This window comes from Scardinius erythrophthalmus (genome assembly GCF_964197995.2).
Source record: "Scardinius erythrophthalmus genome assembly, chromosome: 10".
NCBI classification, from domain to species: Eukaryota; Metazoa; Chordata; class Actinopteri; order Cypriniformes; family Leuciscidae; genus Scardinius; species Scardinius erythrophthalmus.
The window spans coordinates 12051941-12184903 of record NC_138230.1 but is presented as its reverse complement, the minus strand read 5'-3'; the positions used below and the strand labels follow the sequence as shown (position 1 = coordinate 12184903).

Below are 132963 nucleotides of genomic sequence, written 5' to 3'. Positions count from 1 at the left end.
TGCGACAACAAAAGCGAAAATCAGCGAAGAAGTGACTAGAGTTCGCTAGAGTTGCCGAGTTCTCCTTTAAAATAGCATATGAGTAACATGCGCAACACGCCACTGACTTTAAACTAGAGTGCAAAATAGGAATGATACATGCGTCGGTGTACAAAGTCAGTTGCGCTGGGTGCAAGATAGGGCCCAAACAGTTGGTTCTGTCTTAAGTGAATGCAAACATCTGTAAGAAATCGTGTATTCTAGATCCCTGCATTACTGTAGTTCTTAAAGTGACACCAGTCTAGTGAAGAATAGCAGTATGCAGTTTTATTATTTCATTTGATGATTAAATTTCGTGCTTAAATGCGGTTTTTAGTGTTAACTTGAACAGTTCTCTGTCCATACTGTCAAAATCAGTCAGTTCTTCAGAGTAGAGTAGCCGAACATATAGCCTACAGTGGTACAGTGCAGTGGTACCATGCCAGTGACGTCATCGAACGGCCGCGCTCCGATAACAACAAATGTAAATGTCAGAATTGGGAAAAACTTTATATAGCCTATGTTTTGTTTTTAATATTATTTTTGAATTAGTTTGTTTACAATTTTAATAACCAACATGTTATCGAATTATATTTTGTTCATTTCAGTTCCCCTTTAAGGTGGAATAAGAAGAATAAGAAGCTTGATTCAGCCTCGTGGTCTACATATTAGAACTTATTAGAAAACAGGAATCTTTAAACATGCCATTAAACATTTTATTTGCTCTTTGTACCAAATAATGCGAACATTGGACAACAAATCCCGTTAAAAAAATTAAACACAAAAAACGGTCATGCTTTAGAATTTAAAATCAGCTGCTTGCGAGCGGGCGGGTGGGGGCGCCGTGAGCGCTGAGAGAGCAGGTACGAGTCGAAAAAGATGGATAAAGCAAAAAAGCTGTTGGGCCAGTCGGGTCAGTCAGGGGCTAAATATAGAAAATGAAAGGGGGCGGCAGCAGCTAAATAAGTGGATGGTGAAAGGCGACAGGTAGGATTTACAGTGTGACGTCTGTGCTTGGAGGCTTGCAAATATTCATGTCAAATTTAACACACGCAAGATTTGGTTTCCATAGCGTCCAGGCACTTGTTGTGTTACAGCCATAGAGCACAGCAAGCAGCGCTCTGAAGTGTGGCTGAAAAAGCCCGGTAAAACTTTAAATAACCATTGAATTGTTGCTGGCTGCATATACCCCTCTGACACTGGAAAATCATGTTTTTTAAAAATATAACTGGCAGCTGTTGTTGCCAGAATAATTCTGTTAAAAAAATACAGTAAAAACATAAACAACTTTACAGAACAATAATGATGTTAGTGCACCTGTCGCTCATATCATTTTGTTATTTCAGAACTAAAAGTCACATAAAGATCAGGGAAAGATACCATGGTTGTATCTTTCAACAATGAACAATCATGACAACAAAAAGAAAACATAAATATCATGGGTCTGTGTACATCATAATATAATACACGAGAAAAAAGTACAATGACAAGGTTAAATATCTTTGAATAATTCATCATAATACATAAAGGATTTTTTTGTTGGCTATTTGTAAGCCTGAGGGATAAAACGATTTTTACATATAAAAAGAAGACATTAAAAACACATTCAAGAGATGCAGATTTCGGGGTTTCGTAATAAAAAAATAATATCTTTAAGGATAAAAATATAGGTCACATTAAAAATATAAGAACTTCAGTCAACCCACAATTTATTGGTTATACTACAATCACAAAATAAATGGGCAGCTGTTTCTTCAACAAGACCACAAAATGAGCAAGTTTCATCAATATCAAAATATTTACAGATAGATGAATTAAACCTGTCGCTCATATCTTTTAGGTTGTTGCGCTTGTGATAACGTCGTACGTCACATAACGCCAACATGGCGGATGATGTACGGATCGCGTTCATACTTAACGATATCAGGTTATAAAGTACCTACTCTTTTAGCGCTCGTTAAGTAGGCTAAGTACTTATTGAAATTAAGTACCTACTCGGTGAGTATACGGTTTCGGACGCAGCCAATGTATGCAGAAGTTGTAACACTTCCTGTTTCCCTTTCTTTCGCCATAAATTCGTTTCAAAGCCATGGCCAAACTGTTCGAGATATCAAAAAGCCATCCTCAATTTAGCATCCTCAATGTATTGGCTTCATGCTAACCGGGTTTGGTGGCAATTATGAATTGCCTAGGAGGAGTATATCAAATTCCTTTCAGAGCATGGGCCCTAAATAATCTTTAGGAAAACAATTGGGCCCTCTGCACATATATTTTATAATTGTGGCTTCATACTTTTTGTGGCCACTGAATGTGATAATTTGTAATGATGTGAAATTGCGTAATATGATTCATGTGGTAAAAAAAATTCTGGTCACTCATGATTACATTTAATTAGAGAGAGAACATCCAAAAAAGATTAGTTTTAAGAAATCATCCCTAATTGGTCCTATGATTCATGGTTTGTGTTCAATAAAGGTTGTCATCCCGATATGACACGTTTCTGTTTTGTTCTGTTTTTGTTTAGCACTTCATTGTGTTGTATGGACTGGAACATACAGTACCCTGACAATATGTACAATGAAGGTTCTCTTATTGTACAAACCAGTTTTATGAGAAAGACAATAACTATTCATTTCACAGTTTCAAACGGAACTTGAACCACTTGGCTTCTAAACTTCTAAACTTGTCTGTCAATCATGTTTTTTCAGATGTTACCCAAGATAATTCTCTTTCTTTCCAGTCTTCACATTATTCTTAATCCAGAGTGGCAACTGGCGAGGCACTTCTCAAACGAGCCTATTGAGAAACGGCCTTAGTAAACGTTAGGAAGTGACAGGAGCAGCAAGAGCAGACAATGTGAATCTGGGGGAAGAATACTGGTATCAGTAGGCTGTGTCAGTTTATTAAACTTCATATTTTTTAATAAAGTACTTCTTACTAACAATCTTTTTTATTCATGTTTGTAAAGTTACATCAAAAACAGCTTTAACTCGTGCCATCTCGTCTGTCAGATATTTCATAGATGCAAACTCGATCCTCACCTTTCGGTGAAAATCCACCTTTTTGAGAACGGAATAGGTCACCTTAAGGAGTTTTTGCTGCAAAGTACTCATCTGGATCGTTGGTCTGATTGGTTGAAGGACTATCCAGTTGCGTACAGAATCATTTGAACTATGCCCATTGATCACAGCTCTTGTGCAGTAGAAAATACATAGCAGACTCCCCAGACTAATGTTCAATCTTAAAAGATTGAGCTCGGTCTGGAGATAGCCAGACTAATCTAATCAGTCAATATTGTCTTAAATAGCCTGTGCATAGCAATTCATCTTTTATAACGTGAGATTTTGGATGAATCTTGATTCAATCTTGATTTTGGTAAAAAAAAAAAAAAAAGTTTCATTAAAAGTGAGTCTTGGACATACAAGGTAATAAAAAACAATTTAAAAAAACCCTGTGTGTGACCATGACAGCTAATAACACCTGTCAAATGGGAGTAAAAATCAACTGTGGAGGGTAACAATGTCGAATCACTAGGCAATTTGGTGGCAGCCACAGCAGCCATTTTTTTTTTACACAGTACTGTTTTTTTTTACGGTAAAGTTCAGGTGACCACATAGACGTTTTTTTTAATACAATACATTTCAAAAAATTTTTTACATTGCGTATAATTCCCACAGGATTAAGCAGTCTATCGATCTCTCTCCAATAATTGCATTAGCTCTAAAATTACATTTTGGAATTAGCAACAGAAACTTGGGATGAGATACATAAGAAATTATTACACACAAGAGCATTTTAAGGACAAAAACCTGACAAATGTCTTGAAATAAAACATAACCATAGTACAAGCAGAATATTTATTACATTATGCAGAAAAAAAAACATTAAAAATTTTGATTTTGTTTTTTGAACCATTTTAACCCCTGCCCCAAACAGGTATAAAAGAACATAATTTTCCATTAATTTATAATGGTTTGTGTACGTAATGGTAAATTTAACGTTTATTTACTCATGACTTGCCGCCGCTGGTCAGTCAGCATTGTCTTAAAATGCCCCTCTAACCCCAGTACCAGCTGTTAATATCTTTGACCACACTGTATTGCTTATTCCTTCTAATATGATCACAAATCCGACAGGCATGGTCAATACCGAATGGTGTTCCCTTTGAAACAAAATGCTCTCTCCAGGTGAAGTACTGCCTGTACAGGTCGTCGTTTTGGTCCAATAGTTTCAGATGATCAGCCAGTTCTTTTGGGGATGGAAAGTCATCCACATGGATGAAGGCTTCACTTGGTATGAACTGCTCATAGTTCTCTCTCGGTGGGCCAATAACGACAGGAACGGTACCAATCGCAAGAGGCTTGAACAGCTTCTCAGTCATGTAGTCTCTATGAATGGAATTCTCAAACGACAAGTAGAATTTGCAACTGCTCATCAAATTCATATAATCATCATCATTAATTCGTTTGTTGAATTGTCCTCCATGGCCTTCCACATGAATGTATTTCACTAACTCATTATAGTATTGTGAACGCCTAAAGTTTGGATTATAGTGACTTACTACCCAGCAAACTAATTTATCCTTCTTTGGGATAGTATATTTTTTCTCTTCCTCTGTGGCCTCTATGAGCCGACCGTAAGGTATTGGAATATCTGAATCCCGGCGGTAACTTGAAGTCAGATTAAACAGATCCTTTAGCAGGGGATGTGAAGCTGAATTAGTTGGAGACTCCATATTCCACCATATCCACTTCTGGAGGGCAGGTCGTGGAAGTTTCGGCATGTTGGATAAATCCCCATATATATCTCTATGATGAAACATAACCCCGTGTGCTTGGTTAAACAGATTTCTGTCATCTGTTAAACGACAGCCATGGATATTGAAAGCCGAACTGCAGGGTCCAAAGCCAAAACTAACACCAAAAGGCCACATCCAGATCAATATAATGGTTTCTGGTTCTTCTTTCTTGGCACTAGTTAAGGGTTTTGATGCAGATGTTGTCATCAGGTGTTTATCCGCACTGATATTCACAGTGCATGTGAGGTTCTGCATCTTAAGAACACTGAGGCATGTTTTTGTGCTGATGTTATTTATCTGGCCTTGATCAGCAGGGCATTTGAACAAGTTTATGGTTGAATATTTGAATTCCGGTGGTGTGAGGTAGAACAAATAGAACATAAAACATGACAACAAAAGCAAGGCAATTATAATGCTCCGAGTGGTTTTTGAAGCAGTTGTTGTTGACGTCATTTTATGTTGACATTCACTAATGCAGGGAAGAAGATAGAGAATGCATCAATAATTGGCTTAAAATATCATAAAATAAGCTTTAAAATACATAAATGGTCAAATGTTTTTTATGGGAAAATGTTCCAGTCTGTCTGTAAGTACAATGTTTATTTATAGTGAAAATATTTATTATATTTTACTTTTCCTTGTATGCCTGTGGAATGTTATTTAGCATTTTAATATCTGGTTTGTGTCTTAATAATAAAAAGTCTCTTTTAATACAATTTAAGGTTCATGACATGAAAAATCGCATGTTTCCTTGATCTTTTGACATGCAGGTTTCATAGCTTAAAGCATCCTCCTCATTATAAACAAAGCATTTATTTAATCAACTTTATAACTCACAATTGCAACTTTTATCACGCAATTCTGAGATAAAAAGAATTGCGTGATACAAAGTCGCAATCGTGTGTTAAAAAGTCAACTGCGTAATATAAAGTCTCAGTTGCGTGTTATAAAGTCAGAATTGTGAGTTTATTTCTGACTTTATAACACGCAATTGCGACTTTATATCACGCAATTCTGACTTTATATCTCAATCACAATTCTGAGAAATAAAGTTAGAACTGCGAGATTTAAACTCGCAATTGTGACATAAAAAGTCTAAATTTTCTTGCAATGTTTTATTCTGTGGCAGAAACAAGCTTCCATACTAATGGAGAGTATGGTACCCATACTACATGGGTAATGTAGTTTTCCAGAGAGCGCCGGCGGTAACAAACAGCGTGTACAAGCGATACAGTAAACAACAGAACTACAGCAAACTACGGTAACTCAAATAGCTCAAAATACACAGCACGTTTTTTTTTTCTTCTCGTGGTGACTCCCTGCATTCCAAATGGCAGAATGTTATGTAGTTTAAAAGTAATAGTTTTTATTGTGGATCATTTTTTAATTTAAAATTAATGAATGAATGATTTAAGTAATAATTGATATGCTATATTAGACATTTTTGATGTAGAAATCCGTTTTGAAATTTCAAAACACTGTTAATTACAATAATTAGCTGAAAGAAATATTGTTAAAAAAGGAACATTTGACGTGTTTTCAAGGCCTTTTTGCATTCATTCAAAATAGTGTCTCAAGACATGCAGGAACCAGGTGGCGTTTTGCGGTATTTCAGAGGTTAAGTAATAACAGTTGTTTTATAATCAGCCATGAGATTCTACTTTGAATTAACACATATAGAGAGGAAAATAGTCAGTAAATAACTTCATAATATCAGTTATCAATATCATAAACTTCATAATAATATCTATATAATATCTGTTTTTCATTCAGTGTCAATTGGAACTAGTACGTGTTTTGTTATGTAGACACATTTTTTGATTTTACATCTTTTTTGATGCCACTGTATGTAAAAGAGCGATCGGTCCATAACAAAGATCCAAAAGAACTGAAGTATTCTTTTGAAGTAATTCAGAAGATGGATCTTGGTGGTACCTTCTCTGCAAGAGTGCTGTCACTGAAGTTTAAATTTTGCTAAATGGACAAAGCCATTTTGCAAATGTCATGGCAACATTTGAATGACATTCCTCCACTGGACACGGTTTCTTTTATACTTTAATGACTAAAAAAAGCAATACTGCTCTATGTCAATGTATTGATTAATGTTGTTAAGTATTAATTGGTTTCAGCCTTTGCTTTAAAGGGATAGTTCAACCATAAATGAAAATTCTGTCATCATTTACTCACCCTCTAGTTGTTCCAAACCTGTATGAGTTTCTTTCTACTGCTGAACACAAAAGAAGACATTGTGAAGAATGTTACCAACTAAATAGTGTACAGTAGCCATTGACTGCCATAGTATTTTAAGGCTAACGTCAACTGTTTGGTCACCAGCATTCTTCAAAATACCTTCTTTTGTGTTCAATTTAAGGGTAAATAAATGATGACTGGCTTTTCATTTTTGGGTGAATTAAACCTTCTGGCTAATGTTCTTTAACATGCATTGGTATGTACCATGCATTGAGTTAACAAATTTAAGACTTGGTGTTGGTAAATGTCATTGTTGTGCATCGGGCACAAACTGTTTAAATAAAAATAAAAAAAGTTATCTGACTCATGTTATGGTCTGTCTCTTCTTAAACTACTTGAATAATATATAATTCATCAAGATAGGCCTATAGATACAGGTGAAACTCGAAAAAATAGAATATCGTGCAAAAGTTATAATTTTGATGATTATGGCTTACAGCTTATGAAAACCCCAAATTCAAAATCTCAGAAAATTAGAATATTACATGAAATCAATAAAAAAAAGGTTTTTAAATACAGAAATGTCAGCCCTCTGAAAAGTATAATCATGCGTATGTATATAGTTATGTATACTATATTAGTTTCACCTTTTAATTTGAATTACTGAAATACACAAACTTTTGCACGATATTCAAATTTTTCAAGTTTCACCTAATAGGCCCATTTGTGTTCAGCCAACTAAAAATACTTTGTTCTGTAAATCATTAGGTAAACATGACTATTTATGTTGTGGCAATTTATGATTTTAACGTAATCTTTTAGTGGGTGTTGAAAACCTTACAATAGCTAGTGGGTGCTGATACTGGTTGCAAGGGCTTTTTGTTTTGAACATTGGGCCGTTGAAGTGTCATGTCATCTCTTGGAAAACCTGAAAGACAGGTTTTTCTTCATCTCTGTCATTATTAGCAGAACACATTTTAAACATTTTACAGAAACCAATTGTTTAGTCAATAATTCAAGAAGGTCCATATTTCAAAGCTCTTAAAGGAGAACTCCGGTCAATTTTAACATTGAGCTAATTTTTTTGTACATTTGGAGTGCTGTCAATACAGAGAACAACGACAAAAATCGGCGTTGCCTACACCGTTATCCTCTTTTTAAAATGTGCACCCTATTGACTTCAATGGGGCAAGTTTTAAACCTGCTTTTTAGCCTCTTAACATCCTTGATGTGTCATTACAAGTGCACAGGTCATGTGAGTGATTCCTTCGGGGTGAACGCGGGTCAATCTGACTGCAGTAGATGTGAAAGATATTAATAAAAATGATGTTTATTCAGCCAGCGCACATACCTGTATTTACATCCTGTTTTCGGTCAAAGTCCATAGTAATCGATTGTCGAGTTTACGCGCATTGGTTTAGTACCTATGATCATGCGCGTGAACTCGATAATCGATTACTATGGACTTTGACCGAAAACAGGATGTAAATACAGGTATGTGCGCTGGCTGAATAAACATCATTTTTATTCAAATCTTTCACATCTACTGCAGTCAGATTGACCCGCGTTCACTCCTAAGGAATCACTCACATGACCTGTGCACTTGTAATGACACATCAAGGATGTTAAGAGGCTAAAAGCAGGTTTAAAACTTGCCCCATTGAAGTCAACAGGGTGCAAATTTTAGTGCAAATTTTAAAAAGAGGATAACACGGTGTAGGCAACACCGATTTTTGTCGTTGTTCTCTGTATTGACAGCACTCCAAATGTACAAAAAAGTGAGCTCAATGTTAAAATTGACCGGAGTTCTCCTTTAACTTGTGCTTGGCCTTATGAAAAGTAACATAGCTCTTGTATCTATTAACTATAGCTCTTGTAACTATTGTTAACTATCCACCTTCATACGCCCTATAACTCTTATTATGGGTGTAACTTCCGTTAAGCTGTAAACATTTAGTGAAAAGGCTCGCTCTATGAACGCAATACGTTAAAAAAGTGTCACCATGAGATGACATCAATCTACTAACTCTTCAACCATCGAACATTAAAAGGAAATTTAAAAGTGTAAAAGCATCAACAAGGTATGTCAACAGACCAAATAACCCCAAAAGCGCGAGTCTTTCCACAGCAATAACGGACAAGTTAAATATCACTGTTGTAATAGCCTATATATCTGTATTAGCCTATGTAACTTATGTTGCGTTAATCAAAAATGTTCATTAACTTCAGCATTACGTGATACTATTTCAAAGTGATTTCCGTCATTTTGACAGATTCTAAATTGCATTTACCAGTGAAACCAAACCTGGAAAGAGACGTGAGGATTTGAGGAGAATAACGAGAGATTCTTTGTGAATTCCAGTGAATTATTAATGGAATATATCGTAAATTAAATTCGGGAGAACAGACCACAAATGTGCAGTATATGTTATCCTTTTTCATACTTTTACAGCGGATTGCAAAGGGAATAAAGAAAATATTCACGAGGACAAGAAAGCAGCGACTGAAAAGAGCTCTTGCCACAGATATTCTTGTTATAACGTCACGTTAAAATACTAAGTAGCCTATAATGTTATTCTCTTCTCATGATGTCTGAATGTAAATCATGAAGGAAAATTGACAGCTCATCCAGTCAAACTGACGGATCAGCTTTGGCAAGCCTTTTTTAATGGAAGTTCCCCAAACCGGAAGTGCCACCCATAATATAAAACGCAGTAAGGTCGTCAGGAATAAGGTGGATAGCATTTGTTAGAATAAGGATATAATTACCGGTAAGACCATTGATTTTTCCTTATATAGCCTATATCCCCTCCTGATCTATACATAAAGTTAATCCAAATGGTCATGATTAGTTTAAATTAAATTTAAATTCTAGTTTAGGTTGTTGCAGGATGATGTTTTCCCCTCTTTTCATCATTTTTTTTTTAAATGGATGAGTTAGATCATGTTTACTGTTTTAGTACATTCTCAATAGAATTCGAGTGGGTTGCACATTTTATCATCAGCGGCGCGATCAGAACGGCTGGCGCAAATCTGATCAAACTTTTGGAGCGCGCATGTGATCATTTGGGCTGAGTCCTCTCACGTAGATAGGGGGAGGGGGTGTGATAATTTGAATGGCATAACACTGGCAACATGTGAGGGTAAACGCTTCAGATCAAAATATACAAGTGTAAATATATATATATAGGGAATGTGCAAAGGATTAATTCGGTGTGTTTCTCCGAATTGACGCTAATTCGAATGCCGACGGGCATTCATAAAGGTGCGTGTCCACATGGCGCGGAGCAGAGCAAGTGTTTTCAGTTCATTGATTGAAAACGCTCGCTCTGCTCCAGTCCGCACCATTATGAATTTAAAAGCAAGGTGCAAAAGAGGGAGCCCAAACCCCCCCTCCCGATTAACCTGTGGGAAAATGTCCTTACCGTCACATCCCTAATATAGCCTATATATATATATATATATATATATATATATATATATATATATATATATATACACACACACACACAGTATATGTGTATAAATATATATGTGTGTGTATATACAGTAGGCTATATACTCACATACATATATACAATAAACCTATTTATATATTTAAAAATATATATAGCCTAGACACACATAATAAAATCATATATACACACAACAAACTTTTAGGTTAGATGTGTTTAATTACGATTAGACAGCATATATGTTATCAGTGAATCTCAAGGAACCTATTAAAATAATAATAATAAAAAATCCATGTCATGTTCCCTTTAAGGTTTTAACAGGAAACAAACAGACATAATGGTTTAAGATATGTTATATAAACCCCATTAAAATGACAGCAATTGTATGTATCAGCAATTTACATGTACATTCTATTTTATCATTGTTTTTTTCTTTCATTTACTTATTTATTTTTTGTTTTCATAAAGTTTAGTCTGATGTATAGCCTATAAAAAGAAATAAATAAAAATAATAAAAATATGCAGGTCTTACACATTTCTATTTCATTATGAAACAGATCAAGTAATTCATCTGCATGGTAATTATTTTATTTTTTTTATATTCTTTGACAACTTCCTTGTTCTCATCCATTAATTTTTTTATTTAATTTTTTTAAATAATTTTTTTACAGTATACTTTTTTACACATATATGCACATACATAGCTATCTATCAGCAGAAAAAAAAATACGTTAACTTACCTGTCGAGGCTTTCAGAATGTCAGAATGTGATGGTTAGGCGGGTCCTTCGTGAGAGTCATTTGCCATACTGGTCTGGTGACATTTCAAAACTATGACGCTTTGCATTATACAAATCTTGAATGGCAAAGCTATTGTAGGGTAGAGACACCCTTAGATTTTTTCATCACTACCCAAACTAGATGCTGAAAAGAAGCGATTTTTCACATGGCATTTCCTTTGCTTGTGTACTAAAATATCATAAATAAAATTCATAGTTAATATTTTCCACAATTCGCTCATAAAATATTCCCACACCGCACCACAAAACATTCTAATACATTTGATTAAAATAACCCAACAATAGGTCGGTGCTGTATCAACCCACCATTGGGTTATCTGTTGGGTCATTTTTAACCCAACGTTTTTATTTTAAATGTGCGCCCTTCACATTCCTTAGACACGCCACTTTTATTCATAGACAAATGAGGAACATCTGTCACATGTCTGTCCTGTCTTGTGCTGCACATGGGTGTTTTGTTATTTTGGGCCATGTGCTCATGTCATTGTCTGATCCCTCCCACTTGTTATCTGATTATTGTTTGAGTTCTCCCACCTGTTCCCTCTTGATTAGTTCCCTTTATAAGTCCCCTCTTGTTTGCAGTCTGTGTCGGTTCATTGTCTTTTGTTTCCTGTTCCCGTGATCTTCCAGAAGTGTTCTTGTTCTGTTATTATTGTTGTACTTCTTAGTTCTGTTTTCCCCATCGTGGGTTTTGTTTTGTGTTTTTGTTAATAAATACTTATTTTTCTCCAGCGTTTGAGTCCTCACATCTTTTGTTCTTAGTCTGCCGTGACAGAATGAACCGACCCACTAGGAGGACTCAGCGGAGAAGAGAGGCGCAACCAGTCTCCTGTCCGCAATGGGAGCGGATTCTCCAGTTTCAGGAGTTAGTCTCCCTCCGTCAGCAGGGGATGGAGGTGAGGGAGTTCGGGCAGAGGTTCCGTCGCGCTGCTGAAGGGCTGAACCTGGGCGAGGAGGCTTGCAGGGATCTCTTTAATTATGCGCTGGATGAACCGATGGACTGGCTGATCTGTAGAGCTTTTGATCACGTCAGTTTTGAGGCGATGGTGGAGGGTTTCATTCGCCATCAGGAGAGGATCGCCAGGGGAATGGTCTCTGTTGCTGTTCCGGTGATCCCAGTTCCGGTGGACCCAGTTCCGGTGGTCCCAGTTCCAGTGGTTCCGAAACGAAGGAAGAGAAGGAAGAACCCCTCCGTGGCTATTCCGGTGGACCCAGTTCCGGTGGTCCCAGTTCCAGTGGTCCCAGTTCCGGTGGTCCCAGTTCCGGTGGTCCTGAGTCCGATGGCTCATAACACGAAGACCATCCCGGAGGTTACTACCGCCCCTGACGCACTGCCCAGGCGTCTTGCCCTGCCCGCGCCAACCAGGTTTCCTGCTCTGCCGGCCCCGCCCGAGCGACTCGCACTGCCTGCGCCACCCCAGCGATCCATCACTTCTGCTGATCCAGAGACTGTTCACGTCACGCCTGCCAAGCCTGGGTCTTCGGACAAGATGGCCGCCGCCGAGAGTGTTCACGTCATGTTTGCCGAGCCTGTGTCTTCGGACAAGATGGCCGCCGCCGAGCCTGTTCACGTCACGCCTGCCGAGCCTGTGTCTTTGGACAAGATGGCCACCGCCGAGCCTGTTCACGTCACGCCTGCCGAGCCTGTGTCTTCGGACAAGATGGCCGCCGCCGAGCCTGTTCACGTCACGCCTGCCGAGCCTGTGTCCCCTGACAAGATGGCCGCCGTCGAGCCTGTGTCTGTTCCTGAGCCTGAGCCGGTGGTGCCAGTTCCAGTGCCTGAGCCGGTGGTGCCAGTGTCTGTTCCTGAGCCGGAGCCAGTGTCTGTTCCTGAGCCGGAGCCAGTGTCTGTTCCTGAGCCGGAGCCCGTGTCAGTTCCTGAGCCGGAGCCCGTGTCAGTTCCTGAGCCGGAGCCCGTGTCTGTTCCTGAGCCGGAGCCCGTGTCTGTTCCTGAGCCGGAGCCCGTGTCTGTTCCTGAGCCGGAGCCCGTGTCTGTTCCTGAGCCGGAGCCCGTGTCTGTTCCTGAGCCGGAGCCCGTGTCTGTTCCTGAGCCGGAGCCCGTGTCTGTTCCTGAGCCGGAGCCCGTGTCTGTTCCTGAGCCGGAGCCCGTGTCTGTTCCTGAGCCGGAGCCCGTGTCTGTTCCTGAGCCGGAGCCCGTGTCTGTTCCTGAGCCGGAGCCCGTGTCTGTTCCTGAGCCGGAGCCCGTGTCTGTTCCTGAGCCGGAGCCCGTGTCTGTTCCTGAGCCGGAGCCCGTGTCTGTTCCTGAGCCGGAGCCCGTGTCTGTTCCTGAGCCGGAGCCCGTGTCTGTTCCTGAGCCGGAGCCCGTGTCTGTTCCTGAGCCGGAGCCCGTGTCTGTTCCTGAGCCGGAGCCCGTGTCTGTTCCTGAGCCGGAGCCCGTGTCTGTTCCTGAGCCGGAGCCCGTGTCTGTTCCTGAGCCGGAGCCCGTGCCTGTTCCTGAGCCGGAGCCAGTGCCTGTTCCTGAGCCGGAGCCAGTGCCTGTTCCTGAGCCGGAGCCCGTGCCTGTTCCTGAGCCGGAGCCCGTGCCTGTTCCTGAGCCGGAGCCCGTGCCTGTTCCTGAGCCCGTGCCTGTTCCTGAGCCGGAGCCCGTGCCTGAGCCGGAGCCCGTGCCTGAGCCGGAGCCCGTGCCTGAGCCGGAGCCCGTGTCTGTTCCTGAGCCGGAGCCCGTGTCTGTTCCTGAGCCGGAGCCCGTGTCTGTTCCTGAGCCGGAGCCCGTGTCTGTTCCTGAGCCGGAGCCCGTGTCTGTTCCTGAGCCGGAGCCCGTGTCTGTTCCTGAGCCGGAGCCCGTGTCTGTTCCTGAGCCGGAGCCCGTGCCTGAGCCTGAGCCGGAGCCCGTGTCTGTTCCTGAGCCGGAGCCCGTGTCTGTTCCTGAGCCGGAGCCCGTGCCTGTTCCTGAGCCGGAGCCCGTGCCTGTTCCTGAGCCGGAGCCCGTGCCTGTTCCTGAGCCGGAGCCCGTGCCTGTTCCTGAGCCGGAGCCCGTGCCTGTTCCTGAGCCGGAGCCCGTGCCTGTTCCTGAGCCGGAGCCCGTGCCTGAGCCGGAGCCCGTGCCTGAGCCGGAGCCCGTGCCTGAGCCGGAGCCCGTGCCTGTTCCTGAGCCGGAGCCCGTGCCTGTTCCTGAGCCGGAGCCCGTGCCTGTTCCTGAGCCGGAGCCCGTGTCTGTTCCTGAGCCGGAGCCCGTGTCTGTTCCTGAGCCCGTGTCTGTTCCTGAGCCGGAGCCCGTGTCTGTTCCTGAGCCGGAGCCCGTGTCTGTTCCTGAGCCGGAGCCCGTGTCTGTTCCTGAGCCGGAGCCCGTGCCTGTTCCTGAGCCGGAGCCCGTGCCTGTTCCTGAGCCGGAGCCCGTGCCTGAGCCGGAGCCCGTGCCTGAGCCGGAGCCCGTGCCTGAGCCTGAGCCGGAGCCCGTGCCTGTTCCTGAGCCGGAGCCCGTGCCTGTTCCTGAGCCGGAGCCCGTGTCTGTTCCTGAGCCGGAGCCCGTGTCTGTTCCTGAGCCGGAGCCCGTGTCTGTTCCTGAGCCGGAGCCCGTGTCTGTTCCTGAGCCGGAGCCCGTGTCTGTTCCTGAGCCGGAGCCCGTGTCTGTTCCTGAGCCGGAGCCCGTGTCTGTTCCTGAGCCGGAGCCCGTGTCTGTTCCTGAGCCGGAGCCCGTGTCTGTTCCTGAGCCGGAGCCCGTGTCTGTTCCTGAGCCGGAGCCCGTGTCTGTTCCTGAGCCGGAGCCCGTGTCTGTTCCTGAGCCGGAGCCCGTGTCTGTTCCTGAGCCGGAGCCCGTGTCTGTTCCTGAGCCGGAGCCCGTGTCTGTTCCTGAGCCGGAGCCCGTGCCTGTTCCTGAGCCGGAGCCCGTGCCTGTTCCTGAGCCGGAGCCAGTGCCTGTTCCTGAGCCGGAGCCCGTGCCTGTTCCTGAGCCGGAGCCCGTGCCTGTTCCTGAGCCGGAGCCCGTGCCTGAGCCGGAGCCCGTGCCTGAGCCGGAGCCCGTGCCTGAGCCGGAGCCCGTGCCTGAGCCGGAGCCCGTGCCTGAGCCGGAGCCCGTGCCTGAGCCGGAGCCCGTTCCTGAGCCGGAGCCCGTGTCTGTTCCTGAGCCGGAGCCCGTGTCTGTTCCTGAGCCGGAGCCCGTGTCTGTTCCTGAGCCGGAGCCCGTGTCTGTTCCTGAGCCGGAGCCCGTGTCTGTTCCTGAGCCGGAGCCGGTGCCTGTTCCTGAGCCGGAGCCCGTGCCTGTTCCTGAGCCGGAGCCCGTGCCTGAGCCGGAGCCCGTGCCTGAGCCGGAGCCCGTGCCTGAGCCGGAGCCCGTGCCTGAGCCGGAGCCCGTGCCTGAGCCGGAGCCCGTGCCTGAGCCGGAGCCCGTGCCTGAGCCGGAGCCCGTGTCTGTTCCTGAGCCGGAGCCCGTGTCTGTTCCTGAGCCGGAGCCCGTGTCTGTTCCTGAGCCGGAGCCCGTGTCTGTTCCTGAGCCGGAGCCCGTGTCTGTTCCTGAGCCGGAGCCGGTGTCTGTTCCTGAGCCGGAGCCGGTGTCTGTTCCTGAGCCGGAGCCGGTGTCTGTTCCTGAGCCGGAGCCGGTGTCTGTTCCTGAGCCGGAGCCGGTGCCGGTGGTGTCTGTTCCTGAGCCGGAGCCGGTGCCGGTGGTGTCTGTTCCAGAGCCGGAGCCGGTGCCGGTGGTGTCTGTTCCTGAGCCGGTGGTGTCTGTTCCTGAGCCCGTGGTGTCTGTTCCTGAACCTGAGCCGGTGGTGTCTGTTCCTGAGCCGGTGGTGTCTGAGCCGGTGGTGTCTGTTCCTGAGCCGGTGGTGTCTGAGCCGGTGGTGTCTGTTCCTGAACTGGTGTTGACTGTTCCTGAGCCGGTGGTGTCTGTTCCCGAGCCGGTGGTGTCTGTTCCCGAGCTGGTGGGGTCTGTTCCAGTTCCTGAGCCGTTGGTGTCGGTTCCAGTTCCTGAGCCGGTGTCTGTTCCAGTTCCTGAGCCGGTGTCTGTTCCAGTGCCGTGGCCGCCCGAGGGGTCGTCTCCGCCATGGCCGCCCGAGGGAAAGTCTCCGCCCTGGCCGCCCGAGGGAAAGTCTCCGCCCTGGCCGCCAGATGGACTGTTCGCTCTGCCCTGGACGCCGGAGGGAAAGTCTCCACCCTGGCCGCCCGATGAACTGGCCGCTCCGCCCTGGCCGCCTGAGGGAGAGTCTTCGCCCTGGCCGGCCGATAAACTGTCGTCTCCGTTCTGGCCGCCAGATGGACTGTCTGCTCCGCCCTGGCCGCCAGATGGACTGTCTGCTCCGCCCTGGCCGCCCGATGGACTGTCTCCACCCTGGTCTGTCCCTCCCGTCCCGCCCTGGTCTGTCCCTCCCGTCCCGCCCTGGTCTGTCCCTCCCGTCCCGCCCTGGTCTGTCCCTCCCGTCCCGCCCTGGTCTGTCCCTCCCGTCCCGCCCTGGTCTGTCCCTCCCGTCCCGCCCTGGTCTGTCCCTCCCGTCCCGCCCTGGTCTGGCCCTCCCGTCCCGCCCTGGTCTGGCCCTCCCGTCCCGCCCTGGTCTGGCCCTCCCGTCCCGCCCTGGTCTGGCCCTCCCGTCCCGCCCTGGTCTGGCCCTCCCGTCCCGCCCTGGTCTGGCCCTCCCGTCCCGCCCTGGTCTGGCCCTCCCGTCCCGCCCTGGTCTGGCCCTCCCGTCCCGCCCTGGTCTGGCCCTCCCGTCCCGCCCTGGTCTGGCCCTCCCGTCCCGCCCTGGTCTGGCCCTCCCGTCCCGCCCTGGTCTGGCCCTCCCGTCCCGCCCTGGTCTCTCCCTCCCGTCCCGCCCTGGTCTCTCCCTCCCGTCCCGCCCTGGTCTCTCCCTCCCGTCCCGCCCTGGTCTCTCCCTCCCGTCCCGCCCTGGTCTCTCCCTCCCGTCCCGCCCTGGTCTCTCCCTCCCGTCCCGCCCTGGTCTCTCCCTCCCGTCCCGCCCCGCCCTGGTCTCTCCCTCCCGTCCCGCCCCGCCCTGGTCTCTCCCTCCCGTCCGTCCCGCCCTGGTCTCTCCCTCCCGTCCCGCCCTGGTCTCTCCCTCCCGTCCCGCCCTGGTCTCTCCCTCCCGTCCCGCCCTGGTCTCTCCCTCCCGTCCCGCCCTGGTCTCTCCCTCCCGTCCCGCCCCGCCCTGGTCTCTCCCTCCCGTCCCGCCCCGCCCTGGTCTCTCCCTCCCGTCCCGCCCCGCCCTGGTCTCTCCCTCCCGTCCCGCCCTGGTCTCTCCCTCCCGTCCCGCCCTGGTCTCTCCCTCCCGTCCCGCCCTGGTCTCTCCCTCCCGTCCCGCCCTGGTCTCTCCCTCCCGTCCCGCCCTGGTCTCTCCCTCCCGTCCCGCCCTGGTCTCTCCCTCCCGTCCCGCCCTGGTCTCTCCCTCCCGTCCCGCCCTGGTCTCTCCCTCCCGTCCCGCCCTGGTCTCTCCCTCCCTCCCGTCCCGCCCTGGTCTCTCCCTCCCTCCCGTCCCGCCCTGGTCTCTCCCTCCCTCCCGTCCCGCCCTGGTCTCTCCCTCCGTCCCGCCCTGGTCTCTCCCTCCCGTCCCGCCCCGCCCTGGTCTGATGGAGCGTCTGGTAGCCGCTCCGTAGGGAGGGGGTAATGTCACATGTCTGTCCTGTCTTGTGCTGCACATGGGTGTTTTGTTATTTTGGGCCATGTGCTCATGTCATTGTCTGATCCCTCCCACTTGTTATCTGATTATTGTTTGAGTTCTCCCACCTGTTCCCTCTTGATTAGTTCCCTTTATAAGTCCCCTCTTGTTTGCAGTCTGTGTCGGTTCATTGTCTTTTGTTTCCTGTTCCCGTGATCTTCCAGAAGTGTTCTTGTTCTGTTATTATTGTTGTACTTAGTTCTGTTTTCCCCATCGTGGGTTTTGTTTTGTGTTTTTGTTAATAAATACTTATTTTTCTCCAGCGTTTGAGTCCTCACATCTTTTGTTCTTAGTCTGCCGTGACAACATCACACTGTTAAACATTTGTTACAGTATTTATTAATCTTTGTTAATATTAGTCAATAAAAATACAGTCGTCCCTTGTTTGTTCATGTTACTTCACAGTGCATTCACTAATGTTAACAAACACAACTTTTGATTTTATCAATGTATTTGTAAATGTTGAAATTAACATTAACTGAGATTAATTAATGCTGTAGAAGTATTTTTCATTCTTAATTCATGTTAACTAAAATAGTTAAATGATAATGAAACCTTATTGTAAAGTGTTAATGCAAAACTGCATGAAAAACATTGGCTAACAAAAAGGCTGTATTAAGCAAAATACAGAACACATAACACAGACATGACATTTTATCACATCACTTTATTAACAAATCAATTCCAACACAGGATATGTTGTGAAAATACTTCAGGGAAAAACACTGAATGTTTTTAAGTTCAGGGGTTAGAAAATGGATGAACGGCTTGAATATTCGATTTCCAATATTTCGATGTTTAAATAGTCCAATATTTCGAAGATTTCTATATATTAGGGCTTGACATTAATACCCGCCAACCTGCCAAATGCAGGTGGATTTCAGCATGGCGTGTAACGCAGTCACTCCTTCTAACCACTTTGGCGGGTTGAATTTTATATAATGTACATTTTTCAATCTTAGACTTTTAAAAAGGCTTCTGAAATATTCAGAACAACAGAAACTTGAGTTTTCGAAATAAGGTAAAAATTGAGCTTGCTTTTGATTCCCTTGCACTGTAAAAAAAAAGTTGCTGCCTTAAATTAAGTACAGTCAACTTGGATTGCCTCAGGGAGGCAACAGCAGTCCCAAGGTTCATGGGACGGGCTCCTTGGCATTTAGCATTTGGATATGGAATGACAAAATCATGGTAAATGATAACTGAATGATAACAATTTTCCCATCAACTATCCTACCCACAATCTATAAACACGCTTGTCAGAGCCACATGCTTTACCATGATCATCTGAGTCATCTTCATTTATATAGCGCTTTTAACAATGTAGATTGTTCCAAAGCGTCTTTACATCGATAATAGGAAATTAAAGTAACAGTGATTGTTTTGGCTTTACAGCAGCTCAAGAATAAAGTTATTCTCCAGCTAAAGTTAGTTTTGATTGATTCACTTCAGTTGCAACAATCATTAATTATTAACTTAGGGGCCGCTAACACGACACCGTTTTAAAGGAAAACTCTTAAAGCTACACTGTGTAATTTTTTAAGTTGATTCTTAGCAAAAAACACTTTGTTCTTTCAAAATCATATGTGCTCATTAATGTGTAATTACTTCTACCAACTAATCAAGTATTCTCGTAAGCGTAGAATCTGCCATTTATAATACATACGAACGAGTCGCTCGAATGGCGGCAGCCATGTTGCGCCTCCATCTTGAAAATACATTAGCCAAAGAGGGACATACCTGGAAATTCAAGCTTCGCCTTTCGCGTTTTGACACTCGGTGGCACCGTGACGAATGCGAGGGGGATATTACTCGCGACTGCGGCAGATTTGAAATAATACAGCCATCGTAGGAGTTAAAACGCCCTCGGAATGGGAGGGGCTAGAAAGTAATATTCAGTTGGTAGTAGGGCTGTCAACGAATATTCTAAATTCGAATATATATTCGAATAGTTTTAAAAAACAGAAATTCGAACGTGAAAATTAATATTTGAATGTGAATTTCGAATATGGAAAAACACGTCCGCGGAAGCAGAGGCGCTGCTGCCTGCTTTGCGAGTGAGCGCGTGCGCTTGCCTGATGGGCCTTTCACACAGGACGCGGTATGCGCGGCGTTTGCCGCTGGGTTCAGCGTTGCCCTTCAGATACAACGCGAAAAAACTGTTTACACACATTGCCTGGTTTCTACCATACAGTCTATGGTTTCTACCAAGGATATTGGTGTGTAATACGTTTGGGAGTTTGCACAGGATGTTTATTTTGAATTTGACTATGTTTTCTTTTACTTTTATTTTGTATTTCCGGTGCGACTTGGATATAGGCGCCTATATTTAGCGAAGCGGCGCGGAGAGCCGCTTCTAGGAAGCTTCTGAAACGCGACGCGCGTCCAAGTCGCACCGGAAATACAAAATAAAAGTAAAAGAAAACATTGTCAAATTCAAAATAAACACCCTGTGCAAACTCCCAAACGTATTACACACCAATATCATTGGTAGAAACCATAGACTGTATGGTAGAAACCCAAAAATCAAGAAAAAACACGTCGGACAGGCAAATCACGTGGTCTCGCGCATCCAGTCGCTCCGCTTCTGAAATGCTCCTGGTGTGAGTTGGCACCGCTTGGAGGACGGAATAAAACCTTGTCGCAGACGTAATGCACCGCACACGTGTGCAGTGTAAATGAGGGGTTAAGACATCTAGCCTTTATATGATATCTATGGTCGTTCACACCAGACGCGGAGCGCCGCGGCCGGCCCGCGCCGTGAAGCGCCAGTTTCGGCGTCTGGTCTATTTTTTGCGCGAGCCGCGAGTGATCCGCGTCCATTCCGACAGGAAGTCACACCAAGAAACACGAGACAATCCGGTCAATTGTCAAAATATAAGCAATTTTCAAAAGTTAAAATACCGCGAGAGACAAATGCGATCATATTTGTGTATCTAAACAGACTAGAAAGATGAAAACAAACAAAGAAAAAACACAAAATAAATTTAATAAATTTGAAGAGAGGATGTAGCCTATTTCAACGGTACACTACTACTGTCTACCATATTCTCTCTCTGGCTGCGTGTGTGTCTCGACAACGGATTAATAAAACAAGTGTACAAACTTCTTGGTTACAGAAACATGGTGTATTCATTTTATGAGGTTATTTACTTACCCATGATGTAAAAAATAGCTCTGAATAAATGACAACTGAGCAGAAGCGCTTGTCGACCGCCAAGGAGAATACGCGTCTGGTGTGAACAGGCAGGCGCCGGACCGCGCGTGATTTTCCGTTCCGCGTCGCTTCGGCGTCCAGTGTGAACCAGGCGTGACCCCTCATTTACACCGCACACGTCTGCGGCGCATTACGGCTGCGACACGGCTACCGGAGCTGATCGCTCCCATTCTAGTCAATGCTTGTGTTTACACCGGCCGCAACGCGGCGCGTTTCAGAAGCTTCCCAGAAGCGGCTCTCCGCGCCTATACGAGCGCTTGGGACGCTCAAGGGTTCAGGATTGATGCAGTCAAGATGGTGGTGTGTGTGTTTCCGGTAAGAGAAACATTAGAGGGAATCCGGTTCAACTTATTTATTCAAAGGGAATTTGTATACGTTGATTCACAAATGTATGTGTGGTCTAGAATAAACAGAATAAACACAAAGAAAACAGTTATAAGTAAAGGATACAAAGATTCAGTTAAGTAATATAAATAAACATACAGAGGGTAATTGCGTGCTGATTATATTAATAAATAATAAAGTGAACAATGACACGCAGTTTGCACGATCGTTGCGTATGCTCAATATTACAACAGCAAACATAATGTCGTCAAATTCAATATATTCAAACAATATTGAACAAACCTGGTGATCTGTAAATGAAATGTCAATATAATATCTTGTAATCGAATATAACAACAATCATTTCTGTGCTCAAAGTCTATGACGACGGTTTGGTTTCACTTTGTGACGCAGTTTAAAAATGCGTTCGTTTCACGAGCAAAACTCGACATTCAGAACAATAATAGCAACAACAAAGGCAAAATATAAACGAAAACTCACCCATAATCATCTACGCACTGAAACAAACATATACACTGCTGAACGACAGACCAGCCGGCCCGACCCGCAACTCAGCTGCCGACCCCTGCATGTTCGCGCTTGGCCGAGCTCTGTACAATACCAATGACTCAGGGGGCGTGGTTAGGGCTTTCTCACATAGCCGCCCCCAAATGTTTGTAAGGACATTTGAAACAGTGAGGAACCCTGACTAATTGGTAGGCTCAATAGAGTCCTCATCACAGAGTTTAGGGAGTGGGACTATACGGGATACAGGTCTAACGTATGTGCGATTGTGCACCTTAACTTCAACTGTTCTGATACGGCCATCAAGTCCAGGAAAAGTTTTAGTCACTTTTCCTACTGGCCAACATGCTCGTGGAAGTTGTGGGTCCACTATCAGTACCACCTGGTCTAGACCAATTTCGCCTCCATCTTTACGCCACTTTTGCCTTTCTTGCAAATTCGGTAGATAGTAATGGATGAATCTAGACCAGAAATGGTCAGCAAGTACTTGACTATGTTTCCATCTTCTGGTTCCCAAAAGATTGCTTGAATCATAGAACACTTGGGGAGTGAAGAATCGTGACGGCCCATTAGGAGGATGCTAGGCGTAACTGGGTCTGGATCTGACACATCTGAAGACACGTATCCCAAAGGCTTAGCATTTAGAATACCCTCTACCTCAATAAGCACGGTGCGCAGTACAGTTTCAGTCACTGTTTGATCATTCAGTACTACTTTGAGAGCTTGCTTTACTGACTTAACTTCCCGTTCCTAAGCTCCCCCAAAATGAGGGGCACTCGGAGGATTAAATCTGAATGAAATCTGTTGTTCTGCAAGTTGTTCCCGTATTTGAGGTACCATGGCTTCATAGGCTGATTTCATTTCTTTGTTTCCTCCAACAAAGTTGGTACCGTTGTCGGAAAGGAGCTCGAATGGTTTCCCTCTTCGAGCTATGAATCTGCGGAGAGACATCAGGAATGCATCTGTGTCAAGGCTCTCTAAGAGATCAAGATGGAGACAACGGGTGGTCAGACATTTGAAAACTATTCCCCATCTTTTCTCTGTTCGTCGACCGATCTTCACTGTAAATGGACCAAAGCAGTCCATTCCAGTGGAATAGAATGGGGGTTTGTATAGACGTAGACGTGCTGGTGGAAGGTCGGCCATTTTGGGTATTTTAGGCTTGGCACGCCATTTCTGGCAGTCCATACACATGTATTGATGCTTCTTGATAGCTTCCCTTCCTCGCAGAATCCAGTATCGTCTTCTCAGTTCGGCAAAGACCCTTTTCTGGCCCAGGATGTAAAAGAGAGGCATCATAGTAGAGGTCTTCACAGTGAACCCGAGACCCGTTGACCCGGGACCCGACCCGGGACCCGTACGGGTTCGGGTCTATATTTTAAATGATCAGCCGGGTCCGGGTCGGGTCCGAATTTATTACTTCGGGTCCCGGGTCTGTTTAACATTGTGTGTAATTCCCGTGCGATCGGAGTCATTAGATCAGACTCGGAGAAAACCCGGCCGTGATTAGACACTGCTTGTGTTTTTTTGTAACTTGCAACTTGTAAAATTAGGACACAAGCATATTTTAGGTTGATCCAGCTAGCGTGCATGTGCAGTCTCAAGCGTGTGTCATGTTTCTATGGCAACCAGTTAGGCTACCAGAGTTTCAGTGAGGGACCGCCAAACCGCGCTTTAGATTTTACTATATAAATTAACCGTCTTGTTTAATCTTAAAGTTTTAGTGGTTAGATTCAGACTCGATGCAGAGCAGATCACACGGACATGATAGCAAATAAATAACGTCAGCGGCCATGGCACTGAACGAGCAATCGTTATTATAACGTTAGTTCAAAAGGGCAAACAGTCAAAGTTATTAACGTTATGCGAGTTTACTCAAGTCAGAATGTAAGTTAACTTACATGTGCAAAGTTGCATTTGTCATCCGTCACCGTGACATCAAGTGGACTTTTGAAGCTGAAATAATGAGTGGATTAAGCTTGGACTTGGAATAACGAGAGGAATAACATGAATAACTTTCTTGTCGGAGGATTGTAATGCATGATCACAGCCAGTCAGGTAACGTTAACGTTACAAGGAAGGGAGAGGAGACTAGCACTACGCTACCACGGCTCCTTAAATAAGGTAAGACAAAAAGTTGTATTTTTCGCAACAGGTTTATTGACTTGTAATAGCAGTTTAAGGTGGAATATGTGACAATCGGGTCCAGTCGGGTCTGTGTCTTCCCGGCGGTTTCGGGTCCAGCTTTCAAATAATAGACGGGTCCGGGTCGGGTCCAGTTAGGTATTTCTCGGATCTTCAGGGTCCGGGTCCAGCTTTTGAAATAATAGACGGGTCCGGGTCGGTTCGGTTTAGCACATTACGGTTCTCTTTCGGGTTCGGGCACGAATTTTTGGACCCGTGAAGACCTCTACATCATAGTCCTTGATCAGAAGCTTGGTTAAGTTGTGTTGCGGATCAAGCACAATGGGATGTATTGTGTCCAATTCTATATGATTGGCATGTCTGAGTCTCCCTCCAACCCTGATAAGTCCACTGGCTTTATCATACTCAGGTGATAAGGAGGCTAATCTGCTGTTGGATGGTAATGGTCGCTCAGATGTGAGAGCTTTGAACTCCTCAGGAAAGGAATCCTTTTGAGCCTGTTGTAGAAGAAACTTCTCTGCTGATATGTAACCATCTGAGTCATCTGTTGCATGCGTGAAAGATGTAGCCGCCCCATGAAGGGAGGTAACTGTAGCCTTTAGCAGTTCAGTCCAGGTACTAAATTGGTTGACATCAGGAAGGGGAGTGTCTGAACTAGTACACACTTGCAGGCAGATTGCTGATTTTATCAACTCCGCCTCTGGGTCGGGTTCCTCTGCTGGCAAAGTGGGCCAAAATGACTCTGGCTGATGCAGAAAATTTGGACCATTTATCCAGCGGCAAGGTGGGACTAAATCATTCAACGTCTGGCCTCTTGTTATTACATCAGCAGGATTGTTCGCTGAATCAACATACCTCCAAGAATTAATATCGGTGAGTGACTGAATTTCGGCCACCCGTGTCCCCACGAAGACTTTGTATCTGCATGATTCAGATTTAAGCCATTGGAGAGCGGTGGATGAGTCTGACCAGAGAATGACATTATTGACGTGCACAGTCAGTTCTGCTTGAAGGATATTAGCCAACTGCTCTCCGGTAAGTGCCGCGCTCAGTTCCAGCCGAGGGATTGTCATTTGCTTCCGAGGTGCCACTCGAGATGCCACTGAGCCATAGGCCCTCTCAGATGCATCGCAGAATATGTGTAAATCCCGGTTGAGGATTTCCTCATGGCCCTGAAATGGAGTGTAACATCTTGGGATTACGATATGATTCAATCTTTGGAGCTCTTGTTGCCATTCTTGCCATCTGGTCAACAGGCTGTCAGATGTGATTGGGTCATCCCACCCAAGATTGTTCTTCCACAAATCTTGGACCAGCACTTTAGCTCGGGTCGTAAATGGAATTAGATAACCCAGGGGGTCATATTGAGATGCCAAAACTCTGTATACATTACGCAGAGTGGGTTCAAGACATCCGGATTGGCCGGGTTTGTAGTTGAAGGAGTCTCTGAGGCAGTTCCACAGTAGTCCAAGTGTACCTTCCAGGAGATCAGTGCTCTTCTGTGATAACCAAAGCTCACTATTCTGTGATCTTGCTTCAGAGGGAAGATGCTGGATAACTTCGGGTCTGTTGCTGGCCCATTGACGAAGCTCAAACCCACTGGTTTGCAAAAGTTGCCGTAGGTCATCTACCAACGCTCTAGCTTCAGCAACAGTTTGAAGGCTATGGAGGCAGTTGTCTACATAGAAGGAGTCTTTGACCACTCTCACCTGAGCTGGGTCCACTTGCGGGTGGTTCTGAGCGATTTCCTGGAGTGCATATATGGCACAGCACGGGCTGCACGTTGTGCCAAATGGTAAAACTTGCCATTCGTAAATCCTAGGCTGCTCTGTCCTCTGCATGTCTCTCCACAGAAAACGCACTATAGATTTATCACTTGGCAAGAGGCGAACCTGGTGGAACATGCCCTTTACATCTCCGCTGATGGCTACAGGGTATTCACGAAACCTCAGCAAAACACCAAGTAGGGACGGACCGAGAACAGGCCCAGGCAGGAGGATGTCATTTAAAGCTTGGCCTTGGTATGAATAAGAACAGTTAAAAACAATTCTGTCTTTGTTGTTATGCGTCACCATATGGTGAGGGATGTACCACGACTCCGAGGATTGCTCAGCTTCTTGCATTGATATCTCTGACACATAGCCAGCTTCTTGCAGTTTCCTCATTTCAGAACAGTAAGACTCGGTTCGCTTAAGGTCTTTAGCAAGTCTACGCTCAGTGCTTCGAAGGTTTGCCATTACTGCTTCTTTCGGGGCTTTAAGAAGTTCAGCATTAGGCCGTCTAAGCAAGGGAGTGGCGTATCGCATAACTCCACTGACTTCTACCTTTGTGGTATGTGTCTGGAGAAGAGTGAGGGCATATTGGTCTTGTTTGGAACGAGTGGCGGTTTTCTCATTTACGTAGTGCAGAGTATCAATTTGCCAGAGGCGTTCCACATTCTTGAATAACTCTGTATTTGGTATGGCTGTGGTTATGTGGAAACACTGTGAGGGTGAAAGAGTGGGTTGACTGAGCCCAATGGGACCTTGGAGGGTCCAACCAAGTCTGGTACAAACTGCAATTGGTCCATTGGCAGGTCCTATACACACTGGCTGAACAGGAGTAAGCAGGTGAGGCATGTTAGACCCGATGAGCAGTAGAGGTTGGGCTCGGTCCATCAAGGGTAACGGCAAGGACCTGATATGCTCATACTTTCGTTGAAGAGCTGACACAGGGTAAGAATGTTCAGAAAGTCTCAGGTTATCTGCGGTGAAAGCATGAGGAATCAGGAATTTTTTGCATGGTCTGTGAAGGGTCGACACATGTAAGGAAACGGTGTATCCATGCAGATTAACTACATCCTGATGAACAGTGCGTAACGTGAGTGTTTCAGGTTCCCTCTGGAGATTCAACTGGTCTACAGCCTGTGACAGAACAATACTACGCTCTGAACCATCATCAAGCACGGCGTATGTTTCCATGACTTTCTCTCGATTGTGCAGTAAAACCTTGACTATCTTCAGCATTACCTTTTGTGATCGGTTGGGCCGGTCTAAATATACCTGAGGTGTAGGAACATTGACCATAAGCACACTCTTTTGGATCTGTAAGGCTGCATCATGCAAGATGGTCAGATGTAACTCTTTACAATTTGTACAGGTTCTTTTTAGATTACAACTGTCTGGAGTATGATTTCGCCCACATTTCCAACAGCGCTTCTCTTTGGAGATCCACTGTACTATTTAAACTGTAGTCAGTGTCTTGAACTTTGTACATGCATTAAGGAAGTGGTCCTTAGAGTTACAATATGGGCAAAATGGTTGAATCTTGGAATGGGTCTTAGATTTCAACTGTCCCTGCCAGACTGAACGGGCCTCAGCGGAATACAAGAAAGATGTGGATTTCTCCTTTGGGCGAAAAGGTACTGAGCTTTGCTGATCTTTCTTGGTGGTTCTAGTGGTATCAGTCTGATACAGTTTAGCTGCTTTATTGGAGATGCGTTTTGCCTGTGACTTCATCTGCAGCCATGCAGACAGATCAGGTAATGTATAAGTGCGGTCTGTGCCAGTTTGTAAGATACCTCGGCTGAAACAGTACTCCACGTACCCATCACAATATGATGGTGGCATCTTGCTTAACAATCGGTCAACATGAGAACCACAGCGCAGCTCGTATCCGTTTGGGCCCTCCAATGTTCTGAACATCCCTACTAATGTTTGGATAGATAGGGAAAAGGAATCAAAATCCTCTGCATCGCCGAACTTAACTGATGGTGCATTCAATATAGCACCTAATTCGGACTGGACCAGTTGACGGGGTTGCCCGTATTTGTCCTGCAGCGCTTGTAATGAGGTAGTGTATGGCCTGGGGTCGTGCATGTATGCTTTGGCCAACTGAAGAGCGCTGGGAAGTTTTAAGTGACTTAAAAGGACCTGGTATTTGTAATGTTCACCTAAATGAGGTTGGTTATTCATTACATTATCTAAGGCCATTTTCAGTAGTGCGAAGTCACTTTCCCGACCAGTGTCAAAGTATGGGATAGACGGCTTTGGGACACCATAAGCTGAGGCAGCTAACATTTCCAGACCAGGTGGTTGGGCTGGGGAAGGGTACAATAATGCTCGACTATGATAGGCGTCAGGTGGCGGAGCAGGGTGCGATAGTGTTGTCCAATAAGGGCTAGGATTCATGACCGGATAAGTCTGAGTATGTAAAGGGGGCCCTTGTGTTACAGGAACTGTAGGTGGGGCTCTAGGCAGGACATTGACAGAGGGTGTCTGACTATAGGTGACAGAGGTATCTGAGTAGTGGTGTGGCCTGGCCACCACAGCTGGGTTAAAGGTTAGGGGAACATCATTACTTGGCCTAAACATTAAACTGGGCTGTGCAGTATCTAGCGAAGCAGATGACCTCGTAACTATGTTGGGCTGGGTAACCTCATCAGCTGCAGTGACTGAACTGAATGGGGGTTCGGCTACTGAAGCAGGTGAAACAGGGTGAGGCATAATTGATGACACAGGTATCAATTTAACCGGGCAAGGGGTAGAATGACGAGGCATTGATTCTACAGACGACTTAAGAGGATCTGTAACAACAACTATGTGTGGTTTGCTTACCTCTGATACAGTGTCAACAACATGTTCGAACTGTGAATCAGAATCACTAACCTCTTGAGATTCCTGTTTAATAAGTCCACAAACATATTTAGCAACCTCAAGCTCGTTTCGAACCTTTTTAAGACGCCGTCGGGTCTCTACCTGTTTAGCTAGCAACTCTCTTGCCTTAGTGACTTGTTCCTGTCTATACTGCGCTTCTCTAGCCTGAGCATCAAGTCTCTCACACTCTTTATCTACAATGGCGTCCTCTTCGATCTGCTGTTGAAGTTCTTCCAAGTCCAGCGTCTTTAGTCTTTCCTCCAGCATGGCAGCGTGAAGATTGGAGAGTCCATGTTTGGGAGATCTGCGTTGTGCCGTACGTTTGGATCTGGATGAAGTACTGGATACCGTATCAGCAAAATTGGATCTAGATGCATGTCTTGACGATCTAGATGGTCTCTGCGAAGACAAATCAGCAGGAAGTGTGTCAGGGTGTAAGTTAGGCGGGAGCTGGATGTCGTAATTGGCCAGATGAACAAGAAGATGTCTCTCTCTTGGAGGACGAGGTCGGACAACGGGTTCAGCTGCAGTGGCATTTTCAGAATCCATCTTGAGGCAGCTCCGGCTCGAAGGACCATATACGAGCGCTTGGAACGCTTGGGACGCTGATTATATTAATAAATAATAAAGTGAACAATGACACGCAGTTTGCACGATCGTTGCGTATGCTCAATATTACAACAGCATACATAATGTCGTCAAATTCAATATATTCAAACAATATTGAACAAACCTGGTGATCTGTAAATGAAATGTCAATATAATATCTTGTAATCGAATATAACTACAATCATTTCTGTGCTCAAAGTCTATGACGACGGTTTGGTTTCACTTTGTGACGCAGTTTAAAAATGCGTTCGTTTCACGAGCAAAACTCGACATTCAGAACAATAATAGCAACAACAAAGGCAAAATATAAACGAAAACTCACCCATAATCATCTACGCACTGAAACAAACATATACACTGCTGAACGACAGACCAGCCGGCCCGACCCGCAACTCAGCTGCCGACCCCTGCATGTTCGCGCTTGGCCGAGCTCTGTACAATACCAATGACTCAGGGGGCGTGGTTAGGGCTTTCTCACAGCGCCGCTTCGCTAATACAGGCGCCTAGTCTATTTTTGACGGACGCGCGTCCAAGTCGCACCGGAAATACAAAATAAAAGTAAAAAAAACATTGTCAAATTCAAAATAAACACCCTGTGCAAACTCCCAAACGTATTACACACCAATATCCTTGGTAGAAACCATAGACTGTATGGTAGAAACCAAAAGAATCAAGAAAAACCACGTCGGACAGGCAAATCACGTGGTCTCGCACATCCCTCGCTCCGCTTCTGAAATGCTCCTGGTGTGAGCTGGCACCGCGTGGAGGACGGAATAAAACCTTGGGTGCTTCAATATCCCTCCTCGTCTCCTCTCTCCTCCGTCCTCCATCCTATGACCCGGAAACCGATCGAGCTCAGCCATCTTGAAGGACATCTCAATTCTCTAATTGCACCGCGAGGGATCGAGGAGTGAGGCTTCCTGAGGAGTCATGAGCGAGGATACACAGGTGGATCCTATGCGGAAGAGTTTTATCGACTTAAACGTGACGCACGTCTAAATTCTCCTCCCCCTTCACATCGGTCACAATCATTTTAATGTATACTTTACCTTTGCAGTTTAAATAAACCACACATCTCACATACTTCAACAGGGTATCTTGCTTTATTATTATTTATTATGAATTTCTTAAATAAACAAACTTCAACAACATAAGGGCAGATCCTTTGAGCGCTGCTGATGACGCGATGAAGTGACGCTTGAGTGATCAAGTATTCCAATGTATATAAAAAAAGTTACATTCGATTCCTCCGTCCTCGCATCTTTTCCTTTCAGCCTTCCCTCGCATCCTACAGGGGGCGGAGCTGAGACGCGAGGAAAGGAAGCGAGGAAAGGAAACGAGGATGCACAAATAACCCCTCAATTACACCGCACACGTCTGCGGCTACCGGAGCTGATCGCGCCCATTCTAGTCAATGCTTGTGTTTACACCGGCCGCGACGCGGCGCATTTCAGAAGCTTCCCAGAAGCGGCTCTCCGCGCCGCTTCGCTAAATATAGGCGCCTAGTCTATTTTTGACGGACGCGCGTCCAAGTCGCACCGGAAATACAAAATAAAATTAAAAACAACATTGTCAAATTCAAAATAAACACCCTGTGCAAACTCCCAAACGTATTACACACCAATATCCTTGGTAGAAACCATAGACTGTATGGTAGAAACTCAAAAATCAAGAAAAACCACGTCTGACAGGCAAATCACGTGGCCTCGCGCATCCAGTCGCGATCCGCTTCTGAAATGCTCCTGGTGTGAGTTGACACCGCGTGGAGGACGGAGTAAAACCTTGTCGCAGCCATAATGCACCGCAGACGTGTGCGGTGTCAATGAGGGGTGCATTGTTTATACCATAGATATATCTATGGTTTAACACTAGAAGTGCCAGAATTCCATAACTACTAGAACTGCCGCAAGCAGTCATTTTGACCGCTATATTCCAAACTCTATATCTTTAATGATAAATACCCAATTGAGAGATTAATGCATTTATTGTGTTAATATGTCTTTAAAAAACAAAACAACACCAAACTGTACATTTAAACAAGTTTAATTATACATTTATAAATAAATAATATCCGTAGATGTCCTGAACAAAATGACGGAGTAGCCCATATTTGTTTACACAGTTCGATCGCGTCCGCGTCCGCACCCGCCGACACACACACACACACACACACACACACACACACACACACACACACACACACACACCAACCATATTCCAGTAGCCTATTGCATCTTGACATTGCAGCCTGTTCATTATAGCCACAATAAAATATAATAATGAAATAGTCAACCTAACATATAAAAATTCCACTGCTCTGTTTGTAGCCTATAGTAGGCTATACCTACAATTCGTACCATTTTGCGCATGTGAAGAGGATGATTTTTTCCGTCGATATTGGATCGTGAGTGAAGTACAAAGCCTATAATAAAGAAATAGTTTAAAATCCAAATACATCGCAAATGTTGAAACATTTTTATTCTAATTAGAGAGTTACGTGAGCCTATAACGCCGCTTACTTTCACTTTCGCTTATAACGCATTTCATTTTGGCTTGTTTATAGTTATTTTTTTCATTCTTGTTCTGTTCTGAATATCATTACATTTAAATGATTTGTTGTTGAATATGTTTAGTGTATTTTTAACCACATTTTATTGTTGTGTATATTGGTTTAGCCTATAATAATACCGCGAAATTCCGTGCGGTCAATATGACCGTCTATGGCCGAAATAGGTAAATATGTTCATTTATTTTTTTGCCTTATGTGTAATTTATATGAAAAACATTTTAAATGAAAATACAGACACTTTTAGGAAAAGTCAGGTACCAGCAGCATTGTATTTATTTTTTCAACAAAGTTATTGCAGATATAAAATTCAAAACGGTCAAAATGACCGCCATGGCCGTTCTAGTGTTAAGCCTGGTTTATACTCGACGCGTCCGCACGAGCGCGAAGGTGCGTGCGGCAAAAATGACGTCATTGCGGTGTGGGCGGTCGTGCGCGTTGGGTTCGCAAGACCCAATTTCGCCTGGCGGTGTGCGCGACATTTTTTGTAACAACGCGCGCGGCGCCGCATCCGAAGATGAACGACTTCGAGCCGAATCTGGCCGAGCTCGAACTTCTCACCACACCGGCACCCAGTTTGCTCGTCTAAATGAGTTGCTTACATATAAAAAATGAGCATACAATAGCATAAAAAGTATTTTTAATGAACATAAAGGTCCATGTTTAATAAAAATGTTCACGAAACTTAATGAAATGTTTAGTGAAATAAAAAAAATATGTAAGAGATCGTTAATATAAGTTAGTTATGTTTTATACACATTCTCATATCCATATATTTTGTTTTATTGTCACTAGTATCTCAGGGTTTACTGGGTTTTACACGATTCTTTTTGTAGTGTGGTATTGGTGGTGGTGTACTAAAATAAACATTGTCACGTGTGTATAGCTTTCTTCTTCTCACTGCTGATTCCTGATGGTTTAGAGGACAATTACTCGAGTCGCCCCCTGTCGTTTCACAGAATAGTACAATGGCGAGCGCGTCAAGTATAAACGCCTCGTCCGTTTGCGGAGGTGCGCGCGCAGTCTGCGGAGACTCGCGCTGCGGAGCCAGGCGAAAGTATAAGGCTTTACCCCTCATTTACACCGCACACGTCTGCGGCGCATTACGGCTGCGACACGGCTACCGGAGCTGATCGCGCCCATCTAATCAATGCTTGTGTTTACACCGGCCGCGACGCGGCGCGTTTCAGAAGCTTGCCAGAAGCGGCTCTCCACGCCGCTTCGCTAAATATAGGCGCCTAGTCTATTTTTGACGGACGCGCGTCCAAGTCGCACCGGGAATACAAAATAAAAGTAAAAACAACATTGTCAAATTCAAAATAAACACCCTGTGCAAACTCCCAAACATATTACACACCAATATCCTTGGTAGAAACCATAGACTGTATGGTAGAAACTCAAAAATCAAGAAAAACCACGTCTGACAGGCAAATCACGTGGTCTCGCGCATCCAGTCGCTCCGCTTCTGAAATGCTCCTGGTGTGAGTTGGCACCGCGTGGAGGACGGAATAAAACCTTGTCGCAGACGTAATGCACCGCAGACGTTTGCAGTGTAAAGGCCTCATTATACTTCTGCGTCGGACCTACGCCGGAGCCTATACGCCGTAGGCAACGTGTTGGTTTTAATTTATACTTCTGTGTCGTTGTCCGCGTTGACGCGCACCTAGGGAGCATGTGAAACCCCGAGGGAGGGGTTCTGGCAGACCAATCACCGCGCTTGTGTCCGCGTAGAATTGACGCGTTGTTACATTTTTGGAGAGGTGCACGTCAGGGTACGCCGTAGGGTACGCGCGCTACACACAGCCTACGACGTAGCTACGGCGGCAGTTCGACACAGAAGTATAAAACAGGCTTAAATGAGGGGTTATAGTCGACGCGTCCGCACGAGCGCGAAGGTGCGCGCGGCAAAAATGACGTCATTGCGGTGTGGGCGGTCGTGCGCGTTGGGTTCGCAAGACCCAATTTCGCCTGGCGGTGTGCGCGACATTTTTTGTAACAACGCGCGCGGCGCCGCATCCGAAGATGAACGACTTCAAGCCGAATCTGGCCGAGTTCGAACTTCTCACCACACCGGCACCCAGTTTGCTCGTCTAAATGAGTTGCTTACATTTAAAAAATGAGCATACAATAGCATAAAAAGTATTTTTAATGAACATAAAGGTCCATGTTTAATAAAAAATGTTCACGAAACTTAATGAAATGTTTAGTGAAATTAGAAAATATGTAAGAGATTGTTAATAGTTATATTGTATACACATTCTCATATCCATATATTTTGTTTTATTGTCACGAGTAATAATCTTTTAATAAACTGTTTTACACGATTCTTTTTGTAGTGTGGTATTGGTGTTGTGTACTAAAATAAACATTGTCACGTGTGTATAGCTTTCTTCTTCTCACCGCTGACTCCTGTTGGTTTAGAGGACAATTACTCGAGTCGCCCCCTATCGTTTCAAAGAATAGTACAACGGCGAGCGCGTCAAGTATAAACGCCTCGTCCGTTTGGGGAGGTGCGTGCGCAGTCTGCGGAGACTCGCGCTGGGGAGCCAGGCGAAAGTATTAAGGCTTATCAACCAGGCTTCAGGGACAGCTCACACGAGTCGCACTGTCTCTAGCACAGCGTCACTGCTGAAAGTTGACAGTGCACTAAAAAGACAATGGAATAAATTGCAGTCAGTTTTTTCTCTTTTTTTCTTCCTTTTTTTTTCTTAATACAAGCACCAAGAATATAAGTAGCCTTTTTCTTTTTTAATAGCACTTTATTTTTTATGAACCTCAGGGTAAAAGTTCTTTGTCACATTTCTCGGAATTGTGTGCCTCTTTTATTTAACGTTAAACAGAAAAGTTCCATGTTTACCACAGCACAGCTCGCTCGGAGCGTTCAATGTCGGTTCTATACTGTAAAACTTCAATTAATGTTAATAAATTTGTTTCAATCACTGAATGAAGCCTGCTATATTTGGGACAAGAGTCGCGACCTTAAATTGCTTGCACAAAACTCTTGATCAGCACTCAACATGTGCTTATTGTTGTCGTTAATTTAAACCGTTATGCGCAGTGAGAGCGTGAGCGCGAGGGCGAGAGAGAGAGAGAGAGAGAGAGAGAGAGAGAGAGAGAGAGAGAGAGAGAGAGAGCCTGCGAGTGAGCGAGAGTGAGGTCTGCGGTCTTGGCCATTAGTTTATTTACTTGGTTTTGTGTTGGTAATACATTGTCAATATGTTTAAACTTAAATTAACTACCTGTACAAGTAGTTATGTCTCTTTGTATTAATAGGGGTTATTTACGTTTTTACGCCTCCTCATTTATTCATGATTATGAAGGTATGTAAGTTAGGCAGGTATAGCTTTTACTAATGGCACCCGATGTAGAGTTAGCTAACTATCAGTAAGTTAGTTTAGACTTAGTATGCTATCAGTAATTTAACCTTTTATATTTGCTTGCAGACGATTAAAACAATCAAATGAAGACTGCATTTTATTTTTTTTCAAAAAAATTTTTTTCTGATACTTAAGCATTCGTGACATTTTAATTAAAACAGAAATAAGAATTGTATTCTAAAAAAGCGAAAAATAAGTTACCTCAGAGATCACCTACCGCTGCAGATGCGTACTGAAGTGCAAACCGGAAATGCTTATACCTGTTTTCCGGTTCGAACGTTGGGCGTTCCGCATAACCCCTATTTGTCCTGTTATTGACGTAATGCGCGTCATTGACAAAATGCGCAACCAGATGTTCGAATATTCGTGTGTTTTTTAGAGGGAATATTCGAACGTCATTTTTGAGAAATTTTGACAGCACTAGTTGGTAGTCATAAACAATTTCACCGCTAGATGGGAGAAAATCCTACACAGTGTAGCTTTAAGTTCTTTCTGCGCAAACTTCAAAACCCCGAACCCGTGAGAACGCTGATGGCGTGCACATGCGTATTACGAGTTCCGTCTATAGGTATGCGTGTTTGAATATATGTGCGCAGGCGTGTAGTCCTTCCCTACAAACCAACCCTCAACAAACTACTTGTCTGGCCTTAAAGAATTTCTATCGCTTCCGCATAGCCACGCGAGCCGGAATCATCCCGACAACGCTTTATCTGTAGAGGTAAGGAGAAGGGAAGGAGGCCTTCACAGGGGAGAGACTAGTTGACACTTCAGGACTTTGTCGTCGCGCCCAGGCGCAGGTCCTTCATCAGATCTGGATCCGGCAGACTGCAGCTAACCTCGGGATAAACAGAGAGACTAATATTAGTGAAGACGCCATTCTTCTTATGATGTCACGACTACATCAGGATTTATGGGAAGTGTTCCCGGTTCCGGCTGACCTAATCTATGCAGCCTAACATTGAATTATAGAAGTCTATAATATACTATGTGAAAGCTAGGTCAAAGAGATGTGTTTTTAGTCTAGATTTGAACTGACAGAGTGTGTCTGCTTCCCGGACAATGTTAGGAAGACTGTTCCAAAGTTTTGGTTCTAAATAGGAGAAGGATCTACCGCCAGCAGTCGATTTTGATATTCTAGGTATTATCAACTGGCCGGAATTTTGAGATCGCAATAGACGTGAAGGACTATAATGCGTTAAGAGCTCACTCAAGTACTAAGGAGCTAAACCATTTAGTGCTTTGTAAGTAATCAGCAAGATTTTAAAATTTATGCAATGTTTAATTGGCAGCCAATGCAGTTTTGACAGATCTGGGCTAATATGGTCATACTTCCTGGTTCTGGTAAGAACTCGAGCTGCTGCGTTTCGAGCTGAAGCTTAATCATTTGATCTGAGGATGATATGAGAATTTACTGAAAGGCTACCAGGAAAGTGTAACTAAGTTCATTAAATACATTCAGAATATGCACACATTCATTCTTAATCTTATGCCTAATATGCTGAAAACGGCGCTGGTTGAGTTTGTTTGCATCCCTGTATATTAACACCTATTTGTCATATATTAATGTTGTTAATGTTTGCTACATCACTTTTTGACCGTTAAACTGAAGCACCGGTCTGAAATTCATGCTTGGCTTCTGTAAACAGTAATGCCTGCCTCCTTTGATTTTAATTGGCCATCTCGGTCATCTTGACATTGATGAGTGCTGTTTGACCACTGATTGGCTCAGGTGAGATGAGTCAGTTTTCTTGACATGGTACAGTCTTTGCAAAACCAAAGTACATTTATTATTAAGCATTTATTTTACAAATTTTATTATACACAATGAATACTGGGGTACAAAAATACTGGCTTGGGTATTGAGCTTGGGTACCCAGGGCGGTCGCTGGAGGGGAAAAGGGTTGTGATGACCTAATCCCCCCACCCCAAATCCACCCACCGAAACAACCCCAGCTACGGCCCTGCGTGCACCTCATTGGCGGGTATACGGCAATGAGGAAAGAAGGATGTGAGACTTGCAGGAAATGTTGAAATCCGCAACAGTTTATAAAAGGAGTTTGTTTCAAATGGTTAAAATACAAGTCGAAGATACATGTGAGGATGGTTTATCGTTTTTGTAAAATCCCTGATTAAATCATGTCTTTTCTGCTGAGTACCCTAGTGCTGCTTTTAGGAGTCCAAGGTAAGTCCTTTTAGGAAAAATAATTCAATTTTGTATACTAAACCTGTGTTGGTTCTTTAAATTATTCTAGGGAATAGGATTCTTTCAAAACACCATTCCTGCTTTGTCAGTCATAAAAATTATATATTTTTAATGTTTTTGAAAAATCTTTTCATATGTTTTGAAAATAATAAATTGATATAAGAATGTTGCACATTATTCAATGATTAAAATGAGCAGCATTAATGATGTATTTCATCAGTGCATACAGGGTTTGTAGCTAAATTATATCAGGATGAACATTACAGTTAAACATAAGTCTAACATAATTAAAAAAATGAGCAAGTCTGCAGATTGTTACATTTCTACAGTAATACCATATTGAGATTTATTACAAATCTAAACATTTTGCCAAGTGTGAACTTAGTGATCTAAATATTGAGAAAGCGTGATCCCCCCCCCCCCCGATTGTTAATCAATTTCAACGTCAGTTCACTGACGTGAAAGTGATTTTTTTCGTAATCATGCTCGCCTGATATTGCAACAGAAGAATTTCCGATGTTCCCTCTCACCAGACATCCTCTTTTTCTTCAGTGTATACATTTGTTTTCTTCTAATAGGGTTGAAAAATAAGCAGATCTAGCAGCTTTTAAAGCCTCTCTGTATGCAATCGAGCTCTCTTTCCATGAAATGCGAAATACCTCTAGTTTTGTTTTCTTCCAGTTGCGCTCTATTTTTCCGGCTGCTCTCTTAAGGGCCCGAGTGTGCTCGTTGTACCACAGCGTTGGACTATTTTCTTTCATCTTCTTTAAGCACATTGGAGCAACTGTGTCTAAAGTGCTTGAAAGGAGAGTTAAAAGTTTCTGTGGCAATATCGAGTTCTTCTATCTGGGATGCTGAGATGATGAAACTGATCAGGAAGATTCTTAATAAAGCAATCTTTAGTGGCAGAAGTGATAGGTCTAACATATTTAAAAAAACAATTGGTAAGAGAGCTTTTATGTTTAAAGCCCTATTAGACTGGAATAATTTGCCTGTAGATATTAGATCCATTACTTCATTTCGGTTGTTTAAACAATCTTTATTATCTTATTTTATTGAAACTGTCATTGTTGTGTATTGTTGCTTTTTTATTATTGTTGGTGTTTTGTTGTTTGCCTGTTTGTTGATGTATTGTTAATTGTAATCTTGTTATGTTCTTTAAGTTGTAATTGTAGTAATACCATATTGAGATTTATTACAAATCTAAACATTTTGCCAAGTTACTGTGTGAACTTAGTGATCTAAATATTGAGAAATAGTGATTTTTTTCGTAATCATGCTCGCCTGATATTGCAACAGAAGAATTTCCGATGTTCCCTCTCACCAGACATCCTCTTTTTCTTCACTGTATTCACTGTAAATTGTGACTTTTTAGTTCACAATTCTGACTTTTTTTTTCTCAGAATTGATAGATATAAATAAGCATTTGCGAGGAGGGGTGCATTAATGCACAGGCTGCCAAGAAAAATAATAATTTTAAAATAATTATTTTGGAGTTTACAGGAGTGACAACCACATTATATAACCAAATACACGCCCTTACATTTTATGGACTCAGTCACAACCGCATTTTTGCCGAAGATCTGCTGTGTGAATGGAACTGTTCAACTGGTTTTCTGTAACAGCATACGTGGAAGAAAACAGGATATTCCAAGACTCACTAATGTTGTTATCAATCGCAAACACTGACAGAGGGAGCGTAGCCAGTGAGCAGTCATTCTGAAAACTTGGGTAAAATAAACAACTTACTGATACTGAGAATTTATTGATGTTATCAAGGACTTTTTAGCTAGAAAAACAAGGAAGACAAGTATCTAAAGTTATGTCATTTGAATTCATTCATACAAGATCACAAATGGAAATGCCAGCGTATTGACTAATGGCCTACTGACATTTTTATTTGTGGTATAGGGGCCAGTTGTAATGCTGTAATGCAGGGGCCTCTGGTATACTAATGATGCCCCTAATCGTGAGTGCTGTTTTACTGATGTATTGGTTTTATTTCATTTCCCTTTTTTATGCAAAACTTTCCAAAACCTGTTAACTATATCAATGAAATCAAATATTACCATTCACAAATACATGTAAGAAAATGTGTTTTGTCGTTTAAATATAATTTGTTAGTTGACCTGCAATTCAGAACACTGTAAAAAAAAAAAAGTACAATCAACTTTGATGTAACTTAAATTACATGAAACTGACAAAAAAAGTTGAATCTTGTATAACATAAAATAAGTTCACTTATTTTGATGATTTAAAGCAATGTAAAAACATATGTTGTCATAATTTTAGCAGTGTAATACAGTCATAATTATGAGATATAAAATAGTTGCAATTACCTTTTATATTTTTTTATTCTGTGGCAGAAACAATCAAAACATAAAATGTTTCCGCTTAACAGTTTTATTATTACCTTATCATCAGCTCTTTGAATCAATGGCAGTTGGAACCCACATAAAGGCAGAGCAGACAATATATATCTGCAGGTGTCTTATCTGTGTATTAGAGGTTCAATTTGCATAGCATTTAAGCCATTGTGTAGCTTAAATAATGGATTTGGTGATCTGCAACTGTTCACATCAGAGAAACATGCTTTCTAAAATATAAAATAAAGATGCTTAGACATCACCAGAGTACATTTGGGTAACATTAAAGCCATTCTATGTGAAGTAGAGGGTTGTAAAGGATTTTGGTAAACTCTAATGCTGCCTTGCTGGATTTGGTGACACGGCTGGTGATCTGCTAGCCTGGGAAAACCCAGACTACTTCCGGCGAATTTCAATTCTCTCTTCAGGATAGTCTGGAGAAGAGCCCATTCAAACTCATTACTGTGCCGCCGAAATCGCGGCACCAATCAAAAACGTTTGGGGAGGGATTTACATGATGACGACAGCGCAGCGACGCTGAAGGAGTTCTCACGCAGTGAAAAATACATTCATTGCGGAGCAGAGAGGGGACTGACAACACGCTGACAGACAGGACAGAGCAGGCTACTTTTCGGTTACGTTTGATATTAAACATATTAAACAAAGTCTCAGCTTTCAAATTTGGTAATTTTTTTAAAAGAAATTTAAACAATAAATACCGTTTTGTTGCTCTTTAATGTGCCGTGACAGATCGCTGTAGAGCATCAGTTAAAGCTGTTCTTGTGAACCGATCATCTCTTCCTTCTAGTTAATTTATAGCCTCAAATAAACATGAACAAACATAAGAATGTTGTTTTAACCACGGAAAGGCGTCAGTACACTCCGTTTTTCAAGTTCAAAAATCCTCCTATGTTAATCTACTCTCCTGACTGCTTTGTCGGACAAAATGGCGGATGGCGAAGTATGATTGGTCAGATCACCTGTCAATCAAGCTGAGCTACGTCGGTTGGTGACGCCCCTTTGGAAATGATTCGTCTACATAGCTTCCCCAGACCCTTCACTCAGTTTCAACCATGGTTTCAACTGAGAAGGGTCTGGTTTTAACCAGGCTAGTGATCTGCAGCAGTTTGACAAAATGCAGTAGAGAGAAGTTAAGATGCAGTTTGTACTGTGTGAACACCAGACCTAAATGCTAATCCACTACAACCAGCACAGCGCCTTCAGAGTTGGCGCAGTGTGAACTGGCCTTTGTCAAATCTTTCTAAGGTATATTATCATTTTATGACTCACAGGTACCAACTCTCTATGGACAGTAAAGAAGATAACAGCTCAAATTGGGGGATCTGTCACCATTCCCTGTCACTACCATCACCTGCACAAGGACCTTCCTAAGTTCTGGTGCAAAGGAAAAATCTGGATGGCCTGCTTGACAATGCGATCTACCAACCAAGAGAAGCGAACCGGTATCAGCTTTTACAACAGCCCAGATGAACTGGTAACAACCATGACGATGACGAACCTACGCAGCAGTGATTCAAATCGCTATTGGTGTGCCGTGAAGAAGCCAGGTTCCAATGCTAGAACAAATCTAGAACTAACCGTCACTGAGGGTAAATGTTATTGAGATGCTTTAGCATCTATGAGACCAAAATGGTTCCAAGAGTAAATGATTTTGCCATTTGCCATTGTTTTCAGGTACTCCAGATCTGTCAGTGGCCAGCAATAGCGTGTCAGGTGAAGAGGGCGGCAATGTTACTGTCCAATGTCTCTACAGTGACAAACTTCGAGATGAGGAGAAAAAATGGTGCAGAAGTGGAGATTTGCGCTCTTGTCAAACGGCTCAAGATTTAGAGCCGTCCCGTGGTGCAGCTCTACAGATAAATGATACAAATGATGGTGTTTATACAGTGACACTGACAGGACTGAAGAAGACAGACGCAGGCTGGTTTTGGTGCATGGCTGGGGATGTGCAGGCTCCTGTTCATATCAATGTAAATTCAAGGCAACTCATTACAGATGCCAACACAAGTAAGTTTCAATAACAGTTGTTCACATACATTATGCATGCGACATAATATATGTGATGATAATATGTGAATGTATAAAAGATGCGACGAGCAACAGGGGTGTTGCAACATAAAATGGTTTAATTTGAGTTCATATATCATTTTTTAGCCATAATGAAAGCAACAATGGATAAATTTACCTCAGATCTTAAAAAATAACTTAAAATATTTTAATTCACACACACACACAATATATATATATAATACATGTGTGTGTGTGTGAATTAAAATATTTTAATTAAATATTAATTATTTAATATTGTATTATATTTTTGCCTTTTTGGAGAGGACAGTCAAAGAGAGACAGGAAGTGATAGGTGAGGAAAGAATCAGGAAAGGACCACAATCCAGGACTCGAGCTCGGATCTCCTGAAGTGATGTTGCGCTATAAGAGCGCAGACAGACGAATTGCTTAGAGCTTGAATCTTATCGCATTGTGCCTGGTTTGGCCACTGTTTAAAAGTTGTGGTCACATTTAACACTTTTCAGCAAAAAAAAAATTGAGGGTAAAATATCATGCAGTTTTAATAGGAATCCATGCGATCTGGAATTTCTGGTGAGGGATTGGATTTCACTTGCATTTCATTCTTTAGCTCCAACCCTAATCAAACACACCTGAATGGAAGTCTTCAGAATAGGCTGACAAATTACAGGCAGGTGAGCTTAAGCAGCACACCCTCCACTGTTATTTTTTAAGCAATCCTGAAGACCTTGATTCAGGTGTGTTTGAGCTGGAGCTAAACTGAGCTGGACTTGACCAACAGAAACCTGTTTGTTCGTTCTTTGTGAGCTGTGCTTCATTCCACACATTGACTTACACTATTGACACGCCACACTACCCCTCAAGGCAATTGCAAAAAACGTTTCAAACAGGTTTACCCGAAAACTCCCTCATCAGTCATTGGTCGGCTAAATAGATACAGCAGAAACAGATAACTCACGCCATCGGGTTTTGCTATGTATAGGGGCAACCAAACAAACTATGTTTTGAAAAAATGAGTTTCATTCTTCTGTTGAACAAGAAGATATATTGAAGAATGCTGGTTACCATTGACCAGCCATTGACTTCCATAGTATCTTTTTTTTCCTACAATGGAAGTCAATGGCTACCGTCAACTTTCTTGTTACCACCATTCTTTAAAATATCATCTTTTGTGTTCAACAGAAGAAAGAAATTCATACAGGTTTGGAACAAATTGAGGGTGAGTAAATGATGACAAAATTATCATTTTTGGGTGAACTATCCCTTGAAGACTTTTGTTGGGAATCACCTAAAGTGTAGACAGGAAAGTAGGGGTGAGAAGCTGAAATTTTTATATTCAATGAAGGACACACTTCTCCTTCAAAGACAATGGCAGTGCAAATAACCTTTCATTGACTTTCATAATGAGTTTCTGGGTAAAGTAAAACAACACATTACTGCTGTTATCTGTTTAAACACAGACTGTGTGTCATATCTGACCTGCTCCTTTTTATTTACAGGACCTTCCACATATACCACAGCACCATCCTTCACTTCAGCAATGGATGTACACAAGCATAATTCAATCACACCTCCTACACCCACAAAATCAAAATTGCCAGAAAGCACTTTGATTCAGACGGAAAAACCTGGCCAGACGTCTACGGCATCACCAAAGCGGTTTCATTCTACGATACAGTCCTCATCCTTTCTAACCACAACGGAGAACTCAAAAGAGAACCCATCTCACAGCAGTGGTACAGTTACGACTCCACTAACCAGTAGATCAACATCTCCATATGTTGATAGTAACTCTATAGTTAATGTATCGTCTAAAGAAATGATATTTGAACCCACACCCATTTATGAAAGCAGGTATGTTCAAAGTATTCTTCTGTACAACATGAATGCTGTTTCACATTTATTTATCAGACATTTGATTCTAGCTGATAACATCTCATCTTCGGTATAAGTTTAACAATTCCCTTTTTTTTTCAGATACCTTATTCGGGTGATTGCACTAGTGTGTGGAGCACTGATTATATTATTTGCGTTAACTGGAGTTTCTTGGAAATTGTGGTCATGGAATAGTAAGACATTATTATTATTATATGAGGCTGTTTAATAAATAATGCACTTAATTGTTCGATAAGCATTCACTTGTCAATCAATATTTAATAGAAATTGTATTGTTTTTTCCTGAACATTTCAGAAAAGGCCACCACAAGAGAGGAAGCAACAGAAAAAACAACAGACCTCCATGTAAATAAATCTTTAACAATATCAAATATAATAGTAAAAAACGAAAAAGTTTTTATTTAAAATAGTAAATTATGAAAATAATAATAACAATAATAATGAATTATTCATTTATCAGTAACAAATAACCAACACAGCAGTAAACTTTGGGGGACTGTTCTTATTTGGATATCTTAAAATTCTTAAAATATCTTATTTGCTGATATCTTGTTTTGTGTTTTATTTGATAGGCAAACGACAGAGATGATCTACTGGCCAATGAATGGACAAATACTTCAGTTGTGCAGTTCAGCACAGACTCAAACACTGTCCTAATAACATAACCGGTTGTAAAGCTGAGACTACTGAAACACAAAGATGGATTTAAAACATGTTTATGAACAACAGTAGAACATATTTTGGTTACACTTTATTTTAAGGTGTCATTGTTACAGTGTAATTATATATTTAAGTACTGAGTAATATTAATTAACTACATGCACTTACTATAGGGTTAGGATAGGATTAGGATTTGATTGAGGGTTAATTGCATGTAATTATGCATAATTTACTGTTATTACTATAGTAAGTACATGTAACATATGTAACAAGGACACCGTAAAATAGTGTTGAAACCCATATTTTCATGTTATTTAAAATACATTATTGTTACATATAGCTATGTGCAATATTTCAGCCGTAGATTTATTATAAATGTTAGCTATATTATGTTCACTTCCTGTCTAGCGATGTATGTTTGTGCTAAAATAAAATGTAATAATAGCTTATTTGTTTTTTTCAAAACATTTATCGTGCATCATTGTTTATTGAGTTGAGTTGGCTCACGTAATTTATGTTTTGGGCTTCAGAAATTTTGTTAAGGGAATGAGAGCATCGATGCTCCCTTTTTTCCACGGAGTTCCAACTCTAATTAAATGCACATGAATCAATTAATCAAAGTATTTTGGTTCAGCGGCGCAATGAAGGCTGTCCCAATTCAAAGGCTCCTTCGAACGCGGCTTACAAATGCGTCCTTCGTTTCCCGGGCTGCAAAGGATAGAATGGATGGATCCTTCACAGCCTAGCCTCTCCCAAGATTCATTGCGCACCAATGACGACACAACAAGGTTTTTTGAGAGAAAATGCAAGATTACACTTTTAAATGTAACTTACTTGAATATCTAACAACACATTGAAAAAAAAAATACAAAGCGGTTTAAATGTTCACACATTTTACTAAGATGCAATTTTATAGTTTATAAATATACATAAATGGACAAAGGTGAACATATTTAGACCAGTTGTGAGCCGTGTTTTGTTTGCAAAATCCCAAAACTTTAGAAATAATCTTAGGAACTTTACGTAGGGTATATTTTAATTTCATGTTACCTTTAACGTGGAATACGGCTTACAAAATAGATACCTAGCTAGAAGTTTCATTCATTTTACTGTCTTGTTCCGGCTGAATTAATGTAAAGCAAAACATTTTTTATTGGTGTCATCAGAGCAGGGTCTCTCGTTCATCGTTCTGGTTCTGAAGAGCCACTTTCCTGTAGAGTTTAGAATTTAACTCTAGTTAAATCCACATGAATTGGGTGTGTTGGAGCTAAACACTGACTCTCCAAGTCAGGATAAACAAATGAACATAAACCAGTCCAACTGGTTTTCATTTTCCATAGTGTTTAATCAAGGTGGCAATCAGGTTCACACCAGTTTACACACCACAAGGAAGCTATGATCTTTAAAAGATTAGTTCACTTCAAACTGAAAATTGTGTCATCATTTACTCACCCAAACAGTTGATGTACCCCGTTGACTTACCCACATTCTTTGAAATATCTTCCTTTGTGTTTAACAGAAGAAATACATTTATACAGGTTCGAAACAACTTGATGGTGAGTCAATGACGACAGAATTTGAATTTTGAAGTAGTCCTTTAATGGACCTTCATTTCACAATAGTTTTAAACTGAACGAACCACGCGGCTTCTACATTTACATATAATTATTTAGCAGACATTTTTATGCATTGAGAAGAGCAATAGAAGCAAAAAACAACAACAGTAGGGCCACAATATGCAAGTGATGTGACTAGTCCCAGTTAATCTAGCAAATTTTTTATTATATTTATATATATATATATATATATTATATATATATATATATATATATATATATATATATATATATATATATATATATATATATATATATATATATATATATATATATATATATATATATATATATAGAATAGTAAGTGTAAGTATTAATGGGTCAAGAGTTGATGATACGATCTAGACATCAGCAGCTCAGGTTGAGTTAGGCAGGTCATTCCATTTTTGGAATTTTAGAACACAATCTAATCAAAGATTCTAACTGTAAATATAACATGAGTTGTCTATTGAAAAAAAAAAATCAGTTTAGTTGTTCGCTTTCTTTTTTTAAATGGCGGACCACACAAAGGATGAATCACGCGTTCTATTTGTCCATACAATGAAAGCGAATAGAGTCCGATAGGGTTTAGACCAAAACGTTTTTTTTTTTTTTTTCAAAATCTCTCATTCAGTGTTCTGCAGAAGAAACCAACCAGTTGAAGACAGTAAAACCTGTTCCTGACAAATGACACAGACATAGACCACATTTTTCCTCAGCTTTATTTCAACAGGTGTGGACAGACTTTAGTTAAGCATGGAATGATGACAATGACAATCCTCTCTCAATGTGAGTAAGTTATGCTCCTCTAAAGACATGTACATTGACCTCTGCTGGCAGACAGAAGGCGATTAAATACAATTATTAGTCTCAGAAAACGTCCTCAGCCATATTCAGGGATGAGGATATACCATCAAGTAACGATTAGTTCACGACTTCATTGCCTGAAATTATTTACTATATTACAAGCTTTTTACAACTTAAAAATAGATTAATAACTATCACTACCATTTCTCCCTTTGTACTTGTAAATACACCATTTTTTTATTTCTCATTTGTTTTGAAAATCCCGTACCGACACATTAATCAGCAAATGTAAGGCAGAAGAACAAAGAGGGGCAAAAAAGTTCGTTAAAAAAGTCCATCTAACCTACACTCAACATATGAGATATTAGCTCTTCTGCAGAACTGAAATGTAGACTATTCTCTGGAAAATAAACATGAAGATCTATCTAAGAATGACACTGAATAAACTCCAAACCTGGATAAACCAGGATGTCGTCATTAGTGCCAGTGCCAGTCTTATTGTGTCTCGACTTTGCATGTTTGGCTAGGCTGACTGCAAACATCAATTGTATAATTAGTTGAACATGACTCTTATGAAATAACTAGTTACCACATTTCCGCAGCAATACCATTCAGAATAAGACCCCCGTTCCAGTACCCTTAGTTAAGGTCCTGTCATCCAAACAGCAGATGCACTGTTAAAAAACAGAAGAAAATGAAGCAATACACAGAGCAATGTTGCAGCTTTACATGCAAATACACTCAAGGTTTATATTGGAGGTCTGTCCGGAAAAGCAGCATGCATTGAACTTAATCAAGTTCCGTAACGGTTAAAACGCTCAAAGGCAGTCTTTGATGCAAAACCAGTCGGTAGGCAGCTTGTGGACAAGTTTCGCTTTCAACCAGGTCACAAACGTAAAGTGGCGTAGCTGTGCCGTCCTGTAACAGGAAAATTACAGGGAAGCCGCGATTCACAATGCAGGTGAAAAATGTGAGGCGTATTGCTGGACGACAACTTCAAACCTGAAATAAAAACTGGTTCATCTTAAGAACAAACAGTGAAAACTACTGGTTCCCAAAGGAGGATCCGTTTTACAGCTGAAGGAGCCGTGCTGATTTATTAATGGCAGAGCATCTGTTGGCACTTTTGGACCTGTTTCAACTTACCGGAGGGTAATGAAGTCCAACAAACCCCCTGAGAGAACTTAAAGGTAATGGCTGTTCCCTGAAAAGGGGCACGACCAGGACAAAAGACAAAAACGAACAAAAATCTAAAGCAGTAGCAGTTTTTACAGTTCAGTTCACACTCAGCTATGCGACTCGCGTTATTCACAGTGCATAACATGGGGCAGCGACTGAGAGAGAGAAAACGAACAACAAAACATTTAACGAGACTTGGTAGTTAAGACATTTTCCAGGGACACGCTTTCCGCTTCCCATCTCAAGTGCTACGCATTACCTACACGCAGGCTCATACGCCATTACACTTCTGTGCGGTGCTACCTAAGTGAAATGTCAGGGAGAAAAATAAAGTGGGCCATTATTGATGGTGGGATGCAAAACTTTCCCTCATCGCGCTCTTTTGTGAGTGAAGACGAGCCTCCGCGCAGGACAAAAGTGATGCGATGGAGCTTGCTTGAATGTAGAGGAATGTTATCCGATGGGGGAATGGATGTTAATAAGGTGCAAGCTTTGTGTCTTTAGATGTGCATGTGAGATTGTCTGTTTATGAGCGTATGGGTCTGTGTGAAGAACCCTCGTCGCCGATGCAGCCCGAGCGACTGGTCACAGTGTTTACCTCCCAACAGGTGGCAAAGGAGGGGCTCCTCTCATTACTGCCAAACAAACAGACACATGTATGAGTCCAAGCTCAGAGCACACAATCACAGTATTCTTTCCCTGTAGACATTGCATAAGCACTAGTTCATAGCCATCAGGCAAATGCATTCAGCAAACTGAAGATGAAAAGCATGCAGCAGGGTTGACTCTGATGCATCTACACCAACTCATGAAAGCACACAAGATCAAAGGATGCTCATTGTGGGATTCATTACATTTATTTGTTAAAGCCTGCGTGGTTCTGAAACAATTTGCTAGATCTAACTGTTCATTTTCCTGAGACTTACCTCGGTTAGCTTTGCTTGGGTATATCTTAGTGAAATGTCTATACTCTTCTGGAGGAGGGAAGTCATCCAGAGGATGAAAAGAATACTTGGACTCAAAATCATCTGTTGAAAGAGACAAAAGAAAATGATTATTCAGAGAGATCAGACTCCTCGTGAGCAGTATCACTTTACATTTGATATTTTAAATAATGTACAATAGCATTCAAAAGTTTGAAAACTTACAGAAAATACATTTATTATGTAACAAGAGATTTCTATTTAAAATAAATGCTGTTATTTTGATGTATCATGGCTTCTACAAAAATGTTAAACAGAACAACTGTTTTCAACATTTATAATAACAAGAAATGTTTCTTGTGCAGCAAATATCATCATATTAGAATGATTTCTGATGGATCATGTGACACTGAAGACCGAAAATTCAGATTTACCAACACAGGAACAAATTTCATTTCAAAACTCTTAAATAGAAGACAGTTATTTCATAAATTGTAATAATATTTTTGCTTGAATATATGCAGCCTTGATGAGCATAAGATACTTCTTTCCAATACATTTTACAAATCTTACCAACCCCAAACTTTTGAATGGTAGTACTAGTCTAGGTCATCTCATAATTATTCTTTTAATACCGTAAATTGTTTTTAACTGTAGCAGAAATGTGAAAAGCTTTTTACTGCAGCTTTTCCAATAAAACATTTAAACATGTAACAAACAATTTGGTTGGCTCATTTATGTTCAACCACCTTCAAATGTTTCCTAATTTTTATGTGACTTTGTTCAGACATCTGCATCAAGGGCCGTGACACACCAGAGCTGTCGGGCTAGTTTTTGCAGTGAGGGCTCACGTCGGCTGCAGTTCACCGGATTCAGCACGTTGAATCAGCGTTGGGGCCGTCGGTGAGAGAGATCGCTCTGATTGGCCGTTCAGTTATGCGAACGAGACAGAAGGCTGTTTTAAATTTTACGTCTTCTACCTGAGCATTCCAATACACAAATTTTTTCATAACATGAGCCGCCTGGAATGAAGAAAGTGATCAGCATGACTGAAATTCAGAATGGTAAGCAAGGGCTGCTTTGTTTACAGTTTGCATATCTGCAGTCCTAGTTTGGGTTTCCTTTTTGAATGATGAATATAGACTTTTGATACCTGCTGATATACACAGATATTTCCTCACAGGCGCAGAACACACGCTAGCCGACAGTTGCTTGTGGGCTTTTCAGTGTGTTCAAGCGCAGCCGGTGCGAGGCGACAACAGTCAGCTTCCATCACCTCTAGTTTTTTTATGTCAGCTTGGCGTGTCACGGTCTTAATGAATAAAAAAATAATTAATAATGTTCATGTGATGGAAAGTCCTTTTGTAAGTTTCTCTGGATAAAAGTGTCCGTTAAAAGTCTAAAATATAAGTGCCAACAACATCTATACTCAATTAGATTGGGCATGACAAACCACTGGATTGCATTATGGATGATATTAGAATGAGTGACCGCATGCCTGATAATTAGGGAAGCATCGTAATGAAAATTCTGGACTGAAACTGAAAATTCACGATGCACTTGGCCGAAAACCAAAACCGAAAATAAATAATAAATGAATAATCCATTAACTGACTTATAATCAACACTCAAATAGCTAAAACTGATTTGTAAAAACATTTAAATTGTACATAGAAGGCAGTTTTTATATAAACTTTTTAATAACTGTAATAACTTGTTTTCATGACAGATTTATTCAAACATGCTTTAAATAATGAAGCCATTAACAGGTCAAGTAAAAATATAATGAATTTATACAGTGCATATATTTAGCAACATGCTCTTTTCTAAGTTATTTTTTCTTGCTAACTAATGAGTTTATGGACATTGAATAGCTTTCTTGAGGTAAATCTGACGTTAAGTGGCATTGTGTAGCCTACGAGCTGTATCAATGAAGTCTTTCACCGGGTAAAACACTGATTGAGCGATTACATGAGATAGGATTCATTTCTGTAAGTTGTAATGTCTTTCAACATACCTTTTGGTGTTTGTTCGCCCATGTTTATTCCGTGCTGTAACTAGTGAAGTGAGGATGAGATGATCGGTTCATGTGCTCTTGATCCATGCTGCCACTAAAACTGAGTGATCTGTCACTCCGTATAAAAGAGCTCAAGAATGACATTCATTGTTTGAATTTTGAAATAAAATCGACAGAATTTTGCAATTATTGGATGGCAGGCGTGCTTCAAATATAAGTTTTGTTCACGCAGCGCATCAAGAGAAAACGGCACAGACTAAAAGATTTTAGATTCAAGAGACCATATCATTACCAAATAAAATCGAGAAATTAATATTGTCAATCCAGAGCGTGTGTCACCACATTTTAACTGTTGTAGCTTATCCATGTTGTGTGCACGAAATAGACGCTGAAGAGCGAACACCGTCAAAATGTGCCAAAGAAGCGCTAATTAAACTTCTGTTTTGGTCAGTGATTCGGTCCTCCAAAAACATTTCGGCCTGAAGCTGTTTTGGCCGAAATGTTTTGGTAGCCGACATTTTGGTGCATCCGTACTGATAATGCCACTAGATTGTCTCAAAGCCATCACGCCTAATTATTGATGCAAGTATCATTAGCATCGACATACACTGAATATGAGATTATTCAGTAACAGCTGTTCTGCAACTGCATATACCCGTGAACTTGCTAATGAGTTACTTTTTTTAAAATATGAAAATAAATCTGAATATTTTTACCTTCTTAACATGTTTAACACAAAGAGTGGATGTGTTTTGTATCACCTGTGGCACAATACCAGGGCTCAAAAATAAAGAAGGGCCAATGTGAGAGAGTTTCAGAGCATAGGAGGGAACCATTACTTGCCCTACGAAACCAGTGCAGTGCTAGATCATCATCCTCTCTAGATGAACGGAGGATGTTGGAATGATCATGTGAGGGCGGGTAAGACTGCAGGTGTGGGTTGAGAGTGAGCTTGAAGGACTCACCTACAAAGGAACGGGAAATGGAAGTGTGTCCATTGCGGATAGGCGGGGGAGGGGGCGGGGGTCCGGCTGGTGTGCGGGAGGGGGGAGGAGGGGGCTTGCCTCGGCTCGGGACATCTGAGGTGCTACCGTGAGTCCGATACGGAGGCGGCGGTGGTGGCGGAGCATCCCGGCCATTCCTTGACAGCTGCCCAGGAACTGGAGGGGCTGATTAAGGATGTAGAAAACGTAGATAATTATAATTACAATTAGAGGACTTTTTCACAGCAACTATTATCTCAGACTCTAGACCTCACCTGCTCCTCGTCCCGGGGGCTCTCGTGCTGGAGGAGGGGGTCTGGCAGCCTGTGGGCTGGGTGACGGTGGGGGAGGAGGCGCGTGCCCACGTGTCGGTGTGTGTCCACCCGCTGAAGGCTTCTTGCTGAGCGAGTTGTGTCTCTGGGGAAGTTCAGGGGCAGCCTCATTCACAGGACTAGAGGGGCCATTGGAAACCACAGACTGCTGACGGTACGGGGGTGGCGGCGGGGCCAGGGAGGAAGAGGAAGATGAAGAAGATGAGCGGTTGCTCACGGGTGACGGAGGTGGTTTCACTGGTGGAAGTGGTGCGTTTTCACGCGTCGGTGCTGGAGAGGGTCCTCGCTGACCCGGAGTCGGTGGAAGTGGCTTTTCTCGATTGTACGAGGCAGCTGTGGCCTTCTGCTGTGGGGCAGGAGGAGCGTTTCCACGCCGAGACATTGGGGGTGGCGGAGGTGGGGCAGAAGAGCTGTGCTTCATGCCTGTAGAGGGGCTGCTGCCTCCACCAGGGGAATGAGAAAGATCAGGCAGGGACGGTCTCTGGGAACGGCCAGATTCTGTAGGAGAGGCCTGTTGAGAGGAACTGTCGGGGTCATCGTGACTGCCGGGTGGCCGTGGGGCAGCAGAACGAGTGCTAGGAGGGTGCAACACAGATCTGCCTGCAGAACCATCTGCAACACAGCACAACTGATTCAAGCAGGGCACTTCAAAATGGATCTGTAGCTTGTATGATATGAATTGTAAGTAGGGCTGGAACAACGCATCCTAAACAAAACTCTAGAGCAGATGCTAATGGCTAGTATGGCAGCGCCGCTTCATAGGGTTGTGTTCATACAGGTCTTTGTTTTTTACGAGCATGACAACCCCATTCTATAACTGAACTGACACCTGCCCATTTTCAGGGCTCACAACCGCATTCTCAACAAACCAGCGCTGAATGAACGGCACCACCTTGGACAAGAAGTTGTCTGCCAAGTCATATATTGTGAGAGCCACAGTAGGGGTTGCACAGACTAGATGAATTTAATGCTCTGCCATGACGCTTTAAACTTGACGTCGACTAGTCGCTAATCATGGCCTATACGCTGATTTCACGCAGCCGCCATTTTGAAAGCGAAAGTGAGGCTCCGGTGGGAAGAACCCCGGAAGTAAAGATAAACAAGAATGCCTTGGACTACCAACCTGAAGCTGCTGCCGCGATTTACACTAATGGACGTTAATATCCAATATAGGATATATGTATATAGTTCATTCCTGCTTCTTTTTTTACTTTCTGAATTATATACATCAAAAATATTTTATTTATAAATGAATTTCACTGTATATAGTCTAAAGAATGAAAGAAATATATGTACAGTTTTAGAATTGACACAACATCATTATACACAAGAATACGCCATCACATTCACGACTCTCCAACGATTAAAGGCGACACTTCCGGTTTTCTTCCCACTGGAGCCTCGCTTTCGATTTCAAAATAACGGCTGTGTGAAATCAGCGTATAGAGGGTGCAACAGAATAAGAAATCTTTGAAGTTCACATTCAAGCTGTTTCCAAAAGTTAAAATGACAAATAAATGTATACTCCGAGAATGCTCCAAAAGATGTGTTTGATTTTACCATCTGGATGCTCAAAATTGATTGGGTGAAAGCACATTTTAAACAGCTTATTATAAATGTAAGTTAATCGCCGTTTAAACTAATGCGCTGCTGCATTGTAACGCACACACATGAAGAAAGTACCTTGCACATCACGTGCCGATCATGCGCACTCATAAACATTTAGTAGTGCAGAAATGTATCATCAACCCATGATATGTTCTGTGATTTATCAATAAAATGGCTTCGAAACAAACAGAAAAGTCTAGCATAAAACCCACATCTTCACTAGTGGTAGAGAGATGCTGTTATGTAGGAGCAATAGTCTTGTGGGCAACGCTGTGTCATATGCCATAGTGTGCACAAGGCTAACCCGCATTCGAGTTTCAGGCTTATTTGTTCATTAATGACATCTTCAGCGACTAGTCGACTCGACTTTAATCACATAAAGGTCGACTTAAACCCTAATCGACAGTGAACTGTATAATCATGATGGGTTTAGTTTATTCACAGAGACGGAGAAATGATTTGCGTTCATCCGTTAATAACACACTATCAATTGTGATAAAACTTCCCAATGTTATGGACATCGCCATTTCTAATACTGTGGTTGTGAGTCCTGAAAATGTGCAGACTCGTACGTATTAAGCGGCCCTGCCATACTAGCCATTAGTATCTGCTCCAGAGTTTTGTTTTGTGTGAAACATGACAGGGGATTAGGGATGAACATAAACAGTGCTTAATATGTCGTTCCATCCCTAATTGTAAGCGAAGTAAAGATCCTTCGAATTCTCCTTTTGTGCACCAACTGCATATGGCACACAACAAAGGGTGCGCAAACCATTTCAATTTCTGGGTGAGCTATTCCTTTAAATAGATGTTTAACAAACAACACACCTCCTACAGGTCGCAATTTTGGGACGCCACCCTGAAACAGCCCTCCCACTGGCTGGACCGGTGCAGAAGACCCTCCACCGCTGGACACGCTTCCGCTGCTTCCTTTCGGCTCTGAAGAAACACAAAACAATTCAATGATGGACCACATTGAAAGCTTACACTACTGTTCATCTTACTTACCAAACCCAAACTTTTGAACGGTAGTGTAAGATGAGAACAAATCACATCTTGAGTATTTCACACTTTTAAATTTGGGGTGAACTATACATTTAGGTAAATAAATACATTGACTGTTGAAGTTTAATGTGTGCATAAACAATCCTTGAAAGATAAAAGCCTATCAATATGTTGAGCTCTCAAAGTCAAGCTATTCCCAGCTGTTTTTCCACTTACTCTCGATCATCGGTGCACTCCTGTCACTGACAACGCCAACCTTCTTCAACTTGGACCCTTTGCAGATTTCAGAAAGCAATGCCCCTCGGCCCTTCGCTTCATCTCGGTTCAGCTTAGGAGGGGTCGTGTTTGCCTGTGGAAAAAGTGTATTTCTTTTGTGAAGGGGTTCACAGAGCCTGGTGAAATTTGCGATGTGCTCGCTGTGATTATTTTTAACATTTTGGTTTTGCAGTCCCCAGTAAAGTTACCAGGCATCTAGAGAGTACCTACCTGGCTAAGGGTGGGGGGAGGAGGGGGTCCACCTGGGGGTGGAGGGGGAGGAATGGGCATCTTGGATTTGTGTCCGGTGTTTGCAGCTGAGTGTGTGTGACACTTAAAACTTCATGAAGATAGTTACCTAATGAAACAAAATTAGTAATGTGTGTGTGTCATATATATATATATATATATATATATATATATATATATATATATATACGTACACACATACACTATTTAAAATCCACATATTCCTGCTTAATAACAGTATAAATGATATTGAAGATAAAAATCTTACTGACCCCAAACCTTCGAACAATAGAATATAATATAGTAACACAACGCAATGCACATGCACATGCAACCTCAAAACCTGTCATGTTTTCTTTACACATTTGCATAATGAATATTCTACATACTTTTTAAACTATTTACGTTGACATTCACAAATATGTGATTCATAAGCATGTTCCCATTCATAACTGCTGGAAAGCGGTGCATGAAATCTGTTTAAGTTCACAGAGCATAAAATGTCCATATCCTGCTCCATTTCTTATTTAACAAGTAAACAATTTGACAAACACACACACTGGAGAAAATATGATATCTGACAGCTGATGGCTTCACCTTAGCGGATTCTTATCAATATTTCTGATGATGCCTGTCTGTTGTTTTAGAAAAACATACCATAAAACCCTTACGAACTACACTTATTACTGTAAAAAAAATACATTTATAAATTATCTTCGTAATTCTCATGCCCACGATGGCAAGAATAAAGTTATCAGTTTATTGTACAATAAATGAGTGTAGCCATTGAAACAGTGATAAACCTTGATTGTCTATGTAAACAACACGGCCTGCAGTCTACGCTGGTAAACCCGTATACTATTTTCAGTTCATTTTGATGACTATCGGTCAAATGACGGTCGTCAAAAGAAATTGAAATCCTTGTCTCGGTCTTTATTTGCATTTCTATTTGATTGTGAGTGAGCTCGACTTTAGCCATAGCTTAGCTCGGCCTCGCGCTTGGCAGGTGCGTCCGTCACGTCAAGACGTTTCCGACTGTGCGTGAAGAAAATGTTCCGTTTGTTCGAAACTGATTTAATGTGTTTATGTGATTAAGTAATGCAATGTTTGTGCCTACTTTTTTTCAGCAATGTCCGATGATTTCGCAAACCGGGATCCCATCATCCATGATCTCGCGCGTCAATCGCCTTGATTTGCTCACCCGTTTGGACAGGAAATTGCGTCACAGACTGTATGTCTTCATTTCATACTGTTTATTGATTTCAAAAGCGGCTATTTGTATTACACGAACTTATTATATTTTATTATAACGAACTTAAGGCAGAACATTTGATGACTTGTTGTGATTTGTGCCAAATTGTTTTATCATTCTGCGCTAAAATTGCTTGTAAATTTATCTTAAAGCATGATTACTTTATTAAAATGTGTTGTATCTGTCTACTCTGTGTGTAAATGTTTAATTTAAATGTTACTTTCAGTAAACATCATATCGAATCCTCTTGTTTTCAGAACATGGTAGGGCCTTATTGTGTTGGGTACATATCTCAACTCTTACCTCTGTTTGGGTAAATAATTCACACATATACATGGAAGAAATGTAAAACCCTTATTTATGATTTTTTGAGAATTTTTAAAAATATTGGAAAGAAACTCGTGTTAACTTATTTTAATGCTGTCCTGATTTACTGGACATTCCATTTCAAATCTTGCTCTCTCTCTCTCTCTCTCTCTCTCTCTCTCTCTGTGTATGTGTGTGTTAATATCATGGTTAATATGTGTCATAATATGATGTTTTTTTGCGTTGGCTAAATGTGCAATATAAAAAAGGCTAATGTCTGAATGTTCAGTCCTATTGAGGAGCACTTTCCGCAGATCATTTGCTTCATAATGAAAGTGCCTATGATCATGATATCATCTTCCCATCATTGTGTCAACTGATTGCAAAATCCATAGGCCTATATGATCATTAACTGTCAAGTTCAGTTGCAGTTTTGCTTCGTCTATTAAAATAATCTCAATAAAACCAATAAAGGAAGAGTATCCTATAGCTGCACACAGGTATTTAATTCAGGAAATATACATCTAGTTGTTTAAAAAAAAAAAAAAAAAACTCAAATCCCGGGAGTGCCCTAAACTGACGCGTGGTGGTGCTATAATAAATGATATGAGTAATTCGACTATATATTCATTATTACTGTCTGTCATAGGCCTATGTGCACTAACTGCACAGTTATAACTTGGATGCCAAATAGCAAAACATATCAAAAGACATTGTACTAACAGAACAAGAAAATAAAGTGTCAATAGTTCTTTAAGATTTATTTGGCAGGCTACTGCAAATAATTAGCTTTTTTTCTGACTTTGAGATATTTAATTATAACTTGAATGAATGCAAATCTGATGAAGAAGGTATGCATAAATGTCCCTCACTGTCTCAACCTCAATAACATTCATGATCGGCCTCTGGCCGAATGTGCTTCCCACGTGGGGGTCAGCCCTTATGTTCCCCCTATGTTCCCACGACCCTACAGTATGTTCCCACATTTCTAAGATTTTTTTTTTTTTTACTTAAAATTTTGAAAATTAGGCCCTTTGTTCCCACAGCCCTATGTTCCCACAGCCCTATGTTCCCACAGTCCTATGTTCTCTCAATTATGTCCCCTATGAAGGGGAAGTTTTAGTGCTTGTGAAGGCACAGGGATAGGGAGAAATGGGGATACATAAGGCTGTGGGAACATAGGGCTGTGGGAACATAGACATGGTCCCAACACGTGATCACTCAAAGAGTCGTCATTCAAATTATTATGACACAAGAACATTTTGTCTTCATAGTACTACAATTCATGATTATAGTTGCTTCACCTTGAATGAAAGTCAATTAGCTGAGACGGTTAATATAATACAGTTTATTTATTTGAAAACAAAAAATACTGTCAAACTAAAAATGTTCAGTAAAAATGCATATCCACTGTAACTTCCTGTTGACATTCCGTGCATGTTTTTTTCTTGCAGATGGGAATGTTGAAATGATTTACTTTATGATGACAGCATCATCAGGAGTGCAGTTACCACTGAATATGCAGAATAATTCTGTTAGATGCAGTTAATAAAATAAAAAAATAAAAAAAATAAAGAGCATAACAGGGGCAACTGTACCAGTATAGTCTTTACCAATATAGCTACTTTTGGCACAGGCATGTTCCTTATATACCAACAGATGGCAGGCAGATTTGTAGTTATGAAGCAAAATTCTCCACTACAGTTACAGTAAATGAATGATGCTTGACAATTACTGCAATTTCATCAATCAGCAATCACACTTCACACAGATTGCAATGCCTTTCAAATAAATGCAAATGTGCAAGATCCCTTGCATATGGCAATCATAATCAGTCTTATGACTATACGCTTCAGCATGTCATTCAAAACAAGATGTGCAATATGTACAATGATGTAAAACAATATAGTATTTGTATAAAAAATATTTAAAGTCTAAGGGATGTTATATAAAGAGAGCGAATATTCTAGAGTAAACAAGTCAGGATAATGTAGTCAACCAGTCAACCAATCCTGACGAGGTCATCAAGACCAACCGACCAATCAGAATAAAGTGTTTCAGAGAGCTGTGTAATAATCATTTTGAATTGAAAGACTGGAATGCATAACCTTAAAATTGCAAGGTGGGATTAACTATGAAAACTATGAATTATGCTAATCGTTCCTTTGTAAAACGGTATAACGTGTTCAGCCTTAATGAACAGGATTATACCAGAGCATAATCAAAATAACAAAGCTATTGATTGTTGTACAAGAAAAACAATTAAATCTCATTCAGAATGATGACATCATGACCCTTTAAAAATGTACCCTGTCACATTAATAGCAATGAAAGAAAAACAAAACACTTCATAGAGTCACTGTGTATTTGATTTCTCTACAATTTCTAACAAAAGTGGGCATACATCATAACATTATTACTTATTGAATTACTTCTAAATGTATGAATCCTATTACTATTTTTGGATTCACAATGTTTTTGTATCATAGCAGTGTTTTCTTTTTATAAAAAAAAACAAAAAAAAACGAATTTACAGAAAATAAATGAAGAAAAAACATGTATAGCCAAATATATTTGGACATTCGTATGTGCTTATTGAGAATTTAATTTGAAAACCATTGGCATTAATATGGTAGTTTTTTTTTTTACTGGTTTATTAGTTATTGGTGTCCAAATATGTTAGCCATATACAGGGTAATATTATATCTGTGAATAATGACCCTTCACAGTTACTATCCATCATCCATAAATGCCTCCTAAAATTCATATGATCTTTACATGAAATCATACGCCACAAGCATTTCCTTACAACTGAATATCAGTTTGTCTCTTAAACATAATGCAAAAGTTTGTATGAAGACTTTGCAAGAAAATGAGGAAAACCTGCCTTTGACCTGTTAGAATAGGTTTGCAGGACAACATACCAATGCTTCTCATGTCAACAAATAATGAAAATACAAACAGGTTTCTCTTTTTAGATGTATGTTTTGTTGCTTTTGTATTTTTTCTACTCAGTAGCAATGCCTCAGCATCACAAATACACAGAACGCAAAGGAAAACGGACCCTCGTGTGGCTGAGCCGCTAGCTAGCTATGCTACGGTTTCTAGGACGGAGTGGAGATCTTTGGACAAACAATATAAAGTACAAAATGTACATGTTATGACCACATGCTTATCGCGTCACCACACTTTTAGGCTTTGTCACTCTGTTAGTAGCACAAGATAACAAGATGAGTTAGGCAGTGCTTAGAGTTCACATCACAAACAGACCGGTGGTGAACTAAAGCAAGTCGTGTGTTTTGTTCTTCTTTCGTTCGAGCGCTGCACAGTTCAGGCCCCCGGTCCACGTCTTTTGCAGGGAACAAACCGTTTTGTAGTCTCCACCTTCGCCCACTTCATTTGACCTGAAGACTGACGGGAACATCTTTGTTGTGATTTATGTTATTCAGGAAAAATAAAGGATGGCTCGAAATCTTAAGACAGAGATAATGTCGAGTTAATCCACAACTAGAGACGCGTGCAAGCTAACCTGCTGGCAGTGTTGTTAAAGAGGATTTGGGTACACCTGTCGAGGGTCATAGGTCATTTCTGGCATGTATTGCTCATGTAGCTCGGCGTCCAGTGGGAGGCCATCCATGGGTATATCAGAGTAGCCATATGGAGGGTACACTGCATCCAGATCTGAGAGAGAGAGAGAGAGAGAGAGAGAGAGAGAGAGAGATTCAAGCTATAGTCATATATATATATATATATTACAAAAATAAAATACCATGTAAAAATAACTTTAAAATATAAATTTTTTGAATGTACCAAAGACAAAAAGTTGCAAAACGTTTTTGTAACAGAAACGGTGGTGTGTTGAAAACCGCTCTGATGACGCAAGAGTTGCAACTATGGCAGCTGAGAAGGCCATTCTTTGTGTTCTTTTTCAGAGCCTGATGAAATCGGTAAAAATACGTGTTTAATCCTGCAAAATACGCTCGATGTTACAGTCACTGCCCTTGCCGTCCAGAATTAAAGAGAACATCCCAATCGAGTGAAGGGATTTGTGGAAACTGTGGTTCCTAATTATTGTGATCCAACATTTGCCTCACATTTCAGGACGAGAAGACTAACATGTCTTCTAATATCTTCAATTGTTGTGTAAACGACTTTACTTGGACCCATTGTGTGAGCTGTCTCTTTAATGCCGCGTGGTTTATATACATGTTGCTGCTGATTGGGCTGAGATTTTTGACACACCCACCATACAAGAGAAAACGTATCCGTTTCCAGGAAACTTGTCGTTCAACCCGGAAACGGTAGCAAAACGTATGAGCTTGAACGTGCCCCCGGTGTGAGTGAGTGGAGGCGGGGCTCATTTGCATATTTAAAGAACCGCATATACTAAATGAGGCAAAATTCAAGTTATTTTAAGGCATTAAAACATTTTTTTTCAAGGAAAAAAACGTTTAATATGTCATTTTGGTAATCAAGGATGAGTGTTAAGTGATAAAATGATTGACTACAGAGGGACTTACTGTTTATCACTTTGCTTCAACTCACAGTACATAAATTAAGCTTAATTAGTTGTATTTACGTGAATATATTCAACTTTATTACTGTGACCCAATTAAAATGATTCATTTTGTGTGCCAGAATGTCAATAAAAATATTAAAATATTATTAAAAAAATAAAATACCATTTACTTTTTTAACAAAAAATATACATTTTATGAAAAGGTAGTGTTACACTAATGGTCACATGCTTTTGCTGGTGTTATAATTTTTTCATTTAACATGCACTATTAATTTATAGACTTTTTTGGGTCATTCCATGAAATAGCATCTTCATTATTCATCATAAAATGATAATTATTTCAACAGAATCATTCTTACATTTTAATTCTGAATTAGTTTACAGTCATGACATTTCTTCAGTATTTTAAATATAATTTAAAGAATTATGTGTACCTTACACATTTATTTTAAACTTCCATCGTGAGTTCATTTTTGTCAAGGTGTTTTTAGTGAGTTTTTACAAACTATGGGACGTGCTTCAGACTTTATGGCTGAACATTCACGGATCAAACAGGTTGGGTTGTTTTTAGTAGGTTGTTTTATATTTACAGGTTCTTCAGTCTTATACTAGAGTCATCTGTGCGAAACTCAAATGAGCGAAAAGCATGTTGCATATGCCGGACCGCCGCTGACTTAATGTTCCCCTATAGAGGAACAGAGCATTCTGTCACTTTGCGGAACGGACTGACAGCAACGCAAATTCAATGACAGTCTCTCTTTATCTTTTCGTCTTTGACCCCTCTCTCACACACAAACGCACGCCATAACTCATTTGTCATGTGACATTTTATTTCAATGGTCTTTGCTCTAATGCTGCGAGATGTGCTGGATAAATAGGCAATTTGAGGCGGTGTTGCGTACTAAAGCAGACAGATAGTGAGTGAATGCGCTGGGCTGTCGAACGTGCTCCAGACTTACCATCTGGTATGTATCCAGGGTCGAGTGGCATGGCAGCATGTGCCTGAGAGAACAAGAAGGCAAACATATTCATTAAAAGCTTCTTTCATAAAGAAAAGACATATGGTAAATACCACTGAAATATTAATACATATTAAACACTTGAGCAGCAAATCAGCATATTAGAAAGATTTCTGAAGGATCATTCATGTGGCACTGAAGCTGCTGGAATAAATGACATTTTAAAATATAGTTATTTTAAATGGTAATAATAATATTTCATAATATTACTATTTTTGACCAAATAAATGCAGCCTTGGTGAGCATAAGAGCATAACGTTTGAAAAAAATAAAACGTAAAAAAATGTTTTTTTTTGTTAATAAAAATCAGACTTAAGTAGAGTAAATGGATAATTCACGCTATAAATGTCTCCTTTTGTGTTCCCTGGGAGAAAGAAAGTTAATTTACAAAATTGACATTTTTAATGAACTTTTCCTGTAGTATGCAGTGGCCCAAAAAGTATTAAAGTTTTTAAATGTCATTGCATTAGATACAAAATATCAAACCAAGAGGCATCTACAAAGAAATGATGGTTCTCTCATAACCAACATCACTTTTTTTTCCACACACAAGCCTAAAAACATCCATGTGCATGTGACGGTCATATAATATCTGTATAATAAAAAAAAAATTGACGCTGAAACATTGAATTACTGGAAATGAATGCACACTCATATCAGGGCTGCATTAACCATTCAGGTTTGCATTCATTTTCAATAATTCAAAGGTTATGCCAAATCAATATGATTATTTGATTACGATTGCTAAAAATTGACATGGCAACATAATTGAAATGATGTCCAGTAATCTGAGAGTGTGGCGTGTGACACATATATTCACCATTTCCCAGGCTGCAGGGTCATGTTTGAAGAGGGAGTGTGTGAGCTCCACCGACACACGCTTCCTGTAGTCTGAACTCTTGTCCTCGGAGATGCGGAAGAGAACGGCCGCAGCGTAGGTGGCTGAGGAAGAGATAATGATGAGAGATGTGATCATTATTTACATATTATTATTATTACCATACTTTCTGGACTACAAGTGCAGCAGAATGCAAATATGGCGTAAGCGAAAAATTGGTGAGAGACTGGTGAAAATTTTTAATAATGCATTAAAGGCAGGGTAGGTGATTTGTTCCAACATTTTTGTTATGCTGGTTGAAAGTCTGATAGCAATCACTAAGTGGTCTAAATGTATGTATATGTATATATCTTGTCTGTGGAAGTCGTAGGACCATACAATGTTCGTCCAATCATTGCATTAGGTCCGAAACCAATGATACGATGTCCTACCTGCCTGTCAACGAATGTATTTCCATACTTCCGCACCCTGCTCGCACAGACATTACAAATCATCAGTGCATTTCACAGAGTTAGACAGACGTCAGTCACTGAGAGCCACAACAGAAACTGCAGCCACCTTTTACAGTTCCTCCTGAACCAAAACCACCAGCTTATGCTGCGTTCACGCCATAACTACTGTAATTTGTAAGAGATGGAAACCCGTGACGTTATACTCAGAACAGTCTGTGACTCAAATTTATGCGTTTCAACGGCAAAACTATCAACTCAGAAATGAATCTGCAGCAGTCAGGTGGTACAGGTCAGTGCTCTTTAAGTTATGTCCATTATTATTGTAATGTTATTTGAGACATGAGGTAGTTTAATGCCATCTCTCGTGACGCTTTTGTTTTGCTCCCTGCTGTGTGTGTTCATGTGTTTTGAAGGAGGCGTGGCTTTGGAGACGCTCTGAAGGGAGGGTGGGATCTTATGCTCTCAAAGCTAGCTCTTCAGTTACATCTCCATGCACGGTCACTTTGGTTTCATAAATTTGCTAAGGTTTGCCGTTTATAATAAATATTGTTTAAATGAACACCATTATAAGTTATGTTATGCACGTGTATTTTACAATATTTCTAAATGTAACAATAAAATGCGACTTATCTGCATTTTTTCAGCAAATTCAGCTTTACGTCACAGGAATAAATTACATTTTAAAATATATTCAAATAGAAAACAGTTATTTTAAATTGTAATTATATTTCACAATATTACTGTTTTTTTTTGATCAAATAAAATACAGCCTCGCTGGGCATAAGAAAATTCTTTCAAAAACAAAAATCTTACCAATCCCAAATCTTTAAAGTGTAGGGAATATGTATTAAAAAAAAACTGCATTACATATTTTACGTATATATAATTATTACCTTCTTATATTTTAAATGGATGGTTCCTGGCCAGATTAAGTTACAAAACTAACCAAGATTATTTCTGTAAGTGAAAATTTCAGCTTGTGAGGCTAAAACCCATTTGATACAGTACGTGGCAAGGTGAAGCTTCTCTTGTGTGTTCTGCTCCTTATCTGACGTGTTGAAGACACCAAAGTCACGCTGCATCTCTGACAGTCTCTGTCTATTGCGGACTGTCATTGTCAAGCAGATACAGGAGAGAGTGTTTATGGCAGTTTATGAAAGCTGCTGGTAAGGTACTGTAAACACAATATCTCAGTACTGCCGGTATTCTGTATCATCTTGCTTCCATTGGGAGTCTGATGTAAAATCAAGAGGAAGATTTGCACAATTTCAAATGTGGTAATGTTGTGTTTGTACAGACTATGATCTGTCCAATGACATATGGCTCATTTCTGTGTTTTATCAACATGAGCCGTGCTATTAAACTTTCTCTCGATGGGCGTCACTCACCAATCCCCTCATTGGGAGAGTGCAGGAGCTCCATAAGAGGTGCAGATGCTCCTTCTGCGTCAATCATCTCAGCAGACTGCTTATCCAGAGCGAGTTCACACAAAACACCGGCGGACACACGCTTTATGTTCTCCACGTATGAGTACAGAAGCTAACAGGAAAGAGGAAGTCAAAGGATGAGAGGGGTTTCACTGTTGTCTTATCAAACCCACTTTATTCAAAGCTTGTCATTTTCTACACACTAGATTTTCAATGATGATCAATGATATTCACCTCACCTGTCAGTTTATATATAACCAAAACTAATACTTGCACATATGTCCTTTTGTGACATTTTAGTTTTGTTAAAATATTTTGTTAAAGTTGCCAGCCGAACTTAGCCCCGCCCACAACATCTGAGGTCGGGAAGTTCGGTCTGGACCAAGGGGCAACATTCTAATCTGAAAAATGAAGCCTACCCGGAAGTGCGAAAAACTGCAATACATTGAAAATCCGCTAGAAGGAGGTCCCAAAAGGGAGCAAATGTCCATAGACCCCATGTTAAAATGTCCGTTTTCACAGCATAAATTAATGTTTTTACAGGTTGGTCCCATGGACTTTTATTGTATTTTTCGATAGCTTCCGAGTGCCTGACAACTGTGAGGGGGGTGATTTTTTTTCGAACTCGTTAGTTTAGATCGTATTTAGATATAAAATGTATGACAAATAAGGGCGTGGTTAATGTGACAGCTGATAATGAGCATAGGCTGCGCCAAGGAGAATGACAACATAAGAAGCGCCATTTTTTAATTTACAGTTGAAATCTAATACTACTGTTTTTGTATCATGAAATGTAGTTTTAAGAGTTTTTCAGACAAGAATGTAGTTGTTTAAAGCTCAAATCTGTGGTTTATTTATAAAGATTTATGAAAAATGTATCCAGGTTGTGAGGTGCAGGCGATCACCGGGCGCTCGGCGCTCATGTACCCCGCCTGGAACAGCCTTTCCTCGGCTAGTCGTTCTGACGTTTGCCGCTGACTCTGATGTCTCTGTAGTGGTTAAACATGAGATATAATTCATCTTGTGTATATCTAACGGGCGATTTTTGGTCTCACGAATCTATGATTTGTTCCCTGGCCAATCGTTTTGGCTGAGGGCTAAGTGTAGTTTCATAACTTTATAAGCTATTTAACTTTACCATTGAATGGTTAGACTAGAGCGCTGACTTTGTATGTTGGACTGAATTGTTTGCTTTTTTGTATATCTTCTTGTACCTTTTACTTATTATACTTTTATAATGGCTAATATTGATAAAACTGAAATTTAACAAAAAGAGACTGGGTTGAGTTTTGTCATTTTAAATTTTAATACAACGAAGATGATCTGTAATGTTGTTTACTGCAACATCTGTTGTTTAGTGCAAATGCACATATTGCCTGGACCATATTAAAATGTTTAATATTTTTATATTATATAAATCGAAAAGAGGCAGGGTTGTGTTTTATATTTCGTTTTGTTATAAATAGGCTAATGTGATATGCAGTGAATATAATCAATACGCGTTGCCTGAACCACATTTGTGTGGCTATAATGTTTGAGATTTCTTTAAATTAAAACGAAAAGAGGCAGTGTGGTGTTTTATAACATATTTCGTTTTATTGTTGGCTAAAATATACATACAGAGATAACCGGAGTAGCAGAGCGAGCGGAGTGACGCAGAATAACCGGACTCGCGTCCTCGGGAGTCATTCTCCTGAGTCATTCTCAATTAAGTCTTTATTTAAGTCAAAGTTTTAAGTAAACTTTGTGTACTTGCTATCGAGAAACGCCTAATGTCGGCGCTTGGCTTCTTGTGACAAACACGCCGAGAAGCAAGAACAAGATCTGCTGTATGTCATCCATTGTTGTTTATGTTGCTTTCTTCACGCGAAAGGAGCCTTGATGAAATCGGTATAAATACGTGTTTAATCCTGCAAAATACGCTCGATGTTACAGTCACTGCCCTTGCCGCCCAGAATAAAAGAGAACATCCCAATCGAGTGAAGGGATTTGTGGAAAATGTGGTTCCTAATTATTGTGATCCAACATTTGCCTCGCATTTCAGGACGAGAAGACAAACATGTCTTCTAATATCTTCATTTGTGGTGTAAACGACTTTACTTGGACCCATTGTGTGAGCTGTCTCTTTAATACCGCGTGGTTTATATACATGTTGCTGCTGATTGGGCTGAGATTTTTGACACACCCACCAAACAGGAGAAAACGTATCCGTTTCCAGGAAACTTGTCGTTCAACCCGGAAACAGTAGGAAAACGTATGAGCTTGAACGTGCCCCCGGTGTGAGTGAGTGGAGGCGGGGCTCATTTGCATATTTAAAGAACTGCATATACTAAATGAGGCAAGGGTGTAAAATCCAAGTTATTTTAAAGGGATAGTTCGGCCAAAAATGATATTAAACCCATGATTTACTCACCCTCAAGCCGTTCGAGATGCATATGTCAATCATTTTCAGACAAACATATTCACAGAAAAATGATTGACATTTGCATCTCGAACGGCTTGAGGGTGAGTAAATCATGGGTTTAATATCATTTTTGGCCGAACTATCCCTTTAAGGCATGAAAACATTTTTTTCAAGGAAAAAACATTTAATATGTCATTTTGGTAATCAAAGATGAGTTTTAAGTGATAAAATTATTGACTACAGAAGGACTTTAAAAACTTACTGTTTATCACTTCGCTTCACCTCAGTTACAGTATATAAATTAAGCTTAATTAGTTGTATTTACGTGAATATATTCAACTTTATTACTGTGACCCAATTAAAATTATTCATTTTTTTGTGCCATAAAAGGCTGGCTCTTATTAAAGCAGCACTCAGTAGCTTTGGGATTTCTTCGCTGTATTCTCGCTTTTCGCTCGCAGGTTTCTCTCTAGAGCTCCCCCCACAGCTTCGGAATAGATATTTGACAACACTGTTGTAAAAACTCGTTGGTGATTCTCAGACACCAGAGGCTATAGATCAACGACATCAAAGCAGATGGAACATTCTTTAAAACGTCTTCTTCATTCGGGTTCGGACAGCATGAGGGAGCGCAAGAATGACAGCATTTTAGCAGATTTATTTTGGCCGTAAAGCAATTGTTTACATCGCGAGACCTGATATCACGCGAGACTTCCTGACGCGGCGGCCGGCGGCTCAAAGTTGCAAGTGCGTATTTTCCGCTCACGGGCACCAGGGGGTTGCGAAACGACCACCATTCAACCCGAAATAAGTAATATAACCATTCCAATGACTCCGAAGCTGTTCAGTTAAGGTAAAAAAAGTTACTTAGTTCACCTTTAAATCATAATTTACATTATCTAATAGTTATGCATTAAGGGTATTTCGTTTTTTAAAGACATATTTTTAAGAGAACTACTTTTTCAAAGAGTAGCTTGACTATAGTTTAAACGAAAGCTTTAAGAGTAGCTTCCCCAAAACTGGTAGTGTAACATAAACATGGACAAATGCACAAAAACAAACAGCAGCCAGACACCCTGCAGTCATCATCGCACCACAACACCCACACATCACAACACACACACAGATGAACCAGATTCACTGCCAGGAATGCCATAAGTTGGTTCAGTACTTGCACAAACAGAGGAATGGTCTGCATGCTGGCGATTTCCCCTCGGTTGATCGGATCTCTGGCCAGTATATGCAAAGCGCCTGTACAGCCTTCCACAATCTCCTCCATTCGCACGCCATCCTGTGAAAAAAAGGGTGAAAGTGAGAAGAAAACATTAACTCTAACACCAAAGGGACCTGGTCTATGCCAAATAATGGGGCCTTGATGCTAATTGGATTGTATTTTAACCTCCCTTTGGAGGCTTCAGCCTATATGTGAGGGTGAATAAAGAGGCCAACTAGGATATATGGAAAATCCATGCACAGGTTGAAAAACCCTCAAATGCACCTGATAGGTCTGCTGGGCCCCTGAGCCATGTCTTTGAGTTTCCTGATGAGCTTTCAAAAGCAGGTTGACCAGTCGAGGGATTGTCCCAGATTCCCTCAGAGGCGCCTGATTGGCTGGACACAGGGCCAAGTTGCGAATCAAGCCCACTGTGGCCTATAGTGTGAAAAATGTACAGCATATTAACTACTGTTCATAAAATGTTTGGCAACTTCTTTATTCAATTATTTTCTTATTGTTTTCTTCTGATCACAAATGGATTAATGCAATGGTTTCCAAAAAAATCTTAAAATGCCTAAAATCAGTGAATAAATAAACAAGGATCACATACAGTAGCTCGCAACTTTGGTTTTGAATCAATTTGATGGGAGATTTGAGAAGTTTTTATTGAGATACATGATTCTGATTGCAGTCTTTGGTTTCTTGGTAAAGCTGAACGCAGTTGTTGAGAAAAATCGGAGAAAACAAGGGCAAAAAAGCAAGCGAACATCTCTCCAAATCCCAAAATCTTATTGACGTCTATGAAAAACAATATTAAAAAGATTTTTCTTTCTCATGAGTTTAGTTAAATTCCCTTAAACACAATGAACTGTGACCCACTTTTGTACCTCTATACCTTTACAAAAATTCATAACCTAAATCTAAACACAACTGTAGTGAATTCATCATTGTTCAGCTCCACTGTAAGTCCATTCCTCAAAGCTGTCATCATTTCTAACAAGTGACTCACTCTTGTAAATCCCAAAGTGCTGACTGGCGAGTGAAACTCAGGCACTGACATCAATATGAGCAACTGAGCGATGTTACTTGCAAAAATTTTTTTTTTTTTTTATTAAAAAATTGAGCTGAATACAACGTTTAGGTTGAGATGCTTGATGTAAGTGCATGTAAATCTGTTTATGGATGCATCGATGCACATGCTAGTCTTTGTAGGTGAAATCACCTGTATGTCACTCCACGATGTAGTTCAGTGGAAATGTCATGCGTAAACGCTTAATTTCCTACGGCCTCCTTCACAACGCATCATTAGTCCACAATGTTCCTCTGCTGATTAGAGAACGCCTGCTGATAGAGCGGATCTCTGCAGTGTGGGACGGCAAGACACGTCAAGTGCCAGAAACCTCTCCAAATGGAAGAGGAATAAACATGATGCAATGCATTCCAGACATTGGGGATTCATGTGTGTTGCATTAGTGATCTGTCTTCCCCACCCTGCCTGGGTGCAACCAAAGCCATCAGCCAGATGGGGATGGCCCATCCACAGTACAGAAGGTTCGCACATTTTGTTTGTGAAACTGTCTGGTTTCTACATAGAGGCATTTTAAAATGAATAGTTCTGACTCTAAATGGACCACATTCACTGCAGATTTCAAATGATAAATGCATAAATTTGGTCCATTCTACTACAAAAACAGTTAGGCTATAGCTATATTACTGGGAAGAATATTATTCATTCTGATTATCATTCTGATTAATTTATTATGATTCTTCTTCTTCTTCATGAATGTAACTTGAATAGTGGTATCGTATTGTTGTTCCCACCATTTTATAAAAGCAATAAGCCACAAGATTACTGTTGATTACAGTGATTATAATGCAGTGACTGTAGTACACAATTCTTATTGCATTCAAATTAAAATAAATAAATCAATATATAAAAAAATACTGCTGTCAAAATTGATTAATTGTGATTAATTGCATCTAACATAAAAGTTTGTTTACATAATATGTGTATGTATATTTTTATATTTCGTTTCTCTCTGTGTGTATGTGTATATACTGTATATAAACAGTTTTTTTCTTACTTGGTCAAATCACTGTAATACAGTCTCTCGTGGTTCACTGAATTACTTAAAGGTGCATTCATTTAAAGGGCCCTATTTTAACGATCTGAAACGCAAGTAACTTTGTGGGCGGGCAAAATTTAAAATGGGTTGGTCTGAAGTAGCTACATTACTCATAGGTGTGGTTTGGGCGCAATGTGAAATAAACCAATCAGAGCGACATCTCATATTCCCTTTAAAAGCAGGCGTGCTTGTTCCATGGCGGATTGCTATTATAATGGCGGATTTTCCAGGCGCACGCCAGTCGGTTCACAGCTGAGGAGTCGGACGTTCTCATTAGGGCCGAAAACACAGAGAAGTGACATTGTATGGGGATGGGAGAAACCCACCCAAATTAGCTTCGGTAAAACAGGCGTATAATAATTTGGGTAAATGTGTGAGCTAGATTTATGAGCCTATCTTCATGGACATAACAATGATTTCCCTCGTGTGGAATATTTTTCCTTGAAATTATGTATAGTTTGAAAAAATGCAACTGCTGCGTCTGTGTATAGATGAGAGAAGCAAAGTGTATGTGCGATGTTCACACGCTACATTATGGTCAAGAATGCGCCCTTAAAATAGCATCTGAATAACGCGCCACTGACTTTGGACTAGGTTTTTCCTGGTCTGTGGCGGAATTGTTTTCTGAAACTGCAAAATAGCACCAGGGAACACGCCTCCTCTTTTCGCTGAACCGCCCCCCCGGGAGCGCAAGTTCATTCCCTAATTTACCGACGTACGTCTGTGAAGGGAAAAGTCTGCTGTGCGTCGGGTGCAAAATAGGAATGATACATGCGTCGGTGTACAAAGTCAATTGCGCTGGGTGCAAGATAGGGCCCAAAATGTTTAACAGGTTAAAAGAAACGAATAGTACTTTTGAAAAGTGTTTAAAAAGATAGCATCAAATGCTAACATCAGTAGTCTAATAAATAAAAGTGGTTTGGTTTTTACACAGGCCAGTTGAGATTACATTAGCAGCCCAATACTTCTCACTTCATCTTGTTAATCTTATTGGACACTTTCGTTTGCAGAATATATTAATGCCTATACGTTTTAAAAATGCAAATGGCAATGAAAATGTGAAAACTTGGCGGTGTGATGTTGGTAAGCTCATCATATACAGAAACAAATCACTGAGTACACCACAGCGGATAGCAACACAAACCATCTGAGTAAAATAAATCAATGTAAACATGTTATAGACTTCCTATTCAGCCAGGTTGATTTTTTTAGGAATTTCTGCATGCAGACTGTGAGTGAAAATAAAAGCCTGGCACTGTCGTTCTTCTGGATCGATACACACGTGCTTAACAGATCACAGCACACACACACACAGGTTTCTGCTCCAACGGTCTGATACGATTAAGCGAGAGATCATGCGTGCCGGGAGCCCGAGCTCACAGAGACACAATCAAGAGTCCGGCCCACCACAAATCAGAGAGCCGAGGACAGACAATTACACTCACTGCGACCTTCTGATTCGCCAAAGCTTCAAGGGCTTTGACTAGCATGGAGACATTGACAAGATATATAATTGTGAGGTTCATTTTAGAAGTGCAAAGGAAAACTGACTGACTTTTTCATTTTCATGGAAGGAAGTTTTTTTTTCCATATTCAAATATGGAGGGGAAAAGTTTAGTGTCAGTAAGGTTTTGAGTTGTTATTGACAACACCCTGTGATGTCAAAGCTGAATTTTCAGCATCATTATTCCAGTCTTCAGTGTCACATGATCATTCAAAAATCATTCATTTGCTGCTCAAGAAACATTTCTTATTATTCAGGATTCTGTGATGAAAAGAACAGCATTTGTTTGAAATAGAAATATTTTATAACATTATAAATGTGTTTGTTTTCACTTTGAAAACTCCTGGTCAAAAAACGCTATCTATCTTTTTATTTTGTCATCATTTACTCACCTTCATCTCATTCTATATAATTACACTTTACAATAAGGTTTATTAGTTAACAACATTAGTTAACTACATTAGTTAACATTAACTAATAATGAACTGCACTTATACAGCATTTGTTAATCTTTGTTGTTAATTTCACCATTTACTAATACTTTATTAAAATCTTGTTAACATTAGTAAATGCACTGTGTGAACTAACATGAACAAGCAATGAACAGCTGTATTTTTATTAACTAACGTTAACAAAGATGAACAAAAACAGTAACAATTGTATTGCTCATGGTTAGTTCATGTTAGTTAATACATTAATGTTTAAAAAATGAACCTTATTGTAAAGTGTTATCATTACACTTCTAACATGAAACACAAATGTATTTTACCCTGGCATCCTGATACAAGGCTTTGCTGCTTTCAGTCCATGTATGGCAGCGATTCCTTGCATATGATGCTTGAGGGCTCTTTTATTGTTCCGGCTAGTGTCCTCAAAATTACACTGAAGCCCCGGAGGAGCGTAGGAGTGCCGCTCAGTGACTAAGATCCGGCATCAAATCAGCTTAACAAGAGAGGCAAGTCTCAGCATTCTTCCACATCAAAGCCACGCAAGCTCTGCACCCAGATGATTCAAATCTGACCTTTCAATTCAAACGCCAGAGAGGGCTTTCAAATTGGCAGCAATTCAGACACACACACACACACATACAGACCTTCACCACAGGCCAATAGTGCGGCTGACCCAAGAGCTTGGTGATGGCGGGGATGCCGTAATGCAGACGCACTGCATTCTGGGCCAGCTCTGCGTCAGGGTGACGGCTCGTGAGGTGACGCAGGGCACAGACGGCCGGCTCGGCCACGTCCTCTTTCTCTCCGGCTCGAAGCACGGCGTGAATCAGGGACTCCACCCCGCCGCTCTGAGTGACCAGGGCTTTGTTGCGCGCGTTGTTGCAGGTGAGGTTTGACAGGATGCCAGTAGCGCAGGTCAGCATGTTCACGTCATCTGAGCCCAGCTGACTCACTAAGATATGCAGGAGACCATCGAGACCTTCCTGTATCCACAGGAAACAAGAATTCAATACATTTAAATACACCACCATTCAAAAGTGTGGAAGAATTTTGTGTGTTGTTGAAGGAAGTCTCTTATGCTCAACAAGGCTGCATTTACTTCTTTCTATTTTAATATATTTTATAAATAGGATTTTCTTTCTCCCATAACTTTCATTCTCCAAGGGAACACAAATGGAGACATTTAATGTTTCAATTAAAGTGAAAGGTGATTAAAGTCTCTCACAAAAAGCTTCAGAAGTCCTGGAATATAGTGCATGAGTCATATGAACCACCTTTATAATGCTCTTATGCTTCCTTTTTGGCTTATTTGGAGCTTGATATGCCTAATGAACCAGAGAAGTACATTAATCTACTGTACTCGAGGATGGTCAGTAAGATTTTTGTAATGTTTTTGAAAGAAGTCTCTTATTTAATCAAAAATGGTTAAAAAAATTAAAATAACTGTTTTCTATTTGTATATATTTTCTGTGACGCATTACTCCAGTCTTCAGTGTCACATGATCCTTCAGAAATCATTCTAATATGCTGATTTGCTGCTCAAAAAACATTTCCTATTATTATTAATGTTAAAAACAGTTGTGTTGTTTAATACTTTTGTGGAAAAAGTGGGATTCAGGATTCTTGTGATGAATAGAAAGATTATCATTATTAGAGATGAATAGAACAGCATTATTTACATTATTTTGTTAATTTACTCTCACTTTTGATAATTTAATGTGTCCTTGCTGAATAAAACTATTAATTTCCTTTTGTTATTTTTTATTTTAAATTCCTTACTGACCAAATTTTTGATTAGTTGTGTAAGTTAAGGTCCATCGAAAAAAAAGAAAAAAAGTGCTCCTTGTTATTTTTATATAGAATGTTAAAAGCACTTTTAATAAGTCTTGCGTTAAAACGTATTGTGTATTATTTAAGCTGCAAAGCTGTATAAGTGTGACGTTAACTCTCGCCAAAATGCAACCTAGGGTCTTTTTGTGAATCTACCTTTCGTTTAAAAGCATAATTAGGATGGAAACACCACTTTTAAGATTGACCGTATTTTCGTTTTCAATAGTCGATAGTCAATAGTCGATCTCCGAATGCGAATGAACTGACTCTGAATTTTAGTATTGTTTCTTATATGAGGAATCCTTTTTCAAATACAAGGTCAATATTGATTTTCACTAACGACAAAACAACAAAGTATCCGTGAATTTATATGGAACTAAGCTTTAGGAGCTTTCCATTTTTGACTGTCAAAATGCCGGCGGACACAGCTACAGTGAGTTGTTCAAAATCTTTCTTTTTAGTAAACTGTGTACACAAACAATGTTCTCAGTGCTCGAGTTCATGTGAAGAGCCCCTGGTGATACTTCGAGCAAAGTTTCATGTTGTGTCGAGCCTTCTTAGTGTTTTAAAAATAGTGATTTTGATGCTATCAAAGTAGTGCCCCTAGCACTCCCATTCAAAATGCAATTTGACCAAAAACGAAAATACGGTCAATCTTAAAAGTGGCGTTTCCATCCTAATTATGCTTTTAAACTAAAGTTTTCCTGGGGTAGATTCACAAAAAGACCCTAAGGTTGCATTTTGGTGAGAGTTACGCTTTAAATCATCATTCTTACAGTTGTTTTAAGGTTTTACGGTTTATGCCATGGTATCGTCATGTCAGCAAAGTTGTAATATTTGATATAACTACACAAAAAAAGGTTAGTAACAAATGTTTTTCACTAAAGAAATCATGTTAACACATATTGGTTACATCTTGGGTTATAATATTTAAACAGTAATTATTTTAATGCGTACAGGTCCATTTCTTCTGTAAGTGCATCACTGTAACCCATATTTTTGGGACAAGTGGATTATATTGTGGCAACCACCATCAAGCCACAAATGCTGTGGATTGAGTTTAACCTGTATTGAACCTGAAATATTCCTTTAACATTCACCTTTTCATGCATAAAAAAAGATCAGTGACAGTAACAGCACAAAAGATTCACATAAAAAAAAAAAAAAAATATTTCAAGAATCAGACAGTCAAACCGTTAATTATCACAAATGAAATAATGACCATGATAAGGAACAAATGAAAGAGGAAAGGCAGTGGAAGAAGGAGATAAGAAACAACGCCGGTGTGTGAAGGATTAGACGGACAGACACCGGAATGACATGAGCTCAAATTCATACATTTAAATTCAAGACACATTCCGTAAGAGCAGAAGGGGACGCGTCTGTTCATAGTTGTTTTTGTTCTGTGAATTTAATAATAAGGACGAAAATGATAACCTGTTTATCATTAATTGTGTATTTTCTGGGCCACTGAATTCTGAGTAGCAGTGATGAGGGACAAATTGTGTGGAGGTGAGGAATAATTATAAAAACCACAAGTCGCCTGAACTATAAAAGCATTAGAAAGTACAGAGGGAAAAAAAACGTCAAACTACATGAAAGCCGTTTCGTGGCTTTCAAGCTTTGTCTGGGCTGAAATCCTTTGGAGCATTTGCACAATTAATAATTGAATCCAATACTGTATAATGAGATGCCATTGTTATTTCATTAGTAGGCAAATATAGGCTACTAATTATCTGTTTTTAAAAGACATTTCACATTCAGCCTAGATTCTTGATTGACTGATTTTCTCTTCAGGATATTTGGGGTAATTTTGCTTCACTTTATAAAAAAATACAGTAACAAGGTAAAAACAAACAGTTTTTCCTTTCAAAAAGAACTGTAATTATGAATTCAATTCCGTTATTCTTCAAAGCAATAACAGAGCAGATATATATTTTTAAATAATTGAAATAGCTCCCCTCGACTGAAATCGCGATCTGGGACGGGAGTGGGATCATCCACCTCGGTTGAAAATGAGGGGCCCCCCCAGAAGCCAGGGGCCCAGAGAATCGTCACCACCTTTCTCCCCTTGAGCGCTGATAAGACGATCTGAATTGTTTCTTGGGTTTTGCTCGAAAATTCCTAAGGTATTCTGGGTAAGGTTGGGAATCGAAAATCGATTCCAATTCTGGAATCGGATTCGTAAGGTCAGGAATCGGATACTTGTAATAAAATTGAAATTTCGATTCCGTTTTATCGATTCATGGGTGCGCATTAAAATGTGATTTCAAACCATTTTCAAGCGCAAGAAGACACAAAATTCTGCACTCGCGCAGCACGCCATTTTCTTTCACACAGAGAGCCGCCTCCCATATAGTGCGCGATACTGAATTAAGTTCTCGTGCACGTCTTCTTGCGCTTGAACGCACAAATACACACACAATTGTCAAAATAACCTTGTAGACACAGTCAGTTTTGTCTTAAGTGAACATAAACTTCATGAGTAAATGCATCTGTAACAGTTGATTGGATCCTGCATGAGGTCTTAAAGTGACAGCAGCCTAATAAACCTTCTGCAGTCTGTGTCATTAACGTCTTTAATATTAATTTTCTAAATGTATATGAGTTAGTCCAGTTGTTTTTTGCTGAGTTAAACCCATAGGAAAATGTAAGTGTTCTTTAGGCTGCTGATTTTTGTTCATGGAAATCAGCTGTAAGAAGACGTTTTACCAAAAGACACAGAATAAATATGTTTGATATAAATGTTTGACTAAATGTTTTTACCTTACTGGGATCGAAACTGGGAACCTATAGGAATTGGAATCGTTTAGATGAATTGGAATTGCTCAAATTCAAACGATACCCAACCCTTAATAATGGGTGGTTCCTTGCAAGCCCAAGTCAAATTGTCCAATACTCTTGTCTCATATGGCTTTGGTCTCTTGTTCAGTGGAAATCTGTGGGATTTTTCACCTGATCCATCATCCACCAGACAAAAATTCCAGTTGCTTTGCTCAATAAGTCACACAAACAGCACAAGCAAACCTACGATCTACAGAGTGGAACAGCTCCATTACCTGCTTGGTTGCTGCATCAGAGAGATTCCTCAGAGTCCACAGGCAGTTCTGTGTTAGACGCTGACTCGAACCTGTGAGATGTTGGCCGAGGGCCTGCATACCTCCTGCCAAATGGAGAGAAAAAGGGTTTAGAGTCCATATTTATCGGACTTAACCACACAAAAAAAGAACAAAACTATTCAGCTACACAACCTGCTCTAAAAAGAAGGCTGTATTTCTCCATGGATTAGCCATTGTCTGCCAAGGGGAGAGAAATGTCTTTTGGAGTCGGTGCAGATAAACTAAAAGCCACATGGCTTAGGAAGATAAAAAGAGGGAAGGAGATTAGGACACATCCTTGAAAACTGCCTCTCATCCAGTGTTGTAACTACCTGATCCTCAGCGCTTTCTCAAGACGAGCGCCAAAGCTTCATATGGGAAAGGACATAGTCACGGCATAACTGTAAAGACTTTTATGAGATCAGCCCTGGCAGGCGCGATAGGGCGAGATATTTGACTCCCACAACCTTTGCCGTTGTATATTTAAGTATTAATTCGCTGAAAGGTCAGAATTAATAAAGTAACATCCATGACTGCTGTGAGGATGTACTGACAGGCGGAGTAGGCCAAAGGTGGGTTTTAACATAAAGCTGTAATATTCGTTTTAATGGAAAATTTAATTAAGTTCAATGGCAGAATCAAATATAAACCATGTATTGCTGGGACTGCAGTATAGTGGTTTGCACACATGCTCCTGATATGTTGAGGCACGGTGCTCATGTGGATGATGCAGGTTCAAGTTGGGCTCGTAATGTGTCCCGATCCCATTTCCCTACTCTCCCCAACAATCCTGGCAATTGTCTCTCAAGATCATAAAAAAACATGACAAACATCTGAGATTTTTACAAATAGTGTTTTTTCTAGACTTGGAAAAGTCATGGAATGGTAATAAAAAAGAAAGTTACGTAGTGAAAGTAAATTTCTGGTCAAGCTGTGCACAGAAGCTCAGAAAGACAAATCATCTATTGATCTGCATTTAAATCTCATTTGTCTTTTTGGAGCTTTTGCACAAAAATACCATTCAAAAGTTTGGGGTCATTATGAATTTTTATTTTTTTTTAAGAAATACTTTTATTCATCAAGGATGCATTCAATGTATCAAAATTGAGATAAATACATTTAGATTTATATAATAGTACAAAAGGTTTCTATTTTAAATAAATCTGTTCATTTGAACTTTCTATTCATAAAATACTGAAAAAACAAATGGATTGCAGTTTCCACAAAAATATTAAGCAAAGTTTCCAACATTGATATTTCTGAAGGATCATGTGACACTGAAGACTGGAGAAATGATGCTGAAAATACAACTTTACCATCACAGTAATAAATTACATTATAAAATAGAACATTTAAATTGTAACAAAATTTCACAATATTACTTATTTATTGTATTTTTGATTAAATCAATGCTTTGTTGAGCAAAGGAGACTTCTTTCAAATACATTAATAAATAAACCGACCCCAAACTTTTGAACTGTAGTGAATAATTCAATGTTCAAATGTTTTTATTCACAGAATTGGTACATGACAAACAAATGGAAATCGCCCCCAGCAATCTCATAAATATGTCTTTTAATGACCATGAATTAATGGAAAAGTCATGGAAATTCATTAATCAAGAAGTGGGGAAAAAAAGATACAAAAAAAAAAAAAGAGTTGGAGATTGCGATATTATAGGGAAATTATACAAAATGCCCAAGAGAACTGTCCTCGGGAATGAGAGAAAAGAGATAATAATATTCCTCTAGGGTCTAGGAATAAAAATAAAAATACAAAAGTGAAACAAAGAGCAAAAGATAGTTAAAAACGAGAACATAACACACACACACACACACATACACACACACACACACACACACACTCACCAGAGTCAACGATAGCCGGCTTGTTGCTCGGACAGACAGAAAGCACCTTCAGGACTCTGCTGGTGGTCCATAGGAGCTTTTCATAGTTGTGGTTTCTCATAATGAACACCAAACTTTCTGGCCCACCATTTGCCAAGATGATCAACTGTGAAGAGAGAACAACAAAATGGATTATGACACACACACACTCTACAAACTCAATTCCTAAGGCAATGCATTCTCAGTGTTGCCACAGGGGGCGCTGTAATGGACACACACCTTGCTCTCCTGATTGCCGTAAGAAAGCAGCTGCAGGCAGTCTGTGGTGATGGCCAGGAACTTTGGGTTGGACTTTTTCAGAAGTGGGACCATCCTTTGCAGTCCATCGGCCAGACGCACCGCCATCTTGGCTCCCTCCTGGTGCAGTAACAGGTTGTGTAACGTGGTAATGGCATAGAACAGCACTGACTCCATAGGGGAACTGAAGAACGAATAGAATATTTACAACACATAGGTCAAATAGATTGTAATGTCCAGAACCACCAAATATGATGTGAGGGACACTCTTCCTAAAATATAAAAGCAGCCGCAGATTTTAATGTATACGGACATACTTACATTTTGTGCAATAGCAAATGTGAAATTAAAAGGTTTAAAAAGATGTAAACTTTTAACATAAAATTATTATTCACTGCACAAATATAAAATATTTGTACTAAAATATTATCTGAAAAATATTTACTATTATTTAAGTTAATTGTTTATATTTTCGCAAGCCAATGTTGGAAGAAAGGAGAGATACAAATTATTATTATTAAAATAATAATATTAATAATAATAATTTATTTATTCAAAATAAATAAAATAATGTATTCTCAAAATTTTCATATTTATTGAAATATTGAAATATTACTAAATTAAAAATTATTATTGATATTCTAATACAATATGATAAAATATTCACTAAGCTATTTTCATTCTTGTTTTTTGTTATTGTTCAATTTTGTGCTGTCAAATCGATTAATCGTGATTAATCACATCTAACATAAGAGTTTGTAAACAGGTGTGTGTCTCTATATATATACAGTACAACATACATACACTTGTCCACATTATTTTCCACGGACCCCCAGCTTGAAAACACACACACACACACACACACACACACACACACACACACACACACACACACACACACACACACACACACACACACACACACACATATGTATATATTATTGTTTACATTTATTTTTGCACAAAAATAGACTCTTCTCAATTACGTTTCTCAAACATCTACCCCGTCTACCAGAAGAAGAAAAACAGACAGTCTGGTTGGCTCATGTCGGGATGCTCAACTAAAAAAAAAACACATTGTTTTCAGCTACAGAATCACAGAGTTTACCATTTTCAGAGAAATCAACCTACAAATGGCTTACTTATAGTTGTCTCTGCATATTAAACTGAAAGAGAAAAGAGTGCTTTCACATCAGAAAAATTACACACCTCACATTTACAGATCTGGGCTTCTATTACAGTAGTTACACGCTGAAATTTTCACCATGGCATCCTTGATCATGACATTTCAATACAGGCTGGCTGCACCAAGGAGACTCTCCGGGTAACTTAATAAGCTGATACTGTGTCAAAGTTACAGCAGCCGTGGTTGTGTGGTCATAAAGATTCTGCTCTGCTCTATTATCTCAGCATCTGCTATAAATGGGCTTTCTGACAGAGCAAATTTGCCATCACAGTCCAAATATATCTCTAAAATACAGCTCTGCTATGGCCCCTATTATAGTAGTGGACGTTTTCTTATATAGAGATAGAACTGGACACACTGTCCTGCTTTTGCATTGCTTAGTCACAGCGTTCATCAGAATGCACCGCAGGTTAGCTCTAAGCCTTATTCACAAAATATAAAGGAGATGAAATGAGCACAAATTAATGTGCACCACAATGGGAGGAGAGCTAAACATGCACACCAAGTCTAACACGACTGGGAAAGTAATTGTCAGGTTGACCAGACCCAGAATGGAAGGATTATGGCTTCCCTCCTGAAAAGACCAGTTTAAACTAGCATGAATCTCTATGCTAGTCCAGGCTAGATACCATTGATTTGGTGATGACCGTCTAAGGTTCTCTTAGGAACTGTGAGTGTCCATCAAACGTTTGCCACTATTCAACCAAAACATTTGTCTGGCCATGAACAGTCAAGGGACTAATTAAAACACAAACGCATCAGACCGTCTAAGCGTCTGTCATTCACTATTTCTCTTAGAAATACATAAGTGAACACAGAGTATCTGCATTTTTCCAAGACTGGGAATACATTTTTTTGATGTTTATTAGCCTTTGGTGATATTTAATATTCTGAGCTGGCTTTGTTTCATAATTTGACATCTTTTTGCATAAAACCATACTTTATATGTCGATATTTAATGATACTGTTAAAATAGTCAAAATCCCTTTAAGGCGTTATTTCACTCGGCGGCCATCTTTGAAACGCCTCTCAAGCAGCTATTTCAGTTCATTCTCTATGAACGGGGAAACATCAAATTCTTCAAAGCTGTTCACCAAGATTACGATTTAATTTCATATTTGAAGTCACCAATGAAATCTGACAACAACGGTCTCATTCATTTTGTTTCTAAACGCTCAAATCATCTGCATATGCAGTCATAAGCGCACATCTCAGAACAATGGCTGTTTCTATAAATCGTATGTAGCCACGCCCCTTTTCAGCGCTGCGCTCATTGTGTTCTGTCTTCCGGTTTGTATTTCCACAGCATGAAGGTAAGATCTTACGGATTGATGAATGAACCAGTCCTTTTAAAATCTGACATACTGAAAGTTATGACATCCGCTTATAACATTACAATGCTCATGATAACTTTCCTTAACTCTGCATTCACCAATGCCATAGAAATATACCATAAGTTCTTCTCATATTCCTCCAGCGTTCAACTCTCAAATTACCTACCTGTGTTTCCTCACCTGTCAAGTTATGCTGAACAAGTTTCATTTCACACATCCTGGTTCATATGGAAACATGTCACATTACAGAAGTAATGCTTTTTGTGCAGGCATACACTCACCTGAGCATGCGCACAAGTGCGGGGATGCCACCCGATTTGAAGATAGCTAGCAGGCCCTCGCGCTGGTGGGACAGGCTGTGCAGGACGCTGGCAGCGCAGCGAGCCGTCTCCAGATCTCCAGTGTTCTGCATGGCCCTCACCACAGCCGACACCATCTGAGGGGACTGCATGAGCACACGGCGGGACGCCTCCTTGCGCGTCAGCTGGTTCACAATGAGGGCTGCCTTGTTTACCACCACCTGCCATCGTAAAAGACAAAGTTTCAAAAAGTTTCAACTTTTATGTCTACACTCTAAAGTTCCAAAAGGTTTTTTTTGCAGCGATTCCATAGAAGAACCATTTTGGGTTCCACAAAGAACCTTTCAGGAAACAGTTCTTCAAATAACCATTGTTTTAGTGTGAAGGATATTCTCAAAATCTAACGAACCTTTTTTTCCACTATAATGATCCTTTTGTGGAAAGGAAATGTTTCATGGATGTTGAAGGTTCTTCATGGAACGATAAATGCCAATAAAGAACCTTTATTACTCACCAGCATTGGACCCAGTGGAACGTAAGCTTTGTAAAACAGTCATAACTTAATATTTTTCAACTAAAACCATATTGTAACTGATCGGTAACTCCTCATTAATGAGTGAATGCACAATTATTTTTTTTAAGTTTTGAATGTTAAGGCCCTTTCACACTGAATGTGACGCGATAAAGCGAGGCGAATCGTTGACGAATGGAGCTTTCACACCGAACGCGAAACGACAAATCGTCTTCGGCTAATTCACCCTTGCAAGATAGGTGGCGCTGACCGACAATGCATTTTTCATGACAGGTTATGCATTTGGAAGTTTTTTCTGTTTACCATAATTTGCTGCACAACAGCATTAAATTAAGTTTGGTACTACGCCAGAAACACAAAATATCTATAATGCTAACAATAATACATCATAAAATGTAATGAGAGCTACAATTAGCATCAATCTACACTTCACAATGAATGCATTATTCATATTTTTGCTCAAAACCCACTTTGAACCATAATTAAGGGCTTTCAATAACTTCTGATTGTGATCTGAAGAGCATTTTGATTATATAATAGGCAGACATGCATTATTTGAAGTGTTATAATGGACTGAACGCTATACCTGCTTGTATTTTTCAATTTCAAACATTTGTTTATTGTTATAAAAATACCCCGAGCCGCATGAGAAACGCATACAGAACATATATCGTCGTAATCATTATGTCTATTTGGCCTCATGTTTCATCTGTAGAAATGTTTCTCTCAATTCTTTATGTGCGAAAGGGCACGAGTTCTGAATATGATTGACAGATCTAGAGCGAATGTGCTCTCTTACTCATAACACTCGTGCGCCGTGGAGGAAAACAGACAGTGCTCTTCAGATCGCATAATTCAGTGGAAAATTAATATTTTCTGTATACAGATATATTTAAGTAAACATGAGAATAAATCTATTCTCAGAAAACAGTGATAACAAGAACTCAACATGCATTCTCTTCTCTCTTCCAGAATACTTATCTTCTGTGTTTACAAAGGTTTTCAAAACAGCGCCACCACTCTCACACTTTTGTGCAACAGCTCGGTAAGCTCAAATCTAATTGGACAGCTCATTCCATCATGGGGAAAAAAAATCAACACTGGTCGGAAAAATAAATCTCGCCTTGTCGCGCCGCAATTGATCGCGCCTGTTGTGAAAAGCTCCATAGGGATCTATTGTTTTAATTCAAGAGCGCTATTGCGTTCAGTGTGAAGGCCCTTTACCATGTTTTTAAAATGCTATTACTACATTTGTTGTTTTTCCAGAGCATCAACGGAGTTGTGCAAGTGTTTTTGTTTGTTCCCTGCATTTCGACGATGATTGTTTTATAAACAAAGCCCAGTTCGACGCCGGATTTGCAGATCGTCTAATGCTTAAGGATGGAGCAGTCCCAACGATAAAGGTTCACGGTCGTGCGTTGGAACCGGGCGGTGAGTAAAACTGCTTCAAATGTCTGTGTGTTGTTAGCTATCGGCGGTAAGCACAGCTTTAGCTCCGCCCACACGGCACGCCTCCAGCCGCTCGTTTTTTTCCGGAAAGACTCGGTACAGCCTATCTTTCTTTTATAAATATAATAAAACTAAAGACTTTTTGGAGATATGAAGGATGCAATACTACTCTATAGGTACTCAAGATTAACATGAGATTGCCTGAAACTGAGTGTTTCACCCCCCCTTTAAAATTCTTCAATGTAAAAAAAAAAACAAAAAAACGTATTAATACACAAAACCATAAAACAAGCAAAAATATGCTAAATTATACACATGGCATGAATCGAAAAATTAACAAATAGGCTTTCTATTTGTTTTTAGAATTTCAATGGTTGCATGCTCTTGGCAGCCAGTAATTTAAGTTGGAAAACAGATAATATCCTAAAGTTGTTTTCCACAAGCATTTTTTCTCTCTCTTTTGTTTCACTTTATTCCTCCTTTCTCCTTCCACAGTTCTGGCCCGTCCTGTGAGATTACCCTTTTCTTTTTGCATCTCATATCACCATGTGCGCAGCCGGGTTTATGCTCTGAGAATAACAGCTACTAAGTCAAAACTTTTTGTTATTTGACTCTAGATCATTTTGAAGATATCAGCTGATGTGGGATATCAACAGAACAAAAGCTACCGTACAGCCTTTTGCAGAACTGTACTGTTTCATCTCTGTTTTATTGAAAAAGTCTTCAGCACAAAGTTTTATTTTTCATAATTAATTGACGGCATTTTTAAACAGGTTTTACTAGATTCCCAGCCTCAAACACGCATGTTTATTTAAAAGGGTTTCGTGTGATGATTGTCTCTGAACGTTTTCCATCATACCTGGTCGTCATCGGCCAGCAGTTTGGTGAGCTCTGGTACAGCACGTGTGGCCAGCTCAGCATCGTCCTGATAGTTGATGAGATGTACGATGGCTGTTTTCAGCAGCTGCGAGGGCTCGGCCAGTCTCTGGACATTGGTGGGCTGGTCTGGATCGTTCTGTGTGGTGAGCACCGTCTCTCCCTCCACTAGCGTCTCGGGGAACATGGCTGCACGCACTCTCTGGGCTCGAGTTAGACTGTATTGAGCCTCAGCGTCTGAGTACAGAGAGAGAGAAATAAAAGAGTCATATTGAATTATTTTAACACTGTTAAGAGGTGATCTTATGAATAATAATAATAATAATAATAATAAGCACACTTAATTTTTGAAATAGTGTGCTATTATTATTACTATTATTTATTTATTTAATGTTATTATTGTTAAAAAACAACCATAATAAATAATAATAATAGTAATAATAATAATAAGCGCACTTATTTTTTAAATGTATTATTAAATGTGTTATAATAAAATTGTGCTATTACTATTGTTTATTTATTTAATGATTATTATTGTTGTTGTTATTAATTTATATATAAATAAATAATAGTAATAATACTACTACTAATAATAATTAATAATAATGATTATTATTGTTGTTATTAAATCATATTACTAATAATAATACTAATAATATATTATGGATATTAATATTAAATAATATAAATAAATACATAGATGATGATGATGAGGATGAAAAAAACACAAATAATAAGCACACTTAATTTTTGAACGTATTTTTAAATGTAGGTTTGCAATTTTTTATGTTACTATTATTTATTTATTTTATAATAACAAATATTATTAATTTTATTATTACTAAAAACAATAATTATATTAATAGTAATAATAATAATAGTAGTAATAATACAAATAATACTAATAGTAATAATAATAGGCTGTGCTATTATTATTACTATTACTTAATAATGATTATTATTGTTGTTATTGTCATTAAATAATATAAAATAATAATAATATGGGTATTATTATTAAAAAATGAAAAAATAGATGATGATAATAATAATAATAGCATACTTTAAATTTAATAATAGATAAAAAATTAAGTGTGCTATTTTTTATGATAAAAAGAAACATTTTTGCTTCAAACAATAATACCAATAACAAATATATTATTAAATAATAATAATTAATTATTATTACTATCTTCCACCAATTACTATAATTAATTATATTGTGCACAATATATATTAGATATGCAGACTTGGCGCATTAAAGGGGTCATGAACTGCATTGTTTTATTGTTTCATAATGTTTTCTGGGGTGCACTTATAATGTTAGTATGATTTATTTATTTATTTTTTTAAATAAAAGGCATTTTCCTAGCCTGATTTTATCCCTCTGATTCGAACGCTCTGTTTGAAGGGGCGTGTCTGTGTGAGACTTCAGTGTAAACGCCCACTGTGATTGGCTAACACTACATGTGGAACTCCCTCGAAAACTTTTAGCACGCTTTTACTATTACTGCTCTCAATGTTAACTACTCGTGAAAAGTGATAATGCAATTAGATCTATGGCATTATGAATGCTATAACAAATGCTTTCATCATAACTAACAGTGCAAACACAATGTAAATAAGAGATTCGTTGATTATTACGAAAGTTTTAGCGCGAGTCCAGAAGTCAGTCAGTGATAAACAGACACGCGCTGTTTGATTAACAGCTACAGCTATTATAAACGGAGCGTACTTTGAACGCTTTCTATATATAATTTAATCAGTTTAAATAACTGATTATTTACACCCTACTAAGAGAAACAATGTGAAGTTGACCGTTTAGTCACTGGTTTGATTTACTGACAGGACAAAGAACATCTGACTGTAGCTACATGAATCATTACATCAGAAATCACTGGTCATTAGAATTAAAACGGTTGCTTGCATGTTGTGTAATTACTGTCGAGTCCATATCGTAAAAGCCTGCGCCGAGTTTGCGAACTGATTTACTAAAGAATCCAGTGAATACGAATAAATAATGTTCAACTGAGACATACACATTGTTGAAAATAAAACAACCACATTCCCAGCATTAGGATCCTTTGGAAGGTAATGTTATTTTTAGTCCAGTGAGTGACCCTGTGCTCTTCTCTCTTCCTCATCTCACTAACGCCAGTGGGCGGGGCCTAAGCTGGTCTTTCGCTACCTAATTACGTCATGAAGAGGCATATTCCAGAATTAGTCGTTCGCTGGGCCTGCTAACATTAAAAGCTGATTTTGGACTAACAAGAACGTTTTCAGTTTTGAAACTTTCAGGATATTCGTAATATGTCAAAACCTCAAGGAAATTTGATTTCTCAGTTCATGACCACTTTAATATAGAATCATTGTGCAGTTACAGGTGTCTGCATATCAGCTATTTTATCCGCAAATAAGACCTAGATTGTGGCTCATTCAATCAGATCTCAGAGTCAGTTTCATAAAATATTTTAAAATCCATCACATCATGCAATATTTCGTAGCGTGATGCAGTGGAGACGTGGTTCAGGGCAAATAACAGAATAGATTGACACCAGAGAACCAGAGGAGGGAATAATGGGAGTGCGTCTGTGACAGTCTGAATGAAGTGCAATCCGTGCTGGAAGCCTTGCGAGCGTCAGAAAGGGCTCTTCGGAGGTTCTGTTGTGATAGCAATAATGTTCTAACCATAAAAAGTGAACCTACTGAACTGAGTGTTTGGATGAGTTTCTAAATGTCACTGGCTCTGGGCGAACAATAAATTTGCAGCTTTCTTCTAAAACTGCGCAAGCACATATGCTGCCATGGTGAGGAAGCTATTTTAAAATCCCCAGATACTTCGAACTGACGGCATGCACCACGACGACAAAGAATAATGAGAAAACCACAGGTACGTTTAATACGAATATTGAATAGATAAAGCAACAGGATTATCAGAGCCGTGGCACAGCAGTGAATGCATATCCTCATGCAGGCGATGTACTTTTTAATGCATATGTCTTAAGAAAGCGAAAAGTAAACAAAAAACTACACTTTCCAAACATTGTACAAGGCCAGTGAAACCACACAGCCCTTGCGGGAGGGTTCAACGCCACTGACTCTAATGTGAAATTTTTTGGAGGCCCTCAGGTAGTATAATTCATCAAAATGTTCGGAGAGGCATAGGAAGACCTTTAGAGAGAACACATTACCCGTGGCGTTCTCCACAGCGCTGGCACTGACGCTATACTTCTTACAGCACTCAGATTCCTCCTCATCACGAATCGTGGTCGCCCCGGACTGTATCCCCGAGTCAGAGGCGTAAAACGTCTGCTGCCACTCTTCCACTTTCACAGCTCCTTCTGCCTCACTCACTGCGCAAGATGAGCACCAAAATCACCATTTATATATACATTTTTATAAATTGTAAAACTGATTGAATTTTAAATATTAATATATTAATATATATTTAAATTGTATTTATACCATATATAATTATATAAAAATCTATAAAAATTGTGTTAATGTTAGCACAATGTTAAATGTTAGCATAGATATGTATATATTAATTATCATATATATATATATATATATATATATATAAAACTGTATATTTATTTATGATTTATATATATATATATATATATATATATATACCATATATAAATCATATATAATATCATAAATATAAGCATTTTATATATATATATATATATATATATATATATTTATATATATATATATATATATATATATATATTTATATATATATGTATATGTATATATATACTTAAATATATATATACAGTATATATATATATATAATATATATATATATTAATATATGTATTTTAATATTTATTTACATTTTTTAATACTTTTTATTACATTTTTTAATACTTTTAAAAGTCACCAATAAGAAAATCAGTGACAATCACCATGCAAAATCAAATTTTCGTGCTTTTCTTGAAGCACAAGAAACTTGATCACTAGAAAAGCAGCTCAAGTGTTGCTGTCAATAAACAATCATAATATGACATTGAGATTTATGTAAAATTACACTGGTAATAAAATGTATTAATTTGTATTACAGAACCATTTTAACAAGCTTAGACTTTTGGACCCTATTTTACCTACATGGCACTTTAACTCGACATGTCCTGAATAACCAAAAAAGGTCAGTCTAAGAAAACATTAAAATAAAACAAAATAAATTAATTAATTTAATTAAATAATACAAAATTAAATTAAATTAAACGTAGCAATTCTTAAATGATTTAACTTACTTTGCAGTGACATCACCACTGTCCAGCCTTAATTCAACCTGTGATGAAACATGAAGCAAAGTTTTAGACTGCATATAGAACAAGAGAGATGCAGTATGAATGCAGCGATCTGCAATGTGAAGTGACAGCATGCACCAGTTTAGAGGGAAAAGCACCACTGGGACTTAAAAATAGTGAGCAGACAATGCTATTTATAAAACTACTGCATAGAACGATCGCACAAATCATAGTAGCTTCCCCAAAGTGGAATTTCAATGCTTCATTTGTAGTTCACAGCCACAGCAGAGCAGCTCGATGGGAGAAGAGTTTCATATTCACAAGGACTGAAGAGTCTCAAGAGTCTTTTTCAGTGCTGGTTTTTGTCATTAATGTCCCGACGTTGCTTCATTCATAACCATAAATAACCCAGACAATGAGCAGGGACATGGCTGGAGGTGAGGGCCAATCAAGAAGCATGATGTTAAATACAAATATTTAAATAAAATGAATTCATATTAAAACAAAATATTATATTTATTTATTACATTTATTATTAAAACGTCTAATTTTTAACACTGAAAATACCTGTGATAATTGTGATTAAAAATGTATAACAATTATTGAATGTATTCATAATTTTGTTATTAAAATAAAAATATTAAAATAAAAATAAAATACTTTATGCATTTATAATTAAAGCACTGAAACAATAATGATTAAAAAGGCATAACAATTATTAATCAATTAATTAATTAATTAAAATATTAAATTAATTTATTAAAATAAAATGTTTATTTATTATTTATAATATTTAAAATGAAAGTTTTTACATTAATAACACTAAAAATTATTGCACAATAGTGATTTAAAAATGATTATCAATGAACAAAATTAATTGTCATGCATAGAAGTTACTTCACAGCAGTTACAATTCATTGACTTTTTCTTGACCTTTATACAATAGTGTGAAAGAAAGAAAACTTAGATATCTTATTGTCAATATCTCCTAATGCACAAAAACAACTAAAAGCAGATGCTCTCTCGTGTTAGTGATGCAGAAACAAAGACAGAGCTGAATTTTAATTTAAGAATATAAAAACACTTGCAAGAGCATTTCATCACGGAACTAGCAAAGACACAATTTCTTTTATAAAGCAGTGACTAATCCATTTTATCTCTTTGAATTACTTCCTTATGGTACCACATCTTACAAGATCTTATTTTTCCGTTTTTTTGGCTCCTTCTATTGCAATTTAAATGGAATCCAGCTTAAAAAGGAATCTCTGTTTAGTATTCTCCGCTATTCCTCGCTCTTGCCCTTTTCCTGTCTTCAGCTTCTCTTTATAAAACATTCAAATATGAATAGTATGCCTCTGTCCCTCAGTTTCATAAGGCATATGGAGATTTGTTAACTGTTATTATGACACCACGTGCCCTGCATTTTCCACACTCATTAATCACATCAACGTAAAGCTAGGCATTAACACACCAAACACACACACAACACTCCAGCGGTCAGAAAACCACCTCAGAACTGATTAAAAGAGGAACATGTCCTAAAAAAAAATGACAGCAGCTTTGCAAATTTACCCAATAGGCATTAAAGACCTATTAATTATGCAAGCACTGATTAATTAAAACAAATTTTCTGGGTTAAACAAGGTTTAAGAGGAAGTGTGCATTGTGTCTACTGCATTTTATATCAAATTACACTGTTTAATTGATAGACAACTCAAAAATTTAAAGGTTAATATGAAAGTTAGACATCATTGACACAAACTTCCGAAATAGATACGAGCGCTGTTTGAAAAAAAGCTGCTTTAAATTTTCATCGATGACTGATTATTGCAGTGTTCAGATATGAGGTGATGCGCTATGAAATAAAATCTAAAATCCATAACAATAATAATTTTACAATTAAATTAAATTACTATTATTCTCACAAATTCAATTTGAACGTACTTTGCGACAGTTAAAAAGTATGTTGAATGTGTGAAGTATGAATGCAATCCGGACGTACTACATTAGCCATGTTGTCATTGTCATGTGATCTACCGGCGTCAGTTGCGTCGCTTCATTGCCATTCACAACTCCTCTCCCGTGGCTTCATGGGATAGTAAAGTGTCTATAGTATGCACACTTCGGAATCTCGCCGGAAGTAGCAGGTCGTCCGGGGACTTTTCGCTTACCGTTTTTCAAAGATGTATTCGGACATACTACTATGTTGGCCTACTTTTCTTCGCACACTGTATACACCGCGTTCCAAATTATTATGCAAATGATATTTTACACTGATTTTCCTTAATAGTCGATGCAAATGACAGTCAGTATAATTTTCAAGTCACCAACCGTCAGGGTAGAAGTCGAATTTCATTGAACAAACCACCCAACAAAAACAGTATTTTTTTTCCCAAAAAAAAAAAACCTCTAAATGCACTGTTCCAAATTATTATGCACAAAACAGTTTGAAAACATTTTATAGGTTGTAAAGAACTGAAAATGGTCATTTGCTGAAATTGCAGCATTGGGAGGTCATATTTACTGAAATCAAAAGCTATTTCAATTAAACACATCTTAACAGGGCAAGTTACATAGGACCTCTTCTTTGATATCACCTTCACAATTCTTGCATCCATTGAACTTGTGAGTTTATGGAGAGTTTCTGCTTGAATTTCTTTGCAGGATGTCAGAATAGCCTCCCAGAGCTGCTGTTTTGATGCGAACTGCCTCCCACCCTCATAGATCTTTAGCTTGAGGGCGCTCCAAAGGATCTCAATAGGGTTGAGGTCAGGGGAGGATGGGGGCCACACCATGAGTGTCTCTCCTTTTATGCCCATAGCAGCCAATGACACAGACGTATTCTTTGCAGCATTAGATTGTGCATTGTCTGCATGAAGATGCTTTTTCTACGGAAGGCATGGTTCTTCTTTTTGTACCATGGAAGAAAGTGGTCAGTCAGAAACTCTATATACTTTGCCGAGGTCCTTTTTACATTTTCAGGGACCCTACCAGCTCTCTCCCCATGATTCCAGCCTAAAACATGACTCCTCCACCTCCTTGCTGACGTCGCAGCCTTATTGGGACATGGTGGCCATCCACCAACCATCCACTACTCCATCTGGACCATCTAGGGTTGCACGGCACTCACCAGTAAACAAGACTGTTTGAAAATTAGTCTTCATGTATTTCTGCGCCCACTTCAACCGTTTCTGCTAGTGAGCATTGGTTAGGGGTGGCCGAATAGTAGGTTTATGCACAACTGCAAGCCTCTGGAGGATCCTACACCTTGAGGTTTGCGGGAATCCAGAGGCACCAGAAGCTTCAAATACCTGTTTGCTGCTTTGTAATGGCATTTTAGCAGCTGCTCTCTTAATCCGATGAATTTGTCTGTAACCTTCCTCATTATACCTTTATCTCCACAAACCCGTCTTTGCTCTGAATCAGCCGCAAATCTCTTCACAGTACGATGATCGCACTTAAGTTTTCGTGAAATATCTAATGTTTTCATACCTTGCCCAAGGCATTGCACTATTTGACGCTTTTCCGCAGCAGAGAGATCCAGAACTTTCCCATATTGCTTGAAACCTGTGGCCTGCTTAATAAGGTGGAACATCCTTCTTAAGTAGTTTTCCTTTAATTGGGCTCACCTGGCAAACTAATTATCACAGGTGTCTGATTTCAGTGATCCAAAGAGACACAATATCATCCATAATGTTTATGACACTTAATTCCAATTTGCATAATAATTTGGAACGCGGTGTAGTAGGGAAGTATTCAATTCGAACGCAGTGTGTGTGAACGCTAATGTGTCCCTCCCCTTTTTTTGGGTCCAGACCGAAAGAAATTAGGCGTAGCGTCAGTTCTGGCAGGTCCACGTCTACCTTTAGGAATACGACGCCTATCACTGTATTCATATACTGTATAAGCTCCTTCAGTATTATCAGCAGCTATCGCGTTTCTCAGGAGCTCATTACCGTCCTCCATCCCCAGCTCCTCCTCTCGTCAGTCAGGATTTGGCCTTCTGAGTGCCCTTTGAATCAGAATAAATTCTCGAATTATGTTGTATCTTGAATGATATCTGCAATACATTCATGTTGGTTCTGTTCTGTTTTTTATAGCTTGACAGCTTGCATTATATGGGAAAACAGTATTAATGTTCTTTATGTTAATACATTAATTCACATCAATGTATGTTAATACATTAACAGTATTAATGTTCAGTATTAATGTTCCTCACTCAACCTGTGAGGTTGAGTATTTATAGATTCTGAAACGTGATCAGGATGGAAGCGCAGAAGAGGAAAATTATTTGAGTGCTTTCATCTCAAATTATATGTTGCAAGGTCCTAACTATGGTTTGAAATTCAGGGATATGAGCAAAAATATTCTCCCACACACACAAAATACCATACTAATCAGAACATAGTGACATTTCATTTCTAGAGGCTTCCAGCCAGGCCAAACTTAATTTAGAATTGAGAGATGCATATTTTGTGAATATGCATATAGAGTGACTTTACAGGCATGTCTTTGTCAAGAGTAAATTTGTAGCATCTCTAATGAAAATCCTTCAGAAATGCTGCTGTACAATAATCTATTAGTGACAGCAGAGTAATTTCAGAGTAATTTGCATGAGCGCAGATTTCATTAAAAATGATGTCGACCAGACAAATTCCTGACATCAAATCTTGAAGGAAACTAACCAATTTAAAGGTGAAGTGTGTAACCTCTCTGCCACTAACATCATCCAACAATTTAAAATATAATATAAAAATAATTACAAACCATAGACAGTATATAAACTGGACACAGCGACCACATTGGATTCAATGGAGACAAATTAAGTCAATTAGAAGCACTAACTTCCTGATGGTCGAGCGTACTGTGCAGACTCGAACTGAGCTTGACGACGTAGATGTGACGTGAGCAACCCGTCTGTCTTCTAGTAGCTGTGCCAAGAGAAATCTCAATCATTCCCTTCCGAATCTTGCAGAGATGGAGAGTGTGAGTAGGAGGTGTCCATAAGCTAGGAGCAGGAGAAACTTTTGCTAAGTATTCTGATTAATTGTTTTGTCATTTTGCCTCCACGTCCCCCCGATTGCGCGCGAGCTTCTCCTCCTGTCCATACGGTAATCTCTCTACTGTGCGACAGAGAGTCGCATGGGTATGACGCAATTGTTAGCCTATTTTTACAAAAACTGCATCTACGCGGCCATAACGTAAGATACAAGGTAATGGAGCCTTTTATACATTTTCGTGTTTCTTTAGAAATAAATAATGGACAAATGGAGTCTTTAAACGCCTCAGATGTAAAGTTATTCGCTGTCAAAGTGACGCCAAAATGAACGGGAGTCAATGGGATGCTAACAGCAGGTGAAGGTCTGCTAGCCAATGGCGGTGCCCGGGGAAGCTTCAATGTTTTCCGAAACATTGGGGGCTAGTTACAAACAGGTTCCCTATCGTTCGGTCACTACGACGTACGTCGTGGTGAACGACGAATAGGAATCTCGCTAGAGAGGCCAATCTACTTCGAGTGAACTAAAACAAGCCAATGCACATTGGCGTGCAATCATTTGCATCAGCTGTGCAGCCTCGCAGCGCGGGTATTTAACGAGCAGCTGGTGTGATTGCACTTCAGTCTTTTGCTTCGGAGCCAAGCACTTCGATGCGTCTTACAGAGAGTGATTTACTAAATCAACGAGCCTTCTGGACCTCTCCTTCCCGGTGCGGGCGTTACAGCACGGCAGCGCGAGCAGTCTTTCTCTCTTCTCTCTTCTCTTTCTGTCCTTTTTTGTTTTGTGGTATTGAGCAAAAAAAAAAGGGCTGTTATAACAGCTGGTAAGGTGCGCCAGCAGAGCGCTCAAAAGCTGTTTTTACAGCTGGTAAGACCTGCCTGCGAGAGAGAGAGTGACAGCGCACAGACAGGTGCACATTCCTGTCTGTGTTCGCAGTGACTGTTCCCCTGCGTGTTTCAGCACCAGTGAGAGCAGTCCCTAAAAGAGCTTACACAGATAGAGAGCGTCTTTTTCAAAAGAGAAAAAAATGACTTTCTATCTGTGTGTTTCTGGATGCGGTCGTTACCTGGGCTCACAGGATGGTCACAAGCGCTGCCTCGTGTGTCTGGGCATTGAACACGCTGAGGCAGCGCTTGTGGATGAGTCATGTACCCATTGTGGGAAGATGACCATCGCGGAGCTGCGGTCGAGACTCACGTTCCTGCAAAGGGGCGGAGTCCCCGTGCCGCTGCCTCGATCCAATCCTCCTCAGAGGATGGCTTCGGGCAGCGACATGGGTGACCTGAGGATCACGGTGAGCGCGGCTCCTTCGGGGAACCAACCCCCTAGGAGCCCTCACCCCTCTCATGCTCCGCAGCCAGTTGAGCCCCCTTTGGAGAGAGCTGGACCATCCTCGCGGTGTGTACCGGTTGTCTCCTTTGGGGCTCCCTGTGAGGATCAGATGTCGATCGCTGCATCGGAGGGTGGGTCAGACTTCTCTGCGGATGACGACTCGGCGCCGTTGCCTCCTTCGGGGGTGTCAACGGTGCCTGAGACGGACCCGGAGATGATGGCCATGCTTTCCCGGGCCGCCAACGGGGTCGGGCTCGTGTGGAATCCTCCACCGTGTCCCGAACCCTCGAGGTTGGACGATTGGTATCTCGGGGTGGCGCGCGCTGGTTCTCAGCAACCCACCCCAGTGCCTTTCTTCCCGGAAGTGCATGAGGAGCTTACGGGGACGTGGACGGCACCTTTTACTGCCAGAAACCGTTCCGGTGGCTCCTCCTCCCTCACCACCCTTGATGGCGGGGCAGCTAAGGGATACACGCGCATCCCGCCAGTGGAACGGGCCGTTGCTATGCAACTGTGCCCTAACTCCACTTGGCGCGGAGAACCGTGTCTCCCTTCACGGGCCTGTAAGTACTCGTCGGATTTAACCGGCAAGGCTTACAAGGCCTGTGGGGAAGCTGCCTCTGCCGTGCACGCCATGGCGTTGCTGCAGGTTCATCAGGCCAAGGCACTGAAGAACCTGCACGAGGGTGGTCATGATCCCCAAGTTCTTCAGGAACTTCGTATCGCGACGGACCTCGCGCTTCGTGCGACGAAGGTGACCGCGCGGTCGGTGGGTCGTGCGATGTCCACCATGGTGGTCCAGGAACGCCATCTCTGGCTGTGTCTGGCGGACATGCGGGAGACCGATAAGCTCCGGTTCCTGAACTCCCCCGTGTCCCAGACCGGCCTCTTCGGCGACGCGGTCGAGAACTTCGCCCAGCAGTTCTCGGCTGTACAAAAGCAGACTGAGGCCATCCGTCACATCCTGCCGCGGCGGCCAGCTGCTGCTTCCACCCCTCCGTCTGCGGCTCCTCAGTCTGCTCGTCGCCGAGGGCGGCCTCCTGCGTCTGCCCCTGCTCCCGCGCCGCAGCAGCAGCCTCCATCCAAACGGCGCCGTGGAGCCAGTCGCAGGCGGTCCGCCCCGCCCGTCCAGGACCCCACCAAGAAGGGCGGCAAGGCCAAGGGCAAGCGGCCCTAGGACGGGCGACCCAGAGATGGCAGGGACTGCTCTCCAGGAGACGATGACGGCATCGCTCCATCCCCCGGAAGAGGGCCGGGTGGAAAATCCTTGTTTTCCTTTTCTTTTTGTTCCGCCGCTGGCCTCAAAACCAGCGGTACCCAAAATTTCAATAAAAGAGCAGTTTCTTCCGTCTCTGGGTCCGAAGAGGGCCCGGAGAGCAGTGGGGGGAGAGAATCCTTACCACTCTCATCCACCTCTTCTATCGCCAGCAGGCAGCAGTGTGCAGCTCGAGAACGCAACCAAGCCGTCTCCTGCACCTCCCGCCTCGTGGAACCAGGTAAGTGTTGCGCAGCACACTCAGACTCCGCTACGGGCCGCCTCCCAGAGAGAGCCTCCCGAGCCGAGCCCCTGTGTTCCACCTCGCTGCCCCACTCCGGGTATGCCTACGGTCCCTTTGGTCCCGCTTGTACGGTCTCTGCGAGCCTGGCTAGCGCTCCCCAGTCCGTCTCGCTGGCTCATTCGGACCATCAGGCTCGGCTATGCGATTCAGTTCGCCCGGCGTCCCCCCAAGTTTCGGGCCATCCACTCCACTACAGTGAGAGCAGCCGATGCCCATGTCTTGCGCGCGGAGATCGCAGTCCTACTGGCGAAGGACGCGATAGAGCCGGTCCCTCCAGCCGATATGAGGTCAGGGCACTACAGTCCCTACTTCATTGTACCCAAGAAAGGTGGTGGGTTACGACCGATCTTGGACCTGCGAGTTTTGAATCGGAGCCTTCACAGGCTACCGTTCAAAATGCTCACGCAGAAACGCATTTTCGAATGCATCCGTCCCCAAGATTGGTTTGCAGCGATCGACCTGAAGGACGCGTACTTTCATGTCTCGATTCTTCCTCGACACAGGCCGTTTCTGCGCTTTGCGTTCGAGGGTCGAGCATATCAGTACAAGGTCCTACCCTTCGGGCTGGCCCTGTCCCCCCGTGTCTTCACGAAAGTCACGGAGGGGGCCCTTGTTCCCATGAGAGAACAGGGCGTTCGCATTCTCAACTATCTCGACGACTGGCTCATATTAGCACACTCTCGAGATCAGTTATGCGAACACAGGGACCTCGTGCTCAGGCACCTCAGCCAGCTGGGCCTTCAGGTCAACTGGGAGAAGAGCAAACTCGCCCCTGTGCAGAGGATCTCTTATCTTGGTATGGAGTTGGATTCGGTCGCACAGACAGCGCGCCTCACAGAGCAACGCGCTCAGTCGGTGCTGAACTGCTTGAACATGTTCAAGGGCAGGACGGCGGTCCCACTGAAATTCTTTCAGAGGCTCCTGGGGCATATGGCAGCGGCAGCAGCGGTAACTCCGCTCGGCCTACTCCATATGAGACCGCTTCAGCACTGGCTTCACGGCCGAGTCCCGAGATGGGCGTGGCATCACGGCACTCACCGGGTGGCAATCACACCGGCGTGCCGCCAGACCTTCAGTCCGTGGTCAGACCCCTCGTTCCTCCGGGCTGGAGTCCCCTTGGAACAGGTGTCCAGGCATGCTGTGGTTTTCACAGATGCCTCTGCCACCGGCTGGGGTGCCACGTACAACGGGCATGCAGTGTCAGGGGTGTGGACGGGCCCCCAACTGCAGTGGCACATCAACTGCCTCGAGTTGCTAGCAGTACATCTCGCTTTGAGCCGCCTGAAAAGGCCGCTACAGGGCAGAGACGTGCTGGTCCGTACGGACAACACTGCGACCGTTGCGTACATCAACCGTCAAGGTGGTCTACGCTCCCGTCGCATGTCGCAACTCGCCCGCCATCTCCTCCTTTGGAGTCAGAAGCATCTGAGGTCGCTTCGAGCCATGTATGTCCCCGGTGTGCTCAACCGTGTGGCCGACGAGCTATCACGAGCTGTGCTCCCGGGAGAATGGCGACTCCACCCCCAGGTGGTTCAGCTGATCTGGAGAGTGTTCGGAGAGGCTCAGGTAGACCTGTTTGCCTCCTCAGAAACCTCCCACTGCCGGTTGTTTTACTCCCTGACCGAGGGAACACTCGGCACGGATGCACTGGCACACAGCTGGCCCCGGGGCCTCCGCAAATATGCATTTCCCCCAGTGAGCCTACTTGCACAGACACTGTGCAAAGTCAGGGAGGACGAGGAGCAGGTCCTTCTGGTGGCTCCCTATTGGCCCACCCGGACTTGGTTCCCAGAGATCATGCTCCTCGTGTCAGTCCCTCCCTGGCCCATTCCTCTGAGGAAGGATCTTCTGACTCAGAGACGGGGCACCCTTTGGCACCCGCGTCCGGACCTCTGGAAACTCCATGTCTGGTCCCTGGACGGGACGCGGAGGTTCTAGGTGACTTACCCCCAGAGGTACTTAACACCATCACTTCTGCGCTAGCACCGTCTACGAGACGTGCGTACGCCTTGAAGTGGAACCTGTTCGTCGAGTGGTGTTCCTCCCGCAGAGAGGACCCCCGAAGATGTTCGATAGGGTCAGTGCTTTCCTTCTTGCAGCAAGGGTTGGAGCGAAGGCTGTCTCCCTCCACTCTTAAAGTACATGCTGCTGCTATTTCAGCCTATCATGACCACATAGATGGCAAAACAGTTGGAAAGCACGACCTGGTCGTCAGGTTCCTTAGGGGGGCGAGACGATTAAATCCTCCTCGTCCCCCCTCCATACCCTCTTGGGACCTTTCCCTGGTGCTCCGAGCACTTCAGGATGCTCCCTTTGAGCCTTTGCAGTCAGCAGACTTAAAGCTTCTCTCCTTGAAGACTTTGCTGCTGATTGCACTGGCCTCGATCAAGAGGGTAGGGGACCTGCAAGCATTTTCGGTCGACGAATCGTGCCTAGAGTTCGGGCCGGGTGACAACCATGTTGTACTGAGACCCCGGCCTGGCTATGTGCCCAAGGTTCCTACCACTCCCTTTAGAGATCAGGTAGTGAACCTGCAAGCGCTGCCCCTGGAGGAGGCAGACCCAGCCCTGGCTTTGCTCTGTCCCGTTCGCGCTCTGCGTATGTACGTGGACAGAACCCAAAGCGTCAGGACCTCAGACCAGCTCTTTGTCTGTTACGGAGGCCAGCAGAAGGGAAAGGCTGTCTCCAAGCAGAGGATGGCCCACTGGATAGTGGATGCCATCGCCTTGGCTTACGAAGCTCAAGGCGTGCCCTGCCCGCTCAGGTTGCATGCACACTCCACGAGAGGCGTTGCATCCTCCTGGGCGCTGGCACGTGGCTCCTCGCTAACAGATATCTGTAGAGCTGCGGGCTGGGCGACACCTAACACGTTCGCTAGATACTATAGCCTACGTGTAGAGCCTGTGTCCTCCCGTGTTCTCACCCTAAACGGGTAGAAGCACTGAGAGTACCGGCTCTGTCGGCTTGCTGCACCCTACTGTGCACCCTTATTGCTCCAGAGTTAAAACCTGTCGAGTCCTCCAAACACCCTCGGCCCGGATGTGGCGGAGCGTCCGGTGCCAGGCCTTTATCCGCTGAATCCTTGAGAACCGGGTCTAGGCTGGGTCCCATATGTGTGACCCTACAGGGATCCCATATGTGTATATCTTCCACGGCTGCTCCTAAACGGAAGCCCGTGTCTTTCCCTTGGGCTAAGTCACCCATTATTCATATGCAGTACAACCCTTGGGTTAGTCCATATGTGTTTTCCCACATAACTCTTCTTAAGAATGTGGTTCCCGCAGCGTTCCCCTCCCTCAGTTCGGGCACGCTTTCCCAGTGTTATCCAATATCTCACTGTATGGGTTATCACGGAACAACAGTGTGGATACTCTTGGGTAAGCCCTCTCCTATCGTCCTTCCAGGCAAGAAGGTGTAGAGGCTTGCCCAGGGCGCTGGATGGGGTGCAGCAGCTGTGGCACTTTGGTAGGGATTCCTATTCGTCGTTCACCACGACGTACGTCGTAGTGACCGAACGATAGGGAACGTCTCGGTTACATATGGTAACCCTCGTTCCCTGAGGGAGGGAACGGAGACGTACGTCCCGTCGCCACATCTGCCGCTACCCGCCGGGGCAACCAGCTTTTTCAGGCTTGGCTCCTCAGCAAAAAACTGAAGTGCAATCACACCAGCTGCTCGTTAAATACCCGCGCTGCGAGGCTGCACAGCTGATGCAAATGATTGCACGCCAATGTGCATTGGCTTGTTTTAGTTCACTCGAAGTAGATTGGCCTCTCTAGCGAGATTCCTATTCGTCGTTCACCACGACGTACGTCTCCGTTCCCTCCCTCAGGGAACGAGGGTTACCATATGTAACCGAGACGTTTCTCAAACACGCCTGCCATTGGTTGAACAAACAGAGAGTCCCACCCTAAACTCACGCCATTGGTTGAGTCCTTGTTGCTGTGATGGGCTGGTTGGGATGCTCAATTCAAAAAATTACACATTACATTACAATATGTTTACATATTTATACAGATTTCTACATTTTCTGACATGAGAAGTGTAATGAAATGCTAAGAATATTCTTTAATATAACTCTGATTGTGTTTGGCTGAGAGAAGTAAGTCATATACACTGTACACATATGATGGCTTGAGGGTGAGTAAAATATGGGATCATTTTCATTTTTGGGTGAACTATTCCTCAGTAAGAGGTCCTTGCGATTTTCCCACCAAAATAGAAACTCAGAAATTAAGAAAGCCATGAATTAGTATTGTAATTTTACAGTAATGTTCTGTAAAAAAATTATTATAATTATAATAAATAATTTGTAGTAATATAGTATAATGCAACAGTATTATATTTCTTTACTGATTTGTTTAATTTTTATAATTAAATAATAGTTTTAATAATAATAATCATTACATATGATGATGATACTGAACTTTTTTCCTTTTCCTTAGCTGATCACATGTATGATTACTATATTTAGTATCTAGAAATGATCTAAATCTAGGATGTAGGCTTGCTCAATTTAAAGAGAATGTGAAGAACAGTCTCTATTCTTTGACCATTGTCCTCAAGAAAGGCAAGGCCTGTCCGAGTCAATGTAATACATCTCTTTCTCCCCAACTTCTCCTCTCACTTCCTGCCGAAGACAACATCTCTGATGATGATTAATGGTATGAGAAGATCTCGGTCTGTTTTGTTCATCGGACACTGCCTGTTCACATCGTCTCCATTGTTCTGTTGTTACAATAGCTACCTGTGATCCTAGCGCGCGCACACACACACACACACACACACACACACACACACACACACACACACACACACACACACACACACCCCTAAGGGTCTTTGCTGTATTTAGGACACTTGACACTGAACAATGCAGCACCAGCAGACCTGTCAGCTGTTGTTTGACTTCCAGCAACATGCTGCCGTACTTTGTGTTTACTATGCAAGTGTCAAGGCGGATTTGTATTTGGAGGTTCCACCAGCGAGACTACATCATCTGTCTGAATGTGTGTAAGGATTTAAGCATAAGATGAAGTGTTTTTGGCATACAAATTACATATAGCAGCAAAGCAGTTAAACTAATGACTAATTATGACTAAATTAGAAAAATATAGAAATAGAACTAATTGGAATGTTGGGAACCAGTCAGTTGACGGTAGCCATTGACTTCCATAGTACATTTTTTTCCTACTATATGGATGTCAATGGCTACCGTCAACTGTCTGGTTCCCAACATTCTTCAAAAAACTTATTTTGTGTTCAACAGAAGAAAGAAACTCATACAGGTTTTGGAACTGCGTGAGGCTCATTTTTGGGTGAACTATCCCTTTAAGAAGGCAAATATGGTCAATTTTGGTTTCATGCCGACTGCAAAGATCTAGCCTAAACAAATGGTCCTTTCAATTAGAGTAGACCAAGTTGCTTTAGAAGAAAAGCGTGTGCTAAATGGCAATTAAATGCGGGATTGTGTTCAAAAGTCTCTCGGTTTGACAGAGCAGTGCTGATAGAAACATCTGTACAGGGATGAGAAAATCGAATCCACGGCAGGTACTTGGCAGAGGTATCTGCAGGAGACAGCGAGGTTTTGCCAGACTCCTGGAGTGCAGCTGATGATACCGTGAGTCACCTCACGCCAGGACTCGAAATACAAAGTCACCTGCACTCTGTGCACTAACACCTAGGCAGGAAGGCGAGAGAAATGCCAACCACGATTGACTATTACGGCAAAAGACGGATATAGACGGTTACGTGTAAATTTATTCACTGAGCTGAGTTACCTGTCGGTGTAATAGAATATCATTAGGGATAAAAAAGGTGCATAAATGCAGTGAGGTTTTGGTCCAATGCTACATTAGAAAAGAATCTGATAGAGTTATAAGACACCTAAGAAAATATCAACACACTAATGCTGTTATACGAAACATTAGAAAGCATTATGCAATCAAGCTAAAGATAATTCACTCACATTAGCTTCTAAACTAATTTGCAGGAGACATATCACAGAAAACTCAATTTTCTTTGCTCTTTTGCAGTAGAGTTCAAAATGTAGACATTTTCTAATGTTCGCAGTGGAAAGCTCACACAAAACATTTACTGAAATAAATCTGCATTAACAGGTCATTCGAGAATAGTCATGCATACTATACTTACTATTGCTGCAGTTTCTACTATGTACAGTATGAAAACTTGGATGACTTACAACATCTGCCAATATTTGCAGTATACTACAAAGCACGCTGTGTAAAATACTGTCTCCCACAATGCAATGCTCTCAACCTGTTATTTCTAGCATGGGGAATGAACAGGAAGCTACATATATCAACCTTGTCTTTTTTGACTCAGTAATTCAATATATTTGACTTCCAAATTAAATAATAAGAATTAAACACGCAAATTATGAAGTCATGTGAATAATACGATGTGACATTCCACGAGACCATTATTGTGGAGTAAATATCGTCAAGTTGTGTTTACCGCAGACTTTAATTTACTCATACATTGAGAAACCCATTATAAAACCCCATAGGAAAATCTTGTGGGAACCAGGAGGGAATTATTCTTCTGGGTTTTGACATCATCCCTGCACTAGCCTACAAGAACGAATTTGAATCCCACATGCAATTTTAGTGAATAAGACCCATTTTACGACCCATTAAGTACAAATTGATGCAAAAGTGTAGAATATAACCCCTTCGGCTTTTAGCAGAAAAGCTAGTACAAGTGTCGCATAAAGATTATCACTCATGTTTCCAACACATGGACGTAACAGAACCTCAAAACCTTAGCGAGCAGTGGATAACCCGCAGCGGGAGCATTACATTTCCAGCAGGGGGGAAATACAACATCTCTGTAATTCAATAGCATGAAAGAGACACAAAAAATGTCAAGGGATGTACCTTGTTCTTAACCTTACAAAGGTTGTAAATACAAGACATCCTGGATCATCTCATCTACTGAATTTTACAGGAAGTACTTGAAGAAAGTCTTTGAATAACGGCATGAATCACAGTTCAGTTCCATATTAGATTTTCTTTTCCTATTTTCAGCCCTACCATGTTCAAGGTTTCTCTGATATTAAATGTAGAAATGTACTTTGCTGGAAAAAAAAAAATCTATTAAAATGGGTTATTGGGTTCTGGATATGAATCTAATTTAGTTGAGAAATATGCTCTGCAGAATGGCATTTGAATTGCCATAGAGAAGGTACAAAAAAGGTAGCATTTGTATCATTATTTATTAACTTAGACACCGTTTTAACAGAAAACTGTTCTTTCTGCGCAAACTTCAAAAATGCGAACCAGTGAGAACGTTATAAACATTTGCTAAAACTTAAAGACTAAGGAACCTACTGATCCAGCTTTCTATCTCACACATCATTTCTATACATTAAAGGTACACTATGTAACTTTTGACACTCTGGCGGTTAAAAACCAAAACTGCATGCGTTTTGTGGAAGAACATTGTTTTGGTTGTGCTTCGGCTCTGCGTGACTAATCCAATGGTTATCCAACTGCTCATAAAACATTCTAGTCTTACTACTAGTCTTAAGAGATATAACCGGTTTAGATGGAAAGGATCTCAAACTGACTAGCTGAAGACGTTACTGTAGCTTTACCCATTAATAGACATGATACTTATGCTTTACAATTAGGGCTGGCACAATAAATCGATGAATCGTAAATAGAGAAATGATTCTGAATCGATTCCAATTTTTTCCGAATGCATCGTGATTCTCTCTCAAAACGATTCTGAGCTTAGTTTTTAACAGCAGATGGCACTGCGTGCTCTAGAAACAGCCAAAATCGTCTGGCTTCCTACACACACCACTTGAACCTTCTATAAAATAATCATTCATAAAGTTTAAAAAGGTTGAAGTGAATTACAAGGGTGTTTGCAGTGGGCTGTTTACATTAATCTTGCATCATAAAATCATTCTGAGGTGCAAGCACTGTACATTCTAGGGAGAGCAGACGTCCCGAAAAATTCGGGACAGTCTCGAAATCTAAGCTGTTGTCCCGAATCCGGCCCTAATTGTCCCGAAAATCATACTAAAGCAAAATCTTGAGTAGGTATTGTTTGATAAAACATTAAAAACTGTCCGTGGAGGTTGAGTCGTCCTGCAGCCAGCCCCCGCCGGCTGCTCATTGGCTGATAGGCGTGGATTTATATGCATTGATAAGCGAGCGCAAGTTGCCACAGCCGCGAGGACAGTGTATTTGCAGGAAGCCGGTCGTAAGGGAGTGATTGGTTGGTCGCAGCACTGTGTGCAAAAAAATACTTCGGCCTAATGTCTGATGTCGGGTTACACAAAGCAAATTATCTACACAATATACCATTCATATATATATGAAACATGGGAAGAACAAGTTAATCACCCCAAACCTCCATCATCAATGACATGAGCAGGGCGTTTCTCAGTGATACGCTACTCATTTTGAGGTACATTATGAGATGTTGCAGCTGTAATTCCTCACCATCAGCATTAACAAGTGTATGTCCATCAACAAACCCATGTGCATATTCTAATTTATTGTGGTGCACATGCAGGAATTTTATCAATATATGCGCATACATTAACCCAGCACTAACGTGAATGACTGACGTTTGTAAAACAAATCTTGCTCCATCCTTTATCTTTACTCAAAGTAGTAAAAATGACAGACAATCTGCATTGATTGACACAGTTTTAGGTAATAGTGGCCCACAGCTGATTAGCAGAATTATTTCATTAAGAGCCGGTTAGCCAGAAACGTTCACAATATAAAACACAAAACTACGTATTTGGAACACCCGGTAGAACACATCAATCACGTCACGGTAGATATACATCAATAATTATTCATACTTGCAGGTTGTGATTCTGAGGAGCAAGCTGGTCCAAATAAACTAGGTACTGGCCCATTGTTCACGAGCAAGCGTTTTGCGAATCCCGCGTCGAACTCCGAGATTTGAGAAGCAGTCGTCAGTAAAATTACGTGTTTGAAGGCGTGTCAAGTGTTTTGCGGGCAGAACACGTACAACATAGGCGGGCATTATGCAAATGTATCTTCTAGTGACGTAGACCTGTAAAGCAGTAGGATTCGAAACAAAAACGACTGTTATAGGTGGTTCAGAGTCGATTATTTCTTGTGGGAGACAATAACTTTATTTATTGTGCACTTTCGACTTTACAACTTTGCAGAAAGTTTACATTCACAAACAGGTATATTACACACTGCATGAAAGGGAATAATTGGGGCACTTTAAATTTTGTTAATTTTGAACAAAAAAAGTTACATAGTGTACCTTTAAACATCTTTTTTTAAATTTTTTATAATGTGGGCCTCAATTCAAACAGGCTACACGCAATGCAAGATAATCTGACATTGCATAACAGAGTCTAACATTCAAACTTTAAAGGTTTATCTTGATGGCTTTTATGCCTCTTTTTTATAGTTAAATGTTGTACAAATGCTGAACATTGCTTGAGGGACTTTATATGGTATATCGTTTTAATTAGTCAGTGCTCGTATGGGGTAACAAAGAACTTTCTGATGGACAGATAGGATCTAAACCAATTAAATCCTGTGTGCCTGAGAGGCCAGTCCACTTCTGTATATCTCAGATCATTAACAGCTTTAATTAGGGCTGTTTCAGTGCTATGATGATGTTGATGATCTCAGATCTTCAACTGAGACTACATTTATATTTATTATTTATTTAATAGAGAATAAAAGTCTAAATTAAACTTATGGTTGTTTCTTCAACTACACTGATGTTTTTATTACAGATTTCAAATTTTTCTAATATGAAAGACTTATAATAATTAGTAAATAATATTTATTATAATATTTAAAAATAATATCATAATTAGTCTTTTTTTACCATACTTTTATTATATATCACTTAAAATATATATTATATATATATTTTTTAAACTTATTTATATAAAAAATGTATATAAAAAAATAATAAATAAATAATAATAATAAATAATAATATATTTATATATGTATGTATATATATATATATATATATATATATATATATATATATATATACACAATATACACAATATTTGTGGAATAATTTCCACTGCAACAAACAACTGTCACTAAAAAAGTTTTATTAAAATGAATCCATGAGAGTGTGAAAGAGTGTTTTAAGAGACATTACTTTCTAAAGTTGCACAGGGACAAAATATTTCAGTAAAAAAAAAAAAAAAAACACCCTTCTATTTTCTTAGTAATTTTCCTAAAAAGGATGCAAGATTGGCCCATAATTGCTGAGTGTCAAATTATGTACAAATATTTCTTTAAAAGCATGTAAGTATCTTCCTCTAATTGGGAATGATACCACAGAAAGGCTAATTTGCATAATTCAAAAGAGCTTGGTTTATAAACAGCTTAATATAGCTAACGGAAGCTGTAAACATGTTAGGTTTTAATTAATATGGATTTGAGGGTCGGGGTCTATCTGGGTCTACTCACAACTAATAAAAACACTAAATTTAAGCACTAGGATTTGAGCATTAATTCCACTTCAGATATAATTTCACTTATACTTATACAGATACTTATGGGTTATATAGTGGGTTAAATTACAAAACATACAAAAACAAAAATAGAAAAAGTTTCAAGTATAGTATTACAACAGTCATTGTGGATTTTCTGCAAGTATTTTTGCTATATCTTAAATTAATTTAAATAAAAAACTGAAAAAAAATATATATTGCATACACACACACACACATAATATGCGATTTTGGATGCAACCATAGTTTCACTTTATTTCACCAGTATGGACTGCATACTGTCCTAACGCTAACCAATCAGACCTCAGGTACCGCCCAAAATGCAGCAATAACCAATCAGAAAAAATAAATATACTTTTTAATGTCACGCTGATCGTCATTCGTCGCTGTCACATTCAAGTACTCATGCACATCCCCAAAATAATATATTTTCAAATGTCTAGCAGTGATTGTATGTCATACAATATATATATATACATAAAAAATTATAATAACATACATATATATATATATATATATATATATATATATATATATATTCTTAGTGGTAAATCATTAAAACCAGAAAGAAATCACCAGCTAAGCTTGTTTTCAGAAAACGTATCTTGAGAATGCATTTGGTCTTGCAGCACCCGCACATTTTAAGAATATAATTTTTTGCAGTGCCTGCACTGTACCGTCAATCATGTTGACAAATCTTAGCAAAATCCATCTGGCTCTGGTGTCTTTATCAAGCATCTGAGTGTAACTCACATCATCAGCGAACTAGAGCTTGCAGTTTCCTGTTCCGAAGGCAGAAGGTGGAGATATGTGGAAATCTAAGCAAGGCAATAAACTTCACAGGGAAGGAATCACAGGGTGTGACCCTCAAGCCCGGACTGAGATGCCATCTTAAAGTCTGGCCCGAATGAGATTTGTGCAAATAGCACAGGAAGTAAAGCCCCCTGAGGACAGCTCAAGGTTAAAAGCCCACATAAGGAGCCAGCAGCGTAGAAGAAATACATCTGCAAAACACAGAATTAAAAAAAGGCCTTTTTAATGAACCATTAAAGCAAATAAGTAATAATGGTAACAATAACTGAGCAACCTTTAAGCAACATTTGGAAAGCAAAACAGCACAAGTCTTGTTTTCATAGAATGCATATTGAATGAAGTTTATTTTGCTCATACCGTAGGCAAAATGTTTTCTACTTCTTAAACCTCACTCAATTTGGTTAGGTTTAAGATTACAACAAGAGAAAAATTATTTGCCAATGTGGTATAACACATAATTCATTCAAGGATGTTCCCTGAAAACAAGTTTTAATGCATTAATCAATTTTGCTTCTCATTTCATCCTGTTTTAAGGAGGTTTAGATCTTTCTATTGGAAAATATTATTAAAAAATAAATGCACTAGAGCGATCTTTCCTTTCTACCTCCTCTCCCAAAGTGGTTTGTAACATTCATGAAAGTCTTTAATGAGGCTCTAAAAGTCTCTTTCTTCACTTTCTCCACATTCACAGGGAAACAGGTCTCATCTCTGCTGGGCTGCTTAAGCAAAACTGTGAAAATTTATTCTGAATGCTATTTAAAACACAAAATAAAATCCCATAGAGCTAGAGGCTGGCGCTCAGACAGACGTGCATCTGCCGACAGCGTTGCCTTGCTTCTTCACTTCAAAGAAACAGATTTCCCAACCGCAAAAAGGGCCACAGGGATGATTTACCGTACTGAAGATCCCATAAAAAAAACCTTGTGCATCACATCCATACAAAGTTTCCTATTCCTGAGCCCAAATCAGGGGGCGAGGGCTTGTTTAATGGTGTCACCTGCAAATAGGTTGAAGCTATCAGCTTTCCCTTTGCACCTATAAACATAAAAACGGTTTTGGTGCATTGGGATCTCCTATTAAACCTTCAACACACACACACACACACACACACACACACACACACACACACACACACACACACACACACACACACACACACACACAAGTTCTCTCATCAGCAGAGAAATGACAGCCCTTTCATCTCACATCCCCATAATCCGCTCTCATTAGCGGCACTGAGCGAAAGTAGAGGGCGGACACACGGATGAAGGAGAAGCGTCGATGCTTGTGAAACAGTGAACCGTGGCCGTACAGAAAACAATCCCTCCCTTCTCCGCTGTCGCACACACCAGGGACCCTCCGTGTCTGCATACAGCCAGAGACACACACTAATTAAAGCAAACCTTGCATGAGCCTGGTGAGATTTGCAGTTCATCCTTATCTCCCGCTCCTCCGGTCTGCCTCCGAAGACGTGTTAAAGAAACAAACAAACATTAGGTGGGAATACAACCAGCAAATGCAAGAGTGGGCTTCTCCTGAGGCAGCTTCGACGTACATGCGTCTCCGAGTCCCTCGTAATAATGCAGTGCTAAGCTCTCGCTCTGTGCTTTTTCGACCCTGACAAGGCTGGAATGATATGGCACAGTCGAGTGCCAAGAACGTTGAGGATAAACCTCAGAGTGCCAATGAAAAGAAGATGGGGCATTTTTATATGGCATAAAGGTGAAGATGACATCTTGTTTCCTGATGAAGATAAGCAGGGTTGAAAATTTCATTATAAAATTATATTTTAAAGTCTGTCAAGGCTAACACCAAATAGACACTAGTTTGGGGTCGGTAAGAATTTTGTTTTTGAAGTATCTTGTGCTCACCAAGGCTGCATTTACTTGATCAAAAATATAGTAAAAACAGCAATCTTGTGAAATATTATTATAATTTAAAACGACCTGTTTTCTATTTGAATATATTTTACATTTTAATTTAATCATGTGATCTAAAGCTGAATTTTCAGCATCATTACTCCAGTCTTCAGTGTCACATGATCCTTCAGAAATCATTCTAATATAATGATTTGCTGCTCAAGAAACATTTTTTTATTATCATCGATGTTGAAAACTATTGTGTTGCTTCATATTTTTGTGGAAATCGTTCGGGATTCTATGATTAACAGAAAAGTTCAAAAGAACAGCATTTATTTTAAATAGAAATCTTTTATACATGTCTTTACTGTCACTTTTGATCAATTTAATGCATCCTTGCTAAGCAAAAATGTATATTCATTTAAAAATGTTTTACTCCAAACATTTGAAGCAGTCGTAGTGTATTTAACATCACACTGTAAAAAAAAAAATTCATGATTTTTCACAACTTTTTGTCTTTTATCGAATCAACTTTGAATTCATTTGGTTCAAATAACATAATATTTGAGTTTCAATTTATTAAACCAATCTTCATTGTATCAACTCAATTTACTCAATTTTAAGGCAACCAGGTAACTTGCTTTTTTAAGTTAAACCAACAATATTTTTTACAGTGCATTTTTAATATATTTGATTGTATTTATAATTATTTTGGTTCCATTTGATTTCTAAAGATGGGTCAAAATCTTACCTGTATCCTATTTTTCTGTGTAAAACTGCTTTGGAAGCTGAACTAAATTGGAAAGGTTTGTATTAGGTTGTCAACTTAAAACAAATAAGATACATTTTCATGTTATAACTTCTAAGTTATATACTAACAAGTACTTTTCAAGTACAGAAATATATAAATGCATTTCGTGATCGTACCTGAGCATCCTTAATCAAATAGTTTGAAAACACCCGCACTCGACAAATTGAAATGTTTAAAACCACCTCTTCCCCAATAAAAACATGCAGATCAGCTTATTGGACAATATGTTTTCTATTCATCAATCATGCAGAGTGAACTCCTTGAAAATAAAGCTGAAATAAATGTACAGCAAAAAACAAATGGCAAAAGCCTAACTCAGATGACGACTGTTCTCATATCGATTCTGATCAACGTCGCCTCTTGCTTCTTTTTGTCCAGATAAGACTGGTTTGGCAAGCACACAGTACGACACAACTGTGAATCTGTCGAAACCACGTCTACGCTGAATGATCACACCGGGAGCCCTCAAATCATCACCACTTCTCTTGCTATTTTCTACTCGCTGTGCGAGGCATTTGATTGATTTGACAGGGCTATGAAAGCATGTTGCCTTGGTTTCCAGAGTGTGTTTGTCATTCTGCCTGTAATAGCTAAATTTTAGAGGGAGCTTTACAGTCAGTCAAATTACCTGCACCTTTTAGCTGTGAAGATGCCGGGATTGTTGACCAAACAAATGGATTTGTGATGCCAGACATGGGTCGCCGGTAAAAATAGATAATAATAATAATTATGGAAGATGATGGATATTAATGGTGTTTGATATGCATTTATATTGGGTACATCCACAAAGTTCCATGTAAAAACATCCTTTAAAATAAACGAGTCTCCTTGCTCTTAACCTATGGTAATTACCCTGCATCGCACGTCCTACCACCATCCACAGAGATCAGCGTGGAAAATCGACTCAGGTGAGCAGCCAACCGCGATCAAGTAAATTGAAGATGAAGCAAATGAATTCTCAATCAGTTGTGCCATAGTTATAGGGAAACAGCTTAATGAGGATTTAAAAGCGATTCCTCCTGCTGTTCCAAAGAGGTGGAGAAGGAAAACCTGGGCGTAGAGCCATAACAAATATCCATGATGGAATGCACACTGGGCTTCAAACAACATCTGAGCAGGTTTTCCTTTGTTAAAATGAAAAATTTTGGGACTAATTGGGACTAAAACCAAATTTTTTTTGTGTGCTCAAAAACAGGACTAACGTACAGAACAGCAACCGAATCTCTCAGAGAAGAGGCTTCTTCCAGCTAGTAGTCGAATTCATGCTAAGGAGTTGTTGTGTTCGTCCCTATATTTCTACCTCATTTGCAGGCCAATGGAATGAAAAATGCCTAGAAAACAGTGTTGGTGAAAGTTACTTTTTTTCAAAGTATTACTTTACTCCCTAAAAAGCAAATTATTTGTTACTTAGTTACTTTTATGGAGAGTATGTTTTGTTACTTTTCATTACTTTTTCTCACCTGGCTGATACTCACTTGATTCCAGGCTTTACAGGTTTTTTTTTACAGAAGTTATTTTTTGCAAGGATTTAATGCAGTAATGCATTCAACTAAATACATAGCCTACATAACATAAAAAAAATAGACCACTTAGAACATTTCCTGAACCCTAGAGCGATGTATGCCATTCAAAAGATCTCTTAACATTACACTAAAGAAGACATTTTGAAGAACATTTTTTTTATGGAAGTCAATGGGTCCTGTTTGGCTCCCGACATTCTTCAAAATATCTTCTTTTTGTGTTCAGCAGAAGAAAGAAACTCATAAAGGTTTGGAACAACTTGAGGGTGAGTAAATGATGACAGAACTAACCCCTTTAATCAAATATTAATGTGTTACTGTACTTTACTCATTACATCAAAAAGCTGATTACATAATGCACGTTCCTTGTAAGGTGGTACCCCAACACTGCTTGAAAGAGTGAATCTTCCTTTCTGAGATGCAGTTTACTATCTGGTTTATTGGAAGGTAAAATGTGTCTCCTAAAAGAGTAAACACTGTGGCTCTGTTGCACTTTCAACATTATGTTTGTTTGAGCGACTCAGCCAAGGAAGTCTATGATACCTTGAGAAAGCTATCCGTTAGCACTCTCATTCATCTTAATGAAGCGTCCTAATCAGTAAAACCTTGTCATGCCTAACTCTCTACCATACAAGGACATTTAACAGAAAACACTGCTTGATTTACAAACTAAAACAAAGGCACCACCACTGAAACATAACTCGTACTACTTATTAAAGTGCTTTTAAATGTACACATGCAACATAATTGTGCAGAATTGAAGAATTGACTTAAAATTGCAGTTTAATTGGAATGACAGGAAGTGGAATTTACTCTATTAATCTATTTATAACATTCAAAAGTTTGGGGTCAGTAATTTAAAATTGTCATGATATTTCACAATATTACTGTTTTTATTGCATTTTTGATCAAATAAATGTAGCCTTGCTGAGCATAAAAGACTTCTTTCAAAAACGTATTATACATACTGTATATTTGATCAAAAAAATACATAGGCTATAGACAAAAATAAGAGACTTCTTCCAAAAACATTAAAAGTCTGTCTTGCCAAAAGTCTGTTTCTTTTACTTCCTTATATCCAAATTGAATTACAACTCAAAAGTTTTTTTTTTTTTTTTGTCAAACTCATCCATATCAATCAGGGAAATGGTCATGGTCACATCTCCTCAAGCAAAGCTAGCAGGGAGCAGCTGCGGATATCATGCAGGACGGGAGCCGATAGTGAATGAACCACCAGCTGATAAACTGAGCAGAGGATGTGCATATGACTGCTGTGGCAACAGGATACAGACGGAACAAACTTCAGTGACCTTGCTTCTATTGACCAGAAAATGGGCTTAGACTGTGGTCTGTGAAGCAGATAATATTGGACAAGCCAGGCTACTGTAAACAGCGGGAAATATCCATTAGTATGTCTTGATCTCACAATGCGGCTATGACGCCTGTTCACTTTTAGTCATTTGTGCAATTCAGTGTATATATACACACACATACACAACCGTAAAATTTTTTGTTTTGTTTTTAATTAATGAATTCTTTCGTTCAGCAAGGATGCATTAAATTGATCAAAAGTGGCAGTAAAGATGTTGCAAAAGATTTATATTTCATATACATCAAAGAATACTGAAAAAAATATCAAGCGGCAGAGTGTTTTCAACCTTGATAAAAAAAGTTTCTTGAGCAGCAAATCAGTATATTAGAATGATTTCTGAAGGATCATGTGACACTGAAGACTGGAGTAATGATGCTGAAAACTCAGCTTTTCATCACAGGAATAAATAACATTTTTAAATATATTCAAATAGAAAACTGGTATTTTAAATTTTAATATTTATTTCATAATATTAATGTTTTACTGGAGTTTTGTTCAAATAAATGCAGCCTTGGTGAGCAGAAGAGACTTCTTTCATAAACATCAACCCAAACCTTTTGTGCTCACTGCTTTTTTTGGACTCATCAAGTCCATAACAAAATGCCTTTTTGCACATCATTATTTAAAATATTGACATTTCTTCAATTCAGTTACATACGGTTGTTCTGAATTAAACTTATATTTCAAGGCAGTGAAAAGTGACCTAACGCTTAAAATGCACTTGGCATCAGTTTCAGATTTAATTCTGCCAGGTCAGTTGAAGTGTGATCTCTCCCTTAAAATCAGTGACAGCACTTGAAGAGTTCGCTAACAGATACATATCGTCTTCCAGGTGCCAGTCTTCTTATCACTCTTAAAGGCTTTCTATAAAACACCACGGTCTCCTGCGGGAGCTACAAGGCCAAGGGCAATTTTACGGTATCTCTCGCAGAGGATCTCTGCTGATGTAGAGGTTACTTTTTCTCTCTTGCTAGCGCTATCTTCCCTCATTCCACTACATTAGCGTGCTACTGCGCTAATGCCGCAAGGACAATCTCCAAATTGAGCCCAGCAAAAACGTTTGACAGATAACACTAAAAAAAAAAGCAGAGGGAGAGAGTTTGAAAAAATGAACCCTCTCAAACCGGCCGACACTAACTCAGCTAAAAATAAGCATTATGGTAACGCGGTGACGGAAAATGCAAATGTAGCCGCTAATGAAATTTGGCTGCTCATTTCTTGCCAAGGATTGGAATTAAAAAGATTTAAGACAGAGGGAGAAGAGGAGATAGAAATGTTCAAAAATAATGAAAGAAAATGACAAAGGGAGGAAGGTACAGAGGAAGCAGGCGAAGAGTTATTGAGCCGTGAACAACAGAGACGTACTCAAAAGAAAATGAGGCTATTTATTAAGAAATAGGAACATGAAACCAGAGGATCCATCAGTTACCTAGGAGCTCTGTTGGAAAGTCTGCACAGTTGGTGCCGTAATTGCCATTGTTTGCTATTGCATATTACCATACTATTACTGCAGTATGTACTATATACTTCAAATCAAAATATATAGTATGTACACAAAGGGCCAACAGCTTGCGCCAGCACAAACCCTCTTTTTGCCATAAAAAAACTACTATCAGGATTTACGCAGTGAAAGATTAGCGCTGAAAAGGCGTGAACAGTTATTTTGGCGGCTGACCTGCATATGCATTTGTAGGAGTTTCCTTTTCAGACACAAGATTTATGGGAGGAGAGTTTTTAAATGAATCACACAAGGTGATTTACTAAGGTTTATGCTAGTCAAATTACAGGTATTCGCGTTATTATTTACCGCCCAGAAAAAACATGTTAAACCAGAAGCTAATTTGCGCTGCTCTTGGCCATTGTGTTGGTCATTATGGAAATGATCCGGCTGCGTCTGTGTTCTTTTATTTGCGCGTCGTCAGTAGATCACGCACAGAACTTTCCTCTCCCATCTGCACTTTTATGGGATTGTGCTCTCATGCTAATTTGCCCTGTTTAGTAAATCTGGCCCATAAAGCGCAATACTGTACCCCACAATGCAATGCTTTCAACTTCACCTTCCCATCCAGTGTGACAAATTAAAGTAATTTCTCTTTCTTGACTCATATTTGATCTTATTTGATCAGGTTGCCAATGTGAAGACTTTTTATATAAAATTATATCAAAATGCAAAATAATTCCAATAACTGGATGCTACTCACATACATAAAACATAATGAAATCATGTGACAATAACGTGTGACAATAAGTACTACACGTACTACTAAAAGGCAATGTTATTTTGGAATAATGCACTTTTTTTTTTAAATAACTATAGGCAGTATATACTGTGTCATCCATTAAGCCTTTTCATTATCCAGAAAGAAAACAGATGACAAAGAGTTGATAGAGAGTGACAGAAAACAACACCCCCGAAATATTTAAAAATCATGTTTGTTCCAGGGTTTGTTCCTAAATGAGCAGCTCTAAGTAACATGACAGATTTCATTCAAAGGAATATTTACAAATTGCTCAACTGAGACAACACCGCCTGGGGAGATGATGTGTCGTGATCACCATAAATGTCTCTGTTAACCTATTAAAAGGAACGTTCCGGGTTCACAACCAGTTACACTGACAGCATCTATGACAAGGAAATTTATTTGGACTTTTTCGTCCCTCAGTTGTAAAAAAGCAACAAATGATAGTGTACAGCCTATAAAACTTCAATATTAAATATGTTAACACAAAAATAGCATGCTTAACTTTGGCTATAAAAAGTTAAATCCACTTTTATTTTCCCTTGCAAAAAAGAAATACACTTTATTATATATTTTTTTAAGTACTTATTATTATGGACTTCAAAAATGGACTTCAAAAGAATATAATTATGTGCAAATTGAACATACTGTTTTCGGACACGTAATTGCATGTTATTTGCAATTAAATGAAAATGTGTTATAGTTTAAATTTATATCAAATGCAATTTGTTAAACTTAAGAGTGCTTTTTTTAACATACTTAAGTAGAAGTAAATTTTTATATGTAATATCATAATTACTTCAATTACCTTTGAAATATGGTTAAAGTGTACTGCCGGATTTACTGACAAACATTTATGGAAAACTAAAATGTAATGTAATTTCTAATTTAAAAAAAAAAAAAAATTCAAAATTTTTTTGAATTACACATTTCTAATGATAAGATTGAAATTTAGTAGATTTAAATTATATTTACTGTACATTAAATATCGAATAACACACTACAGATAAAAAAAGTCAAGTACAAGTGTTTTAGTATGTTTAATGTACACTTATTTTGATGTGTTGATGAGTTAAGATTATTCAACTATAATGATTTAAAATATATTTTAAAGAAAAAATGATAATTATAGTGTTCATTGAAAAGAATCAGTTCGTTCACAAATCAGACACCACTATCGCGCCTCTGAGCGGGTGACAGTAACAAGTACAGTAACTAAGTGAAAAATACTGTCACCTACCGGTGATATTATCATGACCTCATTGGTTCTTGTTGAAGCTCAAACATGCTGCGTAACACGAGAATAAACCTCATTGGTTCTTGCTGAAGCTCAAACGTGCTGCGTAACACGAGAATGAACCTCATTGGTGCTTGCAGAAGCTTAAACGTGCTGCGTAACACGAGAATGAACCTCATTGGTTCCTGCTGAAGCTCAAACGTGCTGCGTAACACGAGAATGAACCTCATTGGTTCCTGCTGAAGCTCAAACGTGCTGCGTAACACGAGAATGAACCTCATTGGTTCCTGCTGAAGCTCAAACGTGCTGCGTAACACGAGAATGAACCTCATTGGTTCTTGCAGAAGCTCAAACGTGCTGCGTAACACGAGAATGAACCTCATTGGTTCCTGCTGAAGCTCAAACGTGCTGCGTAACACGAGAATGAACCTCATTGGTTCCTGCTGAAGCTCAAACGTGCTGCGTAACACGAGAATGAACCTCATTGGTTCTTGTTGAAGCTCAAACGTGCTGCGTAACACGAGAATGAACCTCATTGGTTCCTGCTGAAGCTCAAACGTGCTGCGTAACACGAGAATGAACCTCATTGGTGCTTGCAGAAGCTCAAACGTGCTGCGTAACACGAGAATGAAACCCCATTGGTGCTTGCAGAAGCTCAAACGTGCTGCGTAACACGAGAATGAACCTCATTGGTTCTTGTTGAAGCTCAAACGTGCTGCGTAACACGAGAATGAACCTCATTGGTTCCTGCTGAAGCTCAAACGTGCTGCGTAACACGAGAATGAACCTCATTGGTTCCTGCTGAAGCTCAAACGTGCTGCGTAACACGAGAATGAACCTCATTGGTTCCTGCTGAAGCTCAAACGTGCTGCGTAACACGAGAATGAACCTCATTGGTTCTTGCAGAAGCTCAAACGTGCTGCGTAACACGAGAATGAACCTCATTGGTTCCTGCTGAAGCTCAAACGTGCTGCGTAACACGAGAATGAACCTCATTGGTTCTTACAGAAGCTCAAACGTGCTGCGTAACACGACAATGAACCTCACTGGTTCTTGTTGAAGCTCAAACGTGCTGCGTAACACGAGAATGAACCTCATTGGTGCTTGCAGAAGCTCAAACGTGCTGCGTAACACGAGAATGAAACCCCATTGGTGCTTGCAGAAGCTCAAACGTGCTGCGTAACACGAGAATGAACCTCATTGGTTCTTGTTGAAGCTCAAACGTGCTGCATAACATTAGAAAGAACCTCATTGGTTCTTACAGAAGCTCAAACGTGCTGCGTAACATGAGAATGAACCTCATTGGTTCTTGCAGAAGCTCAAACGTGCTGTGTAACACGAGAATGAACCTCATTGGTTTTCGCACGTCAAGCAAACATGCTTGAGCTTACATTTACCACAACTGATGTGCTCGCTGATGAATGTTTATATGTAAATAAAAGCCTAAATTCAACCTGTTCATCATATAAAGTGATCGAGTCTTTTCAGAAAATTTTGACTAAACCTCTCAATTCATATGGATTAGACAGAAAGCTCTCCGATTTCATCAAAAAGATCTTCATTTGTGTGAACGAAATTCTTACAGGTTTGGAACGACACGAGGGTGAGTAATTAATGACTTTAATTTTTGGGTGAACTAACCCTTTAAGATTTACATACACTGAAAAAAATTGGTGTAGGATTTACTTAGAAACAATTTTCGAGTAATTTTCAAACAATTGTGAGTAAATTTCAGAAATAATTACAAAGAAACGTCAAGTAACACATTGAATTGACCATGAAATTTTGAAGCAGAATGACTTAAATAGTATTTTCTTGTAAAAGCGTACTCCAATAATCTCGGGCTTGTTTACAACTTCAAAAAATCCTTTTTTTTTTTTACAGTGTATATAGTTCACATATAAACAAATATGTGAATCAGACTGCAAAGTTCAGGGTTCATCTAAACAGGACTGGACATTGGAAAATAGAATCTGAAATTGGATTGGATTCATTTGATGGATATTAGTGCATTATACATTCCTGCTGAAGCATGAGACTAAATCACTTTCTGTGATAATCAAGATTATAAAACAAATGCTGTCAATAGTGCTTAACTCGTATTAATTGTCTTGTCTTTACATTTTGATGCAGATTATTGACATAAAAGAGTTAGTGATGCAGTTCTTGACATAAAAGAGGTCACTATCATTATGGTTCCCCATGATGAGGACAATTAAGTTTCTATTTATTTTTGGCATCACTTTAATCACTGGATGGATGATGCATTTTAATTGCTTAAATGAAAGTTAGTAAGGACACAACACACCATGCTGGACAATAGCATTCATTATCTGTCCTTCTGCAGAGCATGCCACTGTCGTCTGTTGGCATACGGTGCCAGCCATGTTGTCTGACTGCGTTGGTCTTGCCAGCTTCACAGACACCGAGGCAGCGCCTGCCATACCAAAAAAGGCACTTCAAATTGGCTCTCTGATGCACTGAGACAGAAAAGTAGAGGAAGGGGGAGTGCAACAACGGTGGAGTGAGTTTTGGAATGGAGAGACGCTACAAGAAACATGAGAGAGGAAGAGAGTTTTCACTGGGGATGTGCAAAACTACACATTTTCTACACGGACTAGCCAAAAGTGGAACTGTTTCCATCTGCAATTGCACATAGGCTAACGTTTGAAAACTAGCACAGAACACAACCATTTAACAGTGAAATAGACTGATATTGTGCATAATCGACCATCCCTACTTTCCACAAGATTACACGTACTGAGGTAAAAATACATATATGCACGTTCAGATTTGACGAGAAGATGAGATAGTGACAGGAACAGACAAAGACGGTAATTTGGACAGACAGCTCCATCAGTATCGGAATGAATCTGAACGCAGCAACTATACCACATTTTTATGCAGATCACTCTCCTGGAAACATGCAAATGCACATGCAAAAACACAGCGAGTGCACGTTCAGTGATTCTCAAACATTTATGGAATTATACTATATGCCAGTGCATTGGCCATTAAGAGATTAGCAAACACACTCCCTCTGGTTAAAGCTAATCATCACTGAACACTGGGCCACACTCTGGGTTTTTTTAATACTATGCTCAAAGCATAATAGAGAAGACTTTAAAATGTCAAAACCAGAAAAGATGAGTCTCACTGCATTAGTTCGAATTCATTGGAATATGTTTAATTTTGCGCATTGAATAATAGTTTGTACAATGATCTAGGATTTTCTTTGGGCTCTAATTCAATCAAAATGTATTTTATTTTACGTATTTCAGAGTGAAATAGGATATTCCTCAGTGAAAAGTCTTAAACGTTTAAATACTACAAAAAATAAACTTTTCTTTATAATAATGTACACTGATGTGTCATCCACATCAGAAACATTCGTTTAGAAAGCATATAGGGTGTACTCAGATTTCATTTGATTATGAGAAATAAAGTTACAACTTTGAGATATAAAGTCAAATTGTAAGAAATAGCAACAAAAATTTAAATAAATGTGTAATTACTATTTTTACCTAATTAAAATAATAAATAAAGTTGCAACTGTGAGATATTAAGTAAATTTTTTTCATTTTTCTTAAATTGTAAGAAATAAAGTATCACTGCAGTTGTGAGATTGAAAAAATAAAAAAATAAACACAAAATGCAATTTTTCCCTAATTATTTACGAGAAATAAAGTTACAACTGACAATTTTACAAAAAGTCAAATTGTGAGAAATAATGTTACAATTGAGAAATATCAAATATTTAAAATATTTCCTTGTAATTTCAAGAAATAAAGTTGCATTTTCACAAAAAAACATTATTATTATTTTTACCTAATTAATTACATGACAAAGTTGCAACTGTGATATTAAGTCAAACTGTACGAAATAATGTTACAATTCTGAAATATAAAACAAAAAACCAATTGCAATTTCAAGAAATAAAGTAGTGAAAACTGTGAAACATAAAGCCACTATTTGAAATCACAAGTAAAATCTCAATTATGAAAAATAAAATAACGATTGCCATTTCATTTTTTTCCCTCTGAGCTGGAAACAGGTTTTCATGATAGTCCAAGTAGGCTACAGTGAATATGTTTGTTCTTGGATTGCACTTGTAACTGTCAGTCACCCAGAAGTACACAAGTCTACATATATTTCCTGCCAAAATGCAGTTGCCGTAATCTCTCGTTCATGTTCCGAGTGATTTATTCAGTACTTCTGTTCTCTCATATGCGGCGCTATCTACCTCTCCCTTGTTCTTTCTCTCAGACATTCTCAAAAATTGTCACCTTCTTACTCCCTTTTCCATCCATTTTTATCTTTCTCCAATTTTTCCCATCCGTTGCTTCTCTGAGGCTGCCTTTCCTTTCCTGACGAACAAGATGGAAAAAGAAATGGGGCCGAATTATAGCCTGAGATAACAGGAACTGTGCATGTACTCTTGTGTGTGTGTGTGTGTGTGTGTGTGTGTGTCTGTACGTGTGTAAGCCATGTAATAGCACCATTCTTCCTCGAGTCACACTCATGTACACATGAAATCAGCTGGAATCTCTCACATAGAAAACTACGAGAAAATATAATGCGGTCAGAATGTATTTCACTCACAAGGCACATAATGGCAAGTTTTGCCACGCCATCGAACATAAAACTGGGTCAGCCATCAAGGGGGACACGAGCCAAAGCTGAACAGATTTTTACATTATGTAAATGGTGCGTCTCGTTGAGACCACCAGCATTAATATAAATAGCTTGTTTCGTGTGGCACTTACCAAAAACGCAAATCATACATACGGTCGGACAATCATCAGCCATACAATCCCTGTCTTTGGTCGGTTTCTGTCACAAATACTTTATCCTTTATCCTCTGTGTTCTCTAGATCTATCTGTCCGCCTCACTCAAATCCTCTCACAAACATATTCTGAACCACAGATGCTCAGTTTTCACAAGCAATCCATTCAGAGCAAAAAAAAAAACAAAACAGGAAGACTTAAAGAAAAAAGACAGCAAAACACATTTTATATATATGCTATTTTTTATATGTTTTGTATATATAGCCTATAAAACAAAAATCCTCTATATTAGTAGTGTGTCATTGTGAATGTGAACATACTCAGAAATCAGTGGATGCTTTGGGCCAGACCGATGCTCTGCTGGTGCTGGATGTCTACCAGAAAACTAGAGCAGAAATTCATCAGTATGTCAGTGTTTGGATGATGGCGGACAGTATAACAGACAGTTGTCCATAATACAAACAAAACACAAATTACAGCAAATAAATAACAGCATTCACTTACAACAAATATACACTCGAGTGTTTTTTGCCAAATACTGAAAATATTTCCACTTCAGTGATAGCAAAGCAGAGAGTAACAATAAAAGAAGGGTGAACGATATCAGGAAATTCTGTAAGCTAGACTTGAACTGGTCAGGTTGTGTGATGAACACACACAGAATTAGCTATGCATGTGCATTGACCATCACTGCTAATACACACATGCACTCGTGCAATAAATACGAGAGGTCAATGGAAGAAGAAGAAGAGCAAGGGTTTGTGGGTACTAAATAAAGGGGCAGCAATCTCCGAGCACGGACATTATGTCTAATGCAGCGTACCAACATTCTCGTTCCTCTTTCTCCTATCAGCTTAAACAGATAAAACTAAAACTCTCAATGAAAGAAGAAATTTAACCTCTTCATTGTCACCGATTGCTTTTTAGTGCCTTTTTTCCCCATCACATATTTTAGTAATCATCATAAATTAGGTATCATTTGAAAGCTTGAACACTCAAAATTCATCCTCTGAAAGCCATTTTGAAATTGGACATTGTGTTACCATGGAAATGATACTTTAAATCCTTTTAGTGGGCCACTCCCCCTAGTGGGCAGTGCCATGTTTCATATTACAACATTTATTTTAACTATGTTAGACTCAAAACTTTTTTAATCTTGACAAAACGCATATCGTCGGAACGGCTATTCTATATTTGGTGACTGAAATGTATTCATTTGTTAGAGAACGCAACCAAAAAAAAAATTCAATGGAATCTGGGTGTCGCCCGGTGGATATTTTGGGTATTACGCCAAAATAAAATCTCATAGGAACGTCAATGTTTCAACTTCAATTTTGGAACACAAGACATATGGCTTTGATTTTATAACAATTTTAGAGCAAAATGATTTTGAAATATATATATTTTGTATAAAATAAAAATGCTTAGTACAGTACATTTGCATTACAGTCAACTTAATATAATTTTTGAAGGTCTTTCTCTTTAGAAATAATCTGTCTTCTTTAAAAAGAGGCCAATTTTAGGTCTGTATTCCTAAGTCTTCATGAATTACAACCACTTAAGTTAGTGCGTTTTCACATCTATGTTCAAAAAGGGGGGTTAAATGTTCATTAAACGTGCTATTGCTATTTTCTGCCATCCGAGTCTTGGAAAGAAAATAAATGCACACAGAACCAGAGCAGCAGGGCAGGTTTCCACAGACACCAGTGGCAGAAGACTCTGTCAAGCTCCGGCTGTAAAGAGCAGCAGGTGTCTCAGTGAAGGGCTGAAGGGGCATCGCTAGATTTCCATCACACCAGATGTGAGCGATGACTGAGAGTATAAAGGTGAAACCAGAGGGCAAACAACGTGATAACACAGCTCACTGTCTGTAGCTCTCTGTGCATTCATTCAACAGAGCACAACATAACCCTTTCATCATTAATAAGGATTAGTTTAACATGATTTTGAGAATGGATTTGCTATGGTTTAAATATCTATGATAATTAGGGTTGCAGTCTATATTAGTTTTCCTGTGGGATTAGAGAGATTTGCATGTGTAGTGATAATGCACTGGTAAAATACTGTAAATAAATCATATATATCTATAAAGAAAATGTTCATCAACCTAAATATGAAAAAAAAAAAAATAATCCTTAGCATATTGAGTCTGCCAGCAAGGGGAAGAGGAATAAAGTCTCATAAACAACTGCTGTGAGAAATCAATGTTGGGTCGCCTGAATGGCCCATAGCGCTGGAATCATTGACATTACAGAGTGTCCTGTTGTTTTCTAGTTAATGCTGCATGAACGTGCGTGTGTGTATATTCGAAACTTCATTTGTCAGATCGGTTCATCATAACTACTCAATAAAATAACACTGGTTGAATCATTTTTGTAATAATAATAATTGTGAATCATCATATAATCAGAAATACAGCAAACTGCATCAATGTTTAAAATTAATTAGCATCTTGACTGGTTGTTTTGAATATTAACCAAATTTGTAATTGCTGGTTGTTTCTCACTTTTCTGCATTTCGCTCTGTTGGAAACCTAGAACAACAAACATTAGGCGGATATCATCGTATGTGAAGAAGCCGTCTAGTAAGTTGGCTCCGAACTCAAGCTTGGCCAGAAGTATCAATTGACCCGTCTGAATTTCAAATGTTGCCACTTTAACAAATAAGAAAACCAAGCTAGAGAAGCAACACTGGCATCTGGGATGTCTGTGCACTTGCTGCGAGTAGATCCCATTAAGCTGTGTGTCAATCAAAATGCCACAAAACCCACCCATCAATTATGTGAACTTGACTTGAGATCCTGTTCAAATGTTGCTGATAATAAATAACTGCACATTACTAAAGCATGCACTGAAAGGTTTGTCTTGATACAAACCAGACCTCTAAAGCCTCTTTCACACCATCAATGACTTGCAGCAACAAAGTGACCTGAACTCATGCAATCTAACAAGGAACAACATCTTAGTACGATAGTGCCAAAGTGTCCGGAAGTCATTGGCTGCATCCGAATATGCATTCTACTCTACTACTATATGATAGGGTGAAAAACAGTATGTGAAAGACGTATGTGAGATTCCGAAGTGCACATCCACACTTTAATATCCCATGAGCAGAGGTGGGTAGTAATGAAGTACATTTACTTCGTTGCATTTACTTGAGTATTTTTGGGGGAAAATTTTGACTTTTAAGAGTAGATTTAAATGTGGGTACTTTCGAGTACATTTCTAATGAAAAAGCAGTACTTTTACTTTGTTATGTTGGGCGACGTTCCTCTCGTTGTTTTATTTTAATGCAATACATGCTGTTAAATGCATAGTTTATTCCAAACGCGCTGTATCTTTCTTTCTGGGGCATGAGCGATGCTTAATTTACTAATGAATCACTCTTTTGAGTCGATTCTGTTCAAAGACTTCATCAAACAAGTTGGCAGAACAGTCTAAATCAGAATCCGTTTGAATGATCTGTTCAGTTTCCTGCACGCACTGAATCGTCTGATTCACGGTTTCACACTCGGAGTCGTAACAGGAAGATTTGAGAACATCAAGAGCGTTGGATGAAGTGTGGACCAACAGTCAAGCAAATCTGCAAATGCATCCTATTGTTTGCCAGAGATGAAGATCTTTATTAGTTGAACATCTTCATATGCTGTCTGTAAATGAATGATTCCACAGGACTATACATTCCATTTAATTTCATTCAGGTAATACTTTTTACAAACAAACAGATTATTACGCCACAATACCACTACTATAAAGTATGACCCAAACCAAAGGACAGGTAATGATTTTCTGGCTACAGATTCCAGAAATAATGATAGTCTCTTCCGTTTTTGTGGCAAAGATAGCCTATCTAGTTATGATAATAGTAATTTAAATTTAAAAATATCTAAATAATAACATGTTATATATATATATATATATATATATATATATATATTATATATATATAATTTATATTTATAATAATATATTTTATTTATATTGTTTTATATATATATGTATTATTTATAGGCCTATATATGATCCGAAGTAACTAGCAACTAGCTACTTGAGTAGTTTTTTTATTGGATACTTTTTTACTGTTACTCAAGTACCTATTAAGATTATTACTTTTACTTTTACTTTGAGTAAATATTTCTATAAGTACTTGTACTTTTCCTTGAGTACAGTTTTTGGATAGTACCCACCTCTGCCCATGAGGCCACAGGAGAGGATTTATGAATGGCAGTGAAGCATTGCAACTGATGCTGGCAAGTCACATGACAATGAGTTCATGACAAATGAAGTACATCTGATTTACATTCATACTATAGACCGTAATTATAGTGGTTGCAAAGTAATAACTTATTCAAAAGTACCTACTCAGAGAATGTGGATGTCATTTTCATAAAGAGTTTGTCATGCATTTGGGCAGCGAGGCTACCAGGCTTCCATTAATAATTTATGGCCATGATATACTCATGGCAAAGTTCTTTTTCATTCTTCGCTTAGGGGTAAAAAGAAGTTTGAAATGCCTGTTCAGCCGTACTGTCCCGACGTCACCTACTCTGATGAGAGTGCCGCTTAGATAAATATGCAAATATGCGCAGCACGCTTTCCTTTAATAACAAAATAAACACCACAAAAATGACAGTGGTGAAAAAACAGCAGTTAAGAAAGTATCTGATCATAGCGATGTGGATATGTTTACAAAAGCAATTCGGCCCTTCAGTCAAGTCACGTCTCGTTTATTTAGGCCTATACATCACTTTCTACAATATACTGCTTTAAAGCAAGCAGCTTTATAGTATTAAACATGAAAAACAGTGTTTAGGCCCGTTTACATCAAGAAAGATAACTATATTAGCGTCCACAGCAGCGGATGATACCATTCTGTTTATTATAAGCACGTGGGTGTCTGTCACTTTAAATGTTCGAGTTTGTTACAGCAGGATTGATTCTGATTAGCTGCCACTGTTTTTATCGTTCATCAGCTGGATAATATCATTCTGAAAATGATTCCAACAATAGCGTTTCTTTGTGTCGTTATCGTTAAAGCTGTGGTGTGAACTCTGCTATTCTTTGATATTGAGAACAATTTTTAGAACTATATCTTTATCGTTATCTTTATAGTTGGTGTGAACGGGCCTTAAAGGTAGGGTAGATAGGATTTTTATAAAAAACTTTATTTCAAATTTGTTTAAACTGTCTTTATATACCAATACATAATTAAAATGTAAATGCTCTGAAAAGGAGAGTATAAAAATCGAGTGACTGTAGACCTTTTAATCTGCAATAAACACAGCTCATTATTTCCATTCGGGACGAAACAATTGATTGGTTTGGGCGACTGTCACTCACTCTCGCAACCATGGCTACCACCCCTGTTGCTAGATCTGCCCATATGCGCGCGCACCCGTTTGATTTGAGTAAAATTATGGCAGAGAAAGAGCATTCAAAATTCAAAGCACCTGCATATGCAGTCAGGGAAGGCAAACAAGGCAAAAGCTACTTCCTCCGACCCTGGTTGCCCGCACTCTTGAACAACCTCCTCTGCTTCGCCCTCGACCCCAGACCTGTCCTCGAACCGACGATGCGGTACTTGTCTCCGGAGTGTAGTCCTCATTAGAGTCAACAATGTTTTCATCATGGAAACTCGCAAAACACCATATATGTTACGAATCTTACACGAAATTCACCTTCATCACAGTTTAACTGATGGTAATGGAAAAACGTGTATCAATGCAACTTGTTTTTAGCTTTGCCTTATAAATATAGCTCGTTACCTATAGCCTAAATATAGCTTGTTACCGAATCAAACTAAATATATTTTAAACTTCGATATGCTAGCTTGATAGTGAGTACTAAAATAAATCTTATTTGTTTATATTCATAGTGATAAAGTTAGGTATTTTATTACATGTGATTCTGACATGATGTCACTGCATGCGCTGCGCTCCTTCCTCTCCGCTCGTCTCAGGTAAATAAATGCATCTTCCAGCTTCATGTGTTTTGGGGGCGTGGCTTTGGAAGGAGCTCAGAAGGGAGGGGGTGGAGTGAATGGAAATAATGAGCTGTGTTTACAACAGTCGTGAGAGGTCTACAGACACTCGATTTTTATACTCTCTTTTTCAGAGTACTTACATTTTAATTATGTATTGGTATATAAAGACAGTTTAAACAATTTGGAATGTTTTTTTTTTATAAAAATCCTACCTACCCTGCCTTTAAAGGGTTAGTTCACCCAAAAATGAAAATTCTGTCAGTAATTACTTACCCTCATGTTGTTCCAACCCCGTAAGACTTTCGTTCATCTTCAGAACACAAATTAAGATATTTTTGATTAAATCTGAGAGCTGAATCACTCCTCCACAGGCTTATGGACACAATAACTTGCTGGCCCAGAAAATGTATAAAAGACATGGTTAATATAGTCCAAGTGACTCCAGTGGCTCAATCTTAAGTTTATAAAGTGACGAGAATACTTTTTGTGCGCAAAAACAAACAAAAACAACGACTTTATTCCACTTTTCATTTCCTTCTCACTTCTTTTTGATTTCATCAAAAATATCTTAATCTGTGTTCCGAAGATGAACGAAAGTCTTACGGGGTTGGAACAACATGAGGGTGAGTAATTACTGACAGAATTTTCATTTTTGGGTGAACTAACCCTTTAAGTCTTGCTTTCAATTCGAATTACAACATTCATTTCTACTATAAAGCAGCTCTCCAGTTTGTTCATGTTTCTACTCGCATCTGACCTTGACAGAGTGAACAGAAGAAATAAACCAGAGAAGATTTCCACGCCAAAGAAGGTGGAGCCTCAGAGCCACACCTACCTATTATGTAATCGTTACGGACCAATGGCTGTTCAAAGGTGTTTACCAGCTGGAGCAAATTATTCGGGAAAGTTCGCTTTGGGAAGCTGATTCAAATGGGCTTTATGCACAGCTACACTACTTCCTGAACTTCAGCCAGCTTTTTGTTTCCTGTCTGCCATTATTGGACAAACTGATTAATCCAGGTGTGTCTGATTATTGTTACTGAGGTCAGGCACACCTGGATTAATCAGTTTGTCCAATAATGGCAGACAGGAAACAAAGAGCTGGCTGAAGTTCAGGAAGTAGTGTAGCTGTGCATAAAGCCCATTCCTGAAACAAACTCCAAACTTTTGGCCTGATTTAGTACAAAAGTACGACACACCAATTCATTCTTCAATTTCGCTTGAATTACCTCGGGGTCTTTAGGTGTGGAGACAGTGACCCACAACCTGATACAGATGGATACCGCAGCAGAGAAGAAACATAAAAACCAACAGCACAATAACTATTATGTATTTGCTGCAAATGTGAATGGGATTTACGTTTAGAAGCAGTTTAATGTTTGAGGGCTGATTTCAGTTAAATCACTCTAACTCCAACAAAAACACAAATAGTCGCTCACAACATCTGCGTTTGTGAATCTTTGTTAGGAGTAGTAGGCTACCTCAAAATTATTGATAATCATAGTCACAAAAATATGTAGCCTACTAATACTGTACAAAGGGCCTTTATTAGGGTCTGTGCTACTGCACTCGATGGGGGCCACGCGGTGAACGGAAGTTACCGATCGCGATCCAACGGACCAAGGGGGATGCTTGAGACAGTACAATGCCCTAATTGTCCATAATTGTTATTTTACACAGTGGGGTGTTTCGTTTAATTAAAAAATAGACAAAAAATTACAATTATTGCTTTAACCTGATTTTTTTTACTTAATACAATTTTTCATTAGTGACTCGAAAAGGATTTTCAAAAGATTTCTAAAGACGCCCAATCACAAGGCGTTTACCGTGGATTTTCGTCTTCACATTGAAATCAACGTCATGAGATGATAGCACTCATAAAAGATGTATTTTAGAGAGCGCTTCATCTGGAAAACATCTGTTGTATACATAAACATCTGATAAACATCTTTTAAAAAGCAGTTTTACATAGATTCTAAACCATAAACATCTTGACAGTTTCTAAATGTCTATAGGCCTATAAAGACAGGAAACGTCTTAGAGACGATGAAAACACGCACATCAAATAGACGTCTCCGAGATGTGTGCTATCGAATAAAGTGAAATCACTAGCTAAAATACAATCAAACACTCAAATAGCTACACCCACCTAATTTGCACATTTACATTTATCATGATTTGTTAAAACGATAAATCAGCTATTTAACATAAGAATCAAACCCATACATGCTAAAAATTCAGTTAGCAAAAATTCTTACAGTTTTTAATATTCGAGGTTTGTAGTTGAGCAGGATTATGTTATAGCGATACTCTCTCACACATTTCAAACGCGATAACGATTTTACGCAATTTTTCTGCGGTCTACGGGCATCTTACGGAGTTGACTTAGATCATGAACCGGTTTCACCAGACACGGATCATATAAGGCAAACTTACAATTTGGTAATTTAACAATGATATAAACGGAACGATCTCGCATATAAGCTCGGCATGTGTCAGTATCTGCACTGAACTAACGTGAGCTCAAAGTTTCTCAGAGGTTGAACATGCAAAACCCGGTAACATTATAATATCGATACAATATAATATACTAATATATTGCAGAAGAGCGCAATATATAATTTGGGGGATGAAATTATGCAACATCGCCCGAATTTTCGCTGATCTATCGAGAGCGGTGAACTCCGGTGGGCTTTAAAGCAGCTTCCCTGTGTCATGTTTGATATAGAAGTGCTCCGTTATAGAACACGAGCACAAAAATAAGAAATAAAGCAGTAGACGCTTAAACATCAGGATCCCTTACCGATATGACAACAGCAAACTCTAAAGATGCTTCATGTGCAAACGGCGTCCTGTGAAGCGCATTATAAGGTTCATATAACGGGAGAAGGGTGGCTTCCGCGGTCGCCAGGGCAAAGTCATCATTTAAATGAGTGAGCATGCATCAGCAGACTTATTTACCTTACAGAATGATCTCAATCCACTGGCGAAAGTGTCAAAAAAAAATCAGCTCGTGAATCCCTTCTCCGGCCCCAAGTCCCTCCGTCCACTCTTATCCAAGTCTGGCAAACGTTGAGCAAGAGTCTGACAGCAGCGGAACCCTCCGTGAAGTCTCCGGTTGCACGAGCGAACGAGTGGGCGGGACCTCTAGCGGTTCAGTTTCGACACAATCGGTAATTATTTGAGGATTCTGGCGCATCTATTGCGGATGACGGGCAGTAATGCTTGCCTAGAGATAGACATCAAGAGAGTCATGTGTGATTTAAGGTTCATGTTTCTGCGCCAATGGTTTGACCTCCCTATATGATTTGTATGGGCTCTGGTAATATTTCAACTAAATAATAACATGTTATATATATATATATATATATATATATATATATATATATATATATATATATATATATATATATATATATATAATTTATTAAATAAATAAATATTACAATTTTCTGAATACTTTTTTTTTTTTTACATATTGTACGTTTTAAAGAATAGGAAAAACAGCTAAGTATGGCTTTATTTTTGTGTCATCTCTACCTCACTGTTATGTATTTTTCAATGTGCCATATTTTTCAATAAAAATATCCAAACAAAAATGTTCTGAATACCCCACAACATTAAGCACATAGTCGGCCTTTTACCTCCAACAAATCTCATTTCCCATTTCATGCATTAAAAGTCTATAGGGCTATTAATTGTTTTTTACTATGGAACAACATACTACTGTTATCTATTTATTATGTGCACATAACATTATTACAAAATAAATAAAAAATGCAAATTAAATATAGTAAATTGTCATATTTATTTTAAGCTGAAGTTGAATATTTGCAAATTCACAGAAGAACAGCTATACTCTTGTATTTGTTTCACTAGGTTCTGCATTTATATCATGGCTTATTGCCACCAGCCTGCCACCATCAGGAGCCATTTTGCAATGACTTCCAAAAAATTCCATATGCCAATTTGGATAAAATTACTGCACTTATTAATCTATATTTGTGTATTTGCCAATTTAAATTTTTGTTCAAC

The 132963-nt window shown here is 40.1% G+C and overlaps 4 protein-coding genes across 7 annotated transcripts; 1 reads left to right on the top strand and 3 right to left on the bottom strand.

Annotated features, from left to right (window-relative positions):
* Positions 1-3378: 3378 nt before the first annotated feature.
* Positions 3379-5262, bottom strand: ft1 (alpha(1,3)fucosyltransferase gene 1). The gene has a single exon (XM_081376449.1). The coding sequence runs from the start codon at positions 5195-5197 to the stop codon at positions 4076-4078; it is 1122 nt and encodes a 373-aa protein (XP_081232575.1). The 5' UTR covers positions 5198-5262; the 3' UTR covers positions 3379-4075.
* Positions 5263-37230: 31968 nt separating this feature from the next.
* Positions 37231-44891, top strand: LOC308696967 (uncharacterized protein). Of its 2 annotated transcripts, none has more exons than XM_081375974.1 (7): positions 37231-37438; positions 41118-41435; positions 41521-41853; positions 43374-43728; positions 43852-43943; positions 44066-44115; positions 44343-44891. In XM_081375974.1, exons 1-7 carry the CDS (start codon positions 37393-37395, stop codon positions 44433-44435), a joined length of 1287 nt encoding a protein of 428 aa, XP_081232100.1. In that variant the 5' UTR covers positions 37231-37392; the 3' UTR covers positions 44436-44891. The 2 variants fall into 2 exon arrangements, with proteins under 2 accessions (XP_081232100.1, XP_081232099.1); XM_081375973.1 differs by lacking the exon at positions 37231-37438 and adding an exon at positions 38010-38403.
* A 1757-nt stretch (positions 44892-46648) lies between these two features.
* wipf2b (WAS/WASL interacting protein family, member 2b) lies at positions 46649-56594 on the bottom strand. 2 transcript variants are annotated; one of them, XM_081377408.1, is made up of 8 exons: positions 56501-56594; positions 55366-55492; positions 55096-55228; positions 54703-54813; positions 52210-52878; positions 51917-52120; positions 48938-49039; positions 46649-48646 (listed from the first exon to the last, which is right to left on the bottom strand). In XM_081377408.1, exons 2-8 carry the CDS (start codon positions 55423-55425, stop codon positions 48606-48608), a joined length of 1320 nt encoding a protein of 439 aa, XP_081233534.1. In that variant the 5' UTR covers positions 55426-55492; positions 56501-56594; the 3' UTR covers positions 46649-48605. The 2 variants fall into 2 exon arrangements, with proteins under 2 accessions (XP_081233534.1, XP_081233535.1); XM_081377409.1 differs by having other exon boundaries at positions 47347-47506; positions 56501-56590.
* Positions 56595-58276: 1682 nt separating this feature from the next.
* On the bottom strand, positions 58277-132041 carry jupb (junction plakoglobin b). Of its 2 annotated transcripts, none has more exons than XM_081377252.1 (16): positions 131890-132041; positions 89906-89943; positions 88832-88993; positions 85627-85880; positions 82769-83007; positions 79950-80151; positions 79692-79836; positions 77785-77888; positions 73540-73878; positions 69099-69251; positions 68772-68891; positions 65158-65308; positions 63300-63421; positions 62420-62462; positions 60471-60622; positions 58277-60352 (listed from the first exon to the last, which is right to left on the bottom strand). In XM_081377252.1, exons 2-15 carry the CDS (start codon positions 89916-89918, stop codon positions 60486-60488), a joined length of 2184 nt encoding a protein of 727 aa, XP_081233378.1. In that variant the 5' UTR covers positions 89919-89943; positions 131890-132041; the 3' UTR covers positions 58277-60352; positions 60471-60485. The 2 variants fall into 2 exon arrangements, with proteins under 2 accessions (XP_081233378.1, XP_081233379.1); XM_081377253.1 differs by lacking the exon at positions 131890-132041 and adding an exon at positions 123267-123333.
* Positions 132042-132963: the final 922 nt, after the last annotated feature.

Excerpts from the sequence above, each read along its gene's own strand:
- jupb (XM_081377252.1), bottom strand. Across the intron at positions 83,008-85,626 it reads TGCTGGCCGATGACGACCAG|GTGGTGGTAAACAAGGCAGC; the intron begins GTATGATGGAAA and ends TTACGATGGCAG. Across the intron at positions 73,879-77,784 it reads CTGATGCAGCAACCAAGCAG|GAAGGTCTCGATGGTCTCCT; the intron begins GTAATGGAGCTG and ends CTGTGGATACAG.
- LOC308696967 (XM_081375973.1), top strand. The coding sequence starts at position 38,319 with ATGATGAAACTGATCAGGAAGATTCTTAATAAAGCAATCTTTAGTGGC. Across the intron at positions 41,854-43,373 it reads CATTACAGATGCCAACACAA|GACCTTCCACATATACCACA; the intron begins GTAAGTTTCAAT and ends TTTTATTTACAG. Across the intron at positions 43,729-43,851 it reads ACACCCATTTATGAAAGCAG|ATACCTTATTCGGGTGATTG; the intron begins GTATGTTCAAAG and ends TTTTTTTTTCAG.
- wipf2b (XM_081377408.1), bottom strand. The coding sequence starts at position 55,425 with ATGCCCATTCCTCCCCCTCCACCCCCAGGTGGACCCCCTCCTCCCCCC. Across the intron at positions 54,814-55,095 it reads GAGTGCACCGATGATCGAGA|AGCCGAAAGGAAGCAGCGGA; the intron begins GTAAGTGGAAAA and ends GTGTTTCTTCAG. Across the intron at positions 49,040-51,916 it reads CATTTCCCGTTCCTTTGTAG|ATGATTTTGAGTCCAAGTAT; the intron begins GTGAGTCCTTCA and ends CTCTTTCAACAG.
- ft1 (XM_081376449.1), bottom strand. The coding sequence starts at position 5,197 with ATGTTCTATTTGTTCTACCTCACACCACCGGAATTCAAATATTCAACC.